The sequence below is a fragment of the Amblyomma maculatum genome, chromosome 3 (assembly GCF_055883805.1).
Source record: "Amblyomma maculatum isolate TAMU_Amacu chromosome 3, ASM5588380v1, whole genome shotgun sequence".
Lineage (NCBI taxonomy): Eukaryota > Metazoa > Arthropoda > Arachnida > Ixodida > Ixodidae > Amblyomma > Amblyomma maculatum.
Window position 1 is genome coordinate 54,842,962 of NC_139346.1, and position 144,179 is coordinate 54,987,140.

The 144,179-nt window shown below is 44.6% G+C and overlaps 1 protein-coding gene and 1 pseudogene across 1 annotated transcript; both read right to left on the bottom strand.

Moving 5' to 3' along the window:
* Window positions 1-3,731: 3,731 nt before the first annotated feature.
* Window positions 3,732-107,572, bottom strand: LOC146194785 (fatty acid synthase-like). The gene is made up of 24 exons (XM_084596124.1): window positions 107,222-107,572; window positions 106,512-106,838; window positions 92,338-92,542; window positions 90,445-90,563; window positions 89,861-90,094; window positions 85,289-85,590; window positions 66,040-66,429; window positions 62,847-63,036; window positions 51,086-51,315; window positions 47,759-47,962; window positions 41,239-41,496; window positions 38,522-38,738; window positions 34,755-35,009; window positions 33,343-33,516; window positions 30,457-31,663; window positions 29,960-30,114; window positions 29,171-29,378; window positions 27,026-27,354; window positions 25,045-25,161; window positions 22,529-22,884; window positions 17,767-18,120; window positions 17,204-17,447; window positions 8,250-8,486; window positions 3,732-4,007 (listed from the first exon to the last, which is right to left on the bottom strand). Exons 1-24 carry the CDS (start codon window positions 107,352-107,354, stop codon window positions 3,781-3,783), a joined length of 6,672 nt encoding a protein of 2,223 aa, XP_084452250.1. The 5' UTR covers window positions 107,355-107,572; the 3' UTR covers window positions 3,732-3,780.
* On the bottom strand, window positions 76,512-77,485 carry LOC146194786 (uncharacterized; annotated as a pseudogene).
* Window positions 107,573-144,179: the final 36,607 nt, after the last annotated feature.

Sequence of the window (144,179 nt, forward strand, 5' to 3'; positions counted from 1 at the left end):
ACAATTACGATGTCGAAACATTATGAAGCAGTTGGCGGCACCTACGCGAATGGCATCAACGAAAGTGCGCGTCCAAGCGATTCAGAAGTGCGGAAAACGTAAAGCAAAATAGATTGTAGTACGTCTGAATGGTTGGCGATCGTTCGCGTTTTTAAATTTCATGCCATCAACATTAGAATCATGTTGTGTCAATGCTTCATGCTACGCTACATAATGACCTCATAAGTCTTGGCTATGGTGGTGAGACATGCCTTTGCACGATATTTGTCGTAAGCCTAAACCTTTCAGTATGTTGCTTTGCATTGTAACAACTCATATTACGGCGCAACAATCAGTGCATGGTCATTTACCTGCCACTACCCCCTCCCAGAAGCAGGCACGCTCGTGAAGAGCAGAATGATGCATACTGATCAAGCTGGCAGGCGAGGTAAATAATTAAAGCTCCGCTTTGTTCAAACCGTGTTCACCTGCCTCCACCTCGTTGGCGTAGCATGTCAACCTCTGCATCCAAAGAATTCCGTCGGCTCGATCCGAATATTAACTGTGCCGCCATGGCTGACGGTACCTCCACGTCTGGCAGTGGCATGTAGTGGTGTGACGTAATATTTACCTGTGACCAGTGAGTGCTTTGCCATAATTGCGGGCCAACTACAACCTGCCTTGACATTTTGGTGCCATGGACCCTAGTTTAGAACGCTAGCTATCTTGAGACTCAAGAGTCCAAGGGGCCAGATTTCCATCACAAATGTTCTGCCAAATTTGACAGCTCCTTTAAACTTGGGCAATGGCAAGCGGTCTGATGAGTCACACGAAGAAGCAAGCACTAACTGCTCTGCCATATCAATTTCCAACTGCCACTGGCTAGTCATTGATACATGTGTCCCAGAGGTCATCGCTTCCGCGAGCCTTTGTGGGAATTGCACATATACTGCTTCCCTGTAAAATGTTTCGTGCGCGTTGCGTCAAGTGCTGGTGGTATATTTGCAGAGCTGGCTATTCCGCTTGCTTCCCCAACTTTGCGCTCCGCTTGCTCCGGGTGCAAAACCTTTTAGGCGAAAACGGGTTCACATTGTTGCGCTAAAGGAAAACGCCATAGCCTAGCCTGACAAATGATTTGCCCATCCAACTGCGAGCATAGAAGCCATGAATCTTGGCATGGATAATTCAAGCAGTGCTTTGGCGTGCTGCCACTGGCTTAACCAGCTTAAGCATCGAAGAGAACCTGATTTTTAATTATCCTTTCACATTATTATACTAGGTATCACTAACCGTTTGCCCTTCTTTAGGTTATTCAGAGTAACCAATACAAGATTGCACTGAAGCATTCGAACAATATTTAAAAAGTCACGTGTCCTTGTCAATCACCTCCTAATTAAGAGACATGGAAGCTATACCCAACACAAGTGACATATTTTATTAAGCAAGCACACAGAACAAGAATGAAGAAACGTGCCCAGTGGTACAGAGCTTCAAATTTAGGTGAATACTGATGGTTGGGCACCACAAGCATTGTTGAACCATGGTGGATATTTGAGTCACCGTCCAGGATTCCCATCTCAGGTCTTCTAGGGAAAGACTGAAGAAAATAAAACAAATTAACTGAAGAATAACTTAATATATACTATAATAATGGCAGGGTGGCAGATGCTGCCAATAACTAAGATAATAATTTTGATGCAGGTCAGTATCTAAGTAGCTTTTTTTCATTTTTAATTTGCGCAAATCCCCATTACCAGCTGTGGAATACTATTTAAATGCACAAAGAACGACCCAATAAAATAAATATTTGGAAGAGAACAGAGGTCATGCTCTCTAAATAACGTCTTTTCATTCAACTTCTGGGAAAATATGTACTTACAAGCCTAAGTAGCTTTCAGTTCTCTGCTGCTAAACATGCAGTAGTAAAAACAGCGGCAGGATTGTCTCGAACTGCACAGAGGTGTCTGAGGTGTTGCTTAGACCATGCTAGCTATCATGATTCCAAGGCACAATTAAGTCAACACGGCGTTTGTTCCATATCAGCGTTATTTAATGAGAATACATAATATTTAAGTGCCTTTCGTGCGCTGTAAAGTGGCGCCAGCTGAGCTTTACAATTTCCCGCTACAATCCTGTTTTCACAGTTGACATCTGCGAGCTAACCGAACTTCGCCATACGACGAAATGTCTTGAACAACTTCCGGATGCCGGAAGCTTACAGGCTGCCTTGCTACCTCCACAACCCGGGTATTATCATTAGTGGGAAGCAATGCTTTGCTAAGAAAATAACAATGTTCTTTTTAATATTATAAGGTTGTGTTCAAATATTTCCAGAATTGTGGCGTCTCTACTGGTTGCCTGTGGAGTGTGTGAATACAAAATTGGTTGCGATCATAGAACTAGGAGTGGTCCAGTAGAATCTGACGCAATTTGACAAGGGTCAATCTTTGGGAGACGCAGTAAATTGTGCGCATGAACTGGACAAAGTTTGAGTCCGACCGCCGGAGTACACATGACCTATCGCATTTGATTATTCAGTTGGGTCAACTTGGCCGAGGCCTACCTTAGCAATCATAGCTTGAGGATGTTAGTAGCCAGGAAATGATGATGCTGATAGTGCCAATGATAATGATGCTAGTAAAGCGACAATAACGACGCTGAGTTTAGTGATAATAATGATGGTAGTAGAGATCATAATGACGGTGTGTTTAGGTAATAATGATTTTAACGCTAGCGACGATAATGATGATGATAATGATAGAGCTGAGAATGATATTACAGTAAGAAAAACAGTCCTTTATATTGTATTTCGCCATTTCCGGTGTTCAGCAGATTTAGCGCATGTTTATGAATTGTATCCTACGGGCGCTTCAGAAGGCTAGCGAAATTGGGGACCTGTTCAATGAAAACAGTTTCCTCTTACCGCCTCAGCGACGACGGCACAAAAAAGCCCTTTTCACACGCATGCTCACGTGTCCCTTTCTTTTACCTTTCCTCTCCCGAAATAGCTTTCCTATGATTTCCGGGCATAATCCAATGAGACTTTTGCTAGAATCGCAGAGAAATAAATACCGCAGTAACCGCGACCTAACATTTTTTTTTCTTGACGAAACGTAGTCCGCTGGTAAAACAATGCTGGTTTTTGAAATAATAACCTAGCCACCAAACAAAGTTAAAAACATGAAAATGTCGGCACGTCCGGCTTGTTTTTATAACAAATATCAAAACCTTAATTCGTTTACTGTTCGGAAGAGTAAGACAAACGCCAGTAATGCAGCAGCCCATAGTGATTAAACGCTATTTTCTTACTACGCCTGGGTGGCGTAGTGGCTACGGCGCTCGCCTGCTGTTCCCTAGGATGCGGGATCGAATACCGGAATCGGCAGCCGCTTTTCGATGCGGTGCGATGTCAGTGCATGTTAAAGAACTTCAGGGGGTCAAAATTACCGGAGTCCTCCAGTACAGCGTCTCTCATAGCCCGGGACGCTTCGGGACGCTTCGGGACGGTAAACCCCACAAAACCAAACCAAATGTTTTTAAAGTTGCCTACTACCATTGGCTATGAACCACTGGATTAGTCGTATCACGCTTGAAGATTATAGAGCAATGTCCAATAATTAAATTTTTCCAAGTGATTAGCAATGCAGCAACTTAGAAATAGAAATATTCAGCCAAAATACTGACAGCAAGAAAGAATATCTCTGACCCTGTTTCTTGTCCCTGCTGCTCTGAAAACTATACGGACACTATAGCTTACCATATGCTCTTTGGTGGCATCTAACTAAAGTTAGGCTACCCACCTTAGAGATCTTTCCTTTTTGTGCTGTTTCCAGACTCCAATTTACCGGCGCCTCTTCTTTCACTCATCTTAATTAGATCGTTGAAAGTGAGCCTAGCGATTTCTGGCATGGTGAGCGTGAAATCGCATTCGCGCTCAATTGTCTGCTTCACCTCGACAGCCATGAGTGAGTCCATTCCCAGTTCTCGAAGGTTCACATTGGGGTTGAGGCTCGACGGATCTTTCACACCTGCAGACATAATAAGGCAGTCCACCTGTCAACGCTCCGAAATTAACACTGAAGTTAAAAATTTCAAAATTAGGGTGCGCTTAAATATAGAAGACTTAAGTATTTACTAAAAAACAACACTTTTTTCACCATGTATATATTTTTATTTTGTTTAGAATATTCATTTGTAAGGATTACTTGTGAATAACAGGGATAATTGTGGAGGATCCCTTCCTGACGATGGACATGACCGGCAAGTGCTTGCTATAGATGAACTTGGTTTGCAAATATTAATGAAAATAAGCATAAATTATTTCGAAAAAGCAGCAGCACAGTTGCCGAAGTTAAAACAAAAAAGACATATTAACAGCGAAAGCTATATAGTAGGTAATGTAGCTACTTAAACTAGATGGCTCCTGCGAATGGAGACACTCATTAGTAATACTCTAGCTTTGAATATTGCGATGTTGGGCGGCAGTAGATCCCTGAAAAATACGGCATTCCGGAATCATTCGAGTATCCGGCTAGCGCAAGACACTGCAGCGTTTTTCCAGCTTCCTTCTCTGCAGTCGGCAATCAATGGCATCAGATGGCATATGAATGTAATCTATAGGAACACACTAGCAAAAAAACTTGTGTATGCAGGTAGGGTTGAAAATTGGTATTAATATTAGCAGATACGCCTGTGAAACAGCTGAAGAGTTATGATAAATGCTTAATTTACTTCACCGCTTTGTATCGGTGCCCGCTACAAAGCACCGCTCTACTGCATATCCATTGTCAGCACAGAGGCGGCTTCTATAGTCAACATATTTATCACCTGCCACTTCCAGCCGTGTTTAATTACATGTGTATCGGGGCAGGTTATAAACAAGAAAGTAACTGAAGTAAAAAATAATATAAATAACAAAAATAAAAAAGAAAGAATGACTGATAAAGGAGTAATGTAAGTATCAAAATTAAATTTTTGCACCCCGAAAAAGCAATGAAACGCAGAAGGAGCTCCTACGAAACTAGGAGCTCTCAATGTTTTCGCGTCTCTGTACGTGTGGGGGACTTAAGTGTACACTTCCAGATTTTTTTACTGCATCGCGACAACCAGCAGAATCTTGAGCCCCTCATGCAAATAGGCGTGCACTGTAGACGTTCACCAATCATGTATGCATCTACGCTATTACGTCGCCACTGTGCTAAATGTGCGTAGTGTGGCCTTTTAACCCAGCGGACGTTCACGAATACCAGATCACTCGAAGTAGCTATCCCACGTCGCGGTCAGACCTGGAGCTCTATTTTCGACACACATGGCCGCCATTCGGCCCCATGTTTCTCTGATAGGCTGCCAAAAACGTCACGTGTTTCAAATTTGTTGCCCGAAATTGCAGGCTGTCCAAATGACTTTTTGCAGTGACGTGAAAATGACATCAGCGTGAAAACGAATCTTCAGTAGCGCTAATAATGATGCCTGAATGGTTATATAAGTACTTGTAGAGGGAAAACGAAGGCATTGATCGTAGAGAGCAAAGCACTTACGCTTGTATTATGAATGGGGTGAAATCAACTGCCCAGTGTCAAGAGCCGCCTCCTGAAATGTGATTGGCTAACGTTGTGTGGTTGGAAATAAGTCACGCATAAGCAATATATGATATTATCAAAATGATGTGCCATTACATAAAGGATGTGCTGCTATTGCTTTAAATGACCAAAGTTAGTCGCCAGATTTCGGACCCCTTTAGGCTGCCGCGTAAATAAACATGGCGAATTGGTCATGGAGTATAGGTCACTGTTAGCTGACCGCAGTTCGGTAGACAGTTTGATGGGGGGTGAAGTAAGCTGCACACTTGTTGTGATTGCAGAAAGCACTGAAACGGTGCCATAAGGATACTTTTCAGCTGCACAGCCGATTAGTGGATTAATAAAAAATACGCATATTTACAGCAGCACGAGGGTCCTAGCTGCCTTCCCGTTGCAAACACTTTGCCCTCATTGAGAACCATCGATCCGCGCCGTTGTTACCAAGCGCAGCAACGGCGGCCTACCAACTCAAGCGGTTGATTTGGGCGAGTCGTAGTTCAGAGAGCCCCGCGATGATTTCTAATTATCTGTCTGGACAGCGCATGAGTACAATGTGAGGGGTCATCTGGTGCGGTGGCTGTGCAGGAAATTGGCGCGATAGGCAACGAGGGATCCCTACCTAGCACTCGTCACTAACTGCAATGTTATTGAGTTGAAGATCCTTTTCACAATGGGGGCGGGATGAAGCAAGCATATATTGTCAGCTTCTATGCTATTAAAAGAATATATGTGCCATGCTGATGGCACATTTCTGCTTACCACTTGTGATGTGTTTCACGTAAAGGTTTGTTTATATATGCATGCACGCTCACCATTTGCTTAATTTATAGAACAAGGTAACTACTCCAAACCACGTCATGACGATATGCTCTAATCATATGAAGTCGTTAATTGACATTTTGTGTTGATTGCGTTTTATACAGCCAGAAAATAACCCCAATTTATTGATTTGCATTTGACCTTATCCACAGTATGGAATTCACGCGCCCGGTGCCGCCCTAGCACCATGATTTCCTCAGTCATCTTCCGCTTGTTCCCCCTTATTATCCAATTATCTCCCTCTGCACGTGTAAGGTAGCCAGAGCATCGCCTAGGGAACCTTTCTGCTATTCCGTTCTAGTGTTTCTCTATCTCTCTTACTCAGATATCTTTCACCTTTCGCTGAAGCCTTTCGTATACCAGCGCATGAAAATTTAACCGACTAGGTGTAAGGCCTAGCGTGTGCCTTTCACTTTGTCGGTTATATGTGTGTGGAAGACACACACACAGACTCCCTCTCCAACCATCCATCCCTTCCTCCTCTCTCTCTCTCTCTCTGCGTTCCGCGCTTTACATAACTCAAGCCGACACAAGATGTTAGAAACTTAAGCAGACTTGCTGACCTCACGGTAGCTGGTCATAACGCGGCTGTTCGAAAAAGGTAAGCGGCACAGCCAGTACCTAACAGTAACTGATACTTTGAGACTGCGAACGTTGTTCTCGGACATGGACCATGCCAGTTGCGCATCGCGCCTCTTCGTGAGTGCTGGAGCTATTTCGGAAATCTGTGGATTCATTTTGTTTACGACGAGGGCGTTGAACGATTCAGTTCTTGCATTGAAATTCAGCTAATAAGTGAATGTGAGAGATAATACGTGCTAATGATAAGCAATGACACTTTCCGCTTACGTTTTGTGTGAAGCCACTACAAATATTCCGTTGCCATTCTTTCTCTTTAGCTGTAACGCTCCTCGGGTATCGTAAACTCGCTGAGCCTCTCCGTGTGTAGCTGCTACCGAATGTCAGACCGCAAGTAGGACATGACACACTGAGACCGCAACATAGTTCACTCTCTCTCACTACATCTCGAGGCGTCCGCATTGGGGAATGCACCAAAGCAGTTAAATTCCTGGAGCATCGTAGTTTTTTATACTTGGTGCCAAGATAGTAGCAGACGAGAGCGCCTTTTTCTACGTTTTGTCTCTCTTTATTTTCATAATGCTTATCACGATTGTGTGCTTACGTAACATGGTACCGTCGTACTGCACGCGTCACGCTTACGTCACAACTTGAACAAAATGACGACTTGTAGTAAAAATGGCTCCTGGCCAGACCTGGCCTACTCTATCAAGATACGCATGGGCTGGAGGCGCCCCTGTTTGCCATTAACCGAAATGTGTCTCCGTCTAGCTAAATGTCTGTATAACATTATGTCCAAAAGTTAAAGAATACCCATGGTGGACCGTACATTCTCCCGTTTTGCTTCAGTGGGTATAATCCCAGACTACTAAGAGTGGTAGGCGGGTTGGTGAGGCTAAATGATTGGCTGATTTTGTTTCGTCAGCTGCATCTATCTTCAATTCTTGGAGCTTTTTATTTGCGCGTGCTCTTCTGAGAGAGACTGAGTTCGAACGGTTAGGCCTGTTCCGTCAAAATTCGTATACGTATCGGATAATATATCAAACCTGTTTATTTGCTTCGGCCTGCTACGAGTACTTCATGTTTAAGATTGCCTTCGTGTTGCACAAAACTCCGAGAAACAGTGATTAAGCCATTTACATTTAGTTTGCTAGATATTCGTTGCCACACCTGACTCGCCTGACCGCATCTAGTAACTATATCTGCGACAATTACACTTCACATCAGTACAGCGAATCGCTGACTCCATGAGGCACCTGAAACAATGAAATGATAATAAGCGTGCTCGCTCACCGAAAATGCGTTGGATAGAATCTAGGAGACCCGGCTTCCTGCTGGAATCATCTGTGGTAGTCAAATCAGCTTTGACAAAGCTGTTCACGACAGTTCGGCCCTGGCAAAATAAATGGTCCATCACAGACAAGCAGGCGGAGATTCGCTGAGGTGTGGTCCCACTGACGACAACATCATCGCCTACTATCTCGCGGAACACGCCGACATCCGCAACGGGGCCCCATTGAATAGCCAAGGCTGCAACGAAGAAATATTTTACTTAAGAATACGAGAACATTTCTAAGATAATACTTTAGGGTCGCATTATTAACCGCATCCCTTCAGCCACATTTGAATTTCTTTAATCCGTTTTGCAGTATATGGGATTTCATGTGAGACGTTGCTGTGCCCAAAAACGGCCAGCGCTAATTCTATAAAATAAATAAAAAATAATTAAAGAAATGGGCGTGTTAGTTTTTGTGCGATAGCCCTATTGTAGAGGTATTCTCGAGTATTTTGCTGACGTTAGCGCTTATTTCAATTTTCATCAAAGACGCAAGTGTTACTGTAAAAATTATCTGAATCATTCGAGAAACATGATGCAACGACAAAGTTGTTTTGAAATATTTCACTTCTGTTCTTATTTAGTTTGAGTTCATAAATGGAAAACCTAAAATATGGTGCATTTTTGTGGCTGCCTAGAAATGCAAAAAGTGTGGCGCTTGAGGAACGTTTTCACGTTAACCTCTTTAAGGTGTAAGCGGAAAGAAATGTTTTGCGTTTTCCGAGCTTGGTGCTGATGTTCAAAAATTTAGACTTCTTTAGCGAAGCAGTTTATTAAGCAATTCGACTCAAACTTTGCAAAACACAGATTTCTCTTGATATTCGGGCCTGTACTGGAATCAACTCCCTAGATGGCACAATATACACGCAAACTCCTTAGGTTTAAATCTAGGAGGCTAATGCGTGTCAAGCAAAATTTACTCTTGATGTCCAGTAAAAGGCCTGAATATCAAAAGAAGATAATTTTTTTTGCAAAGATTCGAGACATTCGTTTCCAAAACTGCTTTGTTCAGGATGTTTAATTTCTTTTAACATTACCAACAGCAACTAGTGAAAGCATGAACATATTGTGGAAGAAGGCTAGGTTAAGACGGCGAGGTCGTGGCGGCAAGGACAGCGAAGCCTTGTCCAGCGTTTTAATCCGGTCACCAACCCAGGCACGCGCCAGAGCCGGCGCCGCGGGACGATGATGATGGTATGTACAAATGAAAGAAGATGATGATGGCACGTACAAATGAAAGAAGGTCCACAGAAGGCTCACAATATCGTTTCGGTTTGCACTCTAGCGAGGGTAATATAAAGGTTGTGTAAAGCGGCACATTTTGTCTATACAGCGACTGAAGGAGATACACAAAAATCTTTATTGCTCAATTAATAAACTCAAATAAATGAAAACCACAGGTGAAATATTCCTATAAGGTACTTATATCTTAATATTTTTTTCATAAACAAACATAATTTTGCATTAAACAAACTTTTCTTTGCGGAAACTTCAAATAGCGCTTACATCACCGAACAGATCTTTGAAAAAAAAAAAATACATTGACGAAGCACCTTTTGCACATTGCCAACGAGTTCAATTTTATAGCAAGGATTGCCTGTAATCGCTTTTAAAATCTGGGATGTTTCATAAGCAATGACGCAAACCATTTTCTTTAAACCAGGAAGATATGACAGGCATCCAGTTTGGAGTAACGTTATTTGAAAAGGACCGAAGGAAATCTTTGTTACTTCAACAATAATGAGGTTTGAACCTAACATCGGTTTATAACCGATGTACCGCACTGCCCAGCACGCCTCAGCGCCTTCCGCAGTTTTTTCTTGTCGCGCCACCGAGTGATGACACGTAATGTCAATAGGTAGCGCCGCAAGATCTGTGGTCTACAGTTGCGGCCGCCGCGTAATGAAGTAGCGGCATATCGTTCAAAGGTATCGCCTCAGTCATTATGAGCCCCCAGCAGTGTGTTTCAATCGCATGACCTTGGAGGAAGAGCCACAGTGCTTCGTGCTGCGTGCTGACTTTGCACCCTACGGTAGTATAGGAAAACATTGTTCATGCAGATGCTGTTTCAGAGATAGAGCAATATATGCACACGAGTAGATTTGGCGCGAAGCTAGGTAATTTTGTTTAGCTATGTTCGCCTACTTGTGCACTGTGGCCTGAAGGCCATGGGCGGCGGCCGACTTGACATCTGCAAGCATTTCATTATTCATTACTTCGGTAATTTTGTAGGTACTTTGAAAATTATGATCTACCTTAAGTTCGACAACGTTCACGATATGCTACCTTTTTTGCAAGGAATGACATGCACCTCTTCATACAAGGAAGACAACTGTTGCCTCGGTTTCCATAGGAATATAATACCCGTACATGGCCCTATGTATAGTCAAATTTCAGTGCTAATGTCATTGAAATGCAAAGGGCGGGAAAACTTCACCATCATCATCAGCCTGACTATACCTACAGCGGGGCGAAGGCCTCTCCCATATTTCTCCACTTAACCCGGTTCTGTGCTAGCTGCATCCACTTAATCCCCGCGAACTTCTTAACCTCATCCGCCCACCTAACTTTCTGCCGCCCTCTGCTACGCTTTCTTTCTCTTGGAATGTCATCGAAATGCAAAGGGCCGAAAAACTTGTTTGGTCCTTTCTTTTTAGGGGAGTCTTGTGCACGGCTTGCATCCCTCTGCTCAGCACCTTTACTTTAGCACAAGTGTAGAATATTGTGTCAACCATACTTTTCGCCCACAATATAGTATATATATATATATATATATATATTTATTTCTGCTCTAGTGCCGACCAGAAGGCCCCTGACGGTCTATGTTTTTGAACATGTGATGTAACATCGAAATCTGCCCGCGTTTTATGGAATCGGAGATTATCTCCACTAGCCTGTTGACGAAAGTTTAGTCGAGACGGGCGAAGAAATGTAACGAATAGGCTATCCTATCTGTCGATTTCAGATGCGATCAACTTCTCGATCTGGAAGGGTTAGGGCTTAGGAGTTCACTGGATGGAGGAGCTTAATTGGAGGCTTCGCTTGTCTCAACGAATTTTTCTACCGCAACGGTGCATTCCTTCCCTCCTTCCCTCCTTCCTTCCTTCCCGCCTTCCTTCCTTTCTTCCTTCCTTCCTTCCTTCCTTCCTTCCTTCCTTCCTTCCTTCCTTCCTTCCTTCCTTCCTTCCTTCCTTCCTTCCTTCCTTCCTTCCTTCCTTCCTTCCTTCCTTCCTTTTCTTGTTTCTTTTCTTTATTTGAGATGATTCAGTAAACATTGGCTCAGGAGGCAGGTTTGCCGGTTTGCCGGTTCCAAGACACTGTTGCAAGCTTCAGTAGTAATGGTTTATAAAAATTCATGGGTCATCGGCACCTACTATATGGTTGAAATTTAAGTGAAATATTCCAGTATTTTGAGCCGGTAAAATTGTATGCAACCTGGGCACATGAATCGAAAACACCTAGTATACCGAGCATAAAAACAAGTTTTGCGAATAGAGGCATCAGTGATGGCACCAAGTGATTCGCAGATAATTCATAAAACTATCGGTGTGAAACGTTTATATTTAAGCTTTATAGAAACCATGGCTTTGTAAAGCCTCCTATATTGAGCGCCGTGCGAATATAAATGCACGATTAGTTAACAGTGAAACGTTAACCTATCGCTGAAACGTGGAGGCTAACAAAGAGGGTTCTACTTAAGTTGAAAACAACGGAGAGGGCTATGCAAAAAAATGGTAGGGATAACGTTAAAAGATAGGAAACGTGCACAGTGGGTCAGAGAATTAACTCAAGTCACTGATATTCTAGTGTAACTCAAGAAGAAGACATGGGCATGAGCAAGACATGTAGCGCGAAGAAAGAATAACGATGATCGCTTAGGGCAACAAACTGGATTCCCAGGGAAGGAAAGCGTAGCAGGGGGCGGCAGAAAATTCGGTGCGCGGATGAGGTCAAGAAGTTCGCAGGGGTCAAGTGGATGCAGCTAACAAAGGACGCGGTTAATTGGAGGAGTACAAGGTCAGGTTCTTTACGTTCTTCAAATCTTTCGCACCTCTCTAAGGTGCTCCTCGATTCGACAGGCGACGTGCAGATCACACACACACTTAATGAGGCGTAGGACGACGAACTTGCAGTAACAAAACTAAAATTAACTTTATACGACACAAACAAAAGATAGAAAAAACTTATTTACACGAGGCCGAGAGGCGAGAAAACTTTATAAAAGAGGCTGAGTGAAAACTGCAAAACGGGTCCATTGCTCTTATTTACGACTGCCAAGTCAGGGCCTGCTGTTGTCAGATGGGAAGGGGGATTGACACCCGGAAGTTCCGTGCTCCAGAGTCACACATAACTCATCAGCCCATCATCGTCGATTCAACACCTCCGGTAGGCTTCCCCCCAAGGCCAAGTAGGGACTGGGAGGGTTTTTAGCTCGAGTTGAGGGCCCTACCGGGACAAGGGGGTCACCGCATGATGCCCCCCCCCCCCGCCAAGAGGGAGTAGCATCTTACGCGAAGACGAGCTGCAGCGCCATCGTGGCATTGAGCCAACGAGGCGGACCTTCACGACTACACAACGTGTTTAATGAAGGACAACCATTCCCTGCAATGGACTCAGCGACACAGAGAGTGTTTCACCCTTAACCGAGAAAATCACGGACAGACCGCACCAAATCTTCGAGAACCTCCGCTCGCCAAGAATGCGATGTTCCCGCAGCAGGTAGAACGAGACCTCTTTCCGTGCCTTTGAAATTCCTTCATGGAGGCCCTGAATCCGGGTGTTGTATGCGGCCGCGCAGCGTGAGAGCCATACTTGGTACGCACACTCCACGAGTAGGTGGACGAACTGGTTAACGGCTACGCCTGGCAACGGATTCGGTATTGCACAGTCTGGTACGGTATACATGAAAACTGGAAGAGATTTGCTACAAGATGGAGAAGTGCTTCAGGAAGAAGACACTGCGAGAATATGTGCACAGTGTCCCCTCTACCACCACAAATCGGACACGTTACTCGCAAGCCGACCCGTGTAAATGCTGGAGCCTTAATGAGGAGGACTCTGTTGGCAAACGGTACATAAAAGACGCTCTGCTTGCTTCCAAAACGTCCGCTCTGATGTACCACCAGCTTAGACTAACATTGACAAGATCATACTGGTGGAGGTGAGGAGGTGGAATTGGAGCCAGAAGTCTAACCAATGTCTTAAGGGGAATCGAAATGTCTGCTTCCGCCTTATGGAGACGCTCAAGGCTAGTAGCTGCCTGAGCATAAAAAGAGGATGGAGAGTCCGACCGTGGCACGCAGTGTGAATACGTGCTCTGGGCGAAAAGGCGGAGTCGAGTACTCAGAAAAAACGAAGTGCGGCTTCGAGTTAGAGGCATGCCCATGTTCAGTGCCACTTGGGTCCACCTGATGTGCAAGGCTGAGGCTACGATGCCCAGGTCGAAGACGCCATGGCCTCCCCTGTCCTTAGGTAGCTTGACCACAAGTCATTTGATCTTATCCGGAGCTCCACTCGACAAGAAACGGAAAAGGTTTCGCTCCAGGCGGAGCTTCATCCGTTCCGACAGAGGTGTTACGCCGGCGACATAGATCAGCACCGAGAACAGGAGGGACCGCGTGGTAGTTGTCCGAGCCATGAGCGGACACAAGAGCTTCTCGTACTCTCTTGCCCTCGATTCAATTTGTTCTTGAGTAGAGGACCAATTCCTGTTCTCTACGGAGCGGAAACGGCCTTGCGCTGTCAAAGAAATGCCTCTCCCCTCGGCTCACTAGAATGGTCTTGAATTTACTCGAACATCGTCAGCACGCGCGGCTTTCCCGCGCGAAGTGAGGAGGAGCGCCGAGTCCGTGCGGGAGATTGCACGCGTGACACAGCCCATGTCGACAAGGGCGAGGAGGCGCAGCGCTGGCCTAGAATGCGCAATCGGTATCGTCGCTTTCTCGAAGCTGGTGGAAGTTTCCATTTCCGATTTCGGCGGTGCGCGCGCGCCGAAACATTAATGAAAGGTGATCGCGGCCTTACAGGAGGAATATGGTAGAGGCCTTCGGCCTGCTGTGGGTATAGTCCGGCTGAGGATGATGATGATGAGGTTAACAGTGGAAACAGACAGCACATAGTAGGAGAAGATTAGCAGAACAGCGGTGAACTTACAACTGAGTGTTTGTGTGTGTGTGTGTTTCGTTTTCCAAAATAAGGATGTCAAGCTATGCAACACTGAAATTGCGGGCATGCTTAAATTAAACCAAATATTGCCTCATAAAATAAAAATCGCTTCAAAACCGACATGAAGATATTACCGAACCGCTGTCCAAGTTGAAGCATGCTCATTTACTTCTAAGGTAGAATCACAGATGGGTTACAAATACGCATACGCCAATTACATTTATTGTTTTCGAAAAATGCAATTGCTACGAAATACATAAGTATGGCTGTGAAGAAAACCTCGTCATTATGGAATGGGCTCCGGTCCCTAAGTTTAGGTTAACAGCCGTATTAAAAGTATATTTCTACTTTGAGTCCTTGTATCAGGTAGGAGTAAACTATTTCGTCTATTTAAGTTCTCGCAACGTTTAATGGGAATTACAAGTGGGTTCAGGAGAAAACAAAAGCTGGCGGTTATGCAGTATGTTCATACTCTGTCACGCGGCAAAAGCCAGTGGTTCCAGGGAGGCACTACAGGCTTTCCCCTCTGCTCCAACAAGACTTCGAGAAGTTGGGGCGGCTGTTTAATAACATCAGGGTCACAGGAAGACGGCGTGATAAATACCTAATCAAATATCGCAGGGTGTAAGTATGGCTTGAATCTAGTGATAGAATGAATGATGTAAGCGTTGCAGCGAAATTTTCTGCGGACACCTGAATTTGATGTGTTCATGTCACAACGTTCGACCGAGCCTTCTGTTCTAGAATCTCGCTGTTGTCGTTCGCCTCTACAAAGTACCAAGTTGTCTTCTTCTTCTTCATCTTTTCTTCTCATTCTTCTTCTTCTTTAACTTCTTATACTACTACTACTTATTTTCCTAGTTCTGTTTCTATTTCTTATTTTTCTTCTCGATGCCACGATGCCACGCCGAATGCTTGAAAACCTAGCGTAGTATAGCTTTCGCTACAAAATAAATGCGTTCTATGTAAAAATGGCACAGTGTATCAAACCTCTGTGTCCTATGGCTAACATCGGCCAAATTCGGTGATGCATTCAGATTTGGCTGGAGCACAATATTACTGCGGCAAGAGGGCTACAGAGCTCGCTAAATATTATTTCATGTCTATGCAACCTGTCGTTTGTCGATAGTGCAGTGATGTTTGTTCATTTCGCTGAGCGCACAAAGGATGCAGCTGAAACGTTCTTAAGGCCTCAAAGTAGTACAATATTATCGACGCGACAGAAAAAGCCGGCGACGTCGGCCACGGTACGTCGGCTACGATTTGCGCGTCAAAAAACTGCCGCTACTGCAGTTTGGCGCGGCTAGCGTGCACGGCACTGCACGGTGCCACGGCGCGCATGCACACAAGACGCCCTCGAAGGCTGGTAAGTTTCAGTGTGCATTTTCGAGCCGACGACAGGGCACCTGCAGGGAAGAACTGGCCGCCTATCGAGGCACTAACTACTTTCCTGATCAAAACAATGATGCGCTATGTTTACTGCAAATGTTCAAATTGTTGCGAATGGTCAAACCCATAAAGCATTTACTGGGAACCGTGGAGACGTCCAGCCCAGCAACGGCCTGAGCCCGCTTCGACGACGGCTACGGATAATGATTGTGTACGTACGTGTTTTACTGAAAACTAATCATCACTTAATTATCTGCACTATTACAGAAGAGTTAGAGATTACATAGTAATGAGGAACACGTTTTCGTCTACCGCAGTTCCTGTAGAATTCCATCGATTTCGCAAATTCCCAGGCTTTTCAGCCGCTGACGTTCCGTGTGGCGAAATCGACGGCCTTCGATTCCGGCGTGTACCGATTACAACTCTATGCGAATCCGCTTCCGCAGTTTCTGGTATACTTCCACTGAATGTACTGAAGATAAGGGAAATAACACCATCATTACACCTCCACGAGCACTGCATTAAAACTGGCATGGCATACGCACTGCAGGGAAGAGCTCACAGCTGTGCCCGGCCGCACTGCTGACGGATTGCATCCCAGGCATTTTTTTTTCTCTAAACTTTCTTGTTGACATTTCGTTTGGTATCATAGGCGCAGGGCTGCGCTCGAATTCCTTCTAGCAGCTTTTCCGCAGCAGTGTCTGAAACGGGCGCGCGGTCGCTGTCTGCATAGCAAGCCACCATCTTCACTACGCGTCAGGAATGCTGGGATGCATGGCCGGCGTTGCTAGCGCGGTCGGCGAAAAATAGGCGAGATTCCATTTTCGTATCGGCGACGTTGGCCCTCGCCGGCTCGCGCTCGCAATAATCCAGAAAAAGAATCGGAGAGTTAGCAAGCCATTTCTGAATACCTCCTGAGAAATAAGCATTCCTCCCTTTGGATAGTGGTTCGAAGGTATGTTCACGGGCTTTCTGAAGCGGTTTATAGTTTTTCGTGAACGTTGGCTGTGCATGTGCGGAATTTTCGTTCTGTATAAATACTGGTGCCGACTTCCGATCAATATTAGTTTGAAGTTCACCACTTTACGGTGTGTCTTTTCTCCTCCTCAATCCCGCCTATTTTCATTATGAGTAAATACTGGTGCTGACTTCCAATCAATATTAGCTCCAAGTTCACAACCTTACGATGTGTCTTTTCTGCTTCTCAATCCCGCTTGTTTGAGTTTCTAAAAATTATCCATCATTTCGAATACGCACAATTGCTTTCTGATTGCGAATGGTCAATATTATTTCTTTGTAATAGCTTTAATTTTATTCATTCTTGCAAACTCACAAACTATTCATGGGCAGTACTCACCGGGTAGACCATTTGCTGCCCGATATTCGCAGATGCGTTCCATGGCGGAGTTTCCGTAACCGTAGCTTGTCTGACCTATATTGCCAAAACATGCACTCATCGACGAGAAACAAACAAAGTGGTCAAGCTGCGGACACAAGGACCGGGATACAATGTCCAATTTTTCGGTGGCGTTAATCTTGACACTAAGCGTGGTCTCCAATGCTTCGACCGTTTGGTTTTCGAGGAGTCCATCACGCAGGATCTGAAAACAAAGACGGTGGTGAAAAAGTTGAGAGAGGCCCAGTACATGAGTTTGGTCAAGATGAAAGGTCAATGCCACGACTATCATTCTTATGGCAGTAAAAACATATTCGACGATTACTTTATTTCAAAATACGATAATGTATTACTACCGGAGCAGTCCATGCAAATACAACCAAACTCAATAGCATATCAAAGACGTAGGCCGGATTCCGCGAAATGTGCTCAATCGAATGTGATAATGTGACAGTAGAAAGAGTGCTTCACTAGTGCAAGATTGCTTCCAGTAGGCGCGGAGTAAACGAATATGTGGACCTTACCACTCCAAGATTGAAGATTCCTCCGACCGGACCAAGGGCATCGGCCTTCGCAATAATTTCTTCTGCTCCATCACGCGTCGAGGCGTCGACCGTAGTCGTAATTATCTTCACTCCTGCTTGTTGCCAGCGTCGTATGCAGAGTTTCTGGTAACCGGTGCGCACTCCAGACCTGGAGGTAAGTAGCAGGTAACGGCATCCACGGCTCACCATCCAGTCAGCGAGTTCGAGACCGAAGCCTCCCAGACCACCGATGATGACGTAAGACTTGTGCTTGTAGAAATATGTCCTTCGTACCGCTTCAACAACGAGAGGCTTTGCCGATGTTACAATGCGCTCACTCTCTTCGGGTCGTATCTGCACTCAAACATAACATTTCAATCGGTGGTCTGTCATAAAAGAGGGGTGTGGCCGCACACCCGAAAGCATGGGTAGATAAGACAGTGCGCCTCCCATACAAATAAAGCATTTCTTTTTATTATTTTAAAGGTGGCGCACAAATCACATGACAATTAATTACTACAATGTGCCGCTTCGAATAAAGTTTCAAAAAGTACATAAGTGCTGCCTTGATTACTTCTCAAGCCTCCGAGAAATCAACCGCAATTCTCAGATTGCACAAAAATAAATTGAAAACCAGAACAGGTCCACAATTCCCGTAATCAAATCCACTGGCATGTCGCTTCATCCACCCTATTACATAATAATCAATATAATCTAACCTACTTCAATTTATGCCAACATAATTATTGGTTATTCAAACGCAGTCCACATTTTTTAAAGGTAATGTAACCTAATTCGGTTTTAGAACATTGTGCGAATTCGCTAGAATTTCGATTAATGCGCCTAGGTATTCAGTAATTCAGTCTTCACCAATATATTACACAATGTTAATGTACCTATATTGCCCTGTATTTACTCTAAATGCACAGTTAGAAACGATATTAATGTTCGCTGCATCTAATCTGCTGCAAGCTACATAAATTCTATATGGGCCTGCTGTATTATAATGTATTCTCACATATCCCACTGCGAACCCGCCACACTGTACGATGCTGCGATGTCATCGCATGATAACAACCATCTGAAGAACTAAATTAAATTATTCTGTAGCACTTCACTACGACACCTTGATTCTCTTTCTTTTCTCTTTGGCTTTCCATTCGCTTACGGTATGGTTCAGGAGCCCATCATGATGTTGTATACTGTGCCTTTTGTTTACAAAAATAAGTCAACCTTCTCTAACGAAATACGCCCCTCATTCTAACGCTGTCAACCGTAAATCTAAAATTTTTCATGGTAGGCTCCCCTAATTACCACTATCGGCTCGAAGTTTTGCGTCTAATTCAAGAGGCTCGTGAATCTGTCGACCATTTCCTCAGTGCACTGCATACGCGCGTGCAAATTGCGAAAAGTGGCTGCATAAACACTTGGATGAAGGCATGATTTTTGACATTCCTTGTAGAGCTCATTCAAGGCACGAATTTCTTGGAGACGCTGCAAATAGATGTGCATCTAACGCTTACCAACGCTCTGGTGAAACCCCACCTGAAAAACAAATTTCAAATTCAGTTGCAACGCTGCGGGAAGCTGCCGACTGGTTCATAGCTGCGGAGCCCAGCAATCTCTACGAAATCCGTGGAAAGAACCAGCTCAAGAAAGGGGAGAGCCCGAAAAGAAAGCGTTTCAGCGATCGTTTGGGATAGTCGGTCACGAGGAACGAACACTGCTGTTTCTGCTATTAAGGGATACATGTAAGGGCTAACTGCCGAGCGAGGTCAGGAATGTGTAACTATTCCGACTAACAAGCATATTGTACGTTTGGGTGCCGGAACATAGGTGCCGATTACTCTAAGGGGCACAAGTTTTGTCTGCCGAATATTTCGCGAGACATACTTTATTAGTTTGCTTAGCTGCTAAGCCGGATTAGCATAATTATTATGCAAAATCAGTGCAGATTTACATGGCGTCCAGCACATTGCGTAAGGCTTCTTTGCAACAAGAAAAATAGGAACTAGAGTGAATGAAACGCCACTGGGGAATTGGGAATTTCAAAAGACCAAAAGAAAGGTGCACAGTCATAGCCTGTTTGAAAGGCACTTAGAAATCGTAGAAGTTTGTGACCCAACGGTCCTTAGTGGAGCGTTCAAGCTAGTGGTATACCATTTTGCTTTCCATTTAGCCTCCATTTACTCACGTTAGAGGCTTATTTGCGATAGGGATTCGAACTGATTATCTATGCATCGCAGCCAAGTGTAAGTGCTCACCAAGAAAAGGATATGCTGCATCTTCCTTTCCCCAAAAGAGAAAAGAAAAAAATATATAAAAATTACTCGTGCAAAGCCATAGTCGGTGTCAAAAGAGCTGAAAGGCATACTGCGTCTTCATTCCCCAGCAATCAACTTAAAAAGAACGTATTGCTCCGCGGCAGTGGCTTGAGAGCTGACTCTCGACAACTCTACCGGAATACCCGAGATTGAACTCGATCGCCCACGGCTGCTTCGGTGAAGGCGAAAAGAAGAGGCGCCCGTGTCCGCCGAGATATCAGTGCACGGTAAAGATTCACAGGTGGTCGAAATTGCTCAGCAGCCCTTCACAGCGACACTTCTTTCTTTAGACTTTTACTCCGCAGGTCACAGCGGTTTTACCTGGTTTACGTTTCGACGGAGGACGTGGGTAAGACATTGCTCCTAGCATTTCCTATAAATCGATCCAATGCTTATTTACAACAAAAAGTGCGAACGTATTCGTGGAATGTAAAGGAGACGATGGAGGCACTTGAAATCTAATCTTAACGCGAAGCTTGCGCTTCTTCGTATGTGAGATTAGAAGCCAAAGCTTTTAAAAGCCACTACCAACTGTGAGGCTAAATTCCACAGTGTTCGTGAAACACTGCAAGTACTGGGCGCAAGGTATATGTGAAGCAGATATAAGCCAATAAGAGAGTTTCTGGTGCAGGTCTTGGAGAGAAATAATCAGCTAAATTTCTGTTAATTTCAGAATTGACAAATTTCGGTGGCACTATGTGCATGCAGTTATTAGTTTCCGTCTATTGCAGCCACACTTCACTCCTGCAGTGAGGAATCGCAGTTGATAGGTATAAATGCAGGAAACCGAAACAGAGCAGATAGTGAAGAGTCGTTTTCCTAAATTTTGCGATACAGTTGTTAAAGCTGAAAATTGACACACTGAGGAACAAGTAGGTAGTTTAGCGCATTTTTATGCGTACATGAAGGACAAAAAACATGGCCCAACCAAGACAACAACGTCTCCCCCATATGGCTGCGCTGTTAACCAGGCACAGCAATGCATCCAGCCATTTGCAGAGATCGTTAATATCATCATCCTTAGGAAGCTTACGCTGAATGCCCACAAAACTACCGGTGATCAACGTATTTAGAGCACAGTGATGGACACGAATGCGCCGGTAGTCCAGGCAGTAACTCTGTTTAAGGCGATAGCATTTCTAGGCTCAAGGAGCGAAATTCTGTGCGCTCGAGTTGTGCGCGTGATCTGTGCGTCGTATCTGTGCACTGATGTGATACTTGCAATTATCGGACGTGTGAGGAGGGAGATTGAGAATGAAGACGATTGATGGTGATGAGTAACAAATAAAACTTATAAGTGACATCGATAGAGTTAATCAACTAATGCTAATGACTAACAATGATGATTAAAAATGACTAAAATGACTTGTAATCCCAGATATATCATACTACAACTTATTCACCGCTGTTGATTGGTAGGGAGTAAAAAAGCTTAGCGGTGAGTGGTAATGACTACAATTACTATGCACTACCCATCATGACTACGAAACGACGAATCTGTCAAACGACTTAGAATGAATGTAAATGAATAAAACTGACTAGGCACGACTCCTCATGACAGTCAATGACTACAGAAGGACCAATATGTCAAACGACGACTTGTAATGACCGCAATTGATTGCAAATGAGTAAAGAATGTTTAGCTATGAGTGGTAAGGACTACAGTTTCTAGGGATGACTCGTCATGACTACGAAACGACCAGTAGGTCAAACGACGACTTCAAATGGCCGCCACTGATGGAAATAAGTAAATATGCTTAGCTATGAGTGGTCAAGACTACAATGACTAAGCACGGCTTCTCACGACTGTGAATTATGCTTTCAATAACTAGACTTTCGCCGATCTCCTCTTAGAGGACACCTCAGAGACCCTCTAATTTTTTTATTAACGAAGCTTAGTGTGAACATGAACATCATGGGGGGGGGGGGGGGGAATAGACTCTATGCTGTTACCACTTGCAGAACTGTTCAGTGAATGTAGAGCGTGTTGTTCAAAATGCGCTGCATTGCAAGGCCAAATGTGTCAATTCTGAATTCAAAACAACCGCATATTGCAGGAAAGAAGATAAATAGGTATGATTGAAGGCAGGGAAGCAGGAAAGAACTTTTATAAAAAACCTAAAGCGCAGAGGTTTTGTAGTCTGCAGCTTTTCTTTTTACCCTATGAGACCATTCCGTGCAGACTACAGCACGTTCAGCACGCATTCCGGAGCAGATATTAAAAAAAAAAAAAACATTTTGTAGAATTCTGCAAGACGACAGAAAGAGTCGTCGGAGCACTGTACACAAAGTGGACAGATGCCCTTGTACCATTCTCTCTGCGACCGTGAAACCAACCTACATATATAAATACCGAAAGGTTGCTAGGATATATTGTTGAACTTCAGAATCTTGGATTTGCAATTACGCTAGTTTAGTTTGCATAAGTGAGCGCTTACCTCGAGAATAACTGCACCAGTGTTGTTTCCAGAGGCTGCAAGTTGGAACGCTTTGTCGGCGTTGTCCAACGAGAATACAATGCTGTCCAGCGGTCTCACAGCACCAGAATCAATACCCTCTCGTACAAGTGCCACTACCTGCTGCCTTTCTTCCTTTGCCAAGGGGCTGTCTTCTAGCAAGTCTTTCAACATGATGTTCTGGAAGCAAATGCTCTTAGTGTGCATGGATATATCCAGAAATGTATCTTCGGACGAGTTCGCCTTCCCGATCTCGAGGAAGCGGCCACGTGCTGCCAGACAACGTACGCTGCCTTGCATTTTGTCTTGAGGTAATGTGTTGAGCATGAGGTCCACTCCTGATGCGTATATGAATCCGTAAAATGCGAAAATGAGAACAAAATGAGATAATATTAAAAAACAGTGAGAAACTGCGAGACGGCTGTATAGTTGAATTTATAAAAGTAAAGCGCCATAGATAATATTCTGTATTTCAGAAAGAAAGCTCATTTTTCATAAACAAAGCCACGATTCGCCTAGTGGTGTTCAGGTAGACACGCTTAGGAACGCCGTAACGTGTCTCGTGTTATATTAGAAGAAGTGAGGGCAGACAAAACAGTGCTTGATTTCAGCCTTATATGCATTAATGAAAACAATTAGGTGGTCACAAACAATATACGGTGCCTAAAATAAGCAGAGGAGGGATTTGTGCTCCGTAGCCAGCTGAAGCTATATCGCTCTCAATATCCCCGAGCGTACAAGTTGATAGGATTTCAATAAAACGTTTTACACGTTTCAATAGAAACACAACTAGGCAGACACTTAATATCTACTTTACTCTATGACGCAATAGGTGCCTGTGTTTTTCTGGTGTGCTTTTGTTCTGGAAAATCGACTGAAAGACAAGCAGATTATAGTGCGACGGTCGCCTTTGTACACGATAGAGGCCGAAATAACTAAGTACCTTTCAGCTGGATGCAGGGTTCGCGCAATAATTTTAAACTTTTCAGTGGGGAACCAGTGATTTCGTAAAGTTCAAATTTGTTATCATAGTTTTGAGAATACTTGCCATGTGCGGTCTATCCCAATCTTTTTCTCCTATTTCCCTTTCATGGTCTAAATCTGCGGTTATTACCGACAAGTTACTTATATTCTAGTTGATATCAAGGCAAAGAAAAGAGCATGGGCAAGACATGCACTGTGAAAAGCGGATAACCAATGGTCGCTAAGAGTAACAAATTTGATTCTAATGGAAGGAAGGCCTAGCCGCTGGGGGCTGAAAATTAGGTCTGTGGATGAATTTAAGACCTTCGCAGGGGTCGAGTGGATGCAGCTAGCGCAAGACCAGGTTAATTGGAGGAAATGGGAGAGGCCGTCGGCCTGCAGTGAGAATAGTCCGCCTGAGTATGATAATGAGAACGTCAAAATTGGGGAAAAACACCCACACTTGGAAAAAGACCAGAAAAACAGAAAAAGAATCAAGAAGAAAAATAAATATGAAAAGAAGCGAATGAAGAAAAAGCGCCGAATGAGTGAAAATAGTCTCAGAAAGGGCTTTTGTTTTTCGGCACTTTAAAGAGACCTAAGTGCATCCAACAAAGTTTTTACAATGCTTTCGCTTAGCCCTACCTGCCTGATCTTTGCACCGATGTTTTGTGGGTTGACGCCGCTAGCCGGATCTGGCTTTTCAGCTAACTGGGCGGGAAGTTTTTCGCTTATAATGACATTGATTGCCTAAATTGCATCTTGAAAACAAAAATTCAAGAACGCTTAAGATTCGCCTTTAAGAGTTCAACGAGATAGCGTTATCAGCCTCTTCTCGCTCCGCCTTCCCATGCCCTTCAGCCTCACAACGCTAAAGGTCTGATGTTACACCACTCCATTGTGTATTTAGTGAAGGGTGAAATTTCACTCCGGTCTTGATTTCAAATACCAATGAGACAACCGCTGTTCATTATTTCTTCCCGCCTAAAGTCAGTAGTCTGTTTTCTCTCCGCTGTTCTTAAAACACAAATGGTTCTAGACATTGGATGTATGTATAAATCTTTGAAACGGGCGGCGGTTCGAGTCATCTGTTGCGGCCGCGCCGTAGGATAGGAGGAATTTTGCAGAGAGCGCCGCATTGCTGGTAAGCAAAGCGGAAACGTTCCTTGCTATTCGCTCAAATATTACATCCGTGATTAGTTTATTTCTAATGACGCACCTAAACATCAGCTGACAGTCATAAGAAAATGCATACATGAAGTCCACCTTTATTCGGGGACAAGCAATGCGGTTCTGTGGTGGCATGCTCGACTCGCACTGCGTAGGAGCCGTGTTTCACTGTGCCGGTTTCCACAATACATTTATTGCTTCTTTGATTTCTTCTGATTTTCGCGTTAAATCCACAACGCGACACCGGCTTTTCTGCGACACGAGGCCCTAATGGATCTCGCATTAAAATGGTATCACACAAGAACATAAATATTCTATTCCTTCTTTTACTGCACCTTGTGCCTTATACCTGAAAGTAGTTTTACCTTTTCCTTTTGTTCCAAGGAACACTAGCTGCTCGAAGGAAAGGTCTCGTGAGCTTCCAATGTGTCCTTCTAGTATTGGAAAGCGGCGTGTCAGGAATTCCCGCTCTTCTTGGGATTCTGAATAGAAAAACGACAAAGCAAAAATGACAAACCACATTCCAGCAGTGAGCTGAGGAAGTCTATCGACACATCGCCTTAAATGTAGTTATTTCACGTCACAACACGTATTAAGGGTGGCGCGCAGAAAATGCCAGCGACCTCCATGGACAAATCATGTCACGAAAGAGTTTACAAGAACTTGTAGACGGGCCAGATGGTTTTCAGCTTCAGACGGCATTCTTAGCGCGTGCGTGTGTATTTGTTTGCGCTAAGAATGCCGTCTGAAGCACAAAAGAGTGTCGGTTCCAACTTTTATCGCTTTGTCGTTGGTGTTATCGTCCAATGCGTTGCAGTGTTATCGACCTCCAATTAGCGTTAAGAGGAACTGTTTTATCTGACCGCAGCTGAATGTAAAAGAAACAGGAGAATATAGAATCGCATGAGGGGGAGGGGGCACGCTTGAGTTTCGCGTACGGAATAAACACCATGTTGATAAAGTTGCGATTGTGAAGATTGCGACATTTCATTTAATTAGCTATCACTGAGAGAATGGAATGAAGGAACGAGCTCCATTGCTGTTGCCTTCTCTGCTCATATTGAGGGAAGAGAATTGTATTTTATAGACTATCTTGTTTTCCATATATAAGATTACAACTCTGTATATTTTTAATTGGTGATGAAAAAAGAATGTATCATCTTACCAGAGTTTCTCAGTGGGCGCAACGTGGATAGACGGGCCCAAAGTAAATTCAATGTGTTTGTGTATATGTTATACTCAGCTCGCTTGACTACTTTTTACAGCTGACAAGAACGGAGTTTTACAGGAAGAGAGAAAGCCGCACTCAGTGCTTAAAGTTTGGCACATTAGTTCTTTTGCTTTAGATGAACTCTAAGGGTCATTTCAAGCAGTTCTTTACCACCTTAAAAACGTTAAGTAAGCTCTGAGAAATTTGCAGATGAAAACTCGTCAATATAAATCGGCTTTGGCTTTAGAATACAACATTTAGTTTGCTGGATAGAACGTCACTGCTCTAAGTAGTGCCAATTTCGAAGTGAGGCCTAGTTCAGAACATAAACCATTGTACTGATTGAAGTCGGTGAAATATGACTGTTTCCTATGACTAATATTACCACTCTATATGTTAGGGCACAATTTCTGACGTAAAACCTTCAAGCAAATCGATTTCTCTTAGTTGAAAAGCCATCAGTTGTATTTCAGGAAATGTTCTCAATGGCATTGATAGCCATAGCTACAGATAGTTTATATTGCGATGGCTTCCAGTATTTTATATATTTTCGTGAACATTTGACAGGAATGGGTTTCAAACTTTGTGCCAGTTGATGCAACTCCTGCTGCATATCCGATATAAGACGTATAATACGCTGTGAGTCTAGACGTATGGCACTAACCAATACGTATATTTTCTGATGTCTTGCTTAAAAGCGCTACGCTAGAACTCAATTAGCATTGCTGCAGAATTTTCGCCTATTTATTTCATTGTTCTTTTTGGTCTTAGCCGTTAGACTGGTATAGAGTTACCACAATGAACCTCTTTAAGGGGGAGCTGAGAACTGATTTATGCGGCACATCAAAGATTTACCAAGAGAGACAGCACGAATATCTGTAGGTATTCTTTTTGTCTAAATGTATTGGGCTCAGGACACTTTGGACACTGAAATTAATTTTATGATTAACTGTCGTTTATCACTTCTCCATCTGGAAGAGTGCACTGCAATCCCGTAAACGCTGAGGTGCGACTATTCCATTGAAACGTTCTCCCCTCTATTGGTCACGGGAAATCCAGCTTCATTTCGATTTTATGCCTTTATTTCGAAAGCGTGCGTGCCCTAAGGGCACCTCTGGAGAGCGAGTGCAACTCACCGACAGTAGTGAACACTGTGCATCCCATAAAGAGAGCAACTGAGATTGCTGCCTGTCCAACAGCACCGCTGCCCAAGTGAACAAGTAGTGACTCTCCCGCTCGCATGTGGCCTCGCACTAGCAGCGCGTAGTAGGCAGTCACGTACGCCAGGGGTACTGTGGCTCCTTCTGCGAGGCTCCAAGTGTCTGTCACTTCCCAGACAAGTCCGGTGTTGACGGCCACTTTAGTAGCCACGGTCTCTGTGGTCACTAATCCCATCACACGGCGCCCGTGGCAGTCCCGACCGGAAAACTCCCGGAGTCCTAGAACGTTTTCAAAAGTAGCTTGACTAAAACAGGAGTGTCACATTGGAAACGTGTTCTCAAATGTTCTGCATATACGTGTTGGATGCTGACGAAAGCGCATAGAGAACATGCAACATTTATATATTTACTCTTATGTGGCTACATAAAATTTGCTGAATAAAAAACAAGCATGCGCCCATGTCTTATCACATATTAGGTCTCTCTAACAGATCTAAATAGTAGCGCCGCACAATAGGTTTTCCTTTGTTTACTAACACTGCAATTTGAGGTAGCGACATAGTATGCACTCAATCACCCCTTGTCCCCATTTCTTCCAATCACAATGTAGGAAATGTCATGTGAGGCATTAACACACGTTACGACCAATCAACGCAGGCAGCAGTATAGGTGCGCTAGATAAAATTAAAATATTGTTCATTGCTATGATTAGCAAGTGCAGCTACTACAACATTTATATACAAAATCACGCAAGGACCTATGTCTCGGTTGCAGTAATAATGTCTCCAAAGTCTTTTTTTTTTCATATTTTAAGACATCCCCAGCGATAATCAACTGTACACGCTGGCGTTAATAAACACTACTGCTTTGCAGCTTATGTAAAATAGAATACCCAGGCTGAATGCTTATAGGAACATGAATATGGCAACATTTTTAGACATGAAATAAGGCACGCGCCTTCACTAGAACATACGACTATTAGTGCCAGAGCTTACATTAAATGTGCGAAGTACCCCAAGACAGCATGCACTTGCAAAGGTGTAATTCACGTTTAAGCCAGAGTTTTTTAGCGTGATCGAAGAGGATTTATGAGGCCTTTTCAACGGCGTCAAGCCTTTCAGATAAGTTCACAATATTAGAAATTGTATTCATTTAGCATGCTCATCACCTTAAGCGTCTCTCATAGTTAGCGTCGCTTTGGGATGTTAAACCTCACAAACCACCACCATCATCACCTTAAGCGGACACAATTCGCTAAAAAAATTACTCAGGTGTCAGAAGCCTATTTAGGCTTCGATTGTTAAGCAGTAGATTTGTAAACACTATTCTGCCTTATGGTGCCAGTAAAGACGCTTGCCGCATCTACGAAGTTACATGTGTTGGCCATAAGGAACTCGGAATTGATCAGTAAGTGAATGTGGAATATAAAAAAACACGAAACATTCTCCAGCAGTCAATAAGTTGCCAGACTCCCATAATTATTAGCTGCCGTCTTATAGCCACGTATAATCAATTTTAGCTAGACACTTTTATTCTCCAATTGTTCATTTGATTGTATTCCTTGAAATATTATATCTTGCCTACCGTTGCTTTATTGATTTTGTGGTTGTTTAATGATATTAATTTGCACAGTATGCATAGGGTACAAACTGTGGCACTGCGCTAGATAGGATGCACTGTTGTATCCATTCTATGGAAGCCAAGTTTTCAATAAAGCCCCAAACCGAGATATATTTTGCCGGTGTCGACTACCGGTGTTTTGTTTTATCGCTGTGTCAAAGAATGTTATTTATAGCTAGTTGTGTTCTCGCTGATGCCGCAAAATCTCGCCACAAGTGACCGTAATGGGGATGTATGTTTTGTTTTTGGTTGACCAAAAAGCTATTTGTTTTGTGTATGTTGTGTGGGTACGTGTGCGTGTGCGCGTACCTCTGTGCGTGCGTGAGGTCTTTCACGTGAGGTCGTCTTTGAAACACTTAGATACTATACTTCAATGCTCAACAATTTTCCACTCTACTTGGTATTATAGTGCCCTTTTTCCCACTACATGTCTGATCTGCCGCAAAGCCATTGTGCTGCGATGAAGTGCAGAAAATCATTATTTCTCTGCACCACGTATACTTACCACGCCATGTATCAGATGGCCGATTTGTTACCTCGGGCGTGAGGTCAGTAGAAATGATTGGTGCATAGTGCACGCTGCATATGTTCATGCGGTCGTCGGTGGCCTCGTAGACCAGGGGAGACTCTTGCCACTGCATGCAGGACAGGCCGCCTTGAGTTCTGAAGCTAAGGAAGGCGAATTCCGTTGATGTCTTTTGCACACCACCTGTATGGTTAGGACAGAGAAACGAAAATAAAGACGATAATGTTGCTGCATCCGGAACTTTAGCAACATGTATGTCATAACTAACTAACATCTTCAGCATTGCCTCCCCGCCGCTTGAAGATTACCTGATATAGGGCACCGCGAAGAGTGCATTCTTGCTTTAGTTTCTTTAAAAAAAACTTGCTTATACGTCTGTTATTGCGCTCTCTTTCACTCAACAAAAAGTCTTGCATTTGCTGAAAATAGATTTCGAGCTGACATAGCCTTCTTTCTGGAATTGCTTGTATTCCCGAGACGGCGGTAAAAACGTCCACACTCATAAACTCTTTTATCCACCTTTATGTCAATTATCGTGTATTGAGCGTACCTCCGAACAAGCAACATATGCCTTTTTACTTTTTCACCACGTGAATACCTCCGTTTCCAACAGCTTCTTTTTGTTTTGTTTTTTGCTTAGAATACGGAGACCAATCGACAAATAGCATCGTAAATATTCTTCGCTAAACCTTTGAACAATTATCCAGAGCAATACTGAAGTAATGAATAGGTATCCCTTCTATTTGGGCGCCGTGTGTACTTACGCAGTGGCGTTGCAGAAAGCCTAAATGATCCCCACTCTCCATTACGGTAGACGTTCATGACGAGATCCAGGGCAAGTAAATCTTTTAAGGCGGGATTGCTGGGATTTAATTCTATTTGTTCTTCTGCTTGGTTCAGGCTCGCATCGAACATGCATCTGAAATGTTCCAGTCAGAACAAGGAAGAGAATATTATGTACATAGGGCGCATTTATAAATTAGGTTCCTATTTTCTTGACAGTTTGTATTGCAATGCAATTCTAATGGCACTTCTTTATATGGCGTAACAGCACCAAAAATGAGGCACATAGGCAGTATGTTATTCTCGTGCAGAGCCCCACACTGTACCACCGGCTTATTCTTTTGCTCATTTTAGCACACTGCAAAAAAAAAATATATATAACGCCCTATAATCAATTGCACGCAAGATTTATATGCACTAACATAAAAATATTAACTATATTTTCTAGCCGGGCAGGGCAACCAGTTTGAGTGCGTACCTTATGCGATTCTCTTCTACTTCTCGGCGCAAGCAATTTGTCAGTCCAACCACGCCACTGGTGCACCTATCTTCGGCGACAAGCCAGATCTTTTCTTCGATCGGCTTGTTTTCAGATCCACGGGCCTTATGTTTGAGAGTCTCTATCCAGTCATGCTTCTCGTTGCTTACCGTAATTATTTCTTTGTTTTCCCCTTCAGCGAAGAGAGCTGTTTTTCTCAAGAGCTGAAGGGCCGCCAAATTGTTAGACTTGCGGCCGACAAGGCTGAAGCCATCCAACCGGAATGCAGACTCCATTTCTTCTACACTGTGAACTGAGAATTTAACGTTTCCCACGGCTGACAAAAGCATTTCAGCCGGAGCCAGGCGCGTACGATGGGCTACGAGTACAAATCCCTGGCTCTTACATATGGTCGATACTTCTTGGAAGACAGGCTGAAAGGATTCTTCGTCAGTCGTCGGCACCCATATAATGACCAAGTCAGCTGCTTTTACCTGACTCTTAGATGCAAAGCTGATTACTCTGACCCCTTCTGGAACTTGCTTTGTGTCGAAGCTTTCAGAAGATGTGTGGGCTACTGTGTAGTCTACGTCGAGCAGTACGTTTGATAGAGGAAGAAAATTGCATACTGTAGGCGCCACAAGACAGCCACTTCCCGAGATTGCCACTTCCACCACATGGAGCTTTTTTATGCTCGTATTCTCGACCACAATGTCGAGGAGGTGCCTGAGAGGGTCTTCGTCAAATAGTGCTGTATTTAGACGGTCCTTTTGCAGATCGTGTTTGTAGGAGGATATCGCTGATTGAATGGTGTGTTCTAGGGAAAAAATATTGGCCTCGTTTTGAACAGTGGTTAGTACAGTCAAGAGTCCTTGGTTTTCGGCTTCAGTATCATGATAACGAAGGACCACATCGTCGGAAGGCTCGCAGGTAGCATTCAATTCTAGCAGTATTCCTTCCTTATCCTTGCTACTCAGTACAGGCAGTTGACGCGCCACACTATTGCAAACCTCTATATACTCTCGAATGCTGGCTTCCCTTTCGCTCTTGGTAGATTCTTGATCAGTGTACGGCACAAATTTGTACTCGTTGAGGGAAACATTTTGCTCTGGGGGGCGTCTTGGGGCGACGCCGAGCTTGATGCCATCCATAACAATGCCTCCAGCCTGGCATTTCATGGGGCCTTCCTCGTAGGCAGCATCTATTCCTGCAAACAAAAGATTGAACACAGTGAAATGTTCAGCATGGTGATCGTGAGCTGCCATAGGTCCTAGTCGTTGTAATGAACGGCTAAGGGCAGTAGTCTACCCTCGCAGAGAATAAGAAACATAACCCTTTGACGAGTTCCCATAAATACCGGCTGCCCTATTTATTCTATTCCCTCTTTTAGCATAAGATGGGTTGATCAAAATTACACAATGAAGTTATATAGTTTCACCTTCTATGTGTGCTGCGTATTTGAAGGTTAGAATAATAAAAAAAAATTATTGGCGCCAGAATTATAGCAACAAAATTTAGGACCTCCTCAGTGTGCATAAATAATAATGTTCAAACATATGGAGGTTATCACAATTTCATCACTGCGCGCTAATTTTGTGATGTTTTGTTTTGCTTTCTAGATCAATGTTTAATCAAACAATGCTTGTCGCAATATAATAAATAAACAACTGATCGCAGAGAAGTGAGGAATGCTCGAGAGATAATATGCCGCAAATTAGCTCTCCGGGCGCGCTGTTTCCAGAATCTATTCTTCAATCATCAGAAATATTTCTTCCTTTCTGGGCGGCTTCTCGCCTTTTTCAATATAAGCCTCTTTGCAACAGGGCATTGATTATTGAATATTAGGCGAATGCATTTTGTCACGAATCTATCGACACTGACGAGCTGCTGAGGCACAGAACGGTGAAATTAGTTCGCTTTGTGGGGTTTCCAAAGCTTCTCAAGGTATGAGAGACGCTATACTACAGGGCTCCGAACAATAGGACAAATGGGATTGTTTTTATTTAGCGTGCGCAGACATCACATAGTACACGAACGCTACACAGTTTCGCCTCAATCTGGAAATAGCAAAATTCTTCGCCAGCTCGAAAGTCTAAGCAAAAATCGGCTGCGACATTTCAAATGCTAAGATACCAGATGGTGTTTTCCTGAAAGGCCCCGTACTGGCTAGTCGTGCGCGTGTGAAGCCCTGCACTTCGACGTCGTGCGTGCAATATACTACATGTCATATTTTACTGCCTAACCTGCTCGAAGCAGCCAAAACAAACCCCTAAATAGCATGACGGCGTTTCGCTCACGATTAACTTTTCATGGAACCAAATAATATAAAAAGATACTACCAAGCCAACAACGTTGACCACTGAGCAGGTTGTACTGATTCATCTCAAAACGAACCTCGTCTTGCACTGTTCTCTACTCTGTATTGTTTATTTCGGCTAAGTATACTTATCAGTGTTCTTTCCAGCATCTCGTTATGGCAACTAATAATGAAGCTCTAGTGTAGTAGCAAAATGCGCTTTCACAAGAGAGATTGTACTATACAATTGCTCCTTTTTAATTGCCAGTTTGGTCTACGCAGTAACCGTACAGGGATCCTAGCGGGAATTGGGAGCAGGCCGAAATGGCGAATACCTTGAATCGGAGATGGTATATTCCGAGTAATCTGCGAACCTGGAGGCTATTTCGATCACCATAGAAGATTGGTGAAAACACGAACTGCTCACTGTCTTTCCTTTCCATCTATGCCATGGTGCTCAGGTGAACAAAATAAGGTTTCAAATAAATCAACAGCAATTTGTGCAGTCTCATAAAACACAATAAGATATGTGTGAAACCAGTAATAAAAGCCACAGGAGTATTATCTGTGGGCCTCTCTTGAACAATTACCTGTGTCTTGACTATTCTCCACACTCTGCATCTGATGACTTGGATATATCCAGCATCTCTGTATTCCCACGGGGAGCCTCAAAGTTCGCTGAGGAGTGTCAAGAATGCTGAGCTGCAGCATTGCGTCCATGAATGTTACCCAGTTGCCTTCCCATTTGATCTTGCCGTATGGCTCTGGAAAAAAAAACAATAAGGAAGTCACTGTCGGTCGGAATTTAGAAAGAATATATAGCGCTATCAATGTAAGAGTTTCGTCAGCCTCACTACTTGGCCCAGCTGTCTTATGTATTAGTATAGGATGGCTTTTCTGTCGCAATAAATAAAGGAGCCGAAGGCATAAACTAGAACAATGCGTATATTTAAAACTTTTTATCGACAAAACATTAGTAAAAGTGAGGGCCTGCTTATATAAAGCGCCAGATTGTTCTCTGCAATCTATAATTGATTTTTCATTCTTTGCTACAAGGTAAGGTGAGCGCAGACAAATATTTTTGAAGTCGAAACTCACAATTTCTACACTTCGCTATAAACCATTTCCCCTCGAAAGTCGAATTTACGCTTTAATGTGGAATATATCTCACATAACAGTATAAAATTCGCAAGGGTGAACCTCAGTTTGAATGAAATATTTTTTAACATAAGTAATGTGCAAAATCGCATAAGCTCAAATAAGACAGAAAGCGCAATCTCTTAAAGAGCGTAGCCTCAAAGGAGGCTTGTTTCCAACATCTGGTCTAAGAATATGCTTGCCACCTTTCTTGCTGATCATAACAAAACATGGAAAAATTCATGACGTAGTATATTTTTGAAAGACTAAGAAATGAAACATCGTTGCCTAATTTCACAACGCACGTTAGAATTGTGTCCTCTAAAAAGTACAAAACACTTCCTTTCCATCACCCAGGCAAACGGAGAACTGCTTGTCGGTAAGGCTCGCGTCACAATTGTACTATATCCCACGGATTAGGGATAAATATCTTAAATGAAATATGAATCCAGGCTGATTCTTCATGTGGTCAGCTGTGCCCAACGTCAAGAAGACAGGAATCGGCTGTACGAGGCGACTGGTTCACGAATCGATAGAGATGGCTCACTTACAATTGTGGAGGCATTTTTAGCAAGCACTGCTTATTTGCACGCCCCTGTCATATAACCGCAACCCACATTTTCTTATGAAATTCGTGCGACCTAGACGAAGGTAGTAAAGCGAAAATAAGAGTTCACATTGATGAAGGGCGCCCTCAACTAGCGCTTTAAGAAAATCTAACTGGCAGGATTATTCGAGCTTTTTATATGAATATCGATCTTCAAATGACCACACTGTATCTGATGTCCTCGGTCCTTGTGTAATAGCTTAAGGATCCCTCTAACATATAGACAGGAAACGAAAATCTATGGGCCTAAAAACCTACGCTTCATGTCGGCCTTGATGATGCCCTGGAAAGTATTGCCGTACTCGTAGCCACGCAGTCTGAGCTCCTTGTAGATATCTTCTGTTTCAAGCTCGTAAGACAGGTCACCGTGGCGGATAGTGGGTGACTCCATGTTCAGATGTTCTTGATCCTCTTCAGCCGAACGGATCCGGCCACTCGACACCACAGTGCCGCCCTCAGAAATCTCAAACTCGCCGGTGGTTCGCAGAATGCTCACGCAAAAGCGTACAGGCCCTGTAAATGAATTTCCCCTATTAAATACAATATATTGCACTAAATGTCGTCCATGGCAGTTTACACGTATTGCGAAAACTACACACTGCCATAGGATATAATGAATGCATAAAGTCATTTGAAAAATTATGTGTCTCTAGCCGCAAACTATATTTTTCACATTTCAGCTGCCTTGAAGACCCCTCCCCCTTTTCCTGTAGAGATTATGGAGGCGTAAAGGCTTTACCGGTGATGAAGAGAAGGAACTCTTGATATTGGAAGTAAATATGAAAATGACATTCTAGTTCAAATCAAGAGAACAAAATGGGCATGGGCAGGGCATATATTGCGAAGAAAGGATAACCGAAGGCCCCTTAGGATAGCAAATTTGATTCCAAAGAAAGAAAACATTAGCAGTGAGCCGTAGAAAGTTAATCGAGCAGTTGAGGTTAACAAATTTGCCGGAATGAAGTGGATGCAGCTAGCACAGGACCGGGTTAATGGGACGCATATGGGAGAGGCCTTCGCCCTGCAGTAGGGGTGGTCTGGCTGATGATGATAATAGTGATGGGATATCAGATGAGAGTCGGAAATTGCGCACAATTTATAAGCAGGGGTTCTGTCGTGAACCAAGACCCCATCCTATCTGCGCGTTCGCTGGAGCGTTAAGTCGGCTAGCTCCATTAAAATGTTCGCTGAACCATCTTGGACTTTTAAAGGCAGTTAGACACGCTATAGCCGTAATGCACGCAGCACGTTAGTGTGGTTCTGTTAAAACAGTCGCGCGGTCTTTAATGACAGATGTAGCTTAAAACTGTATTCTAATGAGTATATGGGATATGTTCGATGTAGAAACTAAGGGGTTGTTCATTTCCCCCGTGCCAAAGTGCTTTCACACCAATTTGCATCCGCAAGGCAGCCGCCGACATTGAATTCGTGTTATACGCTAAGACTGGCCATAGACGTCCGGTAAATTTGTTCTCGAAGAATAGCCATATATAATCGACTTAATTCGACCAGCGAAGTAGATAAACAAAAAGCTACGGTAAGAACAGGGTCTTCGGAAAAGTTTTTTCCAAATAACGCCTGTTCAAGGTAAATACCCCTAATAAACTTTCGCTTTATATATTTGTCCTGAATAATGTATTTTAAAGAGTATATTTAGAATGCACATATTGTGTCGTTTATTCTATCGTCATTTCAGATGTTCATTAAGAAATTAAAGCAAACCTTTTTACGTTTGTGCTGTTGACAGTAAATGATGTTGCTTCTTGCAGTGTAGGAAATGAAGAAATATGTACTCTTGTTTGTGAAGCGCTAGGTTACTTTTTTATCCTGGGGAAAAGGTTAAAAGGTTTCTTTCAGCGCGAAATATTTGCCAACATGCAAAGTTCTGTACGGCAGGCGATCGCGTGCTAGCTTCTGTCAACAAAGCAAGTCTCATAATATTTTGTGAAAGTAGACATGCGTTTTTCGCATAAAACGGATGTGCAAGCAGTTTTAGAATTGGTAATTTCGTGCAAGAAACTTGGGAGCATGTTCCTCATACCCGAAAGCTCCTATTTCATTGATGATAGCACAGCTGGGGCTCCTCAAGCGATGCGTCCAAGTTGAAGTCCGAACACCAAAGTGTTAGCTGCCATTATGCAAATAATGCATTAAGCCAGAGTAGTGACTTTTAGAAAGTGTATGAAATATTCCAAATTACCATGGTACACTTAAATCTCAGACTAATGATTACAGCATATCCCCAGTCACTACGTTGTGGCATCTCGTGTCTCAATATGTTAACTAAGTGTGCGTTAACAATCACAGACATTTTCTATATACACTTAGTACTACATAGATATCTAGGCGCATACCGTCTGCATCGTCGCATGTACTTTGTTTAGAGAAATCGTAAACGAATAATAGAAGATAATATAAAAACAAGGAAAGGATCAAACTTTAAATAATTATGTCACTTAGTACGTGGCTATTATCTGCTATTTGATTCCTCGATCGGGAATTCAAAAGGAATATTTGCCTTTAGGTTCATATATCACTGTACACCTTTCTTGTTCCAAATCATCCGGTAATATAAAAACAGCAAATCCTAGAGGCTAATAAGTTCTTGTGTATTTACTTCAACTGACATGAAAAGCTACTGAACTCGATTATTACAATATTAAGCAATAAAATTTTAGATACGGTGTCTTCTACAAATACACACTAAAGGAACCGTGGTCTTGTATAAAAGCTGATGAGCATCCTACATTTACTCTGCAAGGCCAACTTTGATTTAGTAATAAGTTTAACATAAGAAGCGAAAGTGAAATAAAAAACTAAAAAGGTCCCACGGTTGCCAATTGATTCCTCAATATTAGGTGGTAACACATGTGAAGCATGGAACAAAGCCTAAAAGAAAAACATAGGGGCACACATAGACGCAAAAGATAACTGGGGCCATGGTCGATGTCATCATCAGCATCATCTTATGCTTTTGTGTTCGGTCCGTGTTCGTTTATTTATGTATCCATTTACAGTATTATTAAGCCCCTGCCGTGTATAGTGAGTGTAAAAAAGAACACTACAAATATATACGTATAGAGAAAAAGCATTTCCAGCCTCTGCTCAAACAATTCAATTCCCAGTTTGCTTATTTTGACTTTTGGGATGTCCGTTTTATAAATTTGACGGCATCTATGCTCGGTTTAGTTTAAATAATATTTTAACAAGGTGGAAAGTTGGGCTGATTTGTGCATGATCTTGTGGCTAAAAGCAGCGCTAACACGAGACGAAGGACACAGAGAGGGACAACGTCACGTCCCTCTTCTCTATCCTTCGTCTCGCGTTAGCGCTGTCTTTAGCCACAGGAATTTAAATGAGTACGTATCATAGGTAGCGCACGGAGATTCACGCCCGTCTGTATTAGAACCTGCGTCATTCATAGAAAACCGAGCAAAGGACTGCCTGTGAATTGTGCGGGCAACTTCAGAACAAAGCATTATCACGATGTTCTGAAGTGATATCTTCTAAATGACATTCTATGGTACATCATAGCCTTCTTAAAGCAGCTTGCCAGCAGTTAGAAACTGGCGGCGTCCGAGTACGCAGGTAAAGATAACAATAACATAGGATATTTTGCTTATGTGAGTTTTAATGAGCTTCGCTTTCACGTGGCACTCACCGTCCGGGGTGATTACCACACGCACTTATCCCAATGCCCTAAATTACTTCACCTTTAAAATAATCTTTAATACCTTCGTAATATGTTTAAAAAGAAATTACACTTTTTTCACGAAGGGGTAACGTTACAGAAGGAGTGTGAAATATAAAAACGAAAATGATCACAATAAGCTTGCCATCGAATATTTTAATTAGTCTAAACACAAGCAATTATCCTCCCCCTTCCACACACACTTCCTGAAGCCACAACGTCATTGCAAGTTTCATGAGTTAGATAGGTGTTAGTGTATACAGGCTATGATCTGCCATTAAGGGCCTTGAGAATCTTGCAACGCAAGAAAAAAAAAAACAAGTGCATGACTCACTGCTTTTCTCCATAATTACGGCCCGATGAAATGTGATGTCTTCTAGGACCACTGGAAGCTCGTCGAAGGGCTTGCCGACGCGTTTTGCCAAGAACTTCCAGGCAAGCATGACGTACCCGGCTGCAGGGAACAGCACACGTCCGTCAATCTGGTGTCCAGCCAAGTAGGCGTCTTCGGCGTTCGCCTCCATATCCACTTCGGTAACTTTTTCAGAGGACTGCATGGATGGATCTCGTAAATTTCGGCATAATAAAAATTATACGTCTTCTGACACAGCACGCATGCCACGGAAGGGTAACCACCGATTTAAGTGTCTTGAGCGCCACTACACCAATTCCTATGGTAGCATTTAAGATAAAAAAAAAAGAATTCTAATTAGAGAGGCAACGGCAATCTAGAGCTTAACGAAAGCCAGACCTAAAAAGACGCCAAATAACACAGTGGAAATCTATTTATCATTGCGTGTGTGTCCATCCACTCCTTGAGTAATATTTTCACTGCTCGCTAAACAGTATAAATAAAGGCGTAAACGCCTGATGGTGTAAATATTTTCATTCTTCTCCTCATGCCTCTAGCTTAAAAAAGTGTGTTCGATGCGCAAATGATCTAGCTTCCACCAGTCAGCGCGACGCTGTCATCGAGATGTCATGGCTGACGGTCTCATTTCCTCCCGTTCTCTTTTATCTCTCTCCCTATTCACTTGCTTCATCCGATCGTCGTGCATTGATCCCATGATAAAAATAAATTGATCAAGACATAGTGCCGTACGATTGGTGACGGGGTACATTCCATCATAAAAGTTGGCATTGCAATCCACCATTTTGAGCAAGAAATAATAGCGAAGGCCGTAGTTTCCCCTGATATAGCTCCCAAAAATAGAACTGTAATGACGGCTACTACAAAGAATTGACACGTTTTATTTATGTTCAGTGATATTATCGTATATGCCTATATCGTATATAGTGATATTATCGTATCAGTATTGCCGCAAACTATTCGGCTCTTTGCTTGTTCTTTTTTTTAGACAGCCGCGGCATGCGGCCTATCGCTCTGATTCTGGCATGCGGATTCATTCTGTATTCTTTGTACGTAATCGTTGTCTCGTTAGAAAGCTTTATCAGTTTCTTTGTCGCGCTAGATTCGCTGAGATCTGTCTCGAAGGTTCCGGTCACTCGTGCATGTTTCTGCAAAGTTCCAGGTTGTGCTGAGCAACGTTTGCGGCTTTATCTAGATGTTTCTTCGCCGCCTTTAATTTAAGAGCTGGCCGGTACGACGGCACTTTTGAGGGTGCAAGTGAGCGCAATAAAGAGTTTATTTCAGTGAATTTCAAGCCTCCTCATCTGTCGCCAAACGCATTGTCACCACTACGTGATATTATATTATCGTGAATGAGCTCATACAGATAAATCAATCGTGCAAGCATGAATGCTATGCGTGATTCATTGCCTTGTTCGGAATCTGAAATGTTTTGAAATGTTTACTTTCAGTGGTTAATTTCAGCGGTTAATGCATGCTTGCGAATGTTCTTGAGAATGTGAGTTTCTATATGGAGTTTCTCTTACGTTAGCTTTCCTTCTTGTTAGCTTGCGATGATGCTTCGTAACGGCACATTTTCTGCCAAGCTAAGGCTGGACATACAAACTGCGCAATGTGCGCCACATGTGCGAAAACAGTAGGAACCGTCCACCTAGCAAGACTGGCTAAACAAAATGAGGGTGATCAATTTAGACTCCCCTCGGCGCATGTGCCAATAGCACCCTGTTCTGACGGGGCCCGCTCACCCTATACTACGTGCCCAACTTCCTATACCTTGTCTAAAAAGCAACTACTAGAAACGTACAGCTAGGCATACCCACATGTAGGCATGTTATCAACTGAGTATAAGGTGCATGCTGAGGTTCGGTGGATGCTTGTACGGTGTTCAGCTGTCATCATAGAGTATGAGTAGCTTTTGTACGTGTAAGATGGTGCTTGCTATGCAAAGATAATCAACCGCAGTTATTTCCTGTTGTGTGCAGCAGCATTACCACCTTCAATTGCAGAAGGTTACATTACTTCGTGTGTGGGTTTCTGTATGGCAGCGAAAGTGCAAGAGAACAAACTTGAAAAAGAATTTAGATTGGATGCTCCGGTATCACCAAAAGGTTTTCCAGTCGAGTGTGGTTATCTACTGTGTTTCACCTGAATTTATTGTCATGAAACATTCAGCAATGCTTTTTCTTGGCGATGAATAGACTAATAAAGGAGCAGCACATTACATCTCTGGTATTGTGCCAGTAGTTCATGCCCACGGTAGCGGCCTAGTATTTTCTTCGGTGTGTGATTGCTTCACTTATGGCTATAATGTGTGAGGCTAGAAATCGTTTCCTATTACACTCCGTGGCTGCTATAGAGGGCGCCATCTGTGGATGCTTCGGACAACATGAAGTGTCTTACGATATTCAATTAAGGGTTTTGTCATTTTTTGGTAATAAATGTATTTTAAAACTTGTCATATTTACGAGAAAGCAATCAAACCCGTTCGGGGGTTATAGTCCAATACGCATAACGAAAGAATATTCAGAGATTTACTTATCATTTATTGGCAAATAAAGTTTTTCAATGGTCGTAAACGCATATATTTAGCAAACGGAGATCTTCTTTCGCTATAAATACTATTCGGAGCTACGAACTTTCTCTGCCTTTTGAAACTACACTAATGACGATCCTTCGCTTGCCTGTGTTAATGTGTAGAAGTCACTCCAATGCGGAACATTCCACGTCTCCGAGTGGTCCCAGCTGACCAGGTGCGCGATGCTGGGAGTGCCACGCGGTACGGGCAATGGAACCGGTGGGTATAGTGGAGAAAGGTCCAGCTTTACCCCCAGCGTGTGAAGTTTCCCCAGCGAGCCGAGAAAGAACGGGACGTTATCCTCGTGCCGCTTCATGAGACCAACGCAGCTTGCTTCAGAGCCCAATGCACGCCGTAGGAGAGGCTGCGTCAGTAGTGAGAAGTCGGAAAAAATAATCCCTTTACTTTTAGGGATGAAGAAGGGATATGAGGTAGATTTTTAGATATTCCTGCAATGAATACTAGAAAGACGCTACGCGTGACTGTAAAGACGACATAACCTCTACATTCTTTCAAGCAAGACCGAATTTCCTCTGTGTAACAAGAAACATGACTGCTCATTGTAGGGTCAAATTCTAAAGTTAAAGCTCAGCTACTTTGGTCATCTGATGAAAAGAGAGGAGTCGCTGGAGAAAGATTTGATGTTGGGAAAGGTTGAGGGTCGCCGGAGAAGGGGTAGGCAGCGAACGCGATGGTTCGATGGCATCCTCGAGGCACTGCAGATGAAGTTATGTAATGTTAGGAAGATAGTGAGAGACCGGAAAGCGTGGCGTGACATGGTCCATAGGGTCACGAAGAGTCGGACACGACTGAGCGACTGAACTGAACTGAACTGAACTGAACAAGAAACATCTGCTGTAGTATGCGAATTAATCAACAACTTTTTTGCAAAAGGTAGTTCGTGTGTCACGCATCAAGGCTTTAAGCAACCTTTCGAATTAGATTGCATAAGATGACGTCCACTTGAACGTTGATCCGAGCGTAGGCTGGTCATGCAAAATAGGCGGAGAAAATGTTTATATTTCTACAGTTTCCCTTTTTTGGTTGCCGAACTGGGCTCGTAAACGTCGAGATGACATCAGTGGTACAGTACAAGGAGGAGTACAACACACGGCTGATCTAACAAAATTGTTCTGCGATGGCAGAATAATTTTGGTATGGAAGAACTGTTTCTCCGGGAGCTGCGATCTAACAGCAAGGGCTTTAACATGTATTGTCTTATTCCACAACAACAAGCATTACCACGCTCTCTGCAGGACATAGACTTCCCGATTTGGGCCTAGTTAACCAAATTCCGCGCGAGATGCGGCTCTTTCATGCCGAAAGAATTCTCCTATTTTTATCATTCCGCCTTAGTTCCTGCGGCTGCCTTTAACGCTTGCTTTCTGCAAAAATGCAAACAATTGTCTTCACAGACTATCACTTATATTGTCTTCGCATTATATTTATTTATGTATTTATTTACTCAATCCTCAAAGGCCCAATTTAAGGGGTATTGCATTGGGGGTTGGCTTGTCGTACGGCAGTTACGATAAAAATGACTTGCCCACATATGTCCTGCCCATGCCCATATTTGCTTGATTTCGACGAGAATTCGGCATTTAGTCGTATTTATCCAGATATGCTCCCTTGCCCACCGTGCTCACATCTCCTCTCGCAAAATTACATCCATTTTATTGCTTTTATACTCCCTACACGCTGCGCTCAATTTTACTTAACTAGCCTTCACTGCTCACTTCTCATGTAAGTTGTTATATGATACAGGTAAATATGATATTTTCTTTATGTATTGTCGAAATGTCAGTTATAAACGGAGATTACTTGCAAAATCTGTTCCAACACTTTCATATTATTCTAGGCATTACACTCTCCCGGCCGGCATCGACGCGCCGTACCTGCCTGTTATCCATTTGTGTACTTGATTTGGTGTGGAATCCCTGATTCGTATACAGGAAAAAAATTAAACAAAGGTTATTAAAGTCGTACATTAAAGAAAAAACAGGAACAACAATTTCTCACATTGAGCTCACATGAACATCGCACACGAGTATATCTCGCATGAGCACCGTTGCAATCCTGTATGTTGTTGTTGTTGTGGCTGTAGGAAGAAAGAAAAGAAAATGCACGGGCCTGCTACTGGCTGTGTAGCTGAGTCACCTCCGCTGCCTCGTGCGGACAGAAGAGTAAACAGACAAGGAAGAAAAAGGAAGAGGGAGAAAAAGACGCGCTCCGGTGGCCGCAACAACGGCCGTCGTCCACCACCGAAGTGGTGGCGGGTGCAATGACGGCATACAACAGATTAAAATCAGTGGCAGGCTAGCCCCCCGCCGCAAGCGGCGTTGACCTACCTGCTCCAGGCATATCAGGGCAAGCTTGTGCAATCCTATACCGCTGCCGCACACAAAGTCTCTCGAAGCGCTACGGCAAAAAACTAAAGGGTCTTACCTAAAGAGGAGAATGGCGAAACCGTACCCTTTCTCTCCTATCATTTGCTTCTCACCGTTTGTCTCTTGTCGACGTTCATTGCAGTTCTACATATAACTATATTTGGTCTACAGGAAAGGGAAGGCGCAGTATCTGTCAGAGTTTCTTCGGCAAGTGTAGAGTTTGGACAGTACACTATTCCTCTTGTCACGTGGTGTTCCTTGGCGAGCGTTTCAGTGTGGGATTGCAGTTGGCAGGAACTCTAGACAAGAAGTAATCTCGCGGAATATCGCAGAATGTGACAGATGTCGCGCAGAGATCTCGCGCACAACTCTCACACACGGGGTTTCGTTCCCTGAGCCTAGAAAAGCTTTCACCTTAAAACGATTCCCTCTTGCACCGGAGAGGGAACATTTAACTCAAAAGAAATGCGGAAAATCTTCTAGCGGCACTTTGGACCACTAAACAGCGATGAGGCGAGGTCCGAAGTCCTCCAATACGGCATGCCTTTCTTTCTTTTTTCACTCCCACCTTCCTCCTTTTCCTTGCGGCACGGCCCCATGTCCGCGCATTGCGTCAGATACTGCGCATTTTTATTGCGAAAGCAGTACTGCTTTCATTTTGACCTTTAGCGTGACCTTTGGCGCGCCGCCAAGCACAGCTGAGCAAAAACAGGGGCTCCAACTCGCGCCGTCAACTCGCGAGGCGGTAGCTACCAGTCGCGGCCTAACTCGCGCTCCTTCCACGAGGGGCGCTACAGCCGGAGTAATGTCATCTCATCTGCGGCAGAAACAGGGGCCCCAACTCGCGCTGTCGCCTCGCGAGGCTGTAGCTACCATGCGCGGAGCTGCAGTTGTGCCACATGCTGTTACAGGTATGAAGAATTATGGGGCTGCAGCCGCAGCTACCGCCGGGTGTGCAACGTTGGAGACTATAGGAGGTTAGCCAAGTTAAGCCACTGCCAATTTTTCTTTTCCGTAATCTAATTTGAAACGCCGCAGCTGCTTGCTGTACAGCGTCGGCTTTTGTATCTTGTGCGGTGCGGCGTTCGAGGAAGTGTCAAATGAAAGGCGTCGCACGGATGCCTGGATCGGGTGCCCGGCGGGGTCAGCTTTGTATATACATGAATCGCCTGATGACGTCGTGATCAGTCGTGATGTCACAACTGAATTTGACCTCATCATGACGTCAGTTTCAGTTATCACACATGACCGGATGTTACGTCATCATGACGTCACATTCGATCATGACCGCCACTTGTCATGTCATCACGAGCTGATTACGTCATAGTTATCTCTGTCAGCATTACTGTCACTATCACTAACTACCACTAACTCTCATTGTCAATCACTATCTGACATTACTAGCGGTAGCTGTCTCTGGCCAACGCGCTGGCCTGTCGCTAGACATGGAGAACTAAGATTCTTTTCTCATGTGCCCGGCGTGGCCATCAGAATGATTGACAGTTATGGTGGGGCAGAACAGGAGGCCGGACACCGCATGGGGCAATAAAGGATTTCGCCTTAAAAGAACAGTCGCCGACATACCGAAGTGTATGTACGTACTTCCTGAATGCTTCCAGCGCCTAGCTCCGTATAGTGAAATGCTGTTGTTTCCTGGTACTACAGATCATTACTCCGGTTCTTTAAATGAAGACGCGTTCGTCCTCGCGTGCGGGCGTCCAAGAGAAGTGGTTCACTTCTTCGTGAGATTCTGCGGGATACCGCGAGATCCGGCGGAGTCCAGTGATGTCATCACTGGGTAACGTCATTGGCCATGGCCGGAAGTGATGTCATCATTGAATGTATTCAAGCCCGCCATGAGCCATACTGACGTCATTATGAGCCATAACTACAGCGCAAACGACAGGACCAAAAACAGGACAGAGCGCTTCAGCGCTGCAGCGATGCAGCGCTGTGTGCTGTCCCTTCATCTCTGTCCTGTCTTTTGTGCTGTAGTTATGGATAATCGAAAACACCAACTCACCCAGCAACTGCTTTTGTCATTATGAGGTAACTATTGTTCGTGACGCCTCGCCTGGTTATGACGAATGACATTACCAATCGATTCACGCATATGCGAAGCTGACACCTACGGACGTCCGAATCAAGCGCACGTGCTGAACCTTTCATTTGGTGCTTCCTCAGATGCCGCACCACACAGCGTTTAGAAGCAGACGCAGTGAAGTAGGAACCAGCGGCGTTTTAAACAAAGGCTTACGCCTCATTGCCCTTTAGTGGTCCGAAACAAAGGCTTACGCCTCATTGCCCTTTAGTGGTCCGAAGTGCCGTCTAGAGTTTCAATTGTGCCTGTGGTTTGCTTTTGTAGGCCATTAGTCCTGACTTTCAGTTACACCATGTGTTATTTAGGAAGTGAACGTCATTTGCGAATCGCAGGTCAGTTGGGTATTGTCTATTACTTCATAACCTGAACTCTTTCAGATCCAGGCATTTCAACCACTGGAGAGGTAATGTCTCCATGCCTGATACATTTATTGCTTATGATTTCATTCCGGCGTGCATTGGGGATGGTGGGACCTGGGCGGCTACTATAGTTATCTCCAATTATATCTGCGTTTGTCTTTTTGACGCTAAAGTTTCATTCTTCGTTCCTGACTGTTAATGGTCATACTGAGCGAAAGTTGAAATCAAAAGTTGGTATAGGCAGGATATCAGTAGATATTTCTCTAATGTGGTTTCTAGTGTAATTATGGCCCACGCAGTGTAACGTTTACAAATTTCAGTGTAAGATTTTGTATCAAATAAAACCAAAGGTGGTCCTTATTAATAAAGCAAGTAATTTGCAAATACCTTATAAGCAACTCGCATTGTATTATTAGTATAAGGGTTTGCTGACTTTCACTGCCCCTTTTTTGCAAGAGTATAAGTTCCCTTTGGATAGTCCGGAAAGCTTCAGATCAGGGAAGAACGGATACAAAGCGTGTCGGTGTTATATAGCACATATTCGCATTGTCTCTATGAAAATGCAGTTATTGCCTGGCTCTCACGGCTGCTTGCACGCTATAAATAGCTCCAAAGAAATTCTTAACTTCCTCTTTCTTTACCGGCGCAGTGCCTAACCTTTTGCGCTATTCTATAACCTTAGAGTCTTGATTACGTCGATTAGGTTAGGGCACAGACCTTTGTAGAAATAATCCACTTAGCTGCTGTTCGGCACTGCACCGCTCTTATGCGTCTGCTCGAAGGTTGGCACACGTTACGTTGGAGCCGTTGCCGAAGTAAGCGAGCAAAACGAGTCAGAAGCCGTGAGCCACGAAAGAGTCATGAACCAAAGAGAAAGAAGTAAGGAGCTAAGCGCCGCTCGATCTCGACTCATCTCGCTGTTCTTCTGTCAAATTCTCTTTGGCTTGTAGGAAAAACAGAGTGGTTTGTAGCTGAACATATGTACCTAGAAGTGTCTCTCAAATTATTTGCCCCAATATATCGCAGAATGCTTAAACACATTCGCTAAACTTTCGCTTCAGGGACTATCGTAATCGTCGTTATAACTTTAGCTCTCTTACTCATGTTAAGAATGACATTTTCATGCGTGTTTCTTAGCAAGTAATTGCAACTTATTCGGCCTGAGCACTTACTGACTGCGTTCAGGCTACATTTGTCCTTTGAGGGGGCTCATGTTTCTACAATATACTTCTGTATCTCAGATGCCAACTTTTGATTTCAAGCAATGTACTTACATTCTGCGCCGTTATCCCGATTGCCATATATTTGTGTCTGCCTTATTCGGCAGTTTGGCAGCTCAGCAACTGCATGGTTGTCAAGACCTATCGGAAGCCTTGCTGGCATGTCAGGATGCCGTCCCCACTCAAGCTTATCCAATAAAATTGTTTTTCCTTATTGAGGCTTTTCTGGATGCGCTCGCCAAGTTATCTTGTTGAAACCGCCTAGCGCGAACTTTATTCCTTTTAAAAACCAGAGAGCGCACTGTCGACGGCGCGCGTTTGGGCCATACACTTCCAGACGCTCAATGCTAACTCATGTAGGACACACAGGAGCTTTACCAGAAAATTCATTTTCTATACCAAACCTCGACATATTTTAAAGCGCTGTATCCTTCATTGAAATAGCACAAACAGCCGAAGATAACAGTGAATCACGGTATCCTGCAGTCCTGAACACCATTGGAGGAGAGAATAAAGATGTAAATGATGTGAAAACTGTTTTACTAAATACGGTACTCACCATCATGAGGCAATGTGGGCCGATATCAATTACCACTGCTTCTTTCGGCACATGCTGGAGGGCCTCGTAGAAGAGCACTGGTGAGAGGACATTGTTGACATGGTACTCCGCTGAAGACATCACGGCACAGGGCTCCTGCCAGCGAGCTTCTGGAAGCGATGTGCACACCCAGCGGTGGCTGCGGAGCTTCGGTGTCGGCACCACCTGCGCATTGCCAGGCATTGACAATGAAATCTCTTCGGGCAATAATTCAACAGCCGTAATGCTCAGAGTTTCAGAGTTCTCATGTTTAGCGAGGCCAAGCTCACGATCCCAATTTACCACTGGGAGATTCGGTGCCTAAAAAGCCTGCTAAGGCGAATTACAGCCTAAATCTGACAGTAGAATAATCTTTTACCGGGGTGCATAAAATTTATTTCTCTGTATGTATTTCGGTGCTAGCTTGTTTTACTCTGGGTGTGTACAGCCCCGAGCAAAAGTGGTACACAACATTTAGCCAATGGCGGAGCCAGAGAAAACTGAATTTAAAAGCTGTCTAGCAACAGCTATCCGGAATCTAGACAATTATGGCTTTGCTCCTTTTTATTCACATGCACGTGTCACTGTCACTGTCTTTATCACTGTTACTAGATCGCGTTTAGATGCAAGGTTCCCAAGCTCGGCATCCAGCTGCGTACTATATACCACTTTTTCTTATGACTGTACGTTCTCTATGAGTTTGTATTAAATTCTAATGAGGAATATTTTAGCAAAGACACTCATGTTGGATGCCTGGACGAAGAACGATCTGGTAACTGCAAATTTGTTTTGCCACAAAGTCAAGTTGAAAATGAAGCTTTGCCAACGAGATGACCGCTTGAGCTGTTGGAAAGGTGAAAAAGAGACACGGTATGAAATACGACACTAGTATGGCTTCTGTGTCAATATTAAGCTTAGTATGCCTCTTTCTCATTTATATGCATGGGCATGTGTCCTAAGGAAGTGACTGCCTTGTCTTAATTATAGATTCGCAATACAACACTAGCAACTGCTAAATTAGAGTGTACTTCTTCCTATTGTACAGGAAATAGCACTATGAATTACCAGAGCTGTTTCTAGGCACTAAAGGCACCTCATTAATGAAATATTGACTATCTATGCAAGCAATAACGAATGGACTCAAAAGTACGCTATGGAAGTCAAAAAAGAAGTCCGATGCCTCATTTTGCGAACGCATCCTGTCACATAGTAGAGGGCTCACCCCTGTTCCCTAAGCGTTGTAAGGTCTCAGACACCCCATTCCATACCACGGGCGATAATTTTCAACGTATATAGCGATGTTCCAGGAAAACTTTTGCTTCTGAAGGAATCGGCCACATTGAACACCAACGGCACGTAATGGTAGTAATAGTGAAGCAGCGCTGGTTTCAGCTTTAGCCATTTTAGCGTACTAAAAAGGAAGACTTAAGAATTCTTAGCACACACTCCGGGGGCAAGAGTTAGCTTTGCCACTTTCCTAACTTTATTAATTTCAAGAAGGAACATATTAGCGGCTACTTTGTTCCCATGTCCACAGCAGGAAGTACCACACATTACTTTACTTATAATCCTCACCTTGAAGAGATTTCTTGATTATCTGAGAGACAATCGACCGACTTACCTACTTGAGAAATGTTTACATCAAAGCGCACGTGGTACAAGAGTGCAATTTCTGTCCTTTCTTCAATGTCACGAAGAATGGAAGTTGTCAGAACAACAGTTTCAAAAACAGTTAAATGGCTTCGAAAACGGCATTTGATGCGAAGAAGCACAAGCTCTGAACAATGAGAGCTGCCAGGTGTCGGAGAGGATAAATTCTTTGTCTGAGAACGTCTGAGAAATGTCTGAGAACGAGCGTTAGCTATAGATTCCGAGCCGCAAGCAGACAGGAATCCAATTCACAATAGAGTTACGGCTGCTCATGTAAGTTCTTTCTATTTCTTTCTGAGAAATAAATAAAATAAATATGAACAAGGAAACAATCCCTGGATGGTTCATACTGCCTTTTCGCGAAGGTGGAAAACTCTACTAGTTAGCGTGCTTTATAAGAATTTGACTCGAAGATTCGAGCAAGATTTAAAAAATAATAAGGCGGGACTGATACGGGTCGAAATGAGTAATTTTAAGGTAAACTTTGACAGGCTGAAAAGATGTCACCAGTCCGCTAAATAGTAACAACTTCTCTCATCTCTTTGCCCTATACAACTGCTCTTCAGTGCACTTCGCAGATGTTGTTACATTTTGCAATAAGCTGAAGAATCAGCACACGGAACAAACTGAAGTGAAAGAATCTACTCAGATGAAAAAAATAGAGAGACTGACGCTCATCATGTGAAGCTTATTATCGAGAGAAACATCTATTTCGATATAAAGATTTTCAGACATGCTTGCAAAAATGTAAAGCCGCTCAATGAGGGCAGTTAATAACTACGGAAGCAAAATTGATGAGTTTACTTCTTTACAGCGTGGTTATGACGCACATCCCGCGAGAACATTGGATGCATTTTAGCTAGGATGGGGGCAGATCTTATAGTATTACTTCATGCGATGATGATTCGCCTCCTCTTTATCCTATGTGTGAAAATGTGCATGCAACATTGTAATTTACGTTAAGGAAAATAAGGTAGCCTAATGGACGCCTTCAGTGCTGAACTGATGTGATATAATTTACAGCGATGTTGTTTACAAAGCTTAACTTTAATCAACATTTGACTAAGGGCAACTCTCATCAAATATGTGTTCAAAATTCTGGCACACATTTCATTTGCGCGGCAACCGTGGGAAGTTGTACCGTATTGTAACGCACATGTTGATAGGATTTGCAGAATTTGAAGAATTTTAGGCTCTCACAGCAAGGAGGTAAATAACAATAGATGTCATAGTATACCAATAGGCTGCGTTGTTTAATAGTAGTGTGAAGGGACTGCTCAAAATTGTGAGAAACCTTTTATTAACATAGTAAGTGAAATGTTCCAATTTTCCAGTGCTTTGAATCCTTAAGCTCATTTTTTCCTGCGTTCATAATGGACAATTTAGCCTGGCACAGAAACACAGAGGGGTAAAAATGTTAAATTAATCGTTAGGAACGACACGTCCATCAAAGGCAGAGCTCCTGATATATTGATATTAATGTATAGATATGATTCTTAACTAGCGACACAGTGGGAATGAATATCTGAAAAATTAATTACAATCTATTACTTTAAGCGCCGCCTGCACCTTCACATGCGATGAACACGATGTCATTGTATTGATCCAAGTGTAGCACCTAGTATACTTGAATGCTAAACCAAATTGATTTATGCCTACCTCCTTAAGTCGTTCAAGAAGGGGCGGTCCGACGCAGTGCATGTCCTCGCTGTGGAAGGCCACGCCACTGCTATCCACGTTTCGTGCGAACACATTTTGAGCCTTCAAATCTTGCACTAGGGCAGCTACCGCATCGGGTGAACCGGACACAGTCACAGAGTCCTGGGCGTTGTGGCAAGCTGGTACCACGCCATCCCGGCAACGTTTTCGTGCCTCCTCCCACGTGAGACCTGAACAAGTGCAACAAGAAAGCATTTGCACAAATATAGAAGAAAGCGAGTTAATGTCGGCTATCCAATACTTTCGCAACGGTGAAAGAACGCTGTAAGAATGCCTCAAACTTATCATTTTGTGAAAGAGAGGCAAAAGACACCGACAAAGAACGGAAATATACTTTTAGTGTATTCCTTTTCTTGATCGGTGTCGGTGTCGTTTGCCTCTCCCAAACGTACATTCCCGACTAGAAGGGTTTCCGTTGAAATCTCGACTTCAATAACATTTTTTCCACTCTAGCCCACTCATGCACGTCGAACTGTCGTCACTCGGCAGAGTATACAAATCATTCTCCTTTCTCTGCACCTTTTTAGTATTCTTTTTAGGATTATGGCATTATAATAGCGAAAAACATAATTACATGAAAATGAAAAGATTTAGGCTGGAATAAGACTGCAAAGTAATAGGTTTGGTAGAATTCAATAACCTTAACTAATGCTGAAGACATTCTGGAATCTGACAAACTTTCAGAAGATGGCGATGGGAAAGATGCGTACAAAGAATGCCAAGACATTTCATGTTACCATTTGTAGTCATAATGTATTTGCAAATTACGCGTAATACCGTGGTCTTGTTTTTGTTTCTCCGATGTGCGCAGTGCCAGGTAAAACGACGAGCATCGAGTCATGGTTGACGACGCTAGATTTCAAAACTCTTAAGGCACACACAAAGGAAGAAACACCCCGCCGCAAAAAGCAAGACTAGGTGATCTTGCAAGGCGGCATTCATCGGTGCATGCTCTACCGTAAGCGCAAGCAGCTTTGCTCGTACTGTAAACTTTTGATGCGTCCTCACAGAGCTTTTATTTATTGGTTTGGACGCGTAGTTGAAGCCTGATTATTGTAGTGTGTTGCTATGGTAAATGGTAACTTAAGAAACATCTGGCATGCTGTATGTCCATGCTTTAAACAGTTCAATCTTTAACATCGAATATAAAATGCTTTCCAGGCATTTGCAGACTTTATATACAGCGAAAAGAGCATGAAGAGGGGAGAAGGGTGACATAACAATAATTGATAATTGAATCAACAAAGCATTTGCACGCACAAGCAAGAAGCAATCAAATTTATTTTTTCTTTCAATTGTTTCTTCTCAACAGTTACAAGATTTAAAATAGTGAAATTCAGCGTCTAAAAGTGTTACGGACAGGGTGCTGATGCACTCATTGCCAAGCTTCCTTATGTGATAGGCTTTTAAACTAACACGAGTCGTCTGGTCTGAATTTCTGCAGAGAATATTCATGCTACCAAACCCTGCCACGAATCCTTTACACTCACGCGCGCAACTAAACGTGCATACCTGTTATCCAGTTTCTTTAGTTTTAGGGCGTGCTCTTCAAATCGGTCAGTGACGTAACGGCCAGTTTTGCCGACATAAAATTTTCCACGTCACATGGGAACAAAGTAAATCACTTAAAAGGACCACTTCACAAATGGCGTTTCATAAGTGTTTTTACATCCACGTGGTTTTGGCACTACAGATACGTGCGCACAGCTTTCCCGGTTGTCAGCAGCCTAGAAAAGGACAGCCACGCCATGTCTGCTTGCCCATTTTTTGAGGTTGGGCGAAATTCGGAGGATGTAGGGCACAATCTCAAGCCTTCTTGTGGTCTTGAGGTATCTTGAGGTTTCTACAGAGTCAAATGCTTATTGGTAATCAATAAATACTATGTATAATGGCTGGTTATATTCAAAGCACTCTTATATCACCTAGTTTATGGTATAGATATGATTAGTATCATAGCACCTTTTTTCTCGTTCAAGCTTTCCTCTACTCCCGCATCACCTACTCTGGCCCCTTCTTACGTCTCACTCGTGCCGAAAGCGAACGGCTAGAGGCATCACCTCAAAAAGCGTACGAGACAGCCCTAGATCTTCCCATGTTCACAGCTACCCATAAGCTCATGGCTCTCGGTATCTCCAATACCGTGAGAGAACTAATCGAAGCAACCCTCTCCGCCCAGTATGAGCGCCTCTCACTCACACACGCTGGCCAAGCGGTACTGCAGCAAGTTTGGATTTCCCCGCCAAGATCGGCCACAAGTTTCACTGAACTTACACCGGAATATCGCCTAAATCTCCGCATCCCTCCCATTCCCCAAACCGATGCAATCGAAACACCACGCCGAGAGACAGGCCGACCGGGCTCGTCAGTTCGAGAAACGCTTCAGCGGACGTCCGGACGTCAAGTATACGGACGCCTCCTATCATCCATCGATGCCAGCGATGTAGGCGGTAGCTCTCGCCCTTTATTGCAGCTAGTACACACTCTGCAGCATTCGCAATGCAGAAACAGTCACCGCAGCTGAGGAGGTTGCCATTGCGCTAGCGCTAGCCGACCCTAATACCAAAGTCGCCATCAGTGATTCTCAACAGGCTATTTGCAATTACGATGCTGGCCGTATCTCTTGCCAGGCGTTACACATTCTACGTTCTACAGCACCCTCTTCCACATTTCGCTTACTTATTTGGGCTCTAGCCCACGAGTCACTCAACGCAAACGCCCAGGCCCACACTCTCGCTCGTGATCTCAACTGCCGAGCCGAGAGTATGATCAGCCACACTGCTTCCGCAGACACGAATATCTCACACCCTACTCTACTCACCACTTACACGGACATACTCCAGCACTACCGACTCCAAATATGCATATATCCTCCTTCACACCGCAATCTAACAAGAAGCGAGGCCGTTCAATGACGCAAACTACGAACTGGAAGCTTCCCACACCCCCTTTTATACAGCAGGAACTTTCCGAAACCGATAGCCCCCATGTGCAATATAACTTCTCAACTTGGCCACTCTCATACACATAACGTGGACTTGTACACACTACAAAACAGACAACGCAAACACCCCAGAGACGTGGGAGTCTCTCATGCGTACTTCTGAGCCAGCAGACCAACGCTGGTCTGGACAAGATAAAGATAAGAAAGGACAAGATAACAATGGACACCCGAACTCGTTCACAGACTCCGCAACGCAGCCGCTCACAGAAGGGCCGCAAAAGCCGCTCGCCTACACGCCGGCCGCAACCGGTCACAGCGTCTGATTCCGCCTATACCCACATGCTGGGGCTAATCCGACAGTAACTTGCCCAAGAGACACAGAAGGTGGAAAAAACTCTGCGAAGGGATGTTAATGCAACTCTTATTGCTGCCCTCACTTCCATGCAGAGCCATCTGCAGACTATGTTTGAGGAGTTCCAACGTACCACACTCACAGACGATAGTAAGCGCCGTAAATCTGTGCCGCTTTCATAAGTACTGTGGCTCAAGGGATTCAATGGAACTGCAGAAGCTTCAATAAGAACGGTCCTACCCTTCGTACATTTGTGCCTCAGCGCCTTCCTCTTTTCATACTCCTTCAAGAAATCCATGGTCCTTGTAAAATTCGTGGTTACTGCACTTACCAGACACCTACTATCCAACATAAAAACGGCCGTTCAGAGGGACAGGCGGAAGTCTTAACCCGAAACGATTGTCCTTCCACTCAGCTCTCGCTTCAGTCCCTTTGCTCTCCCACTCGTGAGATTGCTGCAGTAAAAATCTTCCCCCCTGGTCAAAAACCTTTCGTCGTAGCATCGGCCTATTTCCGGCCATGTAACGTCATGGCAGAACCCCCACCTGGCTCCCTGACCTTGAAAACGCCGCACATTCTTATCCTATTCTTATTGGCGGAGATTTCAACGCACATTACGCAGACTGGAGCTCATCTTAGCCTGGTAACATGGTAAACACCTATATGACGCCCTTGATCAAACTCTTCTTACCTTGTGCAACGAACATAACGCGCCGACCCGTATCGGTCTCCATCCCTCTCAAGCAACCACTACACTAGACCTTACATTCTCATCACCGCGTCTTCTTCAGCGCTGGGAAGTCCTTTCTAATTATTGGACAAGTGATCACTCGCGCATCTTGCTCACTCTCAATCGTAAATGTCTTCGCGTTCGGACAACACGTTTGTTTTTCAACTGGGAAAAGTTTCGTGCTAATACTACGACATACTTCTCGGATATTCACTCCTTCCTGTCTGTACTCCGAGATGCCCGCACTCAGGTTCTCGAATATATCCCCTGTGACGATTCCACAGTTGGCATGGATGCTCACCTGGCTAACCTTTGGCGTCGCGCAGATCACCTCACGCAACGTTTTCAGACACTCGGAAAACGTCACAAAGATCTCGTGCTTCTTTGAAGACAATTACAGCCTATCCGGGCATACCAGCTTCACCTGCAAAGTTAGGTTTGGCACTCTACATGCGACTGTCTTGGACAAGTACCGGGCCTATCACAACTTTGGCGCATCTTTCGTGGCCTAAATGGCTAGGCACGCGGGGCCCCACCTCTCGCCGATGTCCTTCTCAATGGCAAACTGTGTGATGCTGAAGATGAAGTTATACGCACCTTTTTCCCACGCGCCAGCCTAACGCCTTCACTGCAGTTTCCATTTTCCCAGTCGGAAACCCTGATCCAGACCTGCAACAATCATTCTCAAAGGGAGATTTGCAAGCAGCCCTCGGAAGAGGCCGAGCTCGCGCCACACCCGGGCATGACCGAGTCAGTTGGCAGGAGCTTCGCAATCTCGACTCGGCAGCCCAGGATGCCCTTCTCGACATCATTAATTCTTACTGGGAGACCAGGAACGGTACCGGATAACCTCAAGCTTTCTCTTATTCTTTCTATCCTTAAACCTGGCAAAAACCCTCGACTTATAGTAATTTGCGTCCAATCGCCCTGACTTCACATCTCTGTAAACGCATCGAGCGCCTGCTGCATACCCGAATTAGTTACTACATTGAATACGTCAGTCCTGGATTTCATCCAGCTCAAGCCCGCTTCCGCCCTAACCTCGGAGCGCATGACTGCCTATGGCTTTTGCGAAGAGTTCTGAATAGAGCTCATCGTAAAGCGCTACCTGACTGTTTCCTGGCTGTCAATATACACAAAGCCTTTGACAATGTTCGCCATGACGTTATCCTGGAAGAACTCGCCAAACGGTTTCCTAGTACTCGTGCCCGAATCTGGATCAGCACTTTTTGACATCTAGACCCATTCAGCTACATGGCAAAGCACCGGGATGGGTGCCCAAAACCTATTACTTGGATAGGGGTGTACCTCAGGGCTCCATTCTCGGACCCATATTGTTCAACTTGGCCATGACACGCGTCCCCGAGAATCTGGAAATCAGCACAAGCGCAAGATTCGCTATATATGCCGATGATATTACCGTCTGGACTGAGGCCGCAGATTACATAGACGAATATTCTATGGAGACTTAACTTCAGGCGGCCCTTCTTTGTCTTGAAGATACACTAACCAAAATTGGCCTCGAACTCGCACCACATAAAACAGGATTGATTAGTATCGGAAGAAAACATAAAACCAACCCCAGTAAGCAGATCCATCTTCACATCGGAGGCAACACCATCACCTCCTCAAATGGGCAAATCCGCATTCTTGGCCTGCCCACCTCAAGCTGCAACAGTCCCCAGAAATGGGTTCATCAGCTACAATGCCATTGCCCAGCACTGCTACATACTATTCGTCGCCTGTCCAACCGGCTCGGCGGTGCGCGGCAACATGCCTGCCGCGCAATGGCTAGAGCAGCGGCGGACGGAAAAATCCTTTATGGCACACCCGTCCTCCAACTGTCGAAGACTGACTTCGCTAAGGTCAAACGCCTTCATAGCGCAACACTACGCACTATTACCGGTCTACCTAAACACACTCCTATAGTCGAACTTGAGCGTTTGGCTGCTCTTCCACCGCTCACTACCATCGTTACCGAGTCACAGACGCGTCATCGAATACCTCTAGAGAACACTGTCCAAGGGCATCGCATGCTGGCCTGGGATGAACAGCGTAACGACAAAACACCATCCCTATATGCATCTTTTCCCCTTTGGGAGATGCCAGTAGCCACACCTCCATCGCCGACCTATAAACCGCGATTTCGTCATTCCCCGGGAGCTCTCGCTGCCCATCACCGACAAGAGCGAATCCCTGATACGACTGACATATACACCGGCGCATCGATTACAAGCGAATTGGCATCTATGGGCTGGGTATGCGATGACAACCCTTCCCTTTCAGGCGCTTATGCCTGCCACCTACCTCAAGGTACCCTTCTTCATGCAGAACTCCTCGCAATTTGGGGAGCCTTGTCAGGAGTGCCTTGCACCGGAACTGGTTCAATACGTATGCTTACTTATTCCTATGAAGCTTGCAAGAAAACCGCTACTCCGGGTTCACAAGATGCAACAACTACGGCCATACAGCGCCTACTTAAACGCCACAAACTCGCGACCAGAACTGTCGCTATTCACTGGACACCAGGTTACGCGGACGAATCGGGGGGCAATGCGGCGGCACACGCAGCGGCTGCCTTGGCAGGTGGGATGTCCACATTTACTTCCCCGCACCCCTTGCTTCATCCTTATTCAACCTTGGGCGGGCAACTCCCCCCTTCGCTTGCCCTTACGCACTATACTCGGACCAGTCTTCGTAGCCTCAGTCAGCATCGCATGCAGGTGGCCACACCAGACCCACCTTTTACGAGAAAAACCCACCTCACCCGAAGTCAAGAAGTCTTTTTGAATAAGCTCATCGCCCATGCGACTTACACGCCACGTATTATGGCCCGCTGGCGTCAGTATACGGAGAAAATGATTACGTGCCCCCACTGTACGAGTCTAACTCGCGGCGGCATATCTCATCTACTCTGGAATTGCCCTGCATTTTCTACTGGATCCAAGATCAAACCCTACCGCCTGAACTACCGTTCCCTTCTAGAAACTGATGCTAACACACAGATGATATTTCCCAAGTATGGCTCGCTTAGTGGCCTGGTTAGAGTAATGTGATTTGAGTGACGACCTAAACAATGAAGATTCTGCCTACTCCCCTTTATCCCCATCCATGGCCGTGAGCCTTCCTGTTTAATAAAAGACATTCAATCAATCAAAAGGTTCACCACCGCCGCCGTTTCAAATGGTTCCACAGGAAAGAAAAGGTGCAGTATCTGTAACATTTCTCCGCGGACAGCTTAACCGAGCCCTAATGAAGAAGGTGGGGGCGAAATAAGAGACAGGGGCCTTAGTGGAGGGATTCGAATCACTGCGCAGCACACGCTTTCGCCTCTTTGCACTTTACTGGTCCAAAGTGCACCCTAGATTTTTAATGCTAAAGCCTTTAATGGTTCATACTGTTGTTTTTGAGGCTGCAGGAAAAAGGAAAAGAGAATGCACGGGCCTGCTACTGGCTATACAACTGTGCCACATCCGCTGCCTCGTGCTGACAGGAGAGAAAGTAGAGAGAAAAAAGAAGAGAGAGAGAAAGACGCGCCCCGCAACAGCCGTCGTCCACCACCTAAGCGGTGGTGGAGAGCCAAGAACAGCCACCCTTCATCACCTTCGCCGTCAACTAAAGGTGTCCTCGCGATCAGCGCAACTGATTAGTCGACTGAGAAGTGATGTGACCAGCCGTCAAATTTGAAGCGGCCAACCAGAAGTTTCATCTTGTCTAGCATTCTTGCCTTCTGCAGTCCCACACTTGAACGTGCGCCAAGGAACGCCACGCGACAGGAGCGACGGTGTAACGTCCAAACGCACACTTGTCAGAGAACGTGCGACAGATACTGCACCTTTTCCTTCCTGTAAACTAATTATAATTATATGTAGCATGGCAATGAACGCCGATAAAAAACAAACAATGAGAGTCAAATGATAGGAGAGGAAGGGTAGTCTTTCGTCTATCTGCTCTTAAGAGACATCTAAGAGACCCGAAATGAGAAAAATTGAGACCCATCTCACTAACCGCGTGCGTAGCAAAGCTGATGGAGCACGTAATACAAACGAGACTCACTACATACACGGAAGAGAACCTCTGCCCACATGAGATAGTGGGCTTCAGGCTAGGCCTAAGCACACAGGACGTGATTGATGCTCAGACCTAGATATGACATCATAAATCAGGACACTTCAACTATTCTCATTCGACAATGTCAAACATAAGACAATACTCGAGGGACTCCAAGAGCTCGGGGTGGCAAAAAAACATACATACATCAAAGACTTCCTCCCCTTCAGGGAGATAACCATGAGTTTCCAGAATGCCAAATCCCTTATAGTCCCACCAGGAATTAAAAAAACACCCCAAGCCTCCATCCTGTCTCCCTTTTTTTTAACACAGCGATGTGGGAATTACCCCCATTACTAAACCAGACACGAGACCTAAATTTCAGCGTATACGCGGATGATGTAAATCTATCGATAAAAAAGGGCAGCGATGCAGAGATAGAGAGCAAACTGCAAATCGCCGCGGACAAGGTAGTCGAGTACGCTGCTCGGAGAGGCCTATCCTGCTCGCCGCAAAAATCGGAGCTCTGCAAATACAATCCGAAAAATAAGAAGGATAAAGCAGACATAATGATAAATGTAAGACACTCCTCGGTACCTCAACTAGATGAAATCAAAATATTAGGAATTGTCCTACAAGCGAAAGGCCAGAAAACAAACAGCATAAAGAGAATGAAGAATTACGCGCCGCACGTCACGGGCGTCATCAGGAGGGTAGCGCTCAAAGACATCGAGGATGAGCCAGGCTTGCATCATCAACCGCATATGATATGACACACCTTTTCTCAACATTAAAAAAGCTGAACGTGACAGAATCGACACCATAATTAGGAAATGCGCCAAGCGAGCACTAGCTCTCCCCATATCCACCTCGACGGAGAAGGTGGAAAAAATGAGGATACACAACAAATGGCAAGAGCTAACTGAGGCGGTCCGCATCGCAGGCCAGGACGCAGGCCAGGTTCGGCACGCAGGCCAGGATGAGAGGCGGTCCGCCTCTCATCCTGGCCTGCGTGCCGGGGCTTGGAAACGGACGGCCTCTTTTCGTTGGAAAATAAAAGTTTGCATTCATTCATTGCTCTTCTTTTTTTTGTACCCTTGCAATGCGTTTTGCGCCGGTGCTTACGGCTTGTTTTTATAAAATGCCAGATTTGCATAAAAACGCGTGGTCTTTCCTAATAAACAATTTGTTACGTATCATGCTCGTGTGTGTGACCTCTCTCGTGATAGCCCTGTGTTTTGGTTTGCGCTGTACGTTCCAGTTATGAAATGCTACCAACTTGTCCAACTTTCAATACTTATTCACTCAAGAATATAGCGAAGACTTGAGGGTGTGCCGAAATACTCAGTGATTATGCCAGCTAAATACTTGGCTGACGTTGGGCTTTGATCCCGCCCGCGGCAGCTGTGCTTCGACGGAAGCCAAAAGTAAGGCGCCGATATACTCTGTGATGTCGCCACATGTCAAAGGACTTTGGTTGCCGAAATACTACAAGCTCTCCAATAGGGCTCCCCTCAAGCTTGAGTCGATTTGACAGTTAAACCCGGTAAGTCAGAGCAGTCCCCCTGAACTATGCCACAACAGGCATTTGACTCATATCAATGCACTAAAAAAGAGAAGTCATTCTGCTGGTCGAGGGACCAACCACAAAGTGCTGCAGTAAGTCAGATAGGTGTTCTCGCCACTCTGCCCAGCAAAAATCAGTGCTCTCAGCCAACGTCAGTTGAATAAACCGGCATTGAGTTATGGGTGATTCAAAGCAAAGAGACCAGGGCGTAAATCTGCTCTATATGAGGCAGTACCAAGTGCTGTGCCGAGGAGAATGCGTGTCTGCGCCGTTTCGTTTCGATAATCGTCCGCATCGGATGGATTGATGCTCCACACAGTGAATGAAGACGCTATACGCCATTTTCGTACTAGGAGTAGACCCTGTACATCACTATTTATCACTGTCCACCCACACAATTATCGGCGTCACTCCCAACGAGACGAATTAAAATAGCTGTTGTACTACTGTTGAAAACGAATGTACAACTTTTTAAATCAAATACCTCAGGAATTTTAAAAAAGCGCTTGTTGTATCCGTGCTTGTTCCATGTTCTGTCCCTGCGCTATTCTTGTTGGTATGTGTGACCAACAAGCCCAAACTACCGCCCTAATAATTTATAAAGGCTAGTTGTCTCAGGTTTATGGCGAAAATCCCTCGTCGGCGAGATTTGCTCGCGAGTTGTGTTAACGAGGTTCCGTGACTGACAGCTAGTTCACTATTCCTTTGCTGTAAACAAATTATCTCTAATTTGTTACATTGGACTCCTTGACAAACTCTAAATTCACCTCGCATGTTTCCCTCAGGCATTTTGCAAGCTGTGAACTCTAAAGCACACATGTTGGATTATGCATTTTATTATTTGATTTTATATCATTACTCCATGAAGCACCTTAACACGTATTGATTGGCCGTTTTTTATCTCCCCCGTAATTCTATTATTTCCCTCGCCATTCTTTTTTCAATCTTTCCCTCCCGAATTCCCCTACCCACACAGAGTAGCATGCCAGCGAAATCTAAACGCCAGCAAAATTCTCTGTTTTTCCATTAAAGAGTCTCTCTCTCTCTCTACACAATCTATAATGTCAGCAAATTTTGATGTGTTCAACGGAACACTTGTGTTTCACAAGGAGCACGTGATGTACCGTATGCAGCAACACCAGGCTTTCGCCTTTCTCCACTGCAGATTTTACAGTGCTCTCGGAACATTTTTTACTCGTGAGCGTAAGGTCCCCGTGCCGCAGAAAAGTCGTTGTCGTCGTTGCTGTCCGTTGTGAAGCAAAAATTAACAATGAATGAAAGAAAGAAGTGAAAAACATCATCCGTGTGGGTGAAACGCAATTGCGTATTTAACGACACAGTTCCCCCTGTCGGTGCAACGAACGCAAACAGCGCGATCCGTCTAACGCGCACTGGTAGGAATCGTTTTAGGAAGCAGCGTTCGAGCTTACCGCTGATGTAATCGCTCGGCAGGGTATAATAGAAAATATATAAAAAGACGAATATAAAAACGCAAATCTACTTTAGTGCATGGGGAACGCTATCGCGTCTAACCCCTAATGATGCATCCTAAGTATCCCCATAATTTTCGTATACATAATATTGTTATTAAAATGTTATAATAACAATTGTTATTATTTTTTGTGTTCTATCTGTGTGCGTAAAACTTGTTTGTGCATATTTTTTTTATTTCTGCGGCAGCACGAAGACCGTATGGTTATACCTTGGTACATTAAACAAAGATTGATTATTAATGTTATTACAATGTATCATTTACAAAATGGCAATTATTATTATTGTTATTATTGATGCCGCGCATAAAAAACTTGTAGAAGCACAGCAGCAACATAAAAGCGCTAATTTCTAAAAAAAAAGTAGCTAACAGTCTTGTCACTTGCCCTTTGTCTGATTTTGTTGTACACAATGTCTTGTTTTGCAACAATATTCTCCTACCCCCCCCCCCCCCTTTGCAGTGCTAAATCGGCACTGTAGACAATGTATTAAATGAATAGATGACACTGCTCAAGCTAAGAATCTATCAGTTTGATGATATTAAGATACCAGGCATTCGAAAGATCTCACCGACTGCGGCCATGGCTCCTTTAGGGACATCACATAGGTCTATGCACCGTCCACGCCAGTAGGAACACAAAACTGCCTGCTCGGCTGTGAAGCATTCATCTGAGTAGGCACAAGCGATTTCACCCAGAGAGTGGCCCAGCATACCATCTGCCTTCACGCCCACTGCTAGGAGCATATCGACGAGGGCGACCTATTCGAAGAAAGAAAATTTACCAAATGAATAGTGTCCCAAATCTCAAGATAATTTTTGTCGCAAGAAAGACACAAATTTTTGCTTTTTGTGGAAAACACAAAAGAAGCATCCACAAAAAAACTGCGAGTTCAAAAGACGGGCCTAAAATCCCATTTTTGCAATCATTCAACACATATTAACCCTAAATTATTATACCTAGATGTTGAAGCCCTCGTAATATAGACCATTAAAATCTGAAATAAAAGCCCATACAGCTTGCTATGAGGAATGTAAAAATTAAAAATATTCAATAACCTCCTATGCACAAAAATAGTATTTGGAAATCGGAGACGCCTACTTCTGGGAAAGAGAGCCATGGTTAGCCTTGGCCACTTAGTAAAGAGCAGAGACATTACTGCCAACCAAGATCTATATAACTCGTGCTATGGTCTTTCCAGTTGTGATGTATGGATGCCAGAGTCGGGCTGTGAAGAAAGCTGACCGCCGAAGAATTGACGCGTTTGAATTGTGGTGCTGGCGGAGACTCCTGAGAGTTCCTTGAACTGCCAGAAGATCAAATCAGTCGATATTGTCGCCCATAAACCCTGACTGCTCATTGGAGGGTCAAATTTTAAAGTTAAAGCTCAGCTACTTTGGTCATCTGATGAGAAGAGAGGAGACGCAGGAGAAAGATTTGATGTTGGAAAAGGTTGAGGGTCACCGGAGAAGAGGTAGGCAGCGATGGCATCCGCGAGGCGCTGCAGAGGAAGTTATGTGATGTTATGAAGATAGAGACCGGAAAGCGTGGCGTGATATGGTCCATAGGGTCACGATGGGTCAGACGCGACTAAACGACTGAACTGAACTGAAGTTATGCCGCAAGAATTTTTCAAATTCGTGGTAGTGCAATTTTAGTATGACAGCATGCGCTAACTATAAGGCGACATTAGGAATTGAGTCATCATCATTATCATGAGCAGCCTGAATATACCCCATGCAGGGCGAAGTCCTCTCTAATAATTCTCAAATTATCCTGGTCCTGTCAACTTGACCGCTGCCAAATTAACCTCCTCCGCCCACCAGACGTTTTCCCGCCCCCTGCTACGCTTTGTTCTCTTAGAATAAAATTTGTTAGCGACCATTGGTTATCCTCTATTCACTCTACATGCACTTCCTATGCCCATTTCATATTCTTGATTTCCACTACAAATACAGTACTTTGAGTTATTTCTCTGACCTACACTGCACGTTTCCTATCTGTTAATATTACCCTACTATTTTTTGTTTCATAGCCCTCTTTAATCTCCTCCACTCAAGTATAACCCTTTTTGTTAGCCTCCAAGTTTCAACCCTTTAGGTGAGTGCAGGTAAGATGCAACTATTGCTTACTTTCCTCTTGAGCGATACTGGTAAGCTGCTAGTCATAATCTTCGAGAGCTTGCCAAATGCGCTCCATCGCAATCTTATTCTCCGTGTTATTTCCCTTTCATGGTCTGGATCTGCGGGGACTCTTTCCTAAGTTGACATATTCGCCTACTACTTCCATTGCTTCTCTACCTAACGTAAACTGCTGTTCCTTCCCGAGTAATAATAATAATAATTGGTTCACAGGAAGGGAAATGCGCTGTATCTGTCACACTTCTGTCTATGGACACCTGAACCGCGCCGTAAGGGAAGGGAGGAAGGTGGGAGTTAAAATGGAAAGAGAGAAAGAGGAGCCGTAGTGGAGGGCTACGGAGTAATTTCGACCACCTGGGGATCTTTAGCGTGCGCTGACATCGCACAGCACACGGACGCCTCTTCGTTTCGCCTCCGAGGATGTTGAACATTACCTTAAGTTTTTGCATATTGATTTTCAAGCCTATCGTTCTACTTTTCCTGGCTAGGTCATCAATCATTATATGCAGTTCATCCCCTCGGTTACTTAGCAAGCAATGTCATCATCAAATTGCAGATTACTGAAGTATTTTTCATTTACCCTTATCGTTAACTGTTCCCATTTCCCAATTCAAGTCTCTAAATACTTCATCTAAGCAAGCTGTGAATAGTACTGTGCAGATTGTGTCTCTTTGCCTAACACCTTTCTTTGTAGAAACTTTGTTACTTTCTTTATGTAGAACTATAGTTGCTGTACAGCCTTTATCTTCCATCACTTTCACGTACGGCTCGTCTACACCCTGAATTCACAATGGCTGCGTCACCGCCGAGGTTTATACTTTGTCAAATGCTTTTTCGTAAGCAATGAATAGTATATATACGGGCTGGTTATATTCCGAGCAAATGTCTATCACCTGCTTTATGGTGTGGATATGATCAATAGCAGAGTACCCTTTCCGAAAACCTGCTTGGTGTTTTGCTTGGTTGCAGGCTAAGGTTATCCTGATTCTATTAGCAATTGCCTTGGTAAATACCTTATACGTAACAGACAGTAAGGTGCTTGGTTTGTAATTTTGCAAGTTCTTAGCGTCCCCTTTCTCCTGAATTAGGATTATGCTCGCATTCTTCCATGGTTCCGGTACCGTTTATGACACCAGGCACTGCGTATACAAGGTGGCCAGTACTTTAGCACGATATACCCCCCCCCCCCCCCCCCTGCTAGTTTTTCAACAAATCTATAGTGACCTGATCCTCTTCAGCTGCTCTCCCCCTTTTCGTTGTGAGGAATTGAGTACCTCACATTGATACATGCCGTCTTCATTAGAGCAGATAGTTCACTCTCACTGTGATTTCTTAGTGATATTAAAATCTAGTGTATGGGTTTTTGTTACTAATTAGTAGGGCGTCTGCGCATTTAACCGACGAGAATTCATTGTCGCAAATGTTTTTTTAACACGATTAAGAAAATGGTAAACATCGCCGTAATTAGAACCTCGCATACATGTTCAGCGAGCAGGACGGCTTTGAAAATTTACATAAAGCACAGAGATACGCTGAATACTGTGTGAAAAAAAAACGAAGATTACATGGTGCGTGTCTGGCACTGTGCAGCTGAGTAAAAGGGAGCGATTATGTTGAAGTCACCTGAATCGCAGTAATAGAAGCGAGAGAGGTGGCCAGGTCCAATTTGCCAGCTGTGTCTTCTGTGACTGCTCCTATGAGGTCGATTCCAAACTGCGTGAGCAACTGGTGTGACTTGCGCAGAGAGCGAGAAAACACGTCAAACTGCATCATTTGACGGCCCATGCCCGTCCACTGGGAACCCACGCCACTGAAGACGAACCAAAGTGGCCGCCTCTCCAATGGAGACCTTTCGACCGCTGCCTTGACGGTTTCCTTCCCAACACGGTCTATTGGCACTGTAACGTGACTGCGAAACGGGAACAGCTTTGTGCTGGGCTGGCCTACGAGGTTGAGAAGAGTGTACGCTGAGTCCGTGTGCGGTCCTTCAGCCACCAGCAGGTCCATGGTGCGCTGCAAGAAATGAACACAATAAAGGTATTATAATCTGGTAGTTTACTGAATAAAGTCTGCACTCTTTTCTTTTTGTTTGCATGCCTTGGTAGCCATTTTCTTTGTTTATTGTGTTCGCCCCTAGCCTTGTGTTCGTACAATAAATTTTACACTTAATTGTTCTCCTTGCGTTATGAGTGAACAACACTAGATGTGCGTACAAACATATAACTGCCTTTAGGCCTAACCCTTGCTTTGGCTGAAAGAGTTAACAGAAGACTTTACGCAGAGCCTTTGCTTTGGCACACTTAACGGCAAAATTTGAAGAAACAGAGTTCGTAGCAAAACGTTTTTGCATGGATTTGCGTTCTGTATCCAATAGTGTGAACCTTTACCTTTGAACTCTTGTCTATACATTCTTGTTTCTGTTTGAAAATATGTCAGCAGGAGTGAGCATGCTAACCAATATAGGCTTAATAAACTGAACGCTGTGCCTTCAAAGATTGATCAGATGGTAAACTACCACGTTTAAACCGCCATATTCTCAGTTATCTTCCCACACCTCCAGCTAGTGTTTGTCAAGTACTGGGAAAGTTCTATGGACAGAGCGACTCAAAGGTGACAATTATATGTTGCTAAGGTAGGATGTGCAAATATATTTTTCTTTCACTGTCTAATCTTGCTTGATATAAATATTTCATGCCAGCCAGAAAAATATCCTTATCACTCTTGTGCCCGGTAGGTAAGTTTGAATACGACACCAACTCCAGCAAAGCGAAATGCTTAGCGACGTAGCGACGCTCGGAGGTATCGCATGACGGTCAAAATTGCGGAAATGTGATAAAATCGCCCTACAGGGGGTCCTTCGCAAAACATATAAGCGCGCCTTCGACCTCTCCATAACGATGTCCAATGAACACCTAATCGATCTCAGGATGACCAACACATTTGCGAAGCCACAGGATCCGCACTTAAGCAATACTTGCGGCGGAACAAATCGTTAGCGGCAAAAGGCTCCTGGACCGCCCGCAGATGGCTACAATGCACAGGCAGATGAAATTATAAAGGTTACAAAACTGGCGCCACGCGCCAAAGGTCTATCCTCTGGCATAAAAGATGACGAAGGAGTCTAACGAAGGCCGCCGAACCGCACGTGTGACGGCTCGTAACGACCTCATGGTCCTCGCTGCGGATTCGTCTACAAAGCTGCTGCTGCCCCTTTACTACGAGGAATCGTGCAAGGACTAAATTTCCGTACCCGAGAAATTACACCCGAAGAGGAGACAGCAATAGCACTCTCCATTGCGGAACCTGACTTCCCGGTTATAAAAGAATATTTGACGTGGGGCGATTCCTCTGCCCGAGGGATGCGCACGACAAATACACAGCGGGCCGTGTAACAAACATCTTTAATCTCACAGGGGGTGGTCCAAGACGGTGCGGGGTCGTCGTCCTGGGGGCTGCAGCCTGCGGGTCGTCTTCCGTGGAGAAGCGCCAGGAGCGAAGCAGGAACGAAGAGCAGGAGCGAAGAGAGGGCGAGACGGCGGCGCATGCCTTCCTTTGTAGCCCCCTCGAGCGGGACCGGTTATCCCCGAACGAGCGGGGAGAGGGAAAAAGGCAGCGCGCAGGGAGCATTGGGAAGTGGCGCGGCCTTCGAATGCGCGGCGCGCCATGAGCCCTACAAATCCTAAATGAAAATCCGTAAACAATCACAGTATTTTTATAGCGCTACAACGCCTAGCCTGCGCTTCGTCGACAGGGCGGCCGGACCTTGCTGAACAGAGCAAGGATTGCAGCGGTTTTTTTTGCGCTCCATTTCGCCGGCTCCGGTCGCGCCCCACGTCCGCTTGGAATTCGAGATTCTATTATTTTTTAAGGCGAAAGCATTTAGTGCCTCATCGTTCTCAACAGAAGGTTGTCAGCAGAGGTGTCACGCTTTCGATAGCGAGAGTTAAAAATAAATTAATAAACCTTGTTTCGACCAGGAATCAACCTCGATCCCTTGGATTCCCAGCCCAGCGCTTTACCAACTGCGCCACGCACCTTTCTTTTCCTCCTTGTTGCCTGGTCTTGACATATTGTTTTTCACGGGAACAAAATCATAAAAATCACTCAAATGATATTTACATACGCTATATACATCTGACGCAGTAAAATTTACGCATACACAACTAAGGCTCTAGGTTCTGCTGTAGCTTTCTGGAATGCCGAAAACCTGTCCACGCCTTCCCGAAAATAAATTCTGGCAGGCCGTGTATCTTTATCGCAATGATAACCCGCCATTCTTGAGCGCCATATACAGTAGAGGCCCATGACCATAATTAAATCAAATGGCCCCCATTCTCACTTTCTACGCATAAGTACCGAATGCCATGCCGGTCTAGCGGAAAATCTTTCATAAGCATTCTTTGCAATACATCCCAAAAATATACTCCTTCCCAGCAGCGTAAAAAAACATGGTCTATGGTTTCTGGCTTCGTGCATATTAAGCAGTGGGATCCGCATGGTATGAATAATTTGTTTTTCTCCAAAACTGTTTTTACCGTCAACGTACCAGTGGGCAATTTAAAAAAGAAGGGTTTCCCTCCCGGTGTAACCTGCATTCTTTTTACTCACTTTAAAACATCTGCACCTGGGCCTCCATCGTACAATGCCCTGTACAAAGGCACAGGGAACATAATGTCGCACAATGCACAATACAATTTCTTTCGTTTTACTGTATACAAATAATCACCTGAAAACAGCGCTGAAAGGATCCGAACAGTGCGTAACAAATGGTCTGTCGCGTCTCTAAAAAAAAAAAAAAAAACGACTGACCAGCTGTCGCAAAAGCAGGTGGCCCAATGCTAGCCCCCCACCTTTTAGTCGTCTGAACAAGTTAGTCCGGTTGCAGATACGGCGAAATTCCTGTGCAGCTTCAGAATATTTAACCGTGAACAGTGCAACACCTGCATAACATACCATAGCTTATTCATAAAGAACAAGTTTCAAACTGTGGCTCTTGCAAAAATAGATGGGTTGATCCCTCTACTCTTTTCAGCTTTGTCCTTTATCTCTTTAGCCTGCCCTCTACAATACTATTCACTGTCATGGTAAGCCATAAGCGGAACTTCCAAGTACCTTCAAAAATGCTGTTTTGATATGATTGACGTCTGTTGATAATAACCCTCCCCAATCTATTTCTTCGATGTGATTCCTTTCAGCCCGGGCTTTTTCTAAAGTCTTACTGCTCGACTGTATAATTCATCCTCACGTGGCTTTTTGTTTAGCTTCCACATTTCTCACGAAAAACCATTCTGACGCTTAACAATGCCTGCACAGCATTGATCCAAACAATTATTTCAAAACGACACCGGTACTACTTCATATCTGTTGCATTGTGGTACGATATCGACGGAGGCATAGATGCGATCTAACCGTGCATGGCTTGAGCTCTGAAATCGTGTGTACTTTACTGGGCGTTCTCCCTCCAGACACTCTGCAACGTTTTCAGGTTATAGATGTCAATTATTCGCAACAGCAGTTCAGAGCTCCGGTCACGGAAATCGCGACTGCTTGTCTTGTCACGCGCGTTTAGAACACCAGTTGTAATCCCCCATAACTATAAGCCGTCTCTCCTTCCGAAGGCGCTCTTCGATATTTTTAAAGAACACGGCACGGTCATAAACCACATTGGGCGCATACACGCACTCAGTTCGCTACAAAATGCCTTTCAGCGAAACATCGAGGTAAGCACATCGTCCCGTCATGCACGAATGATGCGCCTGCACCTCGAGACCGGGAAGCTTCTTTACATAAAGAGCACAACCAGCCGTTGTGCCAACAGGGTGACGAACAACAGCGAAAAACCTAGACGTGAAACGTCGCATCCTACTCTCGGTCTCTTCTTCAGCGTCTACTTTCGTTTCTTGCACAGCCAATACATCTATATCATGCTTCATTAAAAGCTTGTAAAGCTGGACTTGTTTTCTTCCACCTGACAGATCTATAACATTTATGGTGGCCACTTTAAACGGAGATGCAGAAGCCATTTTTGAATAAGAACAAGAGACTAAAAGCACGATGCTTACCTCCACGTCTAGCATGACTCTAGACGTTGCCTTTGCCGCCGGTATTTTCCGGCGCTTGCCTCCGGTTATGAGGCGGCTTATGGCTGGAACGCTTTTCTGTCTGAGTATTGGGGTGCGAGCGCAGACTGGAACGCCGTGCTTAAGGCGCCTTCGCCGGTGGTTCCTCGGCACTGTGCTCTGTCACCGTTTCGTCGTCAGTCTTGGTGTCGGCACGCGGACGCTTCGCAGCGGTGATGATAGTCGCGCGAGCTTCTCTCTTCTCGTTGTCGTCGCTAGGAACCTTTGCGTCGACATCCAAAGGCTCCGCTAAGCTCGCCAAATCTGCTGTCGTGGCCTGATCCGCAGATTATGGGTCAATAAATGGTGTCCCTTTCCCTGGTGCGACAGCGGTGGCGATGTTTCTGCTCGAACCCGCTGACTCAAACGGCACCTCTGGCGGTTTACCCGCGTCTTCAGCTCCTCTTGCAGCTTCTTCCACCTCGACGACGTCCATAAGCTCCTCAGAGTCGCTCGCCGCTACATGCCTTATAGCCGACGCGTAGGTACGCATGCAGTCCGCCTCCGCGTGTCCATAGCGCCGGCACATGGAGCCCCTGGCACCTTACAGTCACGGCGAACGTGGCCTGTTCCAAGGCAACATAGGCACTTCATAAGCCACCCGGGAACCACTACGAGGGCCAACTCGCCAGGCACTCTAACCTGAGGGGTAGGTAATATCCTTCATACCTGACTTCAGTTTTAGCAGCACAGTCCTCGTAGTGGATCCTTTCTCCTTCATGCCCGCAACGCGCCAACGTTCCCGGATCGCGTATTTGGGTTTGCTCGGTACGGTGGCTCCGCAAGGGACAAAATGACAGAAGAGACGAAGAAAGCGGGCTGTTCCGACTAGCATCTACCGCCCCCAGGAGCTGAGCAGCCTAGCGATTAGCGGCGCATGATTTTTCAATGGGCGTCATGTTGGACGCGGCACTAGCTTGAGGGAGCTTTTAATACTATTACCACTACTACTACTGCTAGCACTACTACTACTACAGCTTCTACTACTACTGCTACTACTACTACTACTACTTCGGGTCACCTCGGTCACGGCGCCAAACGCCGCGAAAGCGGTGCGGATGTCTTCGTCGAGAGCGCTGTGCAGCATCCAATGTAGACGCAATTTAACTTGCTGTTCTTCTGGGTCAATTACGACGCAACGGAGTCCCTTGGCCTCGATTTCCTTTAAGCAGACAGTTCCTTTGCCGCTTCGGCGCTGCTGAAGGTCACAGCCCACACGTGAATAACATACAAATAATTTACAAATACATATAATTTTATTTAGCCTCAACACTAATTACACAGTACTCGTGATGCTGCAGGGTGCTACCAAAAAGCCTTCGATGGCTTGACAAAGGCTAGCACGTCCTCTTGTGCGTCCCCAATGACACGACGTCGAGGAGCACATCAACACTAGCTAGGGCGTCCCGAAAGCCTTCGACCGCACGGCGCCTTTCAAAAAAACCGTGTTTAAAACAACACGTCCAATGGGCAGGGTAACCAGAACTGTCTCATATTCCTTGTCTTCTCCGCTGGTGAACCTGTTACCGCGGCCAGACACGGCCGCTATTGCCGCTCCTTGGGAGCTCATGATCTTGCGTTAGCACCGAACGATAGCTGAAAATAGTATCCTCACAATTCCCCCTATGTGCCGTGTAGGATGATAGCGGGATTCCGTGAGTGACAGATACTGCGCCTTTACTTTCCTGTAAACGAATTATAGAAGGGCGGTGAACTTTGATGCCTCCAAAGAAATACTGGTCGTGTTCGACAAGGGGCGGCAATGTACCGTCACGACCGGTCCTGACATCACCAGGCGATTCATGAATATAGGGAGCTGTCATGAAGCGATGCATGTTATGGTAATCCGTCATGATATCGCTGGCAGAAAATGGCGGACAGCGCAGCCAGGATGAATTACAGTGGGTAGAATTGAGACACCCGGCCTTTCGTGCGCGTGCGCTGCCCTTACGTGCGTGCAATTGTCGGCAGATTCCTGAGGAATGTACGCGTCGACGCGCTGTTCCCGAAAAATCGGGCGCGCTATGGAAATGCAAAGCTGTGCGACGTAGACCTGTTCAAACTACGCGCGAACGACTGACCGCATTGTGCGTCTGGACCTTGTCGCCCGTCGACATCGCCGGTATTCATGATTTGTAGCTCTGGTGAGTAGTTTTTGGTGCTTGCCCGGATTGGCGTCGATCTCGGGGGGTTGGTCTGTGCGATCCATTTGCATCGGCGTCGCTAGAGGAATCATTTGCCTGGTCCCGTTCGTGCAGACGTATTTTTTGAACCGCGAAGAACCGCCTGTGCAGTGGCGCTAGCATCGTCTGTACGCACTACGCGACTATGCAGACGAGGTTAGTGCGGCAGTGCCGTGCTGCGTCGTCTGCTCTTAACGACAACATAATGGCGGATTACCCAGCATGCATCGCGGTATGCAAGCTTTCTATACAAACCTGACCCCGCCGGGCGTCCGATCCAGGCGTCCGTGCGGCGTCTTCCAATGCCTCGAACGCCGCACCACATAGCAAACAGAAGCAGACCCAGATGTCCACAAGGCGTTAGTACAGCAGGCATTAGCGACGTTTGAAATTGATTTAAAGGATAAAAGAAGTCACTGATTGTTTTCGTGTTGATGAGGCATCAGGTTCCAGAATGCATATATTTTTATAAACGAACCACCACATTTTGGGCACACTAAAGTTACTTGCAGTTGTGCAGCAGCATAATGACTAAGCGGCAGTCTGAAATTAAGTGTGAATCATAGGCACTACACCAGAAAAACATCCAGAGACTACTTGGTGCAAAATACTTGTAGTTGTGCAGCAAAATAATCACTAAGCGGCAGTCTGAAATTAGGAGGTGCTCATAGACACTACTGCAGGAAAACATCCAGCAACTTCGTTGTGCTAAATTACTTTGAGTTGTGCGGGTGTCAAAAACTCCCGCCTTTACGGTCAAAAGAGGCACGGTATCCCCTTTACGGTTACCCGTCGACCCTCTATGAGGGTTTGGTCAAAAGAGGCACGGGATCTCCTTTACGGTTACCCGTCGACCCTCTATGAGGGTTTAGAGCACATTTATAAGTTTATTTATTTATTTATTTATTTATTTACAATACCCTCAGGGCCCGTAAAGGCATTGAAGAGGGGAGTGGGTTAACAACAAAACAAAATAAGCATAACCGTATCCTTTACAAGGGTATGAATTTCAAAAATATCTAAAATACAACAATAAATACAAAAAATTAGATACAATAAGAAGCAGTGCAAAAGTCCTGTCAGTATACAATATTAGCTAAAGCAGCACGAAAATTTGAGTTATCATTGATGGAAACAATATCTGCGGGAAGGTGGTTCCATTCAGTCGATGTTCGGGGTATGAATGACTGTAAGAAAGCGTGTGTATTACATCTACCGAGGCCGATTTTATAATGATGATCAATGCGATGGGATACATAGTGAGGTTGAAGAAAGAATTCGTCACTCAGGCTAGGATGATGATAGAGCTTGTGGAACAGGACTAAGCGAGATATTTTGCGACGTGATCTTAATGATGGAAGTTGAAGGTCGGACTTCATGGCTGTAATACTTTCGGTTCGGCTGTAATTAGAATAAATGAAACGGACGGAGTTATTTTGAACAAGTTCTATAGCGGTGATTAGTTTTTCATAACCTGGATCCCATACAGATGATGCATACTCTAATTTAGGGCGTATTAGTGTTTTATATAGCAATAACTTTAATGACGATGGAGCTCTCGAAAAGGCACGGCGTAAGTAACCAAGCATGCGGTTAGCGTTGTTAATTACATATTCAATATGGGTTGTCCACGTGAGGTTAGATGAAATAATTATGCCCAGGTACTTATATGAGTTTGTTGATTCCAAAGGAACGTTATTCAAATAGTAAACATGCGAGTCATTAGAAATCCTTGTTACACGCATGCATTTACATTTACTAATATTAAGTTGCATTAACCATTTTTCACACCAGGTAGCAATCGCAGTGAGATCAGTTTGAAGACAGTTAATATCATCTGGGTTTTTAATTTCACGGAAAATAACGCAGTCATCGGCAAAGAGGTGCATGTTAGAAGTTATCTCAGAGGGCAGGTCGTTTATGTAAATTAAAAAGAGTAAAGGTCCTAGTACGGATCCTTGAGGTACACCGGAGTTCACATCAGAAAGCGAAGAGTTATGACCGTGTACTGATACGAATTGTGAGCGGTTAGTAAGAAAGCATTCAATCCATTTTAAAACGTTTGGTTCAATGTTAAGATGACGAAGTTTGTGAAGCAGCAGTTTATGACAAACCTTGTCGAAAGCCTTAGAAAAATCTAAAAATATGCAATCAGCGCATGAGGATCGATCTAGAATGTGGTGCAGTTTATGGGTGAAAGATAAGAGCTGAGTTTCACATGAGTACGACTTACGAAAACCATGTTGTGCCATTGTAAAGAACGAGTTTGATTCAAGGAATACTGTCACTGCTTTGAAGATTATGTGCTCTAGTAACTTACAGCATGTACTTGTTAGAGAGATGGGACGATAATTGTTGGCAATGTTTTTGCTTCCCGACTTATGAAGAGGAACCACCTTCCCAATCTTCCGTTGCGTAGGTAATGTACATGTGTCAAGAGACTGTTGAAAAATATTTGTTAGTATGATGGAACTATAAGTGGAAGTGTTTTTCAAAAATTTTGCGTTGATAGAATCGAAACCGGGAGAAGCATGATAATCGAGATTTTCAATAAGTTTTGCAACACCAGCTACGTCTACCAAAATTGCGAACATGGTCGGGTAGTTGTAGTTCTGTGATTCAGGAAAGTGAGGACTAGGAGCGCTTGAAAAATTTTTAACAAATATATCGTTTAAGAAAGATGCACATTGGGTGTTGGAAACCTGTTGGCCAAACGAGTTCTGTAATATAATTAAGTTTTCAGAGGAAGGGTTAACTACGCGCCAGAATTTACGGACGTTAGTTTTCAACATGGAAGGCAAAGTATTGGAAAGAAAATGACGCTTAGCGCTTTTTAGGGCGGAGATGTACTCTGAAGAAGCTAGTTTATAAGCCGTCCAACGTGAATTAGTAGGCGATGCTTTCAGTTAAGTCTTTTACCTTGGCTGCAAAACTATCCCAGTTTGTCTGAAAAGTACTGTCGTGAAAGTTAGTCAAAAAATTGCCCAGAAAGGCCGATAATTCTCTATTGATAGCTTCAAAGTTGGCTTTTTTGTAATCAAGAATCAATTTGCTTTTTTTTGTTCGGCTTAGGGCAATCCAGGCTGAGACTGAAGTTTAGCAACGAGTGATCACTTATACCAGGTAGAAATATAATATCAGAAGCTAAGTTAGGCCGATTAGTTAGAATCAAATCCAGGGTGTTTGCAACATGGTCGGTGACTCTTGTGGGACGCGATACCAATTGTGTTAGGGAATAAATAGAACAAACGTCTAGAAATTCTTTGGCTTGGGCTGAAAAGGATAACAAGCTAGGAAAAGGATCGTTCCAAGTAATATTTGGAAAATTAAAATCACCAAGCAAGAATAGGGGGGACGAAGGATATAATGCACAAGCCGCGTTGATGGCGTCATGGAGGTCGTTATTAAATGTAGAGGGATATGAAGGGGAGCGATAACATGCACCAAATATCACTTTCACATGACCTAGGGTTACTAGTGACCAGACTATTTCTAGATTAGTGTCTATTTGGATGCGCAATGAGGGAATGTCGCTTGAAATAGCAACAAGAACGCCCCCTCCACGGTGGCCATTTCGATCACAACGGTAAATTGTGAAGTCACGCGCATTTTCGAAAATTTCAAAATCTTTTATGTGTGCAGAAAGCCATGTCTCAGTCAAAACGATTATGTTTGCAGAACTAGAGTCGACTGCTGAAGATAAGGAATCAAATTTATTAACCACGCTTCTAATATTAGTAAAAAGAACAGAAACGGGAGCTACTCTTAAATGGCTACTACCCCTCACTCTCTCCTATGTTGCGGCTTCAATAAACGAGGTAGCATCGGTATTAACGTTGCTATCGCTTGACTTGGTTTCCTTAACACTGCAAGAAATGGGATCGTAAATGTGGCACTTGTGGTTTAGAAGCAGTTTGTTGTAACGTAATTTAAACTTGGGAGACCCATCCCGACTGTTGCCAAATTCGATTAATTTTTTACGGGCGAGACGGGTAGAGGCCGAGAAGTCTTCACTAACACCAATGTCCTTGTCTTTGAAATCACTACGCATTGCAAGTATCTTTTCTTTTATTTTGTAGTTGCCGAACTTAACAATGATCGGACGGCACTTATTAGGCGCAAAGGAACATAGGCGATGCGCACGATCAATTGAGTCTGCAGAAAATGTGACTAATGACGAGTTTAGAAGCGATGTTATTTTTGCTTCAGTTTCCTGCCAAGATTCTTTACTGTCTGAAATGCCATGAAAGATTAGATTGTTTCTACGCGATCGGTCTTCTAGTTCATCGAGCCGGGATTGAAATTGGTTATTTTGCGTTGATATTTCATGTACAGAAGACTGAATAGCGGAAAAATCGGCGTCGTACTGCTCGAACACTTTTCTTCTAGGTCGTCTATTCTTTTGTGAATACTGGCGATTTTAGCTTCCATGTTCTTTTGACTATTCTTGATAGCTTTGATATCAGCCGCCAATTCAACGTGACTTTTCGAAGTTTGCAGTGAACGAGAGTGAACATCTTTCAGTAAACGAAAAAGAGTGTTCATTTGCTCAGCAGGATCGTCCGGCAATGAGTCGATTTCTGTAAGTGATTCGGATCGCGTATTGGGACCAGGGTTGGACTCAATGTCCCCGGAGCAGAGCAATAACAGCGCCACAGAGAACCACTCGCAAATTGTTTCACAGAACACCCGTGGGCACGGGAACAGTAAAAGGAAGGGGTCGTCGCATTTCTTTGTAAATAATTGAAAGGTTTTACACACCTGCATTGTAGGAGGATGAGCGTAAAACGTCATGCTGCAAGCTCTGCCCCCGTGCCCACTGAAGGTGAAACAGACAGGCGGTCCACTTGTATCGGTTGTCGAAGATGATGGCATGGTTGATGCGGCTGGTAGATCGTAGGCGAGCATCACGGCAGGAACTCGGCTGAAGAAGGGCATCGTATCACTTTGGTCTTTGGATGTGCTTGATGTTCCAAGAGGCGTTGTAACATGTGTCGAGCCACAGGATGACGTTGACGGCCAAAACGCGAAAAGCGCAAGTAGAACCTGCATTGTAGGAGGATGAGCGTAAAACATCATGCTGTAAGCTCTGCCCCCGTGCCCACTGAAGGTGAAACAGACAGGCGGTCCACTTGTATCGGTTGTCGAAGATGATGGCATGGTTGATGCGGCTGGTAGATCGTAGGCGAGCATCACGGCAGGAACTCGGCTGAAGAAGGGCATCGTATCACTTTGGTCTTTGGATGTGCTTGATGTTCCAAGGGGCGTTGTAACATGTGTCGAGCCACAGGATGACGTTGACGGCCAAAACGCGAAAAGCGCAAGTAGAACCTGCATTGTAGGAGGATGAGCGTAAAACATCATGCTGTAAGCTCTGCCCCCGTGCCCACTGACGGTGAAACAGACAGGCGGTCCACTTGTATCGGTTGTCGAAGATGATGGCATGGTTGATGCGGCTGGTAGATCGTAGGCGAGCATCACGGCAGGAACTCGGCTGAAGAAGGGCATCGTATCACTTTGGTCTTTGGATGTGCTTGATGTTCCAAGGGGCGTTGTAACATGTGTCGAGCCACAGGATGACGTTGACGGCCAAAACGCGAAAAGCGCAATTAGAACCTGCATTGTAGGAGGATGAGCGTAAAACATCATGCTGCAAGCTCTGCCCCCGTGCCCACTCGTTAGGCCGCTCAACCCGTGAAGTACGTGCATCGGGGTGTGATTGAGGAATAAGTTCAAATAGGCCACTTTCTTTTACTAACAATTCAATGTTTATAAATACGGGTCCAAATTACACTGCATAATAATATAGTACAAGAAAAAAATACAACGCCATGACAAGATATTGATAAAAGAGACTAATTATTTGACAAGAAGAAAAAACCCGATAAAGAACAAAACGATGTTATAAAAAGAAGACTGTAAAGATAACTGAGCAAGAATTCTAGATATAATAAATAGGAGCAAAAACCTAAGAAAATAAAACACGGCGAAAAATATTACTAAGTCTGGTAAAGGTTTACAAAAGCGAAAATAATGTTCGATTGAACAACACTCTGCGGCGAAATGAAATTCTTACAGCTTTCTGAACAGTTGCGGCGTTGAAGCCTGGGTTGTTCGGTAGCGGAGGCAGTACAGATGAGGAGAACGCTGCTTCGATCGCGGGCCCGGTTAAACACAAGACGATTTTCCAGATCGGCCGCGAGAGAGGCCCGGAAGACTGAATCTTCCCAGAGCGCACTTGCACGGGCGTTCTGCGATTTGTTATTTTATATACTCGGCTTGGGAGGGTGCGCAGCGCCCACGTCAAGGACGCGCGGTCGCTGCCCCTGCCGGTGTGTTGAATCCTGCTCAGAGGAGCGGCGGCGTCCCGTGAGTTTCGCTCTATATCTTATGCAGAAGTTACCGCAACTTCCGCTGTGTAATAGATGAAGCAGCTTGTGACACTGCTCCAAGCTGAAGAATATTGCCTCGGAATATTCTAGGCATCCACAAGCGCCTAGAACGAAGTTATTGCGTCCCGCATAGGGGTGCAGTAGATTGGGCCCGTTCGACGCACTGAGGAGCGTTCGTCGCTCACTACGGTTCATGACGCGCACCATGCACTGATTAGAACCCGCATAGCACCACAACACTGCAGTTAGTCAGTCACGTTTTGAGCACATGTTGCAAGTCACGGATCACCGATAACAATCAAGTGAGCACAAATATACAGGCACATCATGTACAATTTTCATTACACAATCAACACAATGCAGATAGGTAGTATTGCAAGCTGAATAACTATTCCGGGTTCTCGTGTATCTGCTCCCACGTTCTCGCTGCCTTTAATATACTCGACACGGAATTTGTATTCCTGAAGCTTATTACTCCAGCGAAGAACGCGGCTGTTCGGAGATTTTGTTTCTTTTATGAACTTCAATGGCTGGTGGTCCGTTTGAGCTAGAAACCTCCCGTGAAGGAAAACAAAATTTATCAATCCCCCAAACGAGTGCTAAAGCCTCTTTCTCAGTTATTGAATAGGCAACCTCTCGAGGGAGCAACTTGCGGCTCGCATAGGCAACTGGGTGCAGAATTTCGTGATGCGATTGAAGCAGAACGGCCCCAAAAGCTGTATCAGAGCATCCGTTCGCAGGAAGAATTCCCTGCCAAAATGTGGAAGTTTCAGAATCGGTTCCTCAGCCAGCTTTTCCCACAAGTTCTTGAAAGCACCTTCTTACTCGGCCCCAGCTCCCGACTGAAGGGTGACCCTTCCGTGTTAGATCTGGCAGAGGACAGGCCAGGTCAGCATAGTTTCGAATGAAATCACGGTAGTAACCCGTGAGTCCCAATAAGGATGAGACCTGCTTCTTTGTTGTCGGATGTGAAGCTTATTGTATCTTCTATGGGGTCTTGGTGAGTGGCGACAACTCTACAGACGCAATTTGGTGGCCCAGGAATACGGTGGTTTCCATTCCAATCTCGCATTTGAGCGGTTTGATGGTGAGAACCGCTGCTTCGATTCGGGCAAAGACCTCGTATAATGTTTGGCGATGCTGTTTTCATGTCGCACTTGCAATGAGAACATCGTCAAAATAGTACGCCATGTCGGGAATACCTGCCAAGATGCTCGACATCAGCTCCGCATCACTTCTTAAAAATGGCTGGCGCCGTCTTAATACCGATGGGCATATATGTGGTCATCGCCTGTGAATCGGGTGACAACGGCACTTGCCAATATCCCTTGGATAACTCCAGCTTGGAAAATGAATTCGTGCGACCTACCGAAGTCATAAGGTCGTCTGCACGTGGTAAGGGCTCAGCGTCATCTGCGATGACTTCGTTTTGCTTCCGAAAGTCAATGATAGCCAATTCGTCCCTGTCAGGCTTGCGTACGGCGATTACACGTGAGTTGCAGAGCGACTCCGATGACTCAGTGATGTCTAAACAGAGCAAGTCGTCCTCTTCTCATGCAATTGCCTCTCTCAAAGCGTACGGTAGTCGATATTGTTTTACTTTATCAGCCTGTTGCTCTGTAACTTCAGTTGGCACTCGATCAGCGAGGTCTTTCCGTCAAGGTCCAAAAATATACCTTCGTATTGTAGCCGAAGTTTCTTGGCTTCGTTCTGCTCTACGTCGGTCAGTCTCTCGGAAATATGTAGATGCCTGATAGACTGCGTCTGGGAGGGCTTAGGAAGCTTTATCTCTACAGCGTCTGTGTCTTCTTCTGCCAAAATTACTGCACCGACAGCTGCCACGATTTTGTCGTCTTTCCGCTGGTATTTCTTGACCATGTTGATATGGAATATTTTTGTAGCATGGCCCAAATCCATTTCATAGTCGACATCCCACTGCGGCTGATGACCGAAAAAGGACCCTTCCATTGCATGAGCAGCTTATTGTGCTCTGTGGAAAGAAGAATAACAACCTGCTCTCCCGTTTGAGTGAGCGTTTGCGACTCTTGATGTTGCAGTAGCGGCTGTAACGCTCTCCTGCTCGCTTCAGCTCATCGTGGGCAAATGTACTGGTATTCTCCAGTCTGTTCCGTAGAGCAAGCACATACTCGTATGTAGTTTGCAACTCGTCAGGGTTGGTTGCATTAGTCCAAAGCTCTCTAAGCACAGCCAGAGGTCCACGCACATTTCGCCCATATAAGAGTTCAAATGAAAAAAAGCCGAGGCTTTCTTGGGGTACTTCCCTGTATGCGAACAAAAGCCGAGGCTTTCTTGGGGTACTTCCCTGCATGCGAACAAAAGTAGAGCCAGGTAGTGATCCCAATCGGTCGGTCTTTCTTCACACATGCGCTTCAGCATTTGTTTAAGCGTGCCGTTAACCCGTTCGACTAGGCCGTTCGCTATAGGGTGGTAGAGAGAAGTATGCAGCTGTTTTACTGACAATAGACGGCGAACCTCTTTCATTACTTCGGACGGAAAAGTAGTGCCCCTGTCACTTAGGGCCTCTCTGGGCACTTCTATACAAAACAGTTCGACAAGTGCTTCGGCTAACCTTTTGGTCTCGAGGCTAGGAAGCGCGACTGCATCAGGGTACCGAGTGGCATAGTGCACTGTGGTCAGGATGTACGGATTGACTTGAGCTGACTTCGGTTTGAGTGGGCCAACCATATCGATCGCCACCCTCTGAAACGGGGTCTAAATAACGGGCACTCGGACCAAAGGCGCTCGTGTGGTGTGACCCATCGGAGTAGTGCGTTGGAACAGATCGCAAGAGGGAACCAACCGCTTAGCGTCAGCCTGCTTTGCGGGCCGGAAGAATTCTGTCTGAAGCTTCAGTAGAGTTTTCTTCGCGCCTTGGTGGCTTCCCATCAGCCCATCCTGTCGCAGCTTGAAAATAGCTGATCTGTACTTTTGAGGCGCAGCAACTTGAGTGTACTCCCCGCCGGACTCGGCGGCGTATTTCCTTTGAAGAACGCCGTCAGCAATGAAATACTGGTGGCTATCCTTTCCCTTGTTCGCTTGCGGCGGGCCCACGCGATCGAAGCACGAGCGTAGGAGCGCGTCATTCTCTTGTTCTTGAACCAACTCTTCGCGGCATACACTACGGAGGCCTTGCAGGACTTTAAGCTTTTTCAGCGTTTTATCCTTGCGTGCCTGCGCTCGAGTCAGTACCGGGAAAGCTTCATTGGCATCTGAAATAGGTGCTGTGCTTTCAATGTCAGGCGCTAACGTTTCGACTTTTACTTCAGTGGACTTCGCAGTCTCGCTTTCTGTTGTCTTGGGCCAGCTTAGATCGGGATCGTCTGCTGGCCTAGCACCTTCCACATTTCACTGCACCAAATCATACAAGGGATTCTCTATGCAGTTAGCGCGAAGCCGTCCCTTAAAGTACGGGGTCTCGGCATCGACCCAAGCTTATGGGAACATTAGGACTGAGCGGTCAAGTAGGTAAACTGGATACTTGGTATCGGTGGTATCGTCCTTCCGTACTAAGTCCTTGCTTACAACCACCACAACAACCGCCTGTGTCTCTCAGGACTGGGACTGTCCGGCCCCCGATCATGCCAGTTACGACAGTTAAGCATTCCCTGACTGCGCATTCTTTACTGGTGAAACCAGCGTTGATGAGGGGGATTTTGTCTCCGTCCTTGAGTTGTATGTGTCCGTTCTCAGTGCGTACTGCAGCGGAGTTCCGATTTTTTTCTCTCTGTTTGGTGCCCAATTTGCCCATCATCTCCAGCTTGGATGACCTGGCTTGCCACATTTGTGGTATTTCTTGGGTGGTCCCGATCCATCGGAAGTGGGGGCCCGGCAATGTTCGGGGTGGTGTCCCGTGCGTGAACAAATAAACATTTCTTTTCATCGTGGCTCTTCTTGTCCGATGATTGAAGCAGCGTTCTCTTTCTCTCGGTAGTCTTGGAGATAGCGCTTTCTGCCTTGTCTTTCAGGTTTCTTCGTGTTCCGTAGTTTGACCAGCCATGGACTTCCACATACTTTTCGGCCCTTGCTACTGTTTCCGCGAAGGATGTGTCCATTTTTTCTTTTGAAAACGTTTGTAGCGGAGTGGCTGCCCAGTTAGACAGGAACTATTCCTTTAGAATCAGGTCAAAGAGATCTGCGTACTATTTCTTTGTGTCCTTCAGCTCTACCCATCTGTGTAACGGAGGAAGAAAATGAAAATGCAAGAAGACTTCCAAACACTATCGTCCATGCTGCGAAAGCGGGAAACGACACTCGAGGCGAAGCTGCGGACGTCCCGTCCCGCTCCAACCCTGCGACGGCCACTGACCGCCTGAGCGGGCCGAAGCAACAGACAGCTCTCTCCCTCTCCCCCTTTCCTCCTTTCATGTGTTCGTCACATCTCCAGTGCTGTCCCACTCTCGTAAATAAAGATTTAGCCTTGTAACGTAACCCATTGAGCGTGCGTCGTTCTTTTGAGGCTCCTGCGCGCTGTACTGCCGCCCGGAAGAGCTACGCGCAGTACAAGGGAATCGTAAAGCGGCCCTGTTACCGTAGTTAAGTGGAGTCACTATATCGTGAGGCTTTGACTAACCTCACAAGGAAAAACTAGTAAACGTAACTCAGCACAAGCATCTTTTTCCTTCGGTTGAAGATGTTTTATAGTTTAGAAGAACAGAAAGGCGTGGCCTACACAGAGGGTGTACGCACAGTATTAGCCAACTACAAAGGAGAGCGTCGAGGGCTGTTGTTCACTCATGAATTCCCTTTGCAAAGGTGTTCGCAGTTTTTAGATGTCAATGCTACCTTGCACGATGATCACGCGTTTTGCGATAGTAACCTCAAGCACAGATGGAGCCACTGCCTTTTACCTCAGCTTATAAAAAACTGTAAAGTGCGCCATTTCTAACCATTGCCTCGAGTCTGCTCCCGTGAAGTCGTGTCATGCGGGTAAGATTTGAAAAGCAAGTTGATGGTTGAGAATGGGGGCATCCTCATGTTCAGTCATCAGGGCTGTCGCTGAAGCCCTGCTACGAAAAATCGAATCTGCCATGTTTAAAACTTAGGGCGAGCCAGTAAAGCAAACCATTAAACCTGAAGCGGTACCTTATTTTATTTATTTATTGATACCTCAAAGACCCAATTTAAGGGGTATTACATGCCAGGGTGGCCTACAATGTAAAAAAGGTGGCGTATCGACAGGATGTGCAAGTCCTGTTTTCAGCTCCACGAAATATTGCACAGCTATGCGTGAGAGTTGCGGAAATGAAAAGAAGAGAGCTTGCAAGAAAAAGCGTGGAAATCAGTACGTGAAGTGCTGCACTAGATACCATTGACATATGGCAAAGCCTATGTGGGCCAAGCTGGGCGGTGCGTTGATAACTGTGCGTCTGAACATGAACAATCGTTAAAAGAAATAGGAAGTGTGCGTCTTTCACAGCACTGTGCGGAAAGCTTCTTGTGTAACCGAGCGGCAGAACATGTCCCGGAAAAAAAAAAGCTGCTTGCACTAGACGAAGTATGAACCATGACTTAAGGAGAAACTATTCTGGTCAGGAGCATAGATACGAAATCATGAGAGGTTTCAGAAGCATCCCAGATAAAAAGGAAGGGAAATGATTGCGATACTGACACTTTGGTACATGTTTTTAATACCGAGACGTCATATCTTGAACGGTTTGGTGATGCCACGTGTTCCTGCTTCCTGTGCTTGCCCCCATATTACGGGTTTCGGCACGCATTTCTCTTGTTGAAATGGTTTATTACTGTTCCTTTGGCTCTTGCGAGTAAATATATCGTTACGGGGCGCAGTATAGAGATGACGACGACGTGCTGGTGAGGTGATGTGAAGACGACGACGCTCAGGGTAAGATGGGTTCGTTCTGGTGATGTGTGCTATGACAGTTACTTAGCGTTTACCGCTGTGTACCTTTCCCTTAACATTTGGTGGAGGATTGCTGGAAGTGCGTACGTAGCCAAACCTGGATATCCGTAGTGGCCGCCAGACTGGCACCATCCCTATGCCATCCGAAGCGACATAATCTTTAGTGGCACCACCAGCTCCCACCGTCGTCATCTCGATACTGTGCCCCGTAACAATATAATGGAGGTAAACAAAAAAGTGCAATTGATGCGGTGTATTGCACCGGATCGATGAAGGCGGTCATGGTGAGGAGCTTACCTCAAGTGACTCCTTGCTTCTTCCAGCCAAAAGAACAAGCCTCGGCAACTCAGCTCTTTCGCGTGGCAGTTCATTCACGTGAGGGCCTGGGTTAGCCTCCAAGATTACGTGGGCATTAGCGCCCCCAAATCCAGATGAGTTTATACCCACGGGCCCTCCTGGAAAAGGTGTTGCCTCCTTCACAACCTCTACGCTGCCGTCGAAGAGCGACGGAATGTCCGGGTTGGGGTTTTTGAAGTGTAAGTTGGCGGCGATTATTCCACTCTCCATGGCGAGAATCACCTTGGCCACGCTACAAACGCCTGTAAAAATTGAAACAACCCAGGACACTTTTTCCAAACGTTACCTGCGAGCGACACACCGCCTTCCAGAAGTCCACAAAAATCGAATAAAACCCCTTATACAGGCAAATTTGTGCCCCAAGTAAACTCACTAAATCAGAAAAAAAAAAAAACAATAGATACAACTTTCTCTGTGCGACATATCCGCCTAAAAGAAGCTGCAGCCCTCAAAATTTCTTTGTGACAGATAGAGTTGTGTAAAAGGCAGGGGAGCACCACTTTGGGGAAATAAAATCCATCACACAGTTTCCTTGCTTGCTTGCTTTACAGAAATGACCTTTTTGCAAACTGTAGGTGTCATTCTTATTCCAAAATGCGTATTTAGACAGACACGCAGGAAAAAGTCACATTCGGTGTAATCAGCTGCATTGGTTAGGATTGCTTTATGCGGTTTAACGTCCCAAAGTGACTCAGGTTATGAGAGACACCGTAGTGGAGGGCTCCGAAAATTTCGACCACCTAACGTGCACTGACATCGCACAGCACACGGGCGCCTTGTTTTTCGCCTGCATCGAAAAGCGGCCACTAAGGCCCGCATTCGGCCCCGCATCCGTGGACGGAGTAGTCGAGCGCCGTAACCACTGCGCCACCTCGGCGGCGTACTACTTATTGATTAAAAGCAATTCGCAGGGGTCAAGTCAATGCAGCTAGCACAGGACCGGGTTAATTGAAAAAAAAAAAATGGTAGAGTCCTTCGCCCTGAATTATGTATAGTCCGATTGATGATGATGACGATGATGACTAAAAGCCAGGTGTTGAACCTATGAAATTAGCCTCGCTTTTATTGCAGCGTGCTGAGTTGCTTTCAGCAATTCCCGATTACATGCTTTATTATCTGTTGCTAAATAAAATTTCTCATTTCATGCATCATGAAAAATGAACATGTTTTGTAAAGGTTTCAAACGAATGTATTATTTTTAGTAGTCAATCATTTTTATTTCATCAATGAGCAGGTGCTATTGAGAGTAATGACAAAAATATGTCCAACTCATGTCACTGAGCTTATAAAATTATTATAAGAATTTATTATTATAATTCATTACGTAATTTAAAACGGGACATAAAAGATACACGCCCTGTTTTGCTTCGAGTGATTCATGTTCTGTACGATTTCGCGGTTTTATTTCGCGTTTCACAAACTAAGCATTATGAAACTTAGCTGTGTTATTTAGATTTTTAAACATAATTTGTACTTGTGCGAAATGAGCGTGCGTAAGCGTAATTGTACATAATTTAGGAAAATATAGGAGCCTTTGCAGACACCTGGGTAGTCTTTTTGTTTCAAGACTTTTATTAGCTTGAGTAAAACATCAAGTTTTAAATCTAGCAGCAAACACTGGGATGCAAAATCGTATAATCCTGAAGTTAATCAAACCGATGTACATAGTTGTGCTGAATGAAATTGGTGAGTGGCGTTTGAACTACACAGAGCTTGGATGCATGATATTGATGGGTTGAATGTTAAACAAGCAAACCCCCAGGAATGTGGGAAGAGTCACTGCTTTGCATGTCCTCCCCAATCTTTCCAAACAAAATAAAATATAACATTCAATCAACCAACGGCGCGAAGAAGGCGCCGCAAGTGCTGCGAATAGTAGTGGGGGCTCATCAGGTTGGATGGTGTTTCATAATTTCTTATCAGTCGTAGCACCATGGTGAACTTAGAAAATCCAGGATAGAAAACTAGCGACCGACTAGATGTAAACTGCGTACCACATGAACTTAATTTCCGCTCAAATTCCAATCGTTGAAGCACAAAATAAGAATCCAGGTACAACTGATGGTTTGTTTGCGCCTAATATCAGCACTGATTTAGGGTTATATCTCGTTTTTCTCCATACACTACATATTAAGCTTAAAAGCCCCAATTATTTACCATACCCGCCACTGCCTTCCGCATGCCCTGTCCTGTAGATAAGATTGGGGAATAGCAAGCTATGATACAACTATGTTCAACATTATTTCTATAAGTGCCTTTTTATGTAGCTGATGTGGCAGACACCATTGTAAAGTCTCCGTTAATTAATTGCCCTGTGGCATAGATCCAGATTTGTTAGGAAGTGAACAAACATTTATTGTTGCCCTCTCCAGTTTGATGTAGGCCTTATATATGCGTGTTTTGTGACTACATTCAAATTATTTCTGCCATCACGCCTACGTAGTTAATGCAATAATTTTTTTGTCAATTTCAAAAAGCTAGTATAACAATTTCGTGTTCATTAAACCATATAACAAAATATCAAAATACGAAGATTGGGTCTTTGATGAAGTAAAAAAAAACAAACAAACTAGAAGACGTTTTGGGTTCCAAACGAATTTGCTGTTCACCATAAAACTGTAACGAAGGAAGAGCTCTTTCATGGCAGTCCTGTTGGGAAGAAGGGCCCCATATGGGTCCCGTAACCTTATTTTCATTTTTGTGACTCTGTCATTGACCCAATCATCATATGCTAATAATGCCTCACCCTGATAAGACGGCGTTCCGTCGAACGTTAGACTATATGCACATAATTAGCGTGCACATGCATCGGGTGCAAAATGATATGGTTGCAAAATATATGTCAGGTAGTTTGCTTCCTGGACTGAGTGCCGCAAAGCTGTCACACATGAAAGCCACAGGAGGCAATACGGCATCAATTTATTTAGGAGATTCTTGATTCTGAGAGACCTAGCACAGCGGTGCACACTGTTGTCCCAATATGTATGTAAGCAAGTATGTAGGAGCTGCATTTGGTACTATCAAAATCACATTTTAGCTTAGAATACAGGGAATACGTTTTAAAGAAGGGTGGCGCTAAATTTGGAAGAGAATGGGGAAAATGTAGTCAAATTACACGGGATAGCTATCCGTATAGCTGGAGAACACGGAGCGTATTCGGACCACACAGTGAGCCTTCACGAGCAGCTTATAACCGCTGCAGACTAAAAACGAAGTATTAGAGGCTGGTTGCAAATTGGTAGCTCAACGCATAAAAGATTCCAAATTTTAAGTTTCTGAACATGTCTCTTTCTAGGACATACGAAGAAAAAAACCAAAACAGATAACTGCCAGGTCTTGAACAGGTTTCATTACCTAATAATAATTACATTGAGACGCTGATTAAGCGGAAATGAAAACTGCATCAATATAACTGGGAAGGTTGCTCTAGGTAACGTATTCACAAAAGCTGAAAGATCGCTATGAACATCGCCCTTGAAAGAAGCCTTGAAATGTTGCAGCACAGTTTAAAAAATTATTTATTGTCCTTCACTTTATGCCCGTTATTCTGACTCATCGCTTACGTGCTTTACCAGCGGAAGGTGCATCGCCAGCTGCACGCAATGTGAACTATAAGCCCTTTCTGACAATTTTTATACGTACCTGCTAATGGTGAGCCGACGTTAGCTTGGCATATTTGTGGCGCAAGTATTGCGCAGCAGCTTTGGACATTGATTTTATCTTTATGCAATTAAGGAGTAATTATTTTAAGATCCTTTTATAAATATATTTGTGGAAATGATGTACACATACCATGAGTCTAAACGCCTTTAACGTAAATTTTAGTATTTAATAATTATAACTACAAATGTGAATTCTGCATCCACTCTTCGAATATAATTTGGCCCCTTCAAATAAAAAAGTAGATGAGGCATTTATGTAGAAAAGATGTCTATCCACCAGACACTATGGGATAGACGATGTCACCAGTAAACAAAAACCTCTCCTAGACTGTCGCGCACAGAAGTAAAGCTCTTGTAGTTTTTAAATTACCGCTCCGCCCGAATTCGAAAAAAACGATATTGTTTATAATCTGCAATCATGCTAGGCAGAGCAAAAACTCTTTTAAAATACATGATGTAATTAAAAGTTAAAAGTAGAATCATTTGGCCTCACGGTGTTTGCAAGCAAATAGGTGTAGCATGAGCCTGACGTGCATATACCGAGTGATCAATTTGACTCCAATGCAGTAGTTACAGCGGCTCCCTTTCAACCTTCATATGAGACAAATGCATAGGTTTGTAGCTCGTTTACTTCCAGTCAGTTCGTCAAGAAATCTGTGGCTAAAGAAAACTTTCTGTCAAGAATTTCCAAGTGTTGGTAGCGGAATTGAGAGTATTCGTCTGGCATATGATTTCGGTTTATGATTAAAGCTAAACAGATTTATCAAGTATGCACATAAATGAAACCAAATAGCGCTCAATGCTCTTAGTTTATAAGGAGAGAGCGAGAGAGGCAGCATATATCTCTCACCAGACGCGGCCTCCGAATGTCCCATGTTGCTCTTAACGGCTCCTATCTTCAGTGGTGTCTGACGTCCTTTTGCGCAGAACACGTTTCTGAATGCGGAAACTTCCTGGGGGTCACCCACAGGGGTCCCTGTGCCATGGGCCTCAACGTAGCGTACTTTCACAGGATCCACTTTAGCTTCAGTGTAGACTTCACGAAGGAGCTTCTCCTGCATTTTACCTGAGGGTACAGTGATTCCTGCAGTACAAAAGACGCCATGTTTGATTAGGAATTTTCGTACACGTAGACGCTGTGTCGTCGTATGCGGTTTTTCCTGCCTTGCACAATGGTAACAAAATTACAAAGCAGATTTGGCGCCGATACATACCGTGCTAACTGCCCACACGTAAATCATTCACGTTTTTCGCCCCCCCCCCCCCCCATGTCTGCGGCCAATAAGGACGCTGTTAGCTGAAATTTTATTATACCTTTGTTCAGCGCAGTTCTTAGTAATCATGACTAGCGCTTTGAAATAGGTTGATGACTCGGGAGATCTCTCCCGTACGACTAAATTATGAAAGAAAGCAAGTTCTTTAAAAATGCGTTACCTTCTGTCTTGTACCCATCCACGTTGGCCTTGACATGGAGCAGTTTGGCGTATACGCGCCGGGCTTCAGATGCACGTTGAATGAGAAACACTCCCACAGTCTCGCTTCTGACATAACCGCTCGCTGCACAGATGCAAATTTGGCGATTGTTAATTTACGTCACTGCACAGCTAACTTGAACACAATTTTAGTAGATCACTTGCTCATTCTAAAGATGGTTAGGAAGTCTTAAGGAACCGAATCAAAATGAGCAGCAGACTAACTGACCCCACAGCAGGGCAAAAGGCTCTCCGATATTCTTACACTTATCCCGGTTCATGGTAGCTATATCCATCTGATTCCCACCAACTTTCTAACCTTCTGCCTAACCTAAGCTTCTGCAAAGCCTGCTTCACTTCTTTTTTTTTTTCGATTGAAATGTTTAGTACCCTTTACGACCATCGCACTACATGCTCTCCCCATGCCAATTTTGTCGTTTTGTATACTGGAATGACTTCAACCCACCTTTGTTCGCTGAACTATTTTGCAAGGGTCCTGCCTTCTAACCTTAGAGCTCCCACTTTGCTGCAGCAGGTTGGGCATTGTGATTAGTTGGTAGTGCTTCATATTTGGTGGAATACAGCGCAACTGAACGGCGGACAAAAAACCATGGAAGAAACAGGCCCGTTTGCCTCTGTGTATTTTGATCTTCTGTCCGTCGTCCTTTTGCGCTGTGTTCTACTAAATATTAGCCACTTCCATTTTCTATTTCATTGATCTTTGTCGTTCCTCAATTTACATGGTGCGTTCTTCAATGCCTAACATTCTTCACTCATAGACAAGTACCGGTAAAATGCAGCTGTTATACTTATTTATTTCGAGGCTCACTGGTAAGCTGTCATTCATGACCATAGATTGCTCTCCGAATGCACCCATTCCGAATTGACGGATTTCGAATATGATTTTGCTAGCCATTTCCGTCTCATTATTCGGGTTTACAGCCATTACATGATCTGCCTAGGTCTATTCTGTTACCATTTGCAGAGCCTGGCTACTTGTTCTAAACTGTTGCTTTTTTCCCATGTTCTTAAAATTACTTCAGTCAACTTCATATTCATGTTACCATCACCTTTTCTAGTTCTCCTAAACGTGGCATGTTTGTTGCAATTTCAGACAGCTAGTGTGCCGACGCCTTTATTCCCTGCAGCCTAAACCAGTCTATCTGCCTCCGCCTTCTCCATTATGGGAGATGTGTACATGGATTCTAGCAAGAGTGAAGAATCTCTCTTCAGGAACGCGTGGCTCTTCCTCGTCTCAATGACCGATTGGGCTACCCTTTGTTTTTATTGATCTGCTGAGAAATTGGCAAGCAAACTTTTGTTTCAATTGACGTCCAGCGAAGCTCAGTAAAATAAATGGCACTTAAGACACATTACGTGATCTGAATTCGAAACGTTGCATGACTATTTTGTTGCAATCCACAATTTCGCAGTTGCGCTAAGGCCCAACCTAATAATTTTTTTTATTTAAGCGGACCCCGGATAGTAGTTTTAAAAAGGAGTGGTATATGAAAGTGCACCCGGAAATTTAGGCTGGGGCGAAGGGTAATTTTACACTTTTACGCTACCTGATTTTTCTACAGACAGATGGCGTCATCGTCCTGCTTTATTAATCAAAGCTCTTTGATGATAATATTATGGACATCACGGCAGCATAGCAATTGCGGTAAGACATAACGCTTTCGCAGTTAAAAGGAGGAGCGGCAATTACAACATGAGAGACAGCGCAAGATATGTTCCTCTGTGAATGTAAAGTTTGGAGACGTTAAACAGCAGTTACGAGCAAAGCCATGTTCAGTGTATGAATTAACTAAGAAGGTTTCATGCCCACAGCTCAAATGTGCTGATAAAATACGTACCACTTGCGTCAAATGATTTGCATTTCCCGTCTAAGGAGAGCGCCCCAAGTCTCAAAAAGGAGAGTGTTGTAGCTGGCTTCAGGAAGATTCCACTTCCACCGACGATTGCCGCATCACACTGTCCCGACCGCAAAGCCAAAAGGGCATGATTTAGGGCTATCATGGTCGAAGAACATGCCGTGTCTACGGTGACGCTCGGTCCTAAAAGAACAATCGGGGTGTAAGTTGCAGATGAAAGATGCCCCAAACATATTCTATCTGAAAACGTGTTGCCATAGCTGCTCCTCATTAATTCAGCTCGTGTTCAGAAGTGACGTCAGAGTCAGAAAAAAATCCACGAACAACAATTTCTCCAATACCCTTTTTCTCGGAGGCTTAATTTGAGAAGAAAAGCTTAGAAATCAACCAAGCGATAAGCGCCATTCCGTGCCTTGAATAGCCACACTTTAGTTGGAGAGAAAGTGTTAGTCATCTCATAAAAGAGGAAGGAGTATACAAAAGCAGATAGTGACTCATGCAGGTGCTCCGAATGTTTATTTTGATGTCGTGTGGCAGATCTGTTCAGTCAGTGGTCAGCAAAGCTCTGTTATGACTGAAAATATCAGATTTAATGTGCGATGTCTTCTACCAGGTAAAGTTTCAATCCCGTTCTGCCCCGTTTTGTTTAATATCTAATATTTGAATGGGACGAAGCAGTGAAGCCCCGTGAATATTTTTAGCATATACGTGTGAGATTAGCAAAGAACTACTGTATCTTTCTATCACTGTGCATGTAAGTGGCAGAAAACGTCCTGGGTGTAATTGTAATTATGCAATAATAATAATAATTTATTTCGGTCATCGTGAGTTGATGGAGGAGGTGGGAATAACAGCGAATTACGCTTGACAAAGCTCCCTTACTTTTTACAATAAGTCAGCAGTGACTTGCGACAGCACGTCTATAACAATAGCAAACAAACAGGTGAGAAAAAAATAAACAAAGTTGACCTAAATGTAACCACAAAAAACTGTTTGCTTAGGAAAAAAAAATTACTCATTAAAGCAACAACAATGCTTACAACGAAAACCGCTCTTGTAAAAAACTAATTCTAAAAAGGAACGTTTACACGTGTATAATGAATTTGCACTATGAAAGGAAAGTTTCGCGGAGAAACAAGTTGAGGAGGTTAGTGTAGCTAATTCTCTCTATATTTATATTCGCATCAACTAGTTTAAGCAATAATGGAAGTTTAAATGGAACTATTTGGCGCTTATAGTTTATTCTCAGGGGCGGCAATACCCAGTGTACACTGTAACGGCGTAGATATGTACACTGAAATAACTCAGTGTGGGCTAAGTCTGATAAGTTTGTTACGCCTTTTCGCTTTTCTATCATATATGTGCGCAGGATTCTATAATCACAAAGACTGAAAACGTCGATAAACGTATTTCTGGAAGATAAATCATCATTGCAGTGCATATTTGGCAGTTTGTAGAGAATTCTGTGGACCCACTTTTGAAGAGCAGCTAGTTTTTTTAAATTGGTATGTGTAGCGGTGCTTTACACTAACGTGCAGTAGTTTAAATGTTAGCGAAACAATGCATAGAAAAACAAACGTTTTACATCCCCCCCCCCCCATTTTAGGAATACAATTTCTAAAACGCAATATAAATTGGATGGATCTGGTTGCATTTAAACCTACATAAGTTATGTGGTCGTCCCAAAACATATTTTGGGTTAATATTACGCCAACCGACCTGAATGACCTTACTATTTAAATCTGTTCATTGTTTTACAATATTGTTTAGAGGCCCCTGCACTATTTCTTTTCTGGGCGAAAAATGCTTTAGATTTTACAGTAATTACTGGACCATTTTTGTATATTCTCCTAGACTGTGCTCGCATTGCTTATTAACCTGTTACTAGCATTGCCAGGATAAAACCTAACGTGTATCATCAGCGTAAATTATGAACTGAGCACTGATGTCCGCACTTGCTGCATCATTATTGTACAGGTTGAATGGCAATCGTGCTAGGATACTCCCTCGGGGTTTCCCGCAGGACACTATTTGCGGAGCTTACTTATAATAATTTATTTTTACATGCTGCTTTCTAAATGTTAAATAACATCTAATTAAAAGTAATGCTTTTCCCCTTATTCCATAACATTGAAGCTTTTGAAACAGAGTGCTATGATTCATGCAGCCAAATTGTTTTCGATTATTTATAAAAATACTCAAGACCAATTTCCAATTTTCAAAGTTTTTTTTTTGATATATATTCCTTGTGGTGCCGAAGAGCAAGTTCCGTTGAACCGTTTTTCCTGAAGCCATATTGGCAGTCGGAGATTGTACTGCGTTAATTTAAAAAGTTTTCTATTCTTTTAAGAATTAGTTTCTCTGAAACTTCGTACAGATAGGCAAAATACTAATTGGTCGATAGCTTCCAAGGTTATACTTATCTCCTTCCTTGCAAACGACTGATACTCTAGAAACCTGCATTTTCGAGGAAAATGTGGCGGTTTGGGTACATAAGTCGTATATGTGTACTGCTAGAGCAGCCATAATGTCGATGACATGCCTAACTGGACATATCTGAATATTATCCGCATGACACGAGGTACTGCTCTTCAGGTCTAAACGTTGACAAAATTTCATGCGTAAAGACAGCTTCTAGAAACAAAAATGTGGGGCATCTATCAACGGCTAAGTAAGGAAAATCGGTTGAGGAATTCAATGAGTGGATAAAAAAATGGGTAAATTCTGTGCTAATTTGTTAATATTCTATGCAATTGTTAGTCATCTTACTGGGGATTTTAACCTGCGATACGCCAGAGTCGAGTGACGGAATCTTGCGCCAGAGCCTATAAAGGCTAATCAATGCAGTCTCAGAGTAAGTTTCATAATATCTGCCCTCGCCTGTCACATGTCGGAATTTAATTTATTTTTATACTTCTTGAAGCGCGGAAAAGAAGAACATATTTGATGTCAATAAATAGTTGATATAATTTGTGCTTTGTTATTACGTGGGTACAGTTCGCGTGATATCCACGACTTCTTATGGTATCAGATAAACTCTTTGGCTTTGGAGTAATACGCATGTTAAAAATAATGAACTTAGCAAAAAATAAATCGTAAGTGCTTCCCGCACAACATCCTTTGTATATTTCTGAGCAGTCATCACCTAAAAGATTGAATTACCTTTCTAGAAAAGTTCTGTTATACTTTGGAATATAAGTTTCTCACGAAAGTCTCGCATCGGAGCGCCATTATTACAAAATAAATAAATACCCATATGATCACCGATGTCGCAGAATGTAACTCCTGAGTGAACGAGTAAAGAGTTAATGGTAAAAATACATCAATGTATGTGTGAGAGCCGGAGGTTATAAGACGTTGCGTTGGTAATTATATTTGTACATTAAACATCTCAGTAAAACATCAAAATCCAGTGCTTGGAGTTGCAAATAACATCTGTATTGACGCCACCGCTAATGATTACATCATTCTTATCCCTCGCTGCAAGAAATAAATAAGATTCGATGGTTTCAAGAAATGAGCACACACAACCAAACAGTGGAAAGTATACTTGTCATTAAATAGTTTCCTGATAGAAATGAAAGAATTTCAAGATCAACTAGTAATTGTTGGCTGTTCATTTCATGGCTATCAAAAATATTAGGGCATAGATTAGGCGCCCTGGTTGGGACAATCATTATTAGACCAAGAGTTAAAAGTAACGTCTCATGGCACTCGGGCTTTGTATTTACAGGAGCTCAGGAGTTCGAATGCAAAATGTGGCGAACATAAGACGAAGAGGACACGAAATTTTCTGGTCAGTCATCAATTTTATCAACAACAATCAAAGTCATTGATAATTGTAACTTTTTTGCATGCGTCTTGGTTCTGGGTGCTTTGGCTACTGGTACTTTGCGGCAGCAGCGGCGTTATTGTCATTGTCTTGAACATGTATTAAAAATACGTTCATTCAAGATCTTAAGCCATGCAAGGTAAGTTTCATGTCCATTCTCACAGTTGCGCTGTTCTTGAAACTTTGGCATGCTTTCAATGACGAGCTTATACACAGCACTGCAAAAATCTCATCTGCAGATCTAGTGCGACATTTTTAAACTAGAACAGCTTCTTCACAACATTTTTGGCGTACACTGCTACAGCTATTACACCTGCAGTGCGGAAATCTGAAAGCACCTGAAATGAGGTTGGTGTGATGCATATGCCGTTTTTGCCCAAAGAAACCGAGTAGCCCCGCCGGTCGGCGGAACAGGCGCGAAGCCGAGTGGCGGCTCTACGATCGCGGTCACTAGCCGTTGCTCTCCCACACCGAGTGTAAGGTCGCTGGCGTAAGCGTGCTCCTTCGCTCTCCTTCGATAAAGTATAAGCGTGCAATCTTGCGTGGTGCTTCTAACGAAGGACGCTCCGCAAAACTCGCTCAACGCTCCTTTCTGGCTGGCGATGTGAAAGAGCGTTTTTTACTGCATACCTTGCCTCTTTATATAAACACACAGTTTCTATGGCTGCAACGATTGGGGAAATAGTTTTTGTGCTGTTTTGGAATATCGGGGAAATAAGACATAGAACGGATGTCTAAAATTCCATGAGTTGTTTTCTGCGATTCCCAGTCTTCTTTTTTGACCACGGCCGGCTTTCTTAGACCACTCGGTAAGTTGAAGGAGAGAAAAAAATCAGACAAGGTACCCAGCCATTTCCTGTACCCCTGTTGGGACACTGCGTACTGTATGTCACGTAAAGTGGTACTTAAAAAATCCGTAATGAATTTCGCGTTGAAAACTTTTTTGCATTCATTGTCTTATATCACTAATTTCTCCAATGCGTGAAAAAACGTAAGCTCACAAGTAGATTATACACCGCTGAATTTCCAAATACATGTTCCGAACCTATTAGCAATATGTTCTCAATGAATGGATGAATGGAACGTAGAAGCATCCCTTTTGAAACGGTGTGATAGCAGTTGCTATCAAGTTCATTTTTCCCCTATATCTTATTTATATTTTAGATTGGTTAGCGAAACCACCACTCTTTTTATTCATTTTTTTCTACCTTACTAACATTATGTAACTTTTCTGCTTTTAAGCCACCAATATTCCAATCGTGTTTTGCGAGCTTCCACCGCATGTTCATTCACCCGGCCACTGGTATCTCTAAATCCCAGAGCATCAAGAAGAGTGACTGCGCCTGCATCGACTTATGGATGGACGCCATTATAATCGAGTATAATATGGTAAATTTTTTCTGTGGATTTGCCACATAATGTACATGTGTCATCTTCATTGTTAATTTTTTTTATAGCTGTGTGCTCTAAGGCACCCTGATCTAGCTTCAAAAAGTAGGGCACTGCCTCTCGAAATGAACAGAAACTCGGACACGCGGTGTAAGTAGTGATAATTATTTTCGTTAGCCCTATTTCAAGGCCACTCGGTTGACTCTACAGGCCCAGCTTGCAGAATGATATCATATCGACAACTCGCGTCAAACGCTGGATTCAACCCTGAGGTGTCATGCAAAATTTCGTTCGGAACCCGAGACTTCCTGCCCGCGCGGAAATTTCTGGTCGCAATGAGATCAGCGGGAGGTACAGTGCCACTATAAAAACAAAACCTTCTTAGATACCTTTCATAATATAAATGTGGTCTTGAGGGAGTTTACGTTAAGGATCATTTACATCGCGCATTGGCTATAATAAAGAATATTTTATTGCGCAAGCAATCCTACGCCGGGTTTCAGCCCATCGCGTAAATCTGTTTGACCTTTAGAGCTACAGCATATGGGGCCCCTTTTCACGCCGTCGGGTGAAACCCGGTCGGTGGCCGCGCCGCGCCACACCGAAGAAGAAGAAGAAGAAGAAGAAGAAGAAGAAGAAGAAGAAGAAGAAGAAGAAGAAGAAGAAGAAGAAGAAGAAGAAGAGCTAGGTTGACTTTGCTTACGCAACCTACCAGGTTTAACTAAAGCTAAACCCCAGCTACTTTTTTCATGTCATTAAATACCCTACCTAAATTTCCCGCATTCGTTTCAGAGTTATATTTCTCAAAACATTACATTTCTGTGCGTTAGCAAGCGACTGTAAATGGTGCAGCAGATTCGCCTCATTACTATTATAGTAATAGCCGCAATCGAACTGCGATATGTTGCTTCGTTTTGCTGTCTACTCTGCCTCAGTGAAGCGTAGAGCCGAAGACTAGGAATCGTAGAAAAAACCGCATCAGTGTTTTGAGAACTGTACCTCACCTTACTTTACTTGCACTCCAAACGCGAGAATCGCCCATGTTTTCCAGCTCCTTGCATATTCAGCAGCTTGATATTAAACGCTCACGTGTTCTAAAAAAACGCGCATTTCTTCAAGGAAATCGAAAATAGCATTGAGCGAGTTTTGCTGGGCGCAGTGCCCTCCATCAGTAGCACAGCTTTCCGAAGGCACGAAATCAGAGCCGCACATGCTACTCGCTTATATTTCAGCATCCGAAGAATGATAGCGAGGAGCAGCTTTACGTCAGCTACTTTACACTCGCCGCCGGAGAGCAGCGGCCAGAGACAGCGACCATTGCACCGCTGTTTCGCTCCGCAGCTGCTACGCCGGGCGGGAGGGGGGGGGGGGGGGGGCTGCTAGGTTACTTTTCGCAAATAGGGTAAATGCTGATCTCACTCTTACCTAGTAAATAAAACTGGGAAACATTTAGTTGTCACAGCCCAATTTCCTTGTGTGTTTTTTTTCTTTACCGGGAACCTACTGTGAATATATAAATAAATGTATTAGCATCAGTGCTTTGCGTAGTTACAGCAAAAAAAAAACACATAACTACATATTACAGAAATTTACTGCAGAAAAACAACAGCACTAGAAAATATGAATGAAATACAGGAAAAGCTAACATTAGGACAAAATTGCTGTGTGTTGTGTCGTATTTTGGCACTGTTTTGTATTTTCGTCTGGGCAGCATTATACCTCAGTAGAAGCGTCTTATTGCAGGTGTTGCAGCTCAAGCCCTTCAAAACAGCCTTCCTTCAAACGCCAATATGGGCAATTAGAGGGATTCTGTATCTGAATTTGCCAGCCCAGCGGACTGTCGAGTATTTTTTAATCATGCTTGGTAGAGAACCATACATAAAAACAATGTATGCCCTTTTGACCATTGCAGCTTACTAGCGCGAGCGTGCTCTGTAGCCGAGGTCGTTCTTCACATCACGCTTTCCAGACAGGTGTGTGATAGTTACATTCTCAAATTTGCCTGGACTGAGGGAATTTATATTGATTGCTATCGTTGCGCACCTTCCCACGAATACGTGTTTGTAATCAATTTCGCGAAGGCATGTTTCGTGCGTAGAAGTAGGGCGCTCCTCAAACCAGTACAGTTTACTGTGCAAATTGGCGATAGTCACGCTAACAAACTCCCTCATATCCAGCCTTGTGGCGAACACATTCAGTAAAGCTTGGAGGTACAGTCGAGAGCAATAGTGGTATATAACACTCCGCCGGTGGCGAAGCTCTAGAAAACTGCATTGCAATGCCATTTAACAACAGCTATCTGGGATTGAAACAATATCTGGCGATTCCCAATTTAACAATTGATGCATCTGTCACTATCCCTATCCGTGTCGCTGTCACTAGATGGCATTTCGGTGCAGATTTCTCCGAGCATGGTCAACGGCGGAGTGCTGTATGACACTTTTGCTCACGACCTGCGTATCGGTTAGAACAGAGACAGCGCTTGTAAAGACCATGCTTTCTAGTCTTCGTGGAATTTAATAGAGCTGACAAATTAAAGCTGACAAAGTATAACATATTGAAGCAATTTTCAGTCTGCTTAGAATGTGAAAAAGCTGGGCGCCTTTCTGTTCACCTCACTAGAAGCGCAGTCACTATCAAAAGGAGTGAACCGCATTCTCTCGTGTGTGCAGCCCTACCGGGTCGACATAAAGAAGGAAATTGTTTTTACAATTTGAAATCTGAGGAGGCAACCGCAGTACAGTGCTAATAAAAATAAGATAGAGACAGGTAGACGTCTCGGTGATGAAGGTCATAATGACGCTTTTGAGAGCGCTGAGACGCAGCAAGCCGGTCTCGAGCAATGTGGCGGGCAGCATCAGTGCGGGCGATGGCATCCGAAGCGTAACTGCAGGAAGAATCGTCAAGAGGCAGCAAGGTGTCGAAGGGGAGTAAAGGGTCGCGGCCGAAAAGTGGATAAAAGGAAGGTTATCTGGTGGTATCATGTCGTGAGGAATTAATTATAGGCGAACGTGACGAAAGGTAAGTAGACGTCCCAGTCACGATGTGGATCGGACGCATACATAGACAGCATGTCGGTCGGTGTGCGATTAAGGCGCTCAGTAAGACCGTTCATTTGCGGGTGGTACGCCCTGGTGAATTGGTGACGAGTAGCGCATGAGTGGAGAAGGTCATGATCCACTTTGAAAGGAAACAGCGGCCACGATCTGTTAGCAGTTGACGTGGAGCGCCATAAATCAAGATTACCTCATGCAAGAAAGCAGAAGCAGAAAGAAGAAAGTCGGCAACGTCGGAGGCGCAGCTGGTGGGGATAGCCCTGGTTAAGCATTACGGGGGCATAATCAGTCGCCAAAGCAATCCATTTGCTTCCAGAAGTCGACGTCGGAAAAGGCCCGAGAAGATCGAGGCCCACATAAAAAAACGGCTCAGTCGGCACTGCGATTGGTTGCAGTGGCCTGTTAGGTTGAAACGAGGATGTCTTACGGCGCTGACACAGCTCAGAAGTGGCGACGTAACGACGGACAGGGCGCTAGACAACAGGTCAGAAAAATCGGTGTCGCACACGGTCGTACGTGCGTGATACTCCCAAGTGTCCTGCTGTTGTGGCGTTGTGAAATTGGGCAAAGACAGCAGAGCGCAGACGAGCCGGAACAACCAGTAAAAACTCGCGCCTTCTGGACGCATATTGCGTAGTTATAATGACTCGTTATGGAGCAAAAACATGCTGGCGGAAGGATTAGGATTCTTGAGCAGCTGATCTATAATTGGTTGCAGGGCAGGATCACGACGCTGTTCGGGGCCGATATTAATAAAGTCCGAGGTAGACAAAATGTAGTCGTCAGCACTATGGTCAGATCTACGGGATGGCATATTGATGGTACCAATCTGGAATCAACTACGGAGATCCAAGTTTGGCTACGTAGGCACTTCCAGCAATCCTCCACCAAATGTTAAGGGAAAAGTACACAGTGGTAAACGCTATTTAACTGTCAGACGCACACACCACCGAACGAACCCAGCTTAGCCTGAGCGTAGACTTCATCACAACACCACACTAGCACATCGTCGTCTACTCGATACTGCGCACCTTTAACAATATTTTTTTGCTTTCTGAAGCCGCCACGATGAGTAAAATTGTCATTTCGCCATTCTTAATGCAATCCAACAATTTAAAGAGGAAACACGAGTCCATAAAAACTGCGCTGTACACCTAATACAGATTTATTACAGTGATGACAAAAGAATGATTGCCCCCTCATCGCGGTTGCTATGCGCTTGGATTGCTCGACACCTAAGTAGGAGTACTCGCCTTTGAACTAGAACACGGCGCTCGCGTTTCACTACAGGTGAAACGCAAAGGACGTTGTCGCCTTCCTTATGAAACTTTACTAATGAAGAAGCTTGGAGCCAGTAGGTTTCTGGGCCCTGCACGGCGTCATTGCAATGCAGAATTTGTCGCCTTGCTGTGCGAAAGACGTCTGTGTGCTGTGAAATTTCAGTGAACGCTCAATATGTCCAGTGGTCGGATTTCTTCAGCAACCCTCTACTGCGGAACTACATTCTACTTCCTCTTCTACATTTCCTGTCCCTTACGGCGATGTTAACCTTGGAAACAAGAAGTGAGGCACATATCGCTTTTTTCAGCAGCACCAATTTTCGATTTCATTAATTTATCGCAAGTTTATACGTAATTAATCGGTTGGTAACCCTTTTTTGCACTCGCTTCCAACTTAAGTACACTATATATGCTAATGGAAATATCCATCGTTTAATGTAAATTTGTACGCTGCGGACGCATGGTTGTGTCGTAACACAGACACTAAGAGGAGAGCACTGACTCCTAATAAAGATTCGCTAGTCATGCCGAACGAGCAAATGGCGAAACGGAAATTATGGGAGAAATTGCCTCCTCTTACTGGTTCGTGAGTGACAACAATTGCCGATTGTGCGGGGAGGGGGGAGCCGTGTGGCTTCGTTAGCACGAATGTTATTGGCAGGAACTTGTTATCGACACAATGCATTCAGTGGCTACTGTTTCAACTCACATTGCCCGACATGGTTCCGTCCATAAAGGCAAGTGGGCATCCTGACATGGAAAGGGTACTATCAGAGGATTTTGAGACATTCTTTCGTGTTGTGGTAGTAATTTCTACTTCAAAATAATTTCAAGTGAGAAAGTGCTAACTATGTATAGACTTTATAATTATTTACTACCTTTAATAACTATATTGAGAAGATACAAGATTCTTAGTCTGCGAAAAACGTTTGACCCAGAGCCAAGGATTGCCGCTGGCGCCAGTGCCGCCATCTGGCGCAGCCAGCGTGTACCACATGTTTGTAAGAATCGCCTTAATGGATCAGACGCTGCCACTTGTAAACCGGAAGTTGTGCTTGAAAAACCATTTTCCTGTTGCATATTCCGCTCGTCAACTGGCACCTATGTTGCTAGACGCTATGACCTATGGTTCTTTTTAATAAGCTGCTTCAAGCGAGTTCCAGATGTTCAGCTTGCATGGGTTACACCTTTGCATGACATACTGATAACCAGACACTGTTATAAAATTTACGTGTTACTTTATTTATCCCATACCACTGCTGCCTGTCCCGCGCAACAGCACAAGAGCACACGCGTGATTGAAGCTAAGTTTCCTCACAATCTGTACTTTGCTTACGCCAACAGAACATGGGCCAGAAAGCAATGGTCTCCTGCAGTGTAAATACCTAGGTGTAGCCGGAATTAGACCAACAATCTTCGTTTTTTTAACAAAAAACATTGACTATGATGTGTAGATTATTAACTTGGCCATGACTTCCATTCAACATCTTCTTACAGGTTTTGCAACTTTTGTTATGGGCTCTTCCAAGGAATCCATGCAATGTGATTATATTTTCACATCTGACAGTGCCGTTTGGCTAGGTTTACACCGTCTTTATGTGTGGCAGATTTTTGTCACATTTATGCTTTCGCGACATATCCCATAAATACTTCGAAAATTTGAGCAGGGAAATTGGTTCAGCGCTTTTAGACAACTGATTGGGTCCTCTATCTTCGCTGGCCATCCTTACCTTTGGGGGTTTCCGCATCAGATATAATTTGCTCTTCGATCCCTGATGCTTCGTTTTGAACAGTTCTTAGTTTTAAAGACGTGATTTCCATATTTTCCTCCTCCTCCTTATCGCTTAAGGCATAGTGCATTGCTTTTGGATGACCTCTACGCGTGTACGAAATTTGTTACTTTCTTTTTCCAATGGCATTTTTCTCCAGTTCTCAATTGAGAAAATTGCTAGTCAAGATTCGATTTTAGAGGAACGGTAGTTTTGTGCTATGTGTGATCTGGCACTTTTAAGACATTATTGAAACAAATGGGTAATTTTTATGAGTTATAAGAAAACAACATTTTTCCTCGACGTCCTTTAACCAATATTAAAAAACAAACAACAATTTTGTTTAGGTTCATATTCCGTTCGATACCCCACAGCAAGGTAGTATGTTGCTGCACCCATATGTTTATTTTCTCATTGGAGTACATATCTTATGAAAAAGAAGAATGATGGAACGGCACCGTGAATCAGTTGTTTGGATAAACCTCATTTTTGGGAAATGATTGTTCAACTGAGCGAAGTGTTTAAATATGTCGTCCTTGAATTGCTGCGACACTCTCAGTGAATGCTCTGCCTTACCTCCCGTCTAGTGCTCTCTTATCCCGTATTTTGAAGTGTGTTTTGCAAAACTTCACAAAACCTCTTCAAATCTTTCGTGTGAAGAAAGCAGAATTTGAGTGTAGTTAACTTATTTTTGAATATAAAGACACGCTTTGTTGTCTAATACTTGTTGTGTGCCTGCTTGTCACGCAGAGGGTATGGGCGTAAACTCTAATGACGACAAACGTATTTTAATCAATCGCTCATTTATTTATTTGGAAACGCATCCTTGGGACTTTCGGCTTTACTTGGATGAGCTGTATTTAATTGTTGGGCAATATGTTTTTAACATCATCATTCTATTGATCAATAAAGACGTCTCCTCTCGTCCGTCGTCCAAGATGACTGATGCTTTTCAGCGAGACGAGCTATGCATGCAGTGTCGCGTGAAAATACCGTAATACAACAATAGAAATTTCATAACACTCATGATCGCCTATATGTATGAATCCGAAAGCTCAGGCCGGGGTTACGTAGCTGTGATTGCCTCTCGGAAACATTCTCCTGTACTACAAACCACCACTTGACTGCGAGCGCAATGTCATCTGCACTCTTTTTGCTTATTTCATGCTACCCTTTCCAGTCCCAGTTTCCTAACACCGTTCGTCGCCCTCTTAGCGTGCTGCTGTGAGGTGATTGTCACAAAAAGGGGGATAAAGGTCTCATCCGTTCAAATCGAAATCAAAGGACTATATTTAGGGACTTGCCAAGTTGCTCTTTTAGAATTTGTTTCCTATACCCGCCATATATTTGTTCATTTTAAGGACATAAAGATTTCATTCCTTAATTCAAAATAACCTGTACCTAGTGTAGGAGGTGCTTGTTAATTGCCAAAAAAAATTGTATGACATCATGCTGAACGTTTGTGCGACAATTTCCTTGGAAATGCAAAAGAGGAAATGTGTGGTGCAAATGGAAGGCTGTTAATGCTGCCTTACGAGCCAATGGCGTCAGAGGCGATAAAGAACGAGAGTTGCCATGGTTCCACACTGAGGTATTGGTGGATAGACATGGGCTTTTGCGAAGCTGTCTCTTAGCGTGTCATCGGTTATTGAGAAAAAAACCAGACAAAGATTCCACTAATGAGCCTTGTAAAGCTTCAGTTTTGCAATCGCGTTCAGAACTAATCCACAATGGACAAGAAAGGAATTGTCGTTATACAGTTGCAATTTGACGAAGTCTGTTCCACTCGAAGACGGCTTTCAATTTTAGGTTCCCTCACCAGACTGTCTGACCGAAAGGGTATTTGCTTTCGTGCCGCATGCTTTCTGAGCTTCCTGTGCTGCAGTCCACATGCTTAAGCTATAACGTGCAAGAAGAATTTGGGATAAATATAAACGGGATAGCATATCACCACTCTTAGATTTCCTGAAGCATAATGGACGCACGCTTGCCTTCTTGGAATTTCCGCCAACACCTGCATGGCGTTTTCATGTGATAAATCACCTGGAAAGTTTGTTTAGCAGAGAATTTTGCTCTAAATAGCAGCTCTTGCTTGTTGCGTCACCGGGCAAAAACGTTTCTTCAACTCCTATGGAAGAGCGAATCTTCTTTGTAGGCGAGCTACTGCGCTTTGCGGGGATTTATTGCGTAAATACCTCTTTACCTAAAATTTTGTGCCTGCAATGTGAGTGCCACTTTCGCTGTACGCACCATTATGGTGTTCAACACTACTTTATTTATAGCTGGTAGGAAAGACCCACCTCAGTTGTCATGGCAATCGGCTGCCGAACACGCGGATAGTGGGTCGATTGTGGCCATGGCAGCCCCGTCCCTTGCACAGTGTGAGTCTGATTGCTTATTAAGGAATATCAGGTGTTCTAATGTATTTTTCAACATTCTATAAAGAGGACTCTCATAGCGTACTACACTATGGGATGTTAAACCGAATACACCATGTACCAGGCTTGAATATTTGTTTACAGCTGAGCGAAGGTGAATTGCATCGAGTTCTGTGTATTTGTTCCACTTTGGTTATAGTTTAATATTGGAAGGCGTATTCGCGAAGGAACAAAATGATTGCGATGGGCTCCGTAACGATAAATCGCGAACAGCACCCATCACGTTACTAAGCGAGGGCTAACGTCCCATCGAAAATAACACACATTCTGTTTGAAGTTCCGTGTGCAGCCGCTGCAGCTGGGATTATTTACCTTGACCTCTGTATCATTTGCAGTTAGGGATAGAAAGCGACCGCAGACACCATATTTGAAACTTGTTGTCGCTTACCTTTGAAATCGAAGGAATAAGAGATGCGGTTGGAAAATAGTGCTCTCGTTGTACCGAGGGGGCCGTAGCCTTCGATCTTATCGGGGTCGACATTGGTCGCCTCTTCTGACTCAACGTAAAATGTGCCGATAAATACTCCGACGCTGCGCCCTCGCATCGTCTCTGGGTCATAGCCAGCGTCCACAATAGCCTCGTATGTGGTCTCCAACAACAGGCGAACCTGCGCATCTATCTGGTGCGCTTGCTTTGGGTGGACGCCGAAGAAGTGGGCGTCAAACTTGGTGAGGTCCCGAATTGTTCCCATTCTTTCTGGCGTACCCAGATGACCTGCCATGGAATAAATAGAGCCATTTTGGGAAGTAACCAATCTGAATTTTAGTGACACACCAAGTGGTTTTCACATATGCTTCAGTTCCTAAAATACCGAGTAGATGCATGTAAACTTACTATTCTATTCTTAATTCAGCAGAGTTATTCATTTGTGCGGCGGTAAGAAGCGTGCATTTTAGCAGTGCAATAATAAAATGAGCGTAAATGTTGGAGAGCTGCCGATAATGTCATAGCTAAAACAGGGGATTCGGGCCGATTAATATTTGTTATATATTAGCTTTCATTTTTCAGCATCGTTGCAGCCACTCTTTGAATAAAATCGGCTTACTACGAGGGAACTGTGCGAAACTAGAAACGCAAACACCAGCGCAAAAGCATACCTCGAGGCCAGCGCGCTTCATCGTCGGTGACCAAGTCCACGCCAGCGTAGAGTTTTTTCTTGAATTCAACCAGATTGTCCGCTTGAGGGAATCGGGCAGAAAAGCCTGAGATTACGAATTCCTCCTCACTCATTCCGACGTTTTTTTCCCTAGTGTGACGCAAAGCTAACAACAACTGTGATGACAAACAACACTGTACCCTGCTCCCTTCTACGCTAGGAAAATGCCTATATATTTGCAAAATAGGGCTCGTTTTTAGTAACGTAGACACGGAGTTCAAACTCTTTCGTCCAAATGCATTGTTTACCACCGACCATCTGGGTTTAGCCAAATTGTGCGGTTATTAACATCACTTGCTGGACAACTTAGGTGACTCATTCACTACAGGCTCCGCCGTATGCCTGCCCTGTGCACAATGGAACGATGCCAGGTGAAACGTGATAGCATGGAAGCAGATATATACTAGCAAAACATACGAAATTGACGCCATTTGGACAGGATGCAATTTCCTGCCCTGGATAAACTTTGACAGCCCTCGCATAGCAGCCTAAATGACCTCACATGTTTTTATGTCGTGTATTCCAAAGCCTTCGGGCATGACATGACAACATCATAGATATAGTAGAGACCACGATTCTGCGCGCTTGTCCACGCAGCCGTAGAATTAATTAAAGCACATCAAGGTTGCCGCGTATATGACGCGAAAGGAATCAAGCCATGACCGAAAAAATATTGAAAGTTTTAGTGTCGCTTAATTGCTATGGGTCACAAAACCAGGAGAGGAACATGACCCCGAATGGCAATAGAAACTGCGAGCAAGAACAGGCTGCTAAGGGCGGAGAGTTGTGCTCTGCTCTGAGTCACAGGAAAGATATATTAAGACATCATTAGGGCAGCGCCCGCGCAAATAGGAACACACATGGCACAGATAATTGGTTGCGCCAGGAAAACTAGCAGGTGGCGAGCGTTTGTCACACGCATATGCGACATAGTCGTGATAGAAGCTGAGAGTTAAGAAAAGCAACAAAACTATTTTAAAAGGGACACTTTATTCCCCTGACAGACAACAACAAAAAGAAAGATTACTTATGCTTCAGCACGAACTGTAAAAATCCTCGGCGGTCATCGAACTACTCAATGAGCCTTATAGTCAGCCTCGCTAAATTTAATCCTACAAGAAAACCTGAATTGTAACCTGCCGAAAACAACAAAAAAAATTGTACAAACATGTCACATCGGCAATTAAAACAAATTTTTGTTCAAGTTATGCAATACAAAAGTGAGAAAGCGGCGTCTCGCCAACAATGAGAACAATCAAAGAAACAGAAGAAAGCTTCGTCCCATTAACCATCTCCACTTATCTTTTAGGAACCTTCGACTTGAGAGTGTGCCAGAAAAAGAAAAGATAGGAAATAGCAAGACATGTAATGAAATAAAAAATTGGTTATTTTGTTTTATGGAGTGTTATGGTACACAAGCAACTACGGCGAGTAACGCTGTTCCCAGAAAACTGCAGCAACGGAAGTGCCGGGTGCGTCACTCAAATATAAACCACAACCTTGCGTTTTTTTTTGCGGGCTTGAATCACAGTACCGAAATTGAAATGTGATGTTAATAAAATAGTTATTTGGACTGAAATTAGTTACTGTAAGCAGCTTAATACATCAGTGGCATTCGTAGCGCCATCTTTACGATGTTAAATAAGGTAACTTGAAAACTCGCCGTGGCGTAAATCCGTAAAAAAAGTTTAACGCATGTTAAAAGGCGACTGATGCTGAGAGCTTTCTCTGAACGCAACCTAAAAGTAACATACACTCACTGAAGACAGGTTACCGTGATGACGTTTTTGCAGCCCTGCTCTTTTGTTGTAACTGCGGCAGTTCCACTGCCACACCGTAGGACTAGGTAGCGAGCCGATTGATACTTGGGGCAGGTACATAGTTTTGACACAGTTGGGGCTTGCATCTGTCCTCGGAAGTATGGGTGGTTGGCGAATTGCGCCGGAAAGATGGGACTGCGTACTGAAGTTGAAGCGTTCTTGTATGGTACCGATAGACATGGTGATCAGCTCATCCAGCCGCGCCAGTCGTTGGTCAGGTGACGGCAGCCGTGCTGGCATAATGTGCTGGCGAGCGCTTGAACTTTTTGCTACAAGCCAAGTTTCTAATTACGTCACACTCTTGGGGAGTCGTGATGAGGTCCGTGCTCGTTTCGTGGGGGCTGACTAAGTGGTCTTCTACTCCTGCAGCTCGTCTTGTGTTGTGCCCATTGATTGCGTGTTTTGGTTTGATGGCCTGTCGTTGACCTACTCGGGCATAACGGCAGGTGTTGCTGTCTCGGTTGACTTAGCTAGGCAAGTAATGCTAAGCTCGCGGTGCTTAGTGTTCTTTCTTGACGTCGACTAGCTCATGGGCAAGTCGGCACGTGTTTTCTAGCAGCGTCACATTTTATACGCGGAGTTGTTCCAGCTCCTCGTAGTAGAGACTAGTAATCCACGCGTGCCAGCTGCTCAGAGTGCATTGGCCACTAGTGGCTCTGTTGGAGGTAGCGCTGTTGGTTTTAACTTCGCTCTTTGCTGTGGCTGCCGAGCTCATTCTGTCACGTGAGCACGAACGCTCAGCGCCGCGGCTGTTCCTGTAAAATGGGTCACGGCCACGCGATGCGCTGCGCGACGCTCTGCGGGACCTGCTACGTAAACCACTGTGCGAGCGGGAGCGTCTAAGACGAGGAAACGAGCTTGATTCGAGAGTTTGATTCTGCTGTTCTGTGGCATCGAGGCAATCCAGTGATTTATGATTTCGCACTTTGTTCCATTGCCGTTGCCGCACGACGTATGGAACCTTGTATTTGGCTTTGCAGAGGCGGTCCCTTGTGGGTTGTCCTTCGCTACACAACTTGCCTTCAGGGACATACGCGTGGCCCTGTCTTGGATAGGAAACACCGCATGAAAGACAAATACGTGCTTTCGGTGTGGGACAAACGTTGTGCCCTTGGCTGACCATGCCGCATACTTTCAAAATTTCTATTTGCTTCCTGTATACTGCACGGGTAAATCATGGGTCCGTAACGCAGATAACTGGGAACATTGATACTGCTGAACACTACGATTACTTTCGTCGTGTTCTCAATAAGCTTCGCCCCACCCCCGCTGCGAGGGGGTTGCCCTTGATAACGATCTTATGAATTAGTTCGGCTTCGCTGTCATCAAGCGCTATGCCCGAAATCACGCCCTTGACTGTCGAAGGCGGTCGTTTCTTAAGCGCTCACTTGGTATATGTTATCTTGACTATTCATCGCTTGAATTCGAGCATATTTCACCGCTCGTCCACTCCTTCATTGGAGTGCTGAGCACCATAATGTTCTGCGCCCAGTCGGAAAAAACTACAAAAATGTTCTGATGTTACGACAGATTTCTGTGCGGTTTTTGACTTGAAACCTGTTGTGACAACTGAACATTCTGTAGTAATATCAAAAAATGTCTGTAGTTACAACAGAAAAGTGCAACAGAACTGCAGACAACAGAAATATACTACGGAAAAACTACAGAACTACAGAAAAGTACTACAGAGGTACAGAAAAATCTGATGGTTACGACAGAACTCTACAAGATATTTTGTCGTATTTTTGACACAGTTCTGTAGTTTTTTTCGACTGGGGGGGGGGGGGGGATTAGGAAACGACGTACTCTCAGCTAGATCTGCCCTCTCAAATCCCGCTGACACCATAATGTCAGTAGATATGCATGAAACGAATACCTTGGAAATATAGAGCTCTCCGCGGGGCTGCATGACGACCTTAATTTCATCTGCAGGCATGGCGGCCAAGCGAGAGGCCGGAATAACTGCGGTACTAACGTTTCGCTCAATTTAGGCTTTTGCTGAGAGCTCGCAGTATCGGTTCGAGATGTCGACTCACCCAGCGTTGCTTGTAGGCGTGGTCGGCTTTTGTACTCGTCGATATATATGCAGCCCTGCGGGTGAGCGTTGAAATTTCTCCGGTATATTTTCTTCTTCTGCTACGTGCATGCTCAGTTGGGGAAACTGAGAACCGCGCATTTAAGAGGCGGTGGAACCCTCCATGTTGCCGTGGCAGCAGTACGACTGCCTAGGTCTAGTGAGCCCCAGGTTCGCTTCAGCCTGGCGTCTTGTTTTTGTGGTGAATTAGGAAAACTTTACTGAATCGGTGAATAGCTGACCTTTGATGGAAAGTCGGGCATCGGATGATAGGGGATACATTACCGAACAGAGTGGTGATAAAACGTCTAGGGGCACTTTGGATCACTAAACTCCGTTGAGGCGAAACTCTCTATCTCGCGGTGGTCCGAGCCCATTCACTACGGCAGCTCTTTCTGTGTTTCCACACCCACCTTCGCGATGACGCGATAGGGTAAGCTACCAGGCAATATATTAATTTAACAGATCCGTATCAAAATACTTGCGTGGCCTCGAAATAACGTGAATGCAAGGCACCGGAAAAGTTGATATATGGTGGGTGCACCCATACGAAAGCAGAGGCCCGAGTTGGCAGCTCCTGCCAAGCATATTGTCAAGAAGCCTTACGTCCAGTTAGTGCCAGCCATATTAGCTACCAGCCACGGCCTCTCGCGTAAAGAAAGCGTTACGGACGAACGAACACGATCCGCGAGCATGAGCGAATTAAATCTATGACCTTAAAATCTGGATCCAAACTACTTAGTATGTACTGCGAAAGCGGGTGTTAACGATGCGATATGTGTATGTTTGTTCGACATGCCGACCTCAGTGCGCTCTTTGTTCTATATTGTTTTAGCTGCTTTTGGCGTCTTGTCTGGAAGGTGTCTTGCTAACTTCAATTTCAGCGCTGCTGATAGTGGTAGATCCTGTTCTTTTTATCGCCTAGAATGCCGGCAGGTGTACATTTCTTTAATGGCGCGAATCACAACTACCAAGTGTTTTTTTTTTTAACTTTTCTCTGATATATCAATAATTGATATTGATATATCATATATCTGATATATGATATATCATTAGTTGGTAATTTTGTATTAGGAATTCGCTGTTTTATGTGATGTGTACCGCGCCAGTTACAAAAAGCTATGTTGAAGAAAATAATTTATATTGCTCTAATAAAGACAGTGGTATAGTGCTGTAATGCGTGCCTAATAGCGTCGCAGTTTATAATGATGTTTTTCATGATCTGGGTAGTTGCAATGAATGGTGGCGTGTCGTAGCATTTTCACTTCAAAACGATTGAACGATGATGCCAAGCGGTAGAAATTATACTGCCAAAATGTGCAATAAAAAGTACCTATAGATGAATAAGTGACAATGATCCCTGCAGGGAAATGTTCGCCCGAGAAGTTGCATGTACTTTGCTACAAAAGGTGAGCGCCCGAATGCCATGCACGACATCAGTCAGCGCGACATATAATCGAGTTCTTCTGCGATTGTACTAAAAGCCACGCGATGCAATAAACCCTACAAGGTGCTGCCTAGTGCAAAGTATACCGCATGATAAAACTACATGCTGTTAAGCGTGTTTTCAGATCTTGCTATTGCCCGAGGAAGCAGATAGATCCACCCAGGCGGATCCAGCTTGTGTCATGCGCTAACTCAGCCTTGGTCGTGCTGTAGACTGTCCTGCAGTGACTTGTAAGTCATTGATTACTGAGAAAATTACTATTTTCGACAACTTTTCAGTGTCTCAATATAAGCGTGAAAAAGCTACATGCTCCAGACAGGTGTCAGAGTTGAGGAGCCAGCTGTGTATCCGTCGGCGATGTCTCTTCGTTTCAGCGCCAATCAAATTAGAATAGCGCATTTGCGCCAGATACAGTGCACTGGCGTCTATTTCATCTAAATTGATAAAATACGATCTAATACACCTTTTCATTAATTGGTCGCTCGGCGCACAAAATTGGTGACTGGACGGCGTTTTGCGCTTGGAGCTAGCAGGGTGGAAGCCGCTGGGGTACCTGTTTTCCAGCAGTTCGCACCTTCCTCAACTGATGCAAAGGTTTCATGAAAGAAACGTTTCAGGTAGAGAAGTAACATACGCCACCGGGGCATCTCGCCGCTCACAGCCGGTTTTGTTTGCGAACCAAACATTGGGCGGTCGTTTAATTATCATTCTTGTGCTTCGAGTCTGCTTCGGCGTCGCAGGTAACGATTCCTGCGGCCGCCAATCCTTTTTAAAGGCGCTAATGTGACAACCAGGTCGCCACGTCTGTGCGGATCTTTCGAAATAGCCTTGTTATGAGTTGCACTGGCTGTAAATATCATAGATTTATTTTTGACGATGTTTTAAGAGATGGTAGCTAAGTGGAGTGTTGAGCCTTTTTGCGACATCAGCAGAGAGGCGGTAATAGAAATATTCATCCTGAAGGCACCGGATGGCCCAAGAATAACCAAGGCTGGTAGGTTGCAAAGCCAATACAATCTTGTTGTATTTTTTATTTTTCGGCATTTACTCCTTCAGACATGCTGCTTTGTTGCTCGTCATGCGGCTTCTCAGCAACAAGTCATGCGATAGCTAAATGCTCGTACATTGTGAACTTTGCAGCAGGAAGTAAGGACCATTTAGAAGTTGGTCATACACATCTTCGAACACATGGCGCACCACCAAGAGGCATGGTAACGCACCTTGAAGGCGCATTGCCGCCAAAGGAGCTGGTCTTTCGAAATGGCTTTTAATAAAGTACTACCTAACGTCAAGTGTAATATCTATGTAATATCTGTGTAATATATTTGGGATATTGTAGTTTACTAAAAAATCATTTATATCATACACTCATCGCAGTGATCCTAGCCTATGTTTTCACAAATGTGCAATAATTTGCAAAGCAAATGATATATTGTACGCCCATGCTATAACAAAAGAAATATGTGTCTTCGTGATTCAAAGCTGGCCCTAGCTGCAGTTGAGCAAACGACTGCAAACGATGATAGTGTCACTACCTTGAGCAAGTATGCAATTGGCAGGTACTATACACTCTGATCTATGTGTGCTTCGAGTAAAATTGTGTCAAACTATTTACTTTGACTCTCACAAGAATTTGTGTTTAAAAAAAGTTCCGTGCTTCTTGTAGAATTTTAGGCAGTTGATATGTGGCCGTTTCTGGGCTTGCGTGTGGCGTATGCGCTCCCTGAATTTGACGACAAATATAAAAAATAAAGCCAAATGATGGACACTGGCATATACATCTGCAGTTTATACATTTTCTGTGAACAACTAAAAAAAAGCTGGAATTGGTGGATCTTGCATTACATTTGTAAAACGTTCGCGACGTCTGTAAAATGTTTGTCAGAAAAACATCTAAAGGCAGCGATTCATCGCAACTTCTATTTTCTACAAGAAATGAAAGCATCCGGCATCAGGCAATGTAGGATATAAGCTGGTCGGCTAGAACTCTAAGATGTGCGTGCGGCAACGAAAATGTCCATTATAGTTATTTAACATGAGAAACATTCTGGTACAGCTGAAAATGAGCGCTAATGGTTTTTTACATAATATTGTTACGATGATGGGTTTAACATCCTCAAGTGACTGAGTATGACACTCTGACCGACATTTCAGACGAGTGCCTTATTCATTTCTCCTCCATTGAAATGCGGGAGCCCTCTCAGAGCCAATAGTGGTTGAGAGATACACCGAAATTTACACTCCCGCTTCCTCCGGAATAACGATGCAGGCGACATGCACATATGTAATCATCACATGAAAACAAACTATGTCTACACAGGAGAAATCATTTGCAATGAACAAAAATGATTTGGACAATAACCTAACGATAGAAGCGGTGCTCACATGAAAGTGTTGGAAAGACGTTTAAGAAAAGCATTGAAAACAATGACATGCGTTTTATAACCAATGCCTGAAGCAAGAGGTACGGCTCCTGTAATAAAAGGCAAATAATTTTAGCCTCACTACAATAGGCCCCGCCGTGGTGGCACAGTGGTTAGGGCGTTCGACTACTGTGACCAAGGATGCGGGTTCGACTCTAGGCCGCGGCCGCATATTTTCAATGGAGGCCAGATGCAAAGCGTCCGTGTCCTGTACGATGTCAGTGCATGTTTAAGAACCCAAATAGTCGAATTTTCTAGAATCCTTCACTGTGGCGTCTCTCAAAGCCTGAGTCGCTTGTTGACGTTAAACGCCACGAAAAAACTAATAAAGAGTGCATCCACTAGCCAGAGTAATGCAATGTTACCTAATATTTTTTCATTGTAGTGGTTGCTATATATAATACGGTAATTCATCTGTATTTCAGGCACCTGCTTTGACAATCATACAGAAGAAACCGAGCAGCAGTGACAAGTTGTTTGCAGCTGTTAATTGAAAGGCTGCCGTCCTCTATTCACATTTCCAATTCACTGAACCTTGATGAAGGCGGCCGAACAAAGGGAGTTGTAAGAGGTGTTTCGTTCCTAGGAATAGGCAACAAAATTATGTCTTGCTTGGAAAAAAGGTACGAAAGGAGCAAAGGTGCCTGCAGTAATATGATGAAAGTCTGCATTTGCACCTACAGCTGTAAGCAACCTGTCACTGCGGATCGGCACATTGGATGAGATTGACAGCGCTGGTGTTGAAAGTCACAATAACTGGTTAACATTTGTTGTAGTCACAGATATGAAAAAAAAGTTAGACTGCTCAGCTACAGTAACTAGCCAAACACTCATTTACTACAACAGTGCATCAAAGGACCATGCACAACACATTACATTTGGAATGTTCGGCGCCCAAATGACGCCCTAGATACTGGAAAGCATATATCATCACTTTGTGCCATTGTAGGAAAAGCAAATAGTTTAAAAGTGATTTTTTCCTTGACGCTTCTTTGGTTTCAAAGTTCGAAAAAATCATATGAGATGTAGGTAACATATTGTAGCGGGTGTTGCGCCAAACGTCCAGGCAACGCCCTGAGCCTAGAAAAGGGCCGAAGTTCGAGAGCGGTAAGAGCAGCGGTCTGAGCGTGGATCCAGGCAACCAATTTCGTCGTCTACGCCAACTAGCAACCACTTCATCGTCTACGTCGACTAGCCACTGATTGTCTCCGCTTGGTCATCGCCTATAGTTTATATCACTGCCCCCCTCCTCTGTAGCATCGAATCGATGCGACGCGGTGCTACTAGGAAGAAGTCAGCGAAAGGGTGCACTAAAGTGTCACAAGAGCCCAGCGGCAATGACGAAAAGTTCAGTCATGCACGATCATGATAGGGCTTCAGCCGAATCACGTGCACGACTTCAGGATGCTGTGGCCTTCGGGATGGAGCTGAAGCTACGGGAACAACGGCGTAAGTGGCGTCACTGATACGGCGAACAATCTCGTAAGGGCCGAAGTATCGGCGTAGTAACTTTTCAGATAGGCAGCGATGACGAACAGGTGTCCACAACCAGACGAAGTCGCCCGGCTCGTAAGTGACGATTCTTCAGCTGAGGTTAGACCGAGCAGCGTCATTCGCCTGTTGTCGGTGGATTCTGAGGCGTGCTAGTTGCCGCGCTTCCTCAGCACGCCGAACAAAGATGTCGGCGCCAATTTCGGCGTCAGAGCCGCAAGAAGGACCAACTGGCATCATGGCATCCAACGACGTGCTGACTTGGCGACCGAAGAAAAAATGAAATGGGGTCAGTCGCGTCGTCCCGTGAGTGGCGGTATTGAACGCGAACGTTATATAGGGCAAACTCGCATCCCAGGTGCGATAGTCTGCGTCCACATACATAGAAATCATGTCCGTGAGGGTGCAATTAAGGCGCTCCACCAGCCCGTTGGTCTGAGGGTGATACGTCGTCGCACGTCGATGACTAGTGTGAGTCAGAGATATGACCAACCGGATTAGGCGAGCCGTAAAAGCTGTTCCACGGTCAATGATTTCCACGGGGGGGAGAGGGGGAGGGGCATGACGTAGCACAACGTTATGAACGAAACATTGAGCAACTTCTGCTGCAGTACCTTTAACAAGGGACGCGGTCTTTGCGTACCGTGTTAGGAAGTCTGGCGTGACGGCTACCCAACGGTTGCCAGACGAGGACTTCGGAAAAAGACCGAGCAGATCTATACCCACTTGATGGAAAGAGGTCTTCGGCGGAGCAATAGGCTGAAGAAATCGAGCGGGTTTCAATGCCGGAGACTTCCGACATTAGCAGTCACGACATGAGCGTACCTTGGCCCGCACCGATGGTAGTAACCTGGGCCAATAATACTATCGATGAATTCATGCAAGTGTACGGCTCACCCCTAGGTGGCCGACGGTGGGTTCATCCTGACAGGCACTGAATATATCTCGGCACAACTCGGAGGGCACAACAAGGAGAAACGTCTCTTCACTGTTAGCAAAATTTCGCTTCTAGAGCACGTTACCACGCAGAGTTAACGTTTGAAGGCCACGATGAAAAACACGGGGAATACGGGCGTCGACGCCCTGCAGATTGTCGACGAGTGAAGCTAACTCTGGGTCCATTCTCTGCAGCTGCGCCATTTGGGTTGTACTAGTTGCCCCCAGAAACGGAAAATTATCGGCAGTCTCTTCTGGACATATGGCGATGGGCGAGCGCGACAGATAGTCAGCATCCTGATGCTTCCGTCATATTGGTATACGACTGTTACGTCATACTCTTGTAATCTAAGCCTCCATCTAGCCAATCATCCTGAGGGGTGTCTGAGGCTCGCTAGCCAGCATAATGAGTGGTGGTAGCTTATAACGTGGAAAAGTCGGCCGTAGAGGTATGGTCGGAACTGAGTGAGGGCCCATATAACCGCCAGACATTCTATCTCAGTTGTTGAATAGTTGGTTTCGGAGCGAGTAAGTGTTCGGCTCCCGTAAGCGATGACTCGTTCTGCACCGTCTTGCCACTGAATTAGTACTGCACCAACCCCAACGTAGCTGGCATCAGTGTGAACGTCAGTTGCGGCGTTTTCGTCAAAATGGCCTAGTATCGGAGGATTCTGTAGGTGGCTGCGAAGCTCAAGGAAAGCGGCCTCTTGTTCACTTCCCCACAGGAACGGCGTGTCATCTCGAGTCAGTGTGGTTAGCGGTTCTGCGATGTGCGAAAAGTTTCGTACAAAGCGTCTGTAATAGGAGCACAAACCTAAGAACCGTGGACCAGGTTCCTTTTCAGTAGGGTGCGGAAAACCAGAAACGGCAGCTGTCTTTTCAGGGTCCTGGCGAACACCTTTTGCGCTGACCACGTGACCAAGGAAGCGAAGTTCCTCAAAGCCGAAGTGACATTTCTCCGGTATGATTGTCAGGTTGGCGTCTCGGAGAGCTTTTAACACAAAGTGTAACCTTCATAGGTGTTGGTCGAAGGTGGTCGAAAATATGACGACATTGTCCAGGTAAACCAAACACGACTGCCACTTCAAACCGGACAGAACGGTGTCCATCATGCGCTGCAACGTGGCTGGTGCCGAACATAGGCCGAACGGTAGCACCTTAAACTCATACAAGCCATCGGGTGTCACGAAAGCCGTATTCTCCCGGTCTCTCACATCCACTTCTGTTTGCCAGTACCCACGTTTTAGGTCTAGCGAAGAGAAGTATCGGGCATCTCGCAGTCGATCGAGCGCGTCGTCTATGCGAGGAAGTGGGTAAATGTCCTTTTTAGTGACGAGATTAGGTTTTCTGTAATCGACACAGAACCGCTGAGTGTTGTCCTTCTTTCTGACGAGAACAACCGGCGAAGCCCACGGGCTTGTAGACGGCTGAATGACATCGTCGGAAAACATTTCGGTGACCTGTCTCTGAATCCCTGCTCGTTCCGTTGGAGAAACGCGGTATGGGCGTTGGCATACGGGGCGCGTGGTCTCGTCTGTTATTATACGGTGCTTGGCGACCGGAGTTCGGCTGACTTTGGAAGACGTTGCGAAGCAGTCTGCAAAATCTGCGAAGACAGCCGAAAGCAGATCCTTCTGAGCCGGCGATAACTCGGTGTTTATTTCGACAAGTAGCAGAACGTGACGAAGTCTAGTGTCGTCTTGAAGGGTTTCTTCCACGGTGCACAAATGTGGACACTCCGCGACGTCTTGGAGGAAGGAGATCACCGTGCCTTTGACGAGGTGCTGAAATTCGTTCGAAAAGTTGGTGAGCAGAACGGTAGTGTAGCCATCCCGTAGGTGGACGAGGCCTCGGGCAACAATGAGACCCCTCTCAAGCAGCAGCGGGGTATGCTCTCCGCCATACCCTCAAATTCATGAAATAGGTCATTCTGCACGCGCATTACGACATTGCACCGTGGTGGCACCGTGACATCATCCTCCATGATACGAGAGCGTGGCTACAGGGATCGCGGGTATCTAAACATCATCATCATCATCATCATCATCAGCCTGATTATACCCACTGCAGGGCGAAGGCCTCTCCCATATTTCTCCACTTAACCCGGTTCTGTGCTAGCTGCATCCACTTGACCCCTGCGAACTTCTTAATCTCATCCGCCCACCTAACTTTCTGCCTCCCCCTGCTACGCTTTCCTTCCCTTGGAATCCAGTTTGTTACCCTCAGCGACCATCGGTTATCCTCTCTTCGCACTACATGTCCTGCCCATGTCCATTTCTTCTTCTTAATTTCCATTAGAATGTCATTAACTTGAGTTATTTCTCTGACCCACTCTGCACGCTTTCTATCTCTTATTGTTACCCCTACCATTTTTCGTTCCATAGCCCTCTGGGTTGTCCTCAACTTAAGTAGAACTCTCTTGGTTAGCCTCCACGTTTCAGCCCCATAGGTGAGTACAGGCAAGATGCAACTGTTGTACACTTTCCTCTTGAGCGATACCGGTAAGCTGCTAGTCATAATCTGCGAGTGCTTGCCAAATGCGCTCCATCCCAATCTTATTCTTCTTGATATTTCCTTTTCATGGTCTGGATCTGCGGTTACTACCTGTCCTAAGTAGACATATTCGCCTACTATTTCCAGTATTTCGCTACCTAATGTAAACTGCTGTTCCTTCCCGAGGCTGTTGAACATTACCTTAGTCTTCTGCATATTGATTTTCAAGCCTACCATTCTACTTTTTCTGTCTAGGTCATCAATCATTATTTGCAGTTCATCCCCCGAGTTGCTTAGCAAGGCAATGTCATCAGCAAATCGCAGGTTACTGAGGTATTCTCCATCTACCCTTATCCCTAACTGCTCCCATTCCAAGTCTCTAAATACTTCCTCTAAACAAGCTGTGAATAGTACTGGGGAGATTGTGTCTCCTTGCCTAACACCTTTCTTTATGGGAATTTTATTGCTTTCTTTATGTAGAACTATGGTTGCTGTGCAGCCACTATATATATCTTCCAGCACTTTCACGTACGGCTCGTCTACCCCCTGATTTCGCAATGCCTGCATCACCGCCGAGGTTTCAACTGAGTCAAATGCTTTTTCGTAATCAATGAATGCTATGTATAAGGGCTGGTTATATTCCGAGCATTTTTCTATCACCTGATTGATGGTATGGATATGATCGATAGTAGAGTACCGTTTCCGAAACCCTGCTTGATCCTTTGCTTGATTGCAGTCTAAGGTTGTCCTGATTCTATTGGCGATTACCTTAGTAAATATCTTATACGTAACAGACAGTAAGCTGATTGGTCTGTAATTTTTAAGGTCCTTAGAGTCCCCTTTCTTGTGAATGAGGATAATGTTTGCATTCTTCCATGCTTCCGGTACCGTCGATGACACCAGGCACTGCGTATACAGGGTGGCCAGTTTTTCTAGCACGATATCCCCCCCGTCCTTCAGCAAATCTGTAGTTATCTGATCCTCTCCAGCTGATTTCCCCCTTTTCATAGTTTCTAGTGCTTTCTTGACCTCGTCCTTCGTCACTGGTGGAACGTCTGACTGTTTTTCCCTACCGCCAATCTCACTACGGTCCTGACTACTTTGGCTACTGTAGAGATCTGTATAGAACTCCTCGGCTACTTTGACTATCTTGTCCATATTAGTGATGACGTTGCCCGCCTTGTCCCTTATCGCATACATCTGGTTTTTGCCTATGCCCAATTTCTTCTTTACCGCTTTAAGGCTTCCCCCGTTCTTTACAGCATGCTCAATTTTCTCCATGTTATACTTCCTTATATCGGCCACCTTGCGCTTATTGATTAGCTTTGATATCTCGGCCAATTCGATCTGGTCTGTTGGATTGGAAGCTTTCATACTCTGCCGTTTCTTAATCAAATCTTTCGTCTCCTTAGACAGCTTACCGGTATCCTCTTTAACTATCCTACCGCCTATTTCTACTGCGCACTCAGTAATGATATCTCTGAAATTATTGTTCATTGCCTCTAGGGTAATGTCGCCATCCTCAGTTAGAGCTGAAAACCTATTCTGTAGCGAAATTCTGAACTCTTCTGCCCTCCCCCTCACCGCTAATTCGTTGATGGGTTTCTTTCTTACTAATCTATTGCGTTCCTTCTTCAGATTTAGGCTAATTCGGGACCTCACCATCCTATGGTCACTACATCGAACTTTCCCGATTACCTCTACATCCTGCACCATGGCGGGGGTTGAACACATTATGAAGTCGATTTCATTTTTAGTCTCTCCGTTAGGACTTTTCCATGTCCATTTCCGGTTCTTCCGTTTGCTGAAGAAGGTATTCATGATTCGTAAGTTATTGCGCTCTGCAAACTCAACTAGTAACTCCCCCCTGCTATTCCTAGAACCAATGCCATAGTCACCTACTGCCTTGTCTCCTGCCTGTTTTTTCCCTACCTTGGCATTGAAGTCGCCCATTAGTACAGTATACTGCGTCTTTACTTTTCGCATTGCCGATTCTACATCTTCATAGAAGCTTTCAACTGCCTGGTCATCATAACTACATGTAGGTGCATAGGCCTGTACAACCTTCAGTTTATACCGCTTATTAAGCCTAATTACGATGCCTGCAACCCTCTCATTAATGCTATAGAATTCATCTATATTACCCGCTATATACTTATTGACAAGAAAACCTACCCCAAGTTGTCGCCTCTCTGGTAAACCTCGATAACACAGTACATGCCCATCCTTCAATACAGTATATGCCTCATTCGGCCTCCTAACCTCACTAAGCCCTATGACATCCCATTTCATGCCCTCTAGTTCCTCTAACAGCACTGCTAAACTAGCTTCACTAGCAAGGGTTCTAGCATTAAACGTTGCCAGGGTCAGTTTCCAATGGCGGCCTGTCCAGCGGAGCCAGGCTTTGTTAGCACCCCCTGCTGCGTCACAGGTCTGACCGCCGCCGTGGTCAGTTGTTCCGCAGCCGCTGGTGACTGAGGGCCGGGGTTTTATGGAGCTTATCATAGGAGGTTGTGGCCAATTACTGCACCAGGGTGGCCAACTCCTGTTCTGGTGAGGGAGTGCGTTGCCGGAGGTGTTCACCGGCATCAGGTCGCACCCCAAACCTGTATATGCAATTCCATCGACACGCGGACTTTTTTTTTTTTTTTTTTTTTTCATCCGGTGGAGAATTGCGCGGCACCGGGATTTGAACCCCGGTCCTCTTGCATGCGAGGCGGATGTTCTACCGCTACGCCACCGCTGCCCTCTAAACATGCCACTGCCCGTTTGGTCGAAAACGTGACTCGTGCCTCGTGTAGTTCGATCACAGCACCGTTTGACTGCAGAAAGACAAGCCCCAGAATCAAATCTCTCGTACATTCGCACAAGAGAACGAATTCCCCGACGTAGACGAAACCGCGGATGCCAATTCGGGCTGTGCACCTTCCGGCCGGGCTAATGAGGTGACCTCCAGCCGTGCGAAGGCTAGGGCCCAACCATGGCGTCCCAACTTTGCTCAATTCCTGAGCGATGGCGTGGCTCATCACTGAATAGTCTGCACCGGTGTCAAGTAAAGCGATCTTGTCAGTCCCGTCAAGTGTCACGCACAATCAGAAGTAGCGCGTCGGATGCTGTCGCTACCCTGCCCCTGTGAGAAATCAGCGTATCGGTGTATCGACAGCGACGGCCCTGCCTCTGGAGACCGCTGTAATTAGTTTTCCCGGCGTGGACTGGGAGAGCGCCGCTCAGTACTGCTGGCGTCTCTGCGAGGGCTTGGGGAATGGTACCGCAGCTGAGATGACGATCCTGAGTCATAGCGCCTGTATCTCCTAGGCCTCTGATGGGCCGACAGATGAACTTCAATTTCGAGCGGCCGTTCACCGTTCCGTGGACAGGGCGCATCGGGTCAGAAGCCGCGAAGTCCAACTCGGCGATACGGGCATGCACGGTAAAAGTGACCGGCCTCCCCGCAGTGGTAGCAGATTAGCCTGCGGTCCCGCGTACGCCAGACGTCCGACTAGCGAGGGCGTGGAACAGGCACCACAGCTTGAGCCGATGCGTCATACGGACTGATGCGTCTAACCACCGGTGTCGGGTCAATAGGACCACAGGCAGCTGCTTAACGTGCAACGAACGCGTACGTTCGTTTGTCGTCAACCCGTGGAGGCATGGTAGTGACAGGATCGCAGGCAGCTGCCTGACGAACAACGGATGTGTGCGTGGGCATTTCATCGATGCGCTGCAGTACGTTGGTGACCGGGAATTCACGAGCAGCCTGGCGTATACTTCATCTCTGACGACTTCGGTCAGTGATGTCCCTGGCGCACTCTGAGGCAGACGGAAACGCTGGAGTTCCTCTCGAACAACCGACCGAATGAGGTCACGTAAGGCGTCCGCACCGCCTCCATGGCACGACGAAAAACAACTGGGGTCAGGCTGCTGACATCTCGGTTGTACTGCCGGGCCCGTTTTTGGAGCGTCGTTTCCATGGTCGTTGCCTCCGCGAGGAATTCAGAAACGGTACGCGATGGACTGCGAACGAAGCCCGCACACAGCTCCTGCATGAGGTGGCGAAGATTCTTCTCCTCTTTCATATTGGGGTCTGCGCGCTGGAAAAGACGGGTCATGTCTTCACAGAACATGCGCACGCTTTCATTTGGCCGCTGGTTTCTGGACTGAAGTGCAGCTTCAGCTTTCTCGCGGCGGTAGGCGTTGGGGAAGGCGGTCAGAGGTTCACGGCAAAATGCTTGCCAGGTGGTAAGGGCGCCCTCATGGTGTTCGAACCACGTACGCACAGACTTTCTAGGACGAAGTAAACATTATTGAGCTTTCGCTCGTCACTCCAGCCGCTGTACCGAGCCACTCGCTCGAAGGTCGCCAGCCAATCTTCAGCGTCTTCGAAGACGTCGCCGTGAAAAGATTGTGGTGTTCGCGGCGGGTGGCAAAGGATCGGATCTGAGAGCCTGGTATCAGTGGCCATATCGAGGTGGCTCTAGAATTGCGGCTGCGTGATCTTCGTAGGGGTAGAAAGTGGCCCAACCTCAGGCGACTGTCCGCGGAGGCGGCGACTGACTCGCTGGTGAACCGGAGTCAGGTACGTCGTGAAGCTTGTAAACGTGGGAAAGCGCACCCCGCACCTCCACCAGACTGTAGCGGGTATTGCGCCAAACGTCCAGGCAACGCCCTGAGCCTAGAAGACTGCCGAAATCCGAGAGCGGTCCGAGCAGTGGTCTGAGCGCGGTTCCAGGCAACCAACTTCGTCGTCTACGCCATCTAGCAGCCACTTGATCGTCTACGTCAACTAGCCACTGATTGTCTCCGCTTCGTCGTCTATAGTTTGGATCAATATAAAGGAAAAAGACACAACAAAGGAAAACATAAAAGTCGCTACGTGGTCTGTGCTCACTACAAGACATAAGCCAGGCAGCTTCAAGGTATGGATTAAAATACAACGCCATATCGACAGGTATTCTTATTCGTAATCGCCTCATTTCGCCCAAATAGGAACTATCCACAACAGCCGTATTTCGATTGGTAAAACTGAAGCCAAAACAGCATCAAGAAATTTAAATATAAATTGTATTGTTGTTGAGTTTACAGCCGACAGTTGTATACTTTGAAAAATCTTTAAAAAAAAAAGACACGCGAGAAAATTAGTGCCGTTACATGAAGGAAAACACTCAGTAATGGCGCAAAGTCCGAGTTGATTCAAGGCTCATTTCAGCTACCTTGATGGTTGTCGCACCGCTTAAAAACGCATTTATCGACGATCAAAGTGAATTTACGAAACGTTCCCATTTGTTCATTAGAACTGATAACCTTAACATGCTGGGTCGTCGTCATTTTAGGCAAACGGCAGCCCTCTGAAGCCTCTATATGGTCCGTGGCCGAAATTTAATTTAAGCGAAAGTAAATTACATGCGAAATAACCGCGTGCTTGCGAGAACTGTATTTCGTTTTTCGGCGTTTGTCGAACTTAACAGGTTTTAGAATTAAATGTTTAGACGAGAGTGGCCTTTTTGAGACTAGAATATGGTATCTTATTTATTTCATTCAGATCATTGCACACATCTAATCAGAAAAGTACATAAATAGATATTAGATACAAAAGCACAAAGTAAAACAAAAAACAACAAAGTAAACAAAGAGAAACAAGCAGCATCATTATGGGCTGTCAATCATTGTGCCGCGAAATTCCACTCGGCTACGGTACGTGAGAAAAAGGAAACTTTAAATGTGTCAGTTCGGGCAAAGTACGCAGTGATAGCACTGCGATGATTATGACGTGTAGGGCTTGTAGTTAGAAAGGGCAGGTCGGGGGCAGGACCAAGCGCTGTTGTTATCTATGAGCAGGGAAAAGAATCTGGACGAGTATTTTTTCTTCCTGTCTTAAGAGGTCGGACGTTGTTATTATTGTGAAAGAAGGCCAGGCCGAGACGGCAAGGTCGTAAAGGTAGGCAAGGTATGCCGTGTCTAGCATTTAATCCGAAGGCGGGAAGCGAACTTGTTCTTGGCGATCTCAGTCCAAACAGCCGGGTCGGCGAAGTACTGTCGCAACTGCTGTTTGAAGGTGGGCCAGTTAGTGGTGTGGGGCTCGCGGTTGATGAACCGATTATTCCTGGCGACCTCAATAAGGTATAAACAAACGCTGAGCAATTTTAAAGCATCGTCCCACAGGCACTGCAGCTTTTATAGGTTTGGAGCCAGTCATCTACGTCTTCATCGCAACGACCAGCGAACAGCGGCGGGTCGTGTTGTTTGTCGTGTGAACACAGTTGGAGGCGGCGGAGCAGCCAAAGTAGAGGGTCCGGCAGGGTTGGGACTGCTCTCGGTTGACATAACAATAGTGGCTGTTGCCAAACGGTGACGGGAACGTAGCTCTAGCGAGAGGCACGGCAGAAGGCAGCAAAGGGATCAAGTTTCACCTCTGCCACTTGTGAAAAAAGGCTAGGTCGACTCGACAAGGTCGTAACGGCAAGGTAAGGTACGCCGTGTTTAGCGTTTAATCCGATGGCGAACCCAGGCGTGTGCCGCAGCCGGCGCCGCGGGGCGATGACGATGGTCTGTACAAATGAAAGAAGATCCATGGAGAGCTCACATATTCATAAGCGGTGATGTAGAATCAGACAGCAAACTGCCGTTTGTGCTCGTCGAACCTTTAAGGAGATGATTATTCGTGCAAATGCCGGAATTGGGAACACGTACTTTAGGGACAAATCAGACATAAGAAGGACAAATAAGATTTAGACGTTAAGAACTACTCGTAACATCCATGCGCTGTCTTCGAGGTCTGTTTTACATCAAGGCCTACATTATATGCGCGAAAAACTTGATTATTAAGTTATTAATAAACTAACCAAAAAACTTTTTTTAATTAAGGGCAGTATAGCGATATTGAAGGCCGTCGAAATATAAGGCAAGCATTCGATTTAAAAAATATCTGAAAGGGCAGTGTGGTTGGAAATACCAGATGCGAAATATGAACATTTGAAAGCCTCTTCAGATTGATTTTCCGTATGACTTAGTTCTGAAATAAAGTCGTTACCTGCGGCAATCTCACGAAAGCTATGATAACTTCTACGACATAATCAAGTATGGAAAAGGTATCTACATTTTTTTCGCAAGAGAAGCGACAGACGCTGATTCATACATGTGTCATGCACGCTTTTGTTACTCAGTGAATGAAGCAGGCCCAGTGCGATGAAAGCGCTCCTCAGCGCCTGTAATTCGTCCCCAAGGGGCGGCAGACAGAACACCCACCCCCGTCCTCCTCCTGTTTCCCACCGAGTGCGCTGGCGCTTCCGACATGCGCTGCTGGCTTGCGCACGCTGTACGCAAACGACTGATTAATGACAGGTAGGCGAGGAAGGCTGATAGCAGCAAGAACCTCCTAGCAGCAAGAACCTCCTTGAACGTTCCAGCTTACGTTCCAGCTCCAACGTACGCAGCATTAAAACAACACGTACATATTTGAGAATAGGTGCGGAGACCACGCTAACCGATATGATTGCTTTTTCTTTATATACCAAACAATGTACAAGACAAAATTGTTTGGGCAAGATGACCAGTATATTTCGGAGGGTACCCTAAGCAGAAGTAACTGCTTCACCGTCAGAAATAGTGGGCGTGATTATTTGTAAAAGCGCGTGGTTTATCCACTTTTGCTCGCAGGTGTGCATACGTCGCCAATACATGTCTCAAAAGGAAGGTCGTTGTCGTCGACCTGTGACAATAAAAGTCTCATAAATTGCCTCTGCCCAACATTTATATTGCCTATGCTCAGTTAACATAGGTCTAGATCCGTCGCTCACAGATTAAAGCCTATTGAGCCTTGGGAGGAATGGCGAGAGATTTAGCATATGCATGCGCGCTATATCGTTCGAGGCCCATCATAAGTAGAACATTCGTCCACAATTGAGTGTTCTCCTCAAGTTAACATCTCGCAGACAAACTAAAAGAGAGATACTTATGTACGACCGTAGACGAAGATGAGAAATATAGAACATACACTAGAGAGAAACACCCAAAATTAGATGCCGAATTCACCGTCGGGGAAATTAAAACCGCATTAATGAGTGTGAGGCTAGGAACGACACCGGGAGACGACCAGGTAACGGGCGGTTTTCTGGGCAACTTCAGTGATCAAACGCGGGTAGATTTTACGACCTACGTTAACAATAGCCGGAACTCGGGAATGCTACCGCATGTTTGAAAGACCTCCATAGTGACGTTCATCCCCAAGTCCGGCAAAGAGATAAACAAAGACAATTTATTACCGATCTCTCTCACGTCCTGCGCCGGTAAGCTCATGGAGACGGTAGTGGGGTAAAGGCTGTCCGATTATCTGGAACAGCATGAGCTGCTGCCACCCTCTATGTTGGGCTTCCGACCACATTTATCAGTGCAGGATGTACTGCTCCAATTCTAGAGGGAAATCATTGATCTCCCCTTCGGGAGTTCAGGAGACAGTAATATTTTGGCCCTGGATCTGAAGGGGGTCTTTGACAATGCTAAATACAGTAGAATCCTGAAAAATGTGAACGCCACGAATTGCGGCGAGAAACCATTTAGCTACATAAAAAAAAGTTATTTGAACATCGGAAACCTATATCAGATTGGGTAATGAAAAATCTCGGCCCATAGATATGGGAACCCGAGGAACGCCTCAAGAAGCTCTTCTCTCTCCGCTGCTTTTTAAGGTTTTCCTCATAGGCCTCCCAGAGAGACTCAACGCTGTGGATAACGTACGCCACGCCATTTATGCATACGACATTACCATCTGGTCGTCCCGGGACAGTCTAGGGCAGATGGAGGAGTCCCTCCAAGAGGCCGTCTCGGTAGTAGCAAACTACGCTCGGGAGTATAGTCTAGAGTGTGCTCCGAATAATTGAGAAATTATCCATATTGCAAATCATAAAGACCCAGGACAATACATACATATTTCCGTAAACGGCAATCCGATACCAGAGGTGAACACACTTCGGGTATTGGGATTACAAAATAATAACCGGGGTAACAATGTCACAGCCCTGAAAAAATTGAGGTCCACTTGCAAACAAATTCAGTTCAGTCGTTCAGTCGTGTCCGACTCTTAGTGACCCTATGGACCATGTCACGCCACGCTTTCCGGTCTCTCACTATCTTTCTAACATCACATAACATCATCTGCAGTGCCTCGAGGATGCCATCTAACCATCTCGTTCGCTGCCTACCCCTTCTCCGGCCACCCTCAACCTTTCCCAACATCAAATCTTCCTCCAGCGACTCCTCTCTTCTCATCAGATGACCAAAGTAGCTGAGCTTTAACTTTAGAATTTGACCCTCCAATGAGCAGTCAGGGTTTATGGTCGACAATATTGACTGATTTGATCTTCTGGCAGTCCAAGGAACTCTCAGTAGTCTTCGCCAGCACCACAATTCAAACGCGTTAATTCTTCGGCGGTCAGCCTTTTTCACAGTCCAACTCTCGCATCCATACATCACAACTGGAAAGACTATAGCACGAGTTATACGGATCTTGGTTGGCAGACTAATCTCTCTGCCCTTTACTAGGCGGTCAAGGCTAACCTTTGCTCTCTTTCCAAAAAGCAGGCGTCTCCTAATTTCATGGCCGCAGTCTCCTTCCGAGGTAATCTTGGAGCCCAAGAAGAGAAAATCTGTCACAGCTTCCACTTCTTGTCCCTTGATGCTCCAGGACTTGATAGGGCAAGACGCCATGATCTTTGTCTTTTTAATGTTCAGTTTAAGCCCAAACTTCTCACTCTCTTCTTGTACGCGCATCAGAAGTCTCTTGAGTTCCGCTTCACTTTCTGCCATTAAAGTGGTATCATCCACATATCTAAGGTTGTTGATACGTTTTCCAGCAATCTTCACTCCAGCTGAAGACTCGTCCAGACCGGCCTTCCTCATGATGCACTCTGCATATAGGTTAAATAGGCAGGGCGACAGTATGCAGCCTTACCTCACTCCTTTCTCAATCGGAAACCGATCAGTAAGACCATGCCCAGTTCTGACTGTGGCCTCTTGTCCTTCATACAGGTTCCTGAGGAGACAGATAAGGTGAATTGGAACTCCCATCTCTTGGAGATCTTGCCACAATCTGCTATGATCTACGCAGTCAAACGCTTTCGCATAATCAATAAAGCAGAAGTAGATGGGTTTTTGGAACTCTCTTGCTTTTTCCATGATCCAGCGAAGGTTGGCAACTTGGTCTCTAGTTCCTCTGCCCTTGCGAAACCCAGCTTGCACGTCCGGAAGCTCCCGATCCACATACTGCTGCAGCCTACCTTGGAGGATTTTCAACATCACCTTGCTAGCGAGATAAGCGCGATCGTGCGGTAGTTGGAACAATCTTCGGCATTGCCTTTCTTTGAAATGGGGATGTAAACTGACCTCCTCCAATCCTGTGGCCACTGCAGGGTTGTCCAAATCTTCTGACATAATGTATGCAGAATGTTAACAGCATCATGGTTGAGGTTTTGAAGCAACTCAGCTGGAATGCCATCAATTCCGCTAGCTTTGTTCTTAGCAAGGCTGGCTAAGGCCCATTCAACTTCACTACTCAGGATGCCCGGCTCGAGGTCAGTGATCACAACCGTCTTATGTTGGGTTTGCACATTCGGGTCCTTCTTGTGCAGTTCCTCTGTGTATTCCTGCCACCTCTTCTTTATCTCTGAGGCTTCAGTGAGGTCCTTGCCTCGTTTGTCCTTTATCACGTCCAGCTTAGCACAGAAGCTTCCTTTGATATCTTTGATTGTCTTATTCAGAGCTCTTGTGATCCTTAATTGGCTGTTGTCCTCAACTGCTTGGCACTGTATGTTCAGGAAGGCATTCTTATCTCTCCTTGCTATTTTCAGAAAATCCGCATTGAGAACCTTCTATCTTTCTCTTTCCCCCATAACTTTTGCCATCCTCCTTTCTTCAGCTATTTGCAAAGCCTCTTCAGATAACCAGTTTGCTTTCTTGCATTTCTTTTGCTTTGGAACTACCTTAGTAGCAACTTCTTGTATTATATCACGAACATCAGTCCACATCTCTTCGGGCTCTTTGTCTTTTTAGTAGGATGATTTGGCGGCAGGATATCCGGCAAGCATGGTGGACTTCTTGAAAAAGATACCGTTCGCCTGGTTCAGGCGTTCGTAGTTAGTTGTGTGGTGTAGGTGGCGCCCTACCTCAAGCTGAGGAAGAGCGACCATGAGGCGCTCGACGCAGTTATTTGGGCGGCGGTCTAGGCCTCCCGGCCAGAGTATCTAGAAAGCGCCTGCTCCAACTTAGGGTCCATAATACAATAGGGCAGTTGATTTAGGCCCACAGAACAAGTCAAATTGGTAGGCTATCGGTGACCAGCACCAGCAGAGACCTCAATCTGGGGCTTCTCCCCATCACAGAAAACAGTGGGCATCGCGGAAGTGTGGAAAAATAGGTTGATGGTTAAGCCGTTCCAACAAACATGAATTCGGAGCATAATCAGGGGAGGCGCGAAGCCAAGGCAAAATTTACACAAAATAAATATGGCAGTAAGACAGCCACATATTACGTTATTGAAGTGGGTCAAACTGAGGATGGCATCGGCACCATTGCTTTTGTGCACGAAGGAAGGCAAGTCAAAACTAACGACACGCTAATTTTGGAGGAAGTGGCGATTGCACTGGCAGCCACCCACTGCGACGCAGCCTACATAATGTCAGACTCACAACAGGCCTGCCGAAATTACGTGCGGGTCGGATAGCGCCACTCGCCCGTAGAATATTATTGGCACATGGAAAAAATAAAAGTTTTGTGAAAATAAAATTCTCCAAAATGAAGTTCTTGTGAAATTCTGTGTAGATCAAAAGTACAGCAATACACATTATTTTCACTGAACTTTCTTTCACTGCGGGGCAGCTCTAGTTGATTATACGTGAACAAAAATATCGTTATTTTCCTCCCATTCTGCTCTAATCCACGGTCATCCATTATAAACATTCTGCTGAGGTCTGTACAGCCAGTGGAGTACATAACATCCAACGACAGGAACAATGCACTTACAACATACATTTTTAGATTTTTTTATATACTGAAGAAGGAAAGAAAACTCGGTATTTTAAAGTGAAATAAAAAAACACCCAAACCCGCTTGAACTGGTTCAGGCAGGGTCGAACCTGTTTGAAATGAATAGAATGTGTCTCCGGAGCCAAAACCGAACCCGAACCCGAAAGGCGTGAACCCGAACCCGAACCATCCCGAAAAATTCCGGTTTGACATCCTGGTGCAGACGTCTGAGCTTTGCCTGTTTTCACTTTCTTTTTCATCACTTTAAGGCGTCTTCCGTTCTTTACAGCATGTTCGTTTATTACCATGTTATACTTCCTTATATCGGCCACTTAGCGCTTATTAATTAGCTTTGATATATTCGCCAATTCTATCTGGTGTGTTGGATTGGAAGGCTTCATACTTTGCCATTTCTTAACCACATCTTCGGTCTCCTTAGACAGCTTACCGGTGTCCTCTCTAACTCTCCTGCTGCTAATTCGCGCACTCAGTAATGATATCGCAGAAATTCTTGTTCATTGCTTTTCGGCTAATGTTGTCACCCTTGGTTAGAGCTGAATACCTTTTTCGTAGCAAGATCCTGCGCTCTTCTGCCCCCCCTCTCACCGCTAATTCACTAATAGACTTCTTTCTTACTATCTTTAGTTCCCTCTTAAGATTAAGATAGAATTCGGGACCTCACCATTCTGTACTTACTGCATCGCACTTTCCCGATTACCTCTACAACCTGCATAATGGCAGGGTTAGAACACATCATGAAGTTCATTTCATTTTCAGTCTCGCCATTAAGGCTCTTATATGTCCACTTCCGGTTCTTCTGCTTGCTGAAGAAGTTGTTCATGACACTAATGTTATTGCACTCTGCAAAGTCAACAAGTAATTCCCCCAGCAAATCTTAGACCCAATGCTATAGTCACCTACAGTTTGGTCTCCTACCTGCGTTTCCCTGCCTTGGCATTAAAATCGACTATTAATGCAATATACTGCGTCTTTTCTATCCGCATTGCCAATTCTAAACCTTCGTAGAAGCGTTCAACTGCCTGGTCGTCATGACTACATGTAGGTGCATAGGCCTGTACAACTTTAAGTATATACCAACTATTAGGAATAATTAGGAGTTATGTCACCCAATCATTATTATTATAGAATTCATCTATATTACCAGCTATATACTTGTTGACAAGGAAACCTACTCCTAGTTCTCGCTTCTCCAGTACACCTCCATAAGACAGTACATACCGGTACAGCATATGCCTCGTTCGGGCTCCTAACTTCGCTAAGTATATGACATACCATATCGTACCCTCTAGTTCCTCTACCAGGACTGATAATCTAGTTTTACTTTCTAGGGTTCTAGCGTTAAACGTTGCCAGAGTCAGTTTTCAATGGCGGCCTGTCTAGCGGAGCCAGGAATTCTTAGCACCCCCGGCAGCGTCATAGGTCTGACCGCCGCCGAGGTCAGTTGTTCCACAGCCACTGGTGACTGAGGACCGGGGTTTTTATAGAAATAATCATGAGAGGTTGCGATCAATTGCTGCACCAGGGTGGCCAACTCCTGTTCTGGTAGGGAGTGCGTTGTCGATTTTTTTTGACCGGCATCATGTCGCACCCCAAACCTGTTTATTAAGTTCTATTGATATGCGGTTTTTTTTTACCTTGTGGAGAATTGTGCGGCACCTGAATTTCAATCCACCTCTTTTACGAGAGGCGGATTTCCTACCTGTACGCCACCGCTGCACCCCCTTTTTTATAATATATTTCTCAATAGCCACAGCCGAGTCCCGCTATGTGTGAGTAGTGAAAAAAAAAACAGCAGCGTATGCTTGAGCACTGTCCTTGGCTGGGTAGTTTTTGTTTAAATTCAAACATTTTTTTTGTGTTTTTATTCCAAGGCAGAAACAAAATCGGTTACGTCTTGTTTACTATCAGTGCGAGTGCAGGAAAACTTATTTCCACATTGTCGTCTAATCCAGTAACCTAAAGTGTGTTACGAGGGAGCGGGCATTTCTACGCTGCTATGATTTTCACACAATTTGGGTTCCGAAGCAAACCTAAAATAAAATTATTTTGGTATTGTTGAAATACAGAACTGCGCAAAAGAGACAGTACAAAAAAATACACAGGACAGAACTCCATTCGATTTTATTTGGGTATCACGCCTCACGCAAATTTGTAATTGGATTATAAGGCGACAAGACACGTTTTGTATCACATAATACTTTTTATCCACGGCGTACAAATATTCAAAAGTGCACTTAAATGATGGCAATAAACAATTTTAGGATTGGGGCTCAACACCACGCTATATTACAATTGGGTCTCGGCTGCTGCTGTACTTGAGTGATCATGCCTTTGACATAACCTTGTAAACCTTCACACGACAGAGGGTAGCTTCTTGAACATGTACTGCTGAACTGGAGTATATTCCATGCTAATCAAGCACTAAGTGTTCTACCAGTGATCATATGCCATCAGAGCATTTAAGAGTGGAGTTGGTCAGCATTCAAGCACAATTCGTTTGAAAGGGCAAAGCAACTATGATCTTGCTCTTTCTCCCGAAGTATGTCAGTGCACGAGTGCTCCAGCAAAAATATGATTGCGGTCAAGAACGACATCGGGTTCTGCCAGCGCATGACGTTTGCTGCCTCGTCCATTCCAGAGTTGAAAAACACATTTTGTACCGCTTCTAGAGCAGATGGGTGCCATTGATCTTTTTCAATTTATTATTGCATTCCATCCCACGAAAGTTTGACGGCATTGAGACAAGTAGCAAAATTGCCACAAGCCATGAAGATTGTTGGAATTTTTCAAACAGAAAAGCCTTCTTTCTGAAGGTCAGACTAGAGGAAATCCTGCGCTTTCTTTGCACACAACTGGAACTGGGCTTATTAATTGCTCATAAAGCTCAGTGCAAACGTGACACCAGCTGATGACGCCCTAATGCTGTGACTGCGGTACCCAATTCAAACTGTGCGTGCTATTTTACTATCCAAATAACATTCTTTTCAATTACCATATGGTGCTGGACATTCATTGGCAACAATGCGTTTTTGTTGAGAGAATACGTGCATAATGAAGTGCATGATATGGCCGAAAGAGTTCGTAGTTTGAATTCGGCCGTGTAGTCTAGAACAAGTCGTCAGGAAACATGCCGCTTTGAAGGAGCTTCCAGCGCATTTGATACTCTCAGCTTTATTTTTCTTGAAAAACATAGCGTGCTAACCTATTGCTTAGGGATTCATGTAAAATGATACAGCATTCCTTTCTCTATGAATTCATCCTTCCTATTTACACTAACCATCCAACTGCGTTAATTGACGCTGAGTTAGCCAGTTTTGTTTTATTAGCTATGTAATTAGATTTCTTACAGTAAATGTCGTGCCGTTACTGCGTTTTTGCTGAAAATACAGTAAACCCTCATTAATTCAAAGTCATTGGGACAGAGACAAATTTTTGAGATCACCAGGTTTTCAAATTACTCGAAGACTTTCAAAAATCTGGCCCCAGTCGAGCAATTTAATTTCTAGAACATGCTGGGCATGCCCATTTCTTTTCTCGTTCATCTTTTTATGCATCAGTCATAAATGAAAGCAGTTGGTCACCCGCAATCACGACTCCGCTTTAAGCATCATTCGTTCGAAAAGGTGTTTGTTTCTATCACGCTTTCCAATAACCTTGTGGCAATGGGCAGCCCGTGCCCCATTCACAGCATGTTAAATCAAACGTACTAAAAACCAGGATTTGGCAACCGGAGGCGCCGAACAAGCCGTAGCCAGCACTTCTGTCAAAACCTCTGGCACCCTGCCTAGCCTCCCCACCTCCCCCCAGCATTCACTGCAAGGAGCTAATGTCAAAAGATAAGCGCACAACAATGTTATCCCTGTGCAGGATTTTCGCGTTTTGCCATGAAATGAGCTGTGGACAAGTATTAAATATTTTTTAAAATTAGCAGCAGCATAAGAAGAGAGCGGGTTTATTATCCAAATATAAGGAAGGTAGAAGCTGCGCAGAAAAACGCTGACAGAATATGAATACACAAACAAAAGGACTGGTGCTGCCTTACGACTGACATTTTATTATAAACGTTCGAGCTTTAAATAATGACAGGGCATCACTTCACTAAGTAGATATGTACCGGCACAAGCGTGTTTAAGGAATTATCGTGCCTTCAAGCCAGGCGGAGTACATATTAAAGCCACGTTTAAAATATAGATATGCGGAACGCACGTGCGGTAACTACATCGACAAGTGGTGTTTCTTTTATTATTCTTAGAACTAAGTTTTGTCTTTCTTTTTTTATTTCTAGGGCATACTGCGGACTGTCAAGATGCGGTAGCAGCTACAAACACCTACATGGCGGCGTGCCGTATATGGTCCATGGCTACAGTCCATTTTCTCCTCGTTTGTCGCACAGATCACAGTCGCAAGGCTTAGCTATGGCTAGTGCAGCTTACGGATCTCTTCGTTTAAATTACCACAGAAGCGAACTTATTTTGCCTAATATTTCGAGCTATTAGTCGTTGCATGCGTGTTTATTGTTTCATCTTCTGCAAGCCACAAAAGACATCGGAAGCGAGACTGCTAGAGGACTTTGGTCGAGACAAGAGCACGAACGGTGCTGATAAGAGTGAAGTGCTCACACGAAGAGGCGTACGTCTCAGTCTTCCAACTCAAGTTGGCTTTCGGCTGCGCGCGCGGGCATTCGGTGAGCTATTTGTCAGGAACGCTCGACTGGAAAGCTTTGGATTATATCAAGTAACTTGTTGTTTCTTAACCTATACTAGGGTCGCAGAGTAGACGGTAGTTTCTGAATTTCAGCTCCATCGTAAAGAGACCGCCATGAGCGAGTTAATGCCCTGCGGCTTGTCGAATACGACTCGTCTGCATGTGGTAACCACCTAATACGAATCATTTGCAAGCTTTTTAAGTTGAACCAGGATGATTTCAAAGAGCCCAAATAAAAGCAATTGTGCATCAGATGCGATTACCACTCAGCTCAAGAACATCGATGCTTCTGCTTCTTCAGCAGAACCAAATTTCAAAAACCAATTTGGTTTATTGTTTGCGCAGTAATTAATACACAGGCCGGGGACTATAGCTTATTTAATTATAAAACAACAACTTTGTTTTCCAAGTTGTGTTTCACTGTAGTGGCCGGTAAACAAAAGCCCGAAACAGTGAACGTTAGCGACGTCCACTGAAAAGACGTTCTCAATCCATTACAGTTGAGCGCCTTAGCTTCTGAAGTCACAGAGCAGCTTTTTGTGCTTTTGATAGCTTAGGGATTCGTTTCCGCACCTATAGAAGCTCTAAAAGAAATTCGTTCATTTCCCCTTGAAAATTAAAAATCAGCAAAATATTATCTAAAAATAGCGAAAAACTCCGGGACAGGGGTACTAATCCTTTATTTATTATGTTTCACGACAGCGGTAATGCCTCCCATCAGCGCGATTCCCTTAACTCCTTAACTTGTGGATGTAACATTTCGCAAATACCCGTTAGAACACTGTCCGAAGTTAACTTAAGTGTAAACCATTGCGAAATTATTCATGTGAAATGTTTGGCTAAGGAATCACGGCTCCTGGAAAGTTCAGCCTTTCAAGATAAACACCAGCCCGAGTTGGCAGCTCCTCTCAAATATAATGAAACAATGGTTATACTTCACCTTTCTTTATCTCTCGCATGATGAAAATGCGTTTGAGACATCATAAACAAAACTCTGCGGCTTAAAATAGCACCTAAACTGGACGAAAAACATTCTAGCATAATGTATTTCGCTAGCGTAGGCGAATTCCGCGCGATTTTTATGTACAGTATCCGGCTGCGCACTATTCCGAAGAAGAAAATGTTTCAAAATTTCTAGTGTCTGCTCTTTGAATCATCATCATCATCAGCCTGATTATACCCACTGCAGGGCGAAGGCCTCTCCCATATTTCTCCACTTAACCCGGTTCTGTGCTAGCTGCATCCACTTGACCCCTGCGAACTTCTTAATCTCTTCCGCCCACCTAACTTTCTGCCGTCCCCTGCTACGCTTTCCTTCCCTTGGAATCCAGTTTGTTACCCTAAGCGACCATCGGTTATCCTCTCTTCGCACTACATGTCCTGCCCATGTCCATTTCTTCTTCTTAATTTCTACTAGAATGTCGGTAACTTGAGTTATTTCTCTGACCCACTCTGCACGCTTTCTATCTCTTAATGTTACCCCTACCATTTTTCGTTCCATAGCCCTCTGGGTCGTCCTCAACTTAAGTAGAACTCTCTTGGTTAGCCTACACGCTTCAGCCCCATAGGTGAGTACAGGCAAGATGCAACTGTTGTATACTTTCCTCTTGAGCGATACCGGTAAGCTGCTAGTAAGCGGTAAGCTCTTTGAATGCTTAGCGGTAAAATGGCAGAAGCCTTAACCTTTATGTTTCGTCTTCGGCGCCTTAAGTTGGTACTTCTATCAAAAGGGCTCTTCCCGGTTAGTAACTAGTTTACGCAGAATATCAAATCTTACTATGGAGCTGAAAGTGATTCGTACGTAATATTTTTAGTCAACTTTTATTTAGGCTAACAATGCAGGAGTAAAATACAACAATAAAGAAAACCTTGCAAGTTTAAAAAGCAACTAGGTCTGCAGCAGTTTTTCATTTGTATACATTATGTTTGCGTCGCTTGTGAAACCGGTGTTCTTCCTCTTGAATTTGGCGCAAGATCATACACTTCGTAAGAATCTGTTTTGCAGTTAGCAGACAAATTGTGCTTCTGCACCCCGCGCATACCCGCTACCTTTGCAACCACACAGAACAACGAGGGCAAGCCGTTTACGTCCATGAAAAAAACGAAAAGAAAGAAAGACTCGTTCAGAAATGAAGTGAGATTATCACTACAGGTGATTATCTCACTTACTTACTTAGGAAACTATTCTAAACGAGGTTTTGCCATGAGAGCTCCTAAAATTGCGCTGCTCCATTCAATTACACTTTCTAAATTTCGCCACCTGCACGTCTGCGTCAGTGGTAGGCTCTGTGGCTTTATTTTTCTACCGCCACATGATACTAACAGCCACCCCCTTTCGCTTTTTCCTTCGGATAGTGTCAGATGACAGGTAGCAGCATGAAGTAGCGGTACTGTTGGTGCATCATTTCTTTCTTGCCGGATTCACTATAGCTGTATTCCTGCGAATCTAGGATCCGTGATTGTGTGCTCTGCGTTGGTGATAACGTCGATTCATGATGCTGCCGAAGTGTGCGTTTGTTCTGGAAAGAATTCATCGGCGACCTTGACGTTGTGAAGTGAAACTGCGTGATTGCGTCTTGACGGAAAACGGCAGCACGTTTGAAAAAGACGGTAAGTACGTTTACGTTCGTCTCCAAATTTTTACAGTGCTAGAGATAAAGGCAGGCTTTTTGAAGCTCCATTTCATTCCTGGCGGGACAGAACCTCCAATGTGAGCTCTTCGTTTCGTGCTCTTGTTTGTAGACTGCCTATGTACGCTGCTAGCCCTTGCAATTCAAATCGTGCTGAACGTGATACCCACTATCTCTGGCAGTATGTGGAAATATGGGAATAAAACTGCGAATACCAAGGGATGGGAATCTGTTGAAGGCTGATGAGATTTCTTCGTTATCAGAGGTGTGGGCTTTTGTCGCTGGAATGAAGTCAGAAGCTTTTGTTATCACCGCACGTGTGCCACTCACTGGGCCTTACTATAGTGCTATGCCATTACTTCAAGGAGCATATGCATATTGCGGTGATCACTTTAGCACATCTAAAGTTTGTTGTTTGTAGCCTGGAATTAGAACTGATATAAGAAGCAAAATGTCTAAATTCTCTATGACAGTTTGATAGATTCTGCTAAAAAGACACGCAGCGTACAATGAACAAATCTTGCGCTTGGTTACCCGCATTGTCTTTCTTCCTGCTTGCTGGGCACCTTTTCAAATTTTCTGTAGATAAAAGTGGAGACCAAACCCATGAACCCTAAGGCAAGCGATTGAATTCATATGTGATCGATCCATTCCGGAAAAATATGCCAGAGCAAACACTTTTGTTTTGTATTCAAAGTACTCATTCGATTCAGTCACTTTGCTTTGGAATAAAATAATATCCTATTCTTGCCTGCAAAGCCTGCCCCGGTATAATCCTCTGCCCCATGTTAATTGCAAACGTCTTTTAGAGTGAATATTATGTATTATTCACAATTTATATAGGTGTGCAAAACATGGGAAGTTAAGTGCCGTCATGCCCACTTAGAACTGCTTTAGTTATGATGAGTGCACGCTTTTGACTATTAATGCGGGAGGGTCAATATGTGGTTACACCTTTTCACGTGTAAATGCATTTACGCAGCATTTAAACAGGCATAATTGCAAACACAGATTGACCCTCCCGCATTATTGTAAAAAGCGAGCATTCATTATAACTATAGCACCACATGAATGTTGGCAGTTTGATTTACTGACTGGAAATAATATTGGAATGGTCTGTTCGTTCTCAAAATAATTTTAGTTTTCTTCATTGCAGTAAGCTAAAGAAGTGAGGTGGTGTGCCTCTTGTGAATATTTTTTGTGAAGAAGAGCAGCAGTGAAAGCTAGGTGATGATCCAAGGCCAGTGCATTTTGGATGTCGCCACACAGGAGCATTGATGCTATACAGTACACCACCTAGAATGTAATGGGAGGGGGCCAGAGCCTGAGTTAGTGAGCATTTTTGCTATCAATGTATGAAGCATGATTGATGTTCATTTATTACGTACCTTTTCAGTCTAGTGCTAAGTAGCTTGTGTTCTTCATTTTTAAATTTGTCTTTATTTTGCCTTCATCAAAAAGTGCCTGCCGCAGCCAGGATTTGATCCTACATCTATTAAGCGCAGTAATCCTGGGCCCTAACCTTTTTACCGCCGTGGCAGGTCACTGATGGCTAGCAATATTGCTAGCTTGTGAAGTTAACTGTGTCTTCATTGCAGCTTTGAAACTTGAGCGGTAGTCTCACTGTCGATTACGGCGAGGATGGACGTGAAAAAAAGCTGCGCGACGTCACCAGCCAGCAGGGAAACTGGCTCCTGCTCCCAAACTGACACATTCACATGAGCGACGAAGAGTTGCCGAGAGAGATGCCGCTGTTTCCAGCCAACGCTGCACGACAGGAACAACAATGTACACAGGAAGGAATAAAAACGCACAAAATAAAACAACTAGTCCAAAAGAGTAGAAGAACACAAAAGAAAGACAGAGTACAAACATCGGAGTGGGGTAGATATCTGCTCAGACCCTGCTGCCTATTTTTTCTCTTTCGGGGACTCATGGAGATTTTGTGCCGGCTGGCCTAAATGTTCCTCTCCACAAAGCCGGTAGCTGCCACCAGCCACTCTCAGCTGCGACGTCGCGAAGCCTCCCAAAGGCGTGACATGAGCACTATCCCCTTGCCTGCGCTTACAGAAGGATTTAGCCGCCTGCGTGGATGCTTCTTTAAAGAGACCTGCAGAGGAAATGTCAGGCTAAGCCATAGAGATATAGATTATTACCTGGACACACTACCTGCATTTTGACTGATTGGAAAGCTTTCGGCATTGCTAAGAAATTGTAAACAACTCTTCTGAAACATTGCAGCTTTGCGAGTCCTCAAGAAAAATGCGCTTCGGTGATTCCCTTTCTGGGTCGTTTCTGCAGTTCGATCGTTCAGATGCGCCATAAAATTTAGGAAGGGCGTATTGGTTTACTGTATTTGTTCAAGTTTTCGCAACTTATTAAACAACACATGGGATATTATCTCTTTGTTTTCCTGCTACTGGTCCTGAAAAGTATTAAGAGCGACTTGCAAAGAGCAGCAATATAGATCGATATTGAGACTAGGTCACCTGTAACATGAATAATCGAGCCTGTTATCTTGCCGGCTGGCCCCAGCCTCTACTTCCTGGCTCACAATCCATTGAAAGGCATATTTGTGTTTCCTAACTTTGCTGCATGCATCCGCCTCTCATGGCAGCACGGGTGCGCGGTGTAAATAGGCATTCTAAGAGCAAAACTAAATGAAGGTATTGAGCTTTGCCGAAGGCTAGGGAGGAAACTGCTGATCACGCTTGCACACGTACAGATTCAGTGATGATAATGTGAGTGTGTGGCCTTTTGTGTGTGCGTGCTGCTGTAAAGTGTGCTTGGGAACTACAAATGGTTTTTGAAGAGACTGGCGGAGTAATTGCACTCACGGTATTACACTAACAGCGTATCTGAATGAAAAATGAATATGCATTGTTATAAATTAGCACACTGAAATGGTTTAGCTGCATGAAGAGTGCTGTGCCATATGACCGTGCGGATTTTTCTTTTCACTTGAACTATTCATAACTGCATTGTGTAGTAAGTAGGATTGCGGGCAATCCTTGTTATTGGCTCATCTGTCATTTATTTTTTTTTAAGTGCTCCCCGGCGTGTGTAAGTGAAGAGGAATCTGTATGTTCTGCTCTACTGTGATCTGCTGCGTGCTGGCCATAGCCATGCGCAAAAGTATGCATGCATAATCGGTACGAACACACAGTTGTTCTGGTGGAAAATTGTGCCTAGCATGACGGCACATCATGTATTTTAGGCTGATGGCCTGTGGCGCGAAATGTTTTGTTAGTAAGCTAAACACCTGGTAATGCTACATGTGTATATTACTTTTGAAATCATTTTCAGCACGTCTGAATATATTGCTACGAAGATGACGAAGCGGGCAGTGGCGCGGGGCGGAGCGCTCGCGCCAGGCCCGCTGGCCATTAAAGCATATTTCATCGTCATGTCATCACGTCGTTCTGTTTGTGTTGTGTCGCCTAGTTCTATCGCTTGTCATGCCACCACGTAACAATATATTCACTTTTTTACTGCGAAACAATATTGAGAAAACCACACGCTCACCTCGTGTATTGACAACATGCATGCAAGCATGTGTTTCCAAGAGCACCTATTGAACAAAAAAAAAAGAAAATAGAAATGAGTGTTTTACAATTTCTTCACATATGCAGCCTGCACAAATCAGAGGTTTGAAGGGGTGGAGTATTAGTGAAACTGCTTTAGTGGCAAACTAGCAAACAGAACTAGGTACGAACGCGGCCTAGAGCTTCAATGTAATTGCGTTGCTGTGTGTACTAGCCCTATAGTGTTTAGTGCTTGTGTTTGAAACGAGCGTTTCGTTCCAATGTCTGTCCAGCGGTTATAAATGTGAGACATTTCATTATTGGCTACATTTACTGCTGTGCTGTCTTGATATTTCGATAGCAGTTGCCCACTGAGGTGGAAAAATAGCTTTCCTTGACAGCTCAATATTTGCTTGGCTGGTTACAGCTGTGGCAATACACCTAGGGTACTTTACTTTCGTGTGATTTTCAGGCCTAATTTTGAAAGCTTTTCAAGCATATTTGCTATCATGTAACGCTAGCCTAAATTAGACTGCATTTGCCTTCAATTTGTTTCAGTTGCACTTGTTCATCAGTGATACTTGAAATTTTTGTATACCCTGTAACTTTGTTGTTTTCTCTAGAACTGAAAAGGAAGCTTCACAATGAATACCAACTGGCGGTTTCCACAGCACCATAAAAACCTGTCACAGTCACTGCTGAAAATAAATGTAGATATGGTTGTGTTTTACAAATGATCAGCTTTTACATGTAGTTCGTATCAACATTGTATTAGGCATATATTCACAAGTTACAGGAGATACTACCACAAAGAAGGCTGTACCCTCCTTGGTGACTCTGAGGAGCCTTCAGCTGTGCGTAAATGGGCCCACAGGTTAGCACACAGATTAATGTTTACCGAATATAAGCACTGTGGCTTTCTCTACTGGGTTGTACTCTACTAGGGCGCTGTAGACCATTCGAGTAAAGACGCATTTCACTGCGTGCAAAGAACAACGATTAGTGCTCTTGCAAATGCTTATTTAGCTTTGAGTGCTTTTCACTGACATGACAGCAACAAGGTCACCGTTATTTTGTGATTAGAGTTGCAGTTGCAAGAGCACTTCAGACTAAACTCTCTTAAAAAATGAAGTCTGCAGTAATTCATATCAGCATAAAGCACAATACCCTTGCTTTGCTTTTGCTTTCATTGCCAATGCCAACTACGGTGGCATCTAAACATCTCTTTGCAGATGGATATCAAGCAGGTCTTAGAGTTGGAATTATGTCTTAGATGTGGGCTCAAGTGTAGGTTCTCTGATTGCATGTGCTGACATTGCAGCGA

Excerpts from the sequence above, each read along its gene's own strand:
- LOC146194785 (XM_084596124.1), bottom strand. The coding sequence starts at position 107,354 with ATGAGTGAGGAGGAATTCGTAATCTCAGGCTTTTCTGCCCGATTCCCT. Across the intron at positions 66,430-85,288 it reads GAAGCAAGGAGTCACTTGAG|CGCACCATGGACCTGCTGGT; the intron begins GTAAGCTCCTCA and ends CATTTCTTGCAG. Across the intron at positions 17,448-17,766 it reads GAATCTTCAATCTTGGAGTG|ATCCTGCGTGATGGACTCCT; the intron begins GTAAGGTCCACA and ends CTTTGTTTTCAG.